Genomic DNA, 141,626 nt, shown 5'->3' on the forward strand with positions numbered 1-141,626 from the left:
TGGGTCTGTGCCATTGCGCTTTGTACGGGGCCCGGTAGGGCACTCTGCACACGAGGGGACAGGACCGTTACTGACTGAGGGTGGGGAGGCGGGGGTCCGCTCAGGGGCTCCTTGGGAACAAGACTGCCAGGAGCCGGCTCGCCTCCGGAAGGAGGGCAAGGAGGCGGGGCGGGGAGCAATGAGCACCCCAGACAGCGCCAGATAGGCGACACCAGGGACGCTCCCTTACCCCCTCCCCCCCAGCCGGTGGATAGTCCGAGCTCCAGGCAGCGGGCCGTAAAGGGAAGGGTTGGACGCCAGGGAGACAGAATAGAAGAGGGGAGCTGTCTGCTCCTGCCATTTAGACTCCCTGGGGGATCTGCGCCTGGGCAGAGTGCAATCTCCGGTGTGGGGGGGCAGTCTGAGTTGGACAGGCCTGGACTCGCAAATGCAGAGAAGACTTTGGTTCTGGACCCATCCCTCTCTTTGGGGTCCAAGTCGTGAGTCTGCAGGCTGGGGAGTGGGGGGCTCTCTTTAGACCCAGATTGCCCCTGCCCCCCTGTGGAGGAGCCTGTGAGGTTCCTGGTCTCCCCGGGATTGGGCGGGGGGCGGGAGGGGCTCAGCTCTGTTGTGACTGGGATGGACCCCCGGGATACAGTCCCCAGCGAAGAGCGAGACTGCCAAGGAGTCTGGGTCATCCCCTGCATAGCACACTGGGAAGGGAAGGAAACGATGCAGAGCTTAGTTCAGTATCTCAGCCAGGCAGAAAGGGGACGAGGGGAGGTAGAGGAAGAGACTTCTCTCGCCCAGATGAGTCTTCCCCTTCCTTGAATGACATGCAGGACTCGAGTTCTTATCCCAGCCTTGCCCCTGACTCAGTGGATTACAGAGCTAGCCAGCCCTTCCTGCTTTGAGCCTTCCCCCTCTGTCCGATGGGGACGCTAATGTCCGGTCCCTCCTGTTTCCTCTCATCCCTCACCTCTCCTCCCCACAGTCCCAACACCCACTTTCCCTGGGAGAGGTTACCTCCCTGGCTCTGCCTGCAGTGTCCAGGGAGGCAGCACCAACTTTGCCCAGGATGGGCAGCACCTGCTTGCTGCCCTCTCTCCACCTGACGGCCTCCCTTCTGGCGCAGGATCAGCAGAAGGGGCATCACTAGAGGCCTGCGACCCCCCCAGACCTCTCACCTATCCACTTCCCCCAACCCTCCCTACCCCACCCTCCCTGTGCAGGGAATCTCAGCTGGGGGCAGAAGGGAGCCAGAACGGGACGGGGCGCCTCTGTCTAGAGCCAGAGCAGAAACCCAAGGCCCGAGCCTGGGTAGGGATGCAGTAGGGATCTGAAAACAGGAGGGAAGCCAAGCAGAAGGGGATGATGCTGAGGGGCAAGGGCACGAGTTAGGGGGAATTTGACACTCAAGGTGGGGGAGGGGACATAGCAGGGAAAACAGCCTTAGAGTCAGAGGGGAAAGAAGGAATTCAGCTTCTGCCCTGCTTTCTGCCAGTCTGGGCTGGCAGCCTGTCAGCCTGCCGGGAGACGGGCTGTGTCTGACTGTCTGGGCTGGCCATCTCTCTGAGCCCTAGGATCCGGTTGGGGGGTGGGATTGAGAGAGGAGGAGGAGGAGGAGGAAGAAGAGGAGAGGAAGAGGCAGTGGAGCTCAGGACTTCACCCAACAGCACAGATCTTCCAGGGAAGGCCTGGGGTCCGCTCCTCACCGGCCAGGGATTGGAAGGGATGGGGTGGCGTGGGGGGGACCAGAGCGGAGGGTCCTTGCAGCTCAGAGGGGTAGAGCTCTCCACGACGGCCAAGGGACGTGGGCATTCGGCCGGGGAGCAGAGGTCCCATACACCCTGGGCCAGGAGTGGGGAACCCCTTGCCCTCACCCTGCAGGAAGGGTGAGAGGAGGAGGAGGAGGAAGACGAGGAGACGGGACGTCATTGATCTGAGTAGGGAGCTGGCAAGGCTGGGAGGCAGGATCCCGGTTTCTTGGGTTCACACCCCTGTTCCCATCTGGTCCCCCTCTCCACCGCCACTACCTTCCCGGGTTTCGGGGCCTCCGTCGGTCCCTCCCCACGGAATTCCCAGCTCCGCTCCCGGGATTCCCCTTTCTTTCCTCAAAGAGACGGCTCTCCAACTGGCCCCTTCTCGGCTCCCCCAGCCGAGCCGGGAGCGAGCCCGGGCCCGGAAGGAGCTCGCCCTCCTCTAGCCGGCGGGGAAAGAAAGAGGAACCCGCCCGGGAGCGTTCAGCCTCCCCAGCCCTCGGGGCCCAGGGCCCTAGGCCCCCTGGACGTGGAGACTCCTCCGCTTTAAGCAACCCCCGAGGGGCCCGAGGGGCTCTGGAGGCTGGGCCAAGGCCGCTGGGAGGCCTGTCTGCAGCGGAGGCCCACCGCTGTCCAGGGCCGAGCCCAGCTGGGCACCCCACTCCCACCCCGGAGGAGGGGCCGCCCGCCTCCCCCGTCCCTCACACGAGCGCGTAGTCGAACTGGCCCCGCTCCAGCCCCTCCTTGTGGTCGGTCCAGGACGAGGCGGGCATGCGGCTGTAGGGGTCGAGCAGGATGCGGAAACACCGGACCATGAGGACCACGAGGAAGAGGAGCAGGAAGACGACGAAGGCGAAGACGGTGCGCTGCTCGGCGTCCAGCCCCGCGGGGCCCGGCGGCCCCCCCAGCGAGGGCGACAGGGCCTCGTAGTCCAGGGTCCACGCATCACTCATGGTGGGGGCCTCCGCCAGGCTGCGGGGGCCACGGGGGCCACAGAGCCGGGCTCACATCGCCATCCCCTGAGGCCCTGGGGGGGGGGGGCGGGCGGGCGGGCGGCTCGGTCCGGAGGCTCTGGGAGTTAGACAGGGCGGAGGTCTGACCCCTCGCTCCTTCTCCTCCGCTCCTCTTCCTCCCCTTGGCGCTGACCCCGCTCTGGCCGGCCCCCAAGCCCCTCCCGGGCCACGGTCTCCTTCTCCTCAACCTCCCGACCCTCCTGCGGCCAGGCACGGAGCCCCGCCCTGCCTGCCCCCTTCCCCAGCCCGGCCTGGCCCTCCCCACGTGGATCCCGTTCCGCCCTGGTCCGGCTCTCCCGCCTCCCCCACGCCCTCCCCCTCCCCCGGCCCCCGACCCCTTCCCCGCCTTGGCCCCGGCGGGCTCGCCCTCCTTCCCTCCCTCCCCCGCGGCCGCCCGCGGGCCCCAGCCCCGATCTTGCGCTCCCCGGGCTCCGCCGGCCCCAGCCTCACCCCAGGGTGGGGACCCTCCGCTCCCGAGGAGGCGGCTCTGGCTCGCTCGCTCTGGCTGGCTCTGGCTGGCTCTGGCTCGCTCGCTCGCTCGCTGTCAGCGTGGCGCTCGGGGCCGCCGCTCACATCCCTCTGGAAACAGAGAAAGCCGCCGCGGAGCCTGACTCGGAGCTGGTTCCCATGGTGATGGGAATCGTCCCAGCCAAGGTGGAGTCGGCCGAGGGGGAGGGAACTTTGCCCGCAGCCGGGGAGCTCGGCAACTGGTGGGCGCGGCCCGCGCTGGCGGTGCCGGGGAGCCGGCTCGCGCTGTGGGGGAGTTGCGGGGCGGGGGAAGAGGAGGAGGAGGAGGAGGAGAAGGGCAGCGAGCCACCGCCCCTGAGCAGGGCCCGCCCCCTCCCTGCGCCGGGCCTGGCGCCCACCCAATCCGTCGTCCCCGGGGCCGGAGGGGGGCTGCAGAGATCCCGCCCGGCTGAGCAGCCGAAGGGGGGCGGGGGACTTCGGGGCGCACCGGGGGCGGGGCATTTCCGGGGTCTTTGTCAGCCTCCCGCCGCAGGGGGGGCCAACTTCTAAACGGTCGGTCCTTCCGCGACCCCACCCGGGCCCCTCCTCACCGTGCCCTGACCCCGAAGTGGGAGATACAGCCTCACAGGCCCAAGGGGGTGGGGGGCGGGGGGCAGGATCCGGAGTGCTGGGGCGCAGGCAGCACCTTCTCCCACCCTCTTAGCAGCCTGTGGCCAGAGGATGCTGTGGGGCCTGAGGTCTCTCCCAAGGGAGAGGGAAGCAGCGGGTGGCAGCAGGCCCAGGAGGGAGAACCACAATGACAAGGGGACGGCACAAACTTCCCCACGCCATAGTCCTTTGCCCTTGCTTTTAGACACGTTACCTAAAGCAGGCGCATCCCCCCCACCCCATCCATCCTCCCTTAGGAAAACAGGGGTTCCCCAAAGAGTTCCGAATGAGTACCACCCGGTGGGCTGTGAAGGACCACCAGTCGCTCGAGCTCTGCCCCTGTGGAAAGGACCACCCCACCCCCGATGGGGAACGTGGCCGGCAGGCAAGTGCAGCTCTTAAATGGGATGGACGGTGATGTGCTGCTCGCCCCTTCCACCTCGGTGCTCACGTTGCGGCTTTTGAGGCCTGTGCCGCCTAAACCCCCGGACCCCACCCTCCCTCACGGTCCCACCCACCTCCTCCCCAGGTCTCTGAGGGAGCAAGGGCATCGGGAGGCCTGCAGGGTGGGACAAGGGTTGAGGGAAGGCTGGTGTACAGAAAAACACAACATCAAGATTGACCCAGCTCCCTGCGGTGCTGGGGCAGGTGAGAAGGTGGATCCAGAGGGAATCCACCAGGACTCTCCTGAAAGACAGGGAGGGCAGACTGCAAGTGCCCTAAGGTGGAAGTGGAAGCCATGGAAAGTGGAAAAGAAACTACACCAAAATCTACACATGTTAATTCGAGGAGTCCAAAACATTAAAAAAAAAAATGAAGTGCTCAATGGCTAGTGAGGACCTTGAAATAATCTCTGAGACTCGGTGGAGAAAGGAAAACCGAAAGTCCCCAATGCTTCCAAACCAGGAATTCTATAGAGACAAGAATGGGCCCAAGGCGAGGGGTGTGGCATCTTATTCAAGAATACAAAAGACTCATTGGAGGAGGGTAGTACTGTGGAATCCCTTGGGACAGAAAATTCAAACAAAATACAGATATTGCTGCTTGAGCAGGGCAAGGAAAGGGTTCAGGAACTGTTGGAGGAGACTAGGAAAACTGTAAACTAGGGCAGGAAGTGCCAGTGGGAAACTTCGATTACGTGCATACGGACTGTGGAACAACTCATCAGAAGGAAAAGTGGAAGTAATGCTTTTGGATGGGACGAAAGACCGGCTTCTGGTCTACATCTAGTCCTGAAGCCCACAAGGAAAAATAGTTGCTGGAAAAAGTGGTTGGAAACAGAGAGCGGGGAGGGTGAACGGCCACTTTTCAAGAGTGTAGAAAAGTGTGAAGAGGGGAGGTCCCGGGACTCATTTGGTTCACATCTTTGTAACTGAACAGGCAGAGGAGTGGGCAATGAAATCCCCCAGGGGACGGGGGGGGTATGAGTATACCTTCCACCTGGAGAAGGGCAAGGAAAGGGATCAGGAAATGTTGGAGATTAGGAAAACTGTAAACCAGGGCAGGAAGTGCAACGTGGAGAACTGCAACCTCAGAAAGGTCGACGGGGACAAAGTGCAGGTGATGCTCATGGAGCCTAGCAAGGGGCTGAATGGGCCTGGGGAGCTTCAGTGTAACTATGAGGTGATCCGGCCACTGGATCTTCGACTCAAGGATTACCAGTCGTGACTCTGGAGAGAGATCTGAGTCGTCATTGACGGCCCAGTGAGTGGCAGCACCCACAGAGGCTGACCGGGTCCTGGGCACTGCTGAGAAGGGGGAAGGAGCCAAGACACGGGGCACAATCTGGGCCCTGAATGAAACCACGGCCCACCCAGAGCTGGAACACTGCCAGCAGTTCTGGCTGCGGCTCGTAGGAAGGACTGGACAGAGCCAGAGCAGAGACAGAGGAGGCCAACTAAGATGGTCACTGGGCAAGAGGAACTTCCAGATGTGGAGAGCCTAAATCCATTAGACTGTAAAGTACTCGAGGGCAGGGATTGTGTCTTCACCCTCTATTGTACCATCTTAATTGCCTAGTACAGAGCTCTGCACAAGGTAGATGCTCAATAAATACTGAGGATGATGCTGAGAATGACGATGTTGGTAAAGGCCAAGATGGAACAGAATATAGGAAGCAGCATGGCCTAGTGGATAGAGCACAGGCCTGGGAGTCAGGTCCTGGATTCTAATCCCGCCTCCCCCACTTGTCTGCTGTGTGGCCTTGGGCAAGTCACTTCACTTCTCTGTGCCTCAGTTACCTCAACTGGAAAATGGGGAGTGAGACTGTGAGCCTCACGTGGCTCAGGGACTATGACCAACTCAACTTGCTTGTATCCACCCCAGGGCTTAGTACAGTGTCTGGCACATAGTAAGCCCTTAATAAATACCACAATTATTACTAGAAGATTACAAAATCTCAAAGGGGTGGACAGGACAAGTAAATAATTTCTGTTAACCAAATCCCACAAAACCCAGGGCGAGGCACACCTGTTGAAGCTTGAGGGTAGCAGGTTCAAAACAAACGCGAGAGAAGCATTTCCTCTCCCCAGTGGGTGGTACATACAGGGATTTCACTGCTACGGGAAATCGTGCCGCAGGCAAAATTGGCCAGTTCCAGAAGACGGTGGTTAGATCCAGGGACAAGGGATCCATGCTGGGTCGCCGGAGGGAGAGTCAGGGGTGAAGAGGGGGAGAGTTAAGGAATGTTGGTGGCATGTCCTTAGGAGGATGGGAGTCCCAGAGGACAAAAGTATATGGCTCCACTAAGCATCCTGTTACCATGGAGACAATATTGGGCTGGATGGACCCTGGGTCAGACCCAATAATGGCACTGCGTGTGGGCTGATGGCCAAAACAGCCTTGGAGCTGGGCTTGAGAGTGCGGTCCTGGGCCTGCCTGGATGGGAACGGCCATAGTGGGAGCTCTGGCAGGGAGAGTGGAAATCCTGGGGCTCAGAGCTTGTCTGCCTGGAGACCAAGACAAAGGAGGAAGATTTATGACTGGTTGTCTTCAGCATCGGAATCATTCGGCTCACACCCCAGCTCCTCCCCACTCCCCACCCCTCTGGCCCCAGGGAGTGGCTTTCCCATTCCCCTTTCCTGTCCCCCTACCTGTCTGATCCCCTCCTCCAGGGCCTTTCACAGCCCCCCAGTAACACCCACGGTCGCTGGGTTCTGTCCAGCATCAGATTTTAAAGGGACAGGAGCACATGGCTTTGGTTTCCAGCATGAGAAATGTCTGCTGGACATTCCAGAGAGAATTTAGCCTGGTGCGACCTAGCCCAGCAGGGCCTAGGGCACTGCAGGGAGAGGGGCACCTTGGCCTTCATGCAACAGCCTTGTATTCGATAGCTCGCTGGGTGAGGCCCATGTTCTTAGGAAGTTACCGGTCCCAGCCCAGACTTTCTGCTGGGAACGGATTCCGACAGGACAGGGAGACAGTTTGTTCTGTTCTCTCCCTCCACACCAATGCAGACCCCAGAGCTCACCGGCCTCAGGCTGCTTCAAGTCCCACAACCCCACTCGGGGGAAACCCACAGGGCATGGGGGCTGGCAGAGGCCAGAGATCCAGTGAACCAGCGATGCCAGGAAATGAGGCACGAGAGGCGGAGAAACACTAACCCAGATGGATTCAGGGACATTGGGGCAAAGGCCTGACCCTGCAGATAGTGCCCCTGCAGCTTCCCCTAGTAACCCAGTTCCCCAGCCTTCCTAGATAGCAGCCAGATGGCTTCCATTGGGGGACTCAGTGGGACCAAACCAGGGTCTGGGCAGCACCCCCCTTCCCCCCCCCAGCCCCCGGGAGGGCAATCCACTGCTTAGACCATTCCCTCATACCATCTCACCCAGGCAGCCACAGGGGCTGCCACCTCAGGATGCCAGCAGATCCCTCCCTCCTCCAAATGTTGGCAGCAAAGGACCTCTCTCTGGGCAGAGGGGCAGAATAAAGCCCAGGGGCAGCTGGGGGAAGGGTAGGGGAGATGACTGGCTACCTGTTCCCCCCCGGGAAATCACGTGCTTCACATGCATCAACAGCTGATCCCTTGGGGGAGGACAGTGTTTCTTCCCCCCGGAGGTGGTCAGTCTGGGATGAGCCCAGGCATTGCCTTGATTTCAGTCTGGTGTTTTATTTCCAAATCCCAGTCAAGATGTACATAATTTATAGATGCCTGGTTAAACAACAACCGAGTTCACCTGGTTTGGCTGATGGACTATCCCGGGTAGAACCAAGCTGTGCCCACCCACTCGCAGGCTCCCCCGTCCATAGTTTGGGAGCTGCCAACTGTCACCTGGAAGGGGTTCAGCCCAAGTTCCACTGCTCCCAGGATCACACTGGCTCCTGCACGGGTTGCCATCTTGGGGCAAGGGAAGCAAGGTGGGTGCTTTTCACTTTCGAGACAAGATCAGCAGCTGCTGCCACCTTCAGGATTTGCTGAGCAGCCACCAAGTCTTATGAGCACTCCTGACACTTCCTCCCTCTCCCCAATAGTCACAGTGATTATCCCCTGGCTCTCCACAGTCACTTCAGTCCACCCACCTGCCCCCTAACACACCCTGTTCAGACCCCACCTGGAGCCAGCTGGGAGCCTTTCCCTCTTGAGGAGGTGGATGTCACCCAACGGGTGACATTCACTCTTCTCTTGAGCCACTGCAGGCTTTGAGTCCACGCACCCTGCCGCCCCCTTGCCCCTGCCCCCAGCCTGCAGCAGTTGGGGAAGCCTTCCAGGGGATCAGGATGGGGACAGGGAACGTGAATTCCCTGTCAAGCCAGCCTGACCCCGACAGACCCGTCCCAAGTGTGGTCCGAGAACAGCCGTGTGGTTTGATGTAGGAACATTGGTGTGAACTGGACCCAGGAGGGCCAACAGCCAAATGTGAAGGGTAGCACCCTCTCCCCCCCCAGCCCCGCCCCACCCCCGTGTCCCCACCCCAAGAATCGAGCCGCTTCCCCCAGCGATCATAAGACCTCATCTCGCACCCCTACCAAATCCACCTGGCTGGACTGCCCACCACGCCCGCCCTCAAGCTTCAGAGGCAAGCAGCCACCTTCGCATGACAGCTACCACCTTCCCAGGTGCTCAACTCGGCCTCCGCCCCATCTCGCTTGGTGATGGCTCTCCCAGAATGCTGGCGAGGGTGGCCGCCCCCTCCCAGACCCTCCTCCCCTCTCCCAGGAGTCGATCCGTAACGTGCCCCGAGCCTCTGCCTGTGTGGGCGGTGGGGGCCGGCCCCGCGGGGCACAGGTGGCCCGCTTCTCCCCGCCCCACCCGGCGATGCCTTCAGAGGATCTGCTCCGTGCTAGACGCTGAGATGTCCAACAACCTCCAGGCAGCGTGCGGGTTGAGCTCGTCCTGATCTCGGCAGAGGGCCCAGACGTACAGCATGCGCAGCACCTTGTCCTGGAGAAGACAACAGTCCTGGATGCAGAGCGGGCCGTTCCCGGGGCCCAGGCTTTGGCTCTCTGGCCGCAGCAACGGGGAAAACTGGGCAGGGAGTGGCGGGGAGGGAGCAGCTCTGGGCTGGCCATTCACCTCCAACACCAGCTGGCTGGAGCCAGATGCAGGCTCCTCTATAGCCACAACCTACTCGCTGGCCAGAGGCCAATAGGCAAGGATCCTCCTTGACCACTGTCCTATCCTTACTGCTCTAGAGAGAAGCCAGCCTCTGGGCCCCACCCAGCTGACGGGAGAGGGCTGTCTGGCAGTCTGGATTTGGTCCTTTTCCCAAGAACCTCTAGAAGACACTTGTGAAGGGAAACCCTCCCCCCATCTTCAAAGTGCTGGAAGGGGTGTTTGGGGGAGAAAGGAAGCCTTCCCAAATTGAACCCAGAGTCCATTTACTCCTGTCCCATCTCCCGCAGCATGGTTTGGGCTATCATGTTTCTGGTCTGATGGCTTGCCTCTGTCTTAGGGTTTCTGAGTCAATCGGTCAGACCCTCAAAGGCAGAGCCCACGTCTTCTCCTTCCGGGGGGGGAGCTCAGTCCGAGCTGGAGGCTGACTCACATTAATGGCTCCCTGCTAATACCTGCCAGCTTCCGGACATGATTAAACTTCTTCCCCATGGCCTGGCGGGTGAAAACCCAGTGAGCAGAGGGATTTCTAGAAAGCCTCCCCGACACCCAAATCCAACATGAGTAATGACCACGGACCCATCTGCCGGCCTTCTGTCCGCCCAGCATGCCGAGAAGAGAGGCAGGGGCAACCCTGCCCCAACACCACCCAGACGCCCCTACACTGCAGAATCTGGATCCCTGGGAGGAGGCTCAAACTCCAGTACAGAACAAATGCTTCCCAGCAGCTCGGCCCCAAGAGGCTGGAAATGGGGGGTGATGGGAGGAAGGAAGCAAAGCCGGGAAACTGGAATTCGGCCTAGGGCAGAGCCTAGGTCATCTCGGCCTGGATGAGTCCTATGTGCCAGTCCTAGCTCTGAGTGACTCATTTCACCTTTGTAGAGTGGCCTGCCTCCACAAACCTGGGCTGGGGGGGGGGGGGGGGGGGGGTGTCTGTCAAAACAGCAGCTCACACACCACACTCCCCAAGGCTGCCAATGATCAGCGAGAACATGAGCCCTCAATTCAGGCTGGTAAGTCTTTTTTGGTTTGTTTTATCTGGGCGGGGCAGGCACACAGAAGGAAGGGAACCCAACGGCAGCTTGGCTTCAGAGGGTAACCCGGGAGAGGCCCGGCAGTGGAGCAGCGAGGTGGGGGATTTTGGTCCCATGCAGGAGAACCACTGATCCATCAGAGGAGAGCGTCAAGGATATGCCGATCTCCCCCTCCTCCCACTCCACCTAACCTCTCCCCACCCACATCAACCCAGCTGGCTCTGGGCCTGACTCTCTTACCGGATCCCCTTCCACCACCTCTCCTTTTGGGTTCTTGATCACCATCACCAACTGGGCCTGGAATGTGATGATCAGGACTGGGCCCTGCTCCATCATCTTCCCCATCGCCAGCTGCAGATAGGGCCAAAAAAAGGAGACAAGACAGGAGATGTCATTAATGGAAGCTGGCTAACGGGAGGCTGAGGATCATAAATGCTTAAGCCTTCGGGATGGACAGCCACCTCTTCTCCCCTCCCCAGGGTCAAACCTCACCACAAAGAACCAGGAAGTCCCTCCTCGTGCCTAACCTCTCTCTTGCTGTACTCTAAGCCCCTCCCTCTTGTTCGGCCCACTGGGGACATGGAAAACAACTGGTCCATGTCCCTTTCACTATCATAAAGACTTCCTAGACTGTCTAGGAAGACAGTGGACAAAATCCTAGCCTCTCGTCTCCTGGCTCAATCCCAACCCCTCCACCCACACCCTTCCCCTCGGGCCACACAGGGGCCCAAAGTACAGGACCCAGGGAGAGGTTCCAGAAGTCAACATGGGGTTTAGGTATCCTTTCTCCCTCAATCAATCGAAGCCTCCTGACTAGGAAGGTGGCCGGTGGCTTTGCCTGTGGATTTTATAGGCTTTAGGCTAAAAGCTCACATCGGGATGACATCACCCTTATCAGCTCAGCATGTTTTGCTCTGAATCATCTTCCCGTTAATCTCCCTTATCTGGGGCCTCAGAACATACCTCTCAGCAGTTCGTGCTTTGGCACTAACCCCCTCCCCCAAACTCCCGCCTGTTAAAGGGGCTGGAAAGCCCTGACATCCAACAGTGGAGCACGCTAGGCTGTATTTCCCCCTCTCCCTTCCAGAACCGCCTCCAGCTGGATCCCTGCTGCCACAGGCCCCCTGAGGCCCCCACCCTAAGGCCAGGTGACAGGGGGCTTCTGCCTTTGCCTAGGGAGGCCCTTCCCTGGGAGGGATAAAGGGGGCTCTGCCCTGGAGGGGGCAAGATCACCCCATCCCAAGAGGATGACAAGTGAACAAACCCAGTTTTCCAGGAGACCTCGTGGCTTCAATACGGGGCTGCAGGCGGTACGGAGTCAGCACCTCGGGGGCTGGGAGGGAGGGAAGGATGGAGGGAAGGAGGGCCAGCGGGACACTCACGTCTATGTTGTCAATATCCAAGATCCTGGAGTGGAACTGTAGGCCCATGGCCTTGGCTTGCTGGATGGGATGAGCCAGCTGACTGTATGTCTGCAAGAAAGTTGCACAGGTGAATAATGAGTGAACAGCCCCTCTCAACCTTTCACTCTCAACCCACTATCTGGGACCTGCCTGAAAGGCACCCCTCCCCCAGCAGCCTGAGGGGTCCACAGACACCTGAGACACCAATGCCTGATCCCCAGCGGCCCACAAGCCGTCCAGTGGACACCCGCCCATCACCACCACTGCAAGATCTGGAGACATATCGGCCCTCTAGGGCATGGACCAGTGCCCAGTCCTTGGCCTGCCAACAGCACTCAGTACAGGCTTCTGAAAACACTGGTCATTGAAAACAGACTGTTCAACTGGATGAGGTTATCTGAGAGTGTCATCTACATGAGGGGTCAAAAACTTCGGGGGTTGGTGGGGGAGAAAAGGCTCAACTCTGGTATTCATTACATCCAAGATGCTCTATAATAGGGACGTTCAATCTCAGCTGTTCCAGTTCAATGGAAGAGCCCACTCGGGAATGGATCGGGAGCTTGGGGAGGGGAGAACTTGCTTCACTTTCCCTCTGCTCCTGCTATAATAATAACAAAAATTATGGTATTTGTTAAGCGCTTACTATGTGCAAAGCACTGTTGTATGAGCTGGAGTAGATACAGAGTAATCAGGCTGTCCCACGTGGGGCTCAGTCTTGATCCCCATTTTTACAGATGAGGTAAGTGAGGCACAGAGAAGTGAAGTGGCTTGCCCCGAGGTCACACAGCAGGCAAGTGGCAGAGCTGGGATTAGAACTCATGTCCTCTGACTCCCACGCCCATGGTCTTTCCACTAAGCCACGCTGCTTCTCTATAACTCAGGTCTCTCTTCCTCTCAAAACCACTGCTGTTACTCCCTCATCGACGGTCATGCCCACAACCCCCATCAACTCTTCCTAACATTTAACTCCCTCCAGAAGCCCCTGGTGGTCTCCCCGTCACTCCTAGCTGCCCCTGTCAACTACTTTGTTGGCAAAATTGAAACCCCAAGTTTCTCCACTACCCCTTCCTCACCTTGATTCTGCTTTCCTGCTGCTTCTAAATCCAACCCCTCTACCTGCACCAAGGGCCCCATCCCCTCTCCCAACCCTAACAACAATGGTATTTATTAAGTGCTTACTATGTACCAAGCCCTGAGGTAGATACAAGACAATCAGATCAGACAGTCTCGGTCCCACATGGGGCTACCAGTCTAAAAAAGACCAGGTGTTTGATCCCCATTTAACAGTAGAGGAAACGGATGCCCAGAGAAGTTACGTGACTCACCCAGGGTGACAAAGCAGGCAGGTGGTGGGGGCTGGGACTAGAACCCAGGTTTCCTGATTTCCAGTCCCGTCACTTTCCATTAGGCCTCACCCAACTGCCTTCCAGCCTCTCTCCTCCTAAAAGTGCTTACACCCCACTCTTAATTAATTATGGTATTTGTTAAGCGCTTACTATGTGCAGAGCACTGTTCTAAGCGCTGGGATAGATACAGGATAATTAGATTGTCCCACGTGGGGCTCATATTTTTTAATCCCCATTTTTGCAGATGAGGTAACTGAGGCACAGAAAAGTGAAGTGACTTGCCCAAGGTCACACAGCAGACAAGTGGGGGAGCCGGGATTAGAACCCACGAGCTCTGACTCCCAAGCCCAGGCTCTTTCCACTAAGCCACGCTGCTTCTCTCCCTCACTCCTTTAGCTTCTCTATGCTATTATTATTCTGGTATCTGTTAAGCGCTTACTTTGTGTCAAGCACTGTTCTAAGCACCAGGGTAGACAAAAGTTAATCAGGTTGGACACAGTCCTTGTCCCACATGGGGCTCGCGATCTCACTCTCAATGATAATGATGATTGTGTAGTCTGTGAAGCGCTTGGAATGTGCCAAGCATTGGGTAGATACAATACGATCAGATCAGACACAGTCCCTGTACCACACGGAGCTCGCAGTCTAAAAGGGAGGGAGAACAGGTATTTTCACAATATCCCTAAAATATGTCCCATCCTCTCTGCCCAAACCGTTACCACGCTGGTCCTGGCAATCACTTATAATATCCCATCTCGACTACAGCATTGGCCTCCTCGCTGACCTCCTGTCCCTCTCCACTCCAGTTCATGTTTCACTCTGTGGCCTAGATCATTTTTCTACAAAATGTTCTGTGCCCAGCTCCCGCTCCTCACAAACCTCCAGTGGTTGCCCATCCATCTCTGCATCAAGCAGAAACTCCTCACCATCAGCTTCAAGGCACTTATAATCAGCTTTACATTCATTAATTCAACAGTATTTATGAATGAATCAGCTCAAGGCACTTAATCTCTAGCTACTCTCTGCCTTCCCTCATTTATGTTTTGGTGCCCCTCGTGGCTCTAATAATGGTATCTGTTAAGCACTTATTATGTGCCAGGCACTGTACTTGGCATTGGGATGGATACAAGCAAATTGACTCTCTTCGGGGACCCCTATTGTTCCGGCACTACACACAGTCTCCCAGGGTGCTCGGACGACTTCAGCTACCACCTCTGGACGATCCCCAAACTGACCTCTTCAGCCCTGACCTCTCGCCTAACCTGCAAACAACTGAGCACCTACTAAGTGCCAAGAACCGTACTAAGCCTCTGGGAGAATACAACAGAGTCGGGAGACACGATCTCCACCCTCGAGGAGCTTACCATCTGGTGCGGTGGGGGGGGGCAGCCACTATCCTACCTCTCCTCCCTTCTCTCTTTCTACCGCCCACCCCGCACGCTCCGCTCCTCTGCCGCCCACCTCCTCGCCGTCCCTCGGTCTCGCCTATCCCGCCGTCGACCCCTGGGTCACGTCCTCCCGCGGTCCTGGAACGCCCTCCCTCCTCACCTCCGCCAAACTGATTCTCTTTCCCTCTTCAAAACCTTACTTAAAAATCACCTCCTCCAAGAGGCGTTCCCAGACTGAGCTCCTCTTCCCCCTCTACTCCCTCTGCCATCCCCCCTTTACCTCTCCGCAGCTAAAGCCTCATTTTTCCCCTTTTCCCTCTGCTCCTCCACCTCTCCCTTCCCATCCCCACAGCACTGTACTCGTCCGCTCAACTGTATATATTTTCGTTACCCTATTTATTTTGTTAATGAATTGTACATCGCCTTGATTCTATTTAGTTGCCATTGTTTTTACGAGATGTTCTTCCCCTTGACGCTGTTTAGTGCCATTGTTCTTGTCTGTCCGTCTCCCCCGATTAGACTGTAAGCCCGTCAAACGGCAGGGACTGTCTCTATCTGTTGCCGACTTGTTCATCCCAAGCGCTTAGTACAGTGCTCTGCACATAGTAAGCGCTCAATAAATACTATTGAATGAATGAATGAATAAACTCACTGAAGGTAGGGGGAAGCAGCTGAGTGTAATAATATGTACCTAAGTGCTCAGGGAAGGAGGGAGGGGCGAACATCTAAGCGGTTAGGTACAAGTTTCTTCTCTGAGGGCCTACTTTCTCCCGCATCTAACAGAGATTCTTGAGAGAACAAAGTTCTCCTGTTACTTGTTTTCTTGAAGAACCACGTACAATCAATCACTGCCTCTCAGCAATATTTCAGCAGGCACAATATCTCCCCTCGATCTGCCAAGAACACCAGGCGATATTTTAATGGCCCCAGACAAGAAAACCCATAAAAAGCCTGGAGGATTAGTCACAGTGCAGAGGAGTGTTCAAAATTTTGAACATCTCCTCTGGCTTCCCCCGGGTTGTTGATGAGCAAAACCTGCTAAAGCCTACCGGACGTCAGACCGCGAGGAAGGGAGCATGTGGAATGAGCTTTGGGCCAGGGCGGATGGTCCTGAACTCAAGGAGCCAAAGGAGAGCTCAGAGGGCAAGGACGAGCCTTCATTTCACTCCCTGCCTGACTCCCACCTCAGGCTTGTCAGGCCCGCTGCTGATCAAACTCCAGCTCCCTTGCTTCACTCCCAAGCACGGGGGGACGGGTTGCGGGGGGCGTGCGGCGGGGACGGACCAGCACCCAGGGGCTGGTGAGAACTGGGGAGGCACCCCGCAGTGCTGCCAGGAATGCTTTTAATGGTGACGATAGAACCATAGACGCCAGGGGCCTGGATAACCCCCACCTAGATTCCCGCCGCAGCATAGCCAAGATTAGCATGTCCTTCCCAGTCAGGGAATCACACCTCTCCTTTTAGAAGGCAGAGGCTGTGTTCTGTGATCTGCATCTGGCCAGCCTGAAATAGTACTGACTAAAGAGACACCTCTCTATCCTAAGCATGCGAGCATGCTCTCACTCTCTCCCCTTCAACTTCTCTGTTTCTCTCTCTCCAGACCATCCTCCCCACGCCCACCCCCACCCCCGCCTCATTCTCCTCCCAGAAATCAAGATGCTCCCCTGCCCGTCTGACTTCCCGGCTTGGAGGCCACTTTCATACTCACTGCTTCGTAGCACCAGTCTTTGAGGATATCAAGCTCTCCCGCTATCATTGCCTAGAAAGGGGGGGGGGGGGGGGAAGAACCGGGGATGAGGCCTTAGAGGGGAAGGTGCTAAGCAGCCACCCACTCCCAGGCACACTCAGGGAGCTGGGGAGCTCACTCTAGATCCCTTCCTGGAGGACTTCCCGGGCCTCCGCTTCCCCTTCCGCAAACTGGGCCTCTCGAGAGTTACACGCTCCCTCCCTCCCGGCCAACTCGAGGGGAAGGTGTGTATGCTCCCCGGATGGCGACAGGCCAGCTGGACCCTCGGAAGCCAGGTCCAGCGCCGTCCTCTGGCTGAGAGCACTCACCTCCAGGATGTTGGGGATGATGTCATCCTTGCACTGCCGCAGAAAATGGTCCTTGTCAAAGGTTGGGTCCACTTTGAGAATTTCCGTCAGGACCTCAGACATCTCTGTCTTGGAGAACAGGCCCCCTGCCCGGCACAGAGTCCCGTCGGCGACAGGAGGACACGGCCGCTCCCCACTTGGGAGCCATGGGCCCATCAGGAGACGGAGGAGCCGTTCCGAGCCGCCTGGGCGGCCTTCTGCCCCCCGCCCGCTCGGTCCAACCCAGACGGGCTCGGTCTGGGGACCTTACCTAGCAGGTCCGTGACCTTGTCTGTCACAGCGCGGGACACCCGGATGAAGGCGTTGTCGCTCTCGTCATATTTCATCTTCATCTCAAAGAATCCTGGCGGGAAAACCGGAGAGAAACATCAGCGGATCCTTCTGGGTTTTCCCTTTGCGAGCATCCTTATGGACGCCACTGCTTTGGCAGTAAGTGGACGGGAATGGGGCTACACTGGCCCCGACAGCAGAGAGCCGCCAGGTGGCCCTGGACTACTCCTTATTCTGACCTGGCCCATCAGACAGCTGCTGGACGTTTGCTCCACTGGTACCAGACTGGTCACCACAGGGTGCTGACTAGATGGGCTGTAGGCTGGCCTCCCTCATTAGTACTTCCAAGTTGGGGGTGGTTAGGGGAGGGTAATCTCAAGCTCCAAGTGTGAAGGGAGGCCAGGCCACTCTCCTCTGCCAGCAACGCAACTTCTCCTCCCCAAGCCCCTAGTGTGCCTGGTTCCAGCCAGCCTCAGAGGAGGCAGGAACAACTGCAAGTTTAAGCGTGGGAGGGCCTGCCACCTCTCCCTGATCTGGGTCTAGCCCAATTGTCTCTGCATCCTCCTGGCCCTGTCTCCACCTGACTCTCTGGCCCTCCGGCCTGCTGGAAGGGACCCCAGGAGTTGCCAGCCAGCTCCTCTCTGGGTGGCGTGGGGGGAATCCCAGGTTCAGACCCACAAGCCAGGCAAGGAGTGCAACAGGTGGAAGGAGGTGGGGAAGCATCGCCCCACTCCCGTCAGGCCCCAGACAAGCTGCTGGGATGATGTAATGGATAGAGCACAGGGCCAGGAGTCAGAAGGTCCAGGGTTCTAACTCCGGCTCCACCACTTGTCTGTGTGACCTTGGGCAAGTCACTTTACTTCTCTGTGCCTCCGTTATCTCATCTGCAAAATGGCGATTGAGACGGTGAGCCCCACATGGGACAGTGACTGGGTCCGATCCCATTTGCTTGTATCCACTCCAGTGCTTAGTAAGCATCCTTAGTGCTTAACAAATACCATCATTATTAGCAACGCTTAGAACAGTGCTTGGCACATAGTAAGCGCTTAACAAATACATTATTATTATTATTTATTGTAACAAAGGTTGAAAGATGATGGAGGCGGGAAGAAAAGGCGGCGCGGGTGGCTGAGGTTCAGACCGGGTCCTGCCAGAGGGGTTCTCCCTCCCCCTTACGCACAACGGAAACTGTGTCCAACCTGATTATCATGCACCTACCCCGGCGCTTAATGCAGTGCTTGGCACGTAGTAAGAGTTTAACAAACACCATTATTATCATTCTATCGTCTATCTATTATCATTATTATCATTCTATCATTATTACCACCTCTGGGGGGGCGGCGGGAGTGAAGGGCGAGCCACAGGCACCGTGGCCCTCACCCAGCCCACCAACTGAGAAGGGCCAAAGCTACCACTCCTCCTGGTGCTCCAAAGGGGAGCTGGAGGGGCCACCAATGCATACCACCCCCGGATGCTCTGGCCTCCGGGCAGGAAGAGCCGGGCAGTCCTGACACAAAACAAGCATCACGGAAGGCCCCCGGGGCTGTCGGTCCGCTTCTTAATCGAGATCTTGGGGTGGCCACCCACTCCTTGGCTTCTCCTGGGGCAGGACCGAGACAGGAACCAGAAACCGGCTCTAGAAAGCACAGGCTGCGGCGCTGAGCCAAGACGGGCTTACGCGACCAATCCCAAACGGCTCTCCGTCCTGACCCTCGGGCTCCGGCGCCCCCCCAAATCTCCTCACTTCATCAGGCCTTCTCCATCCAGCCTTTGAGGCCACGGGGAGCGCCCCCCCGCCACCTCCCCGTGTCTGTCCGTCCGTCCCCAGCTTCCACACCCAGGTTGTAGGGTGGGCACCAGGCTCCCCTGCTCCCCGGCCTCTGGGGGGCCCAGCACAGACCCCGGGGCAGCCCAAGAGCACCCAAGTTTGAAACGATTCAGAAAACTTTGGTGCACTCACTGTTAAAAACCACATTATTGTCCTTGAAATCTTTCCACTGTTGATACCATTTTGAATCCTTGTGCAACACGACTCCCATCGCCTCCCTGAAGAAAAGCACAAGGCGTTCATTACAGCAGCCTGCCACGGCCAAGGGTGAAGCGTTCCACAAACAGAATCCACGGGGCGGGGAGGGGGCTGCCCCTCCCCACCCCTCACACTCTCCATGCCTGCGGACGTCAGCGCCCCTGCATCTCCGACCTCCTCGGGCCCAGGAGGCAATTTGGCCCCCTGCTCCCCTCTGGGGATTTAGGTTTCCGGCGGGGGCGGGAGGGATGACGACGGACAGACGTAATGCCGCCTGGGGCCAGTCGGCGGGGATCCTCAGTCGGAGACCCGGGAGCATCCTGACGAGAAATGAGGGGCACAAGGAGCCCTGACCCCGATCAAACCTGAGGCCCAGGGAGATTCGAGGGAAAGGTTGGGGTTGAGCGATAAGGGAGGGGCTGAGGAAATAGACTCCGTTTCCTTGGAAAACCCACGCCGGAGATAAGCTACGGAGGAGTACCGGCCGGCTGGACGCGACCACATTGGCTTGGCCAATACCTACTCGTTCGGTTCAAAAACTTTCTCCTCTTTGATTTTCTCTCCGGCAAACTCTGTCCTCTTCCTCAGTCGCTCCGGCCGGCGGTACGGGCCCGTCTGCCCTAGAACGCTTTCATCTAGCTCCTTCTTCACTGTCTCAACACCCTGCAAGGAAACAGCTCTGCAGCCCCGCGCTGGGGCCCTCGGAACGCCCCTCGTGGCCAAAGTGCTGGCTTCTGGACACCTGACAGGCCAGCGGTCTGTGGTCCAAGCTGAACCCTGGCTCTGGCCTCCTAGGAGAAACCTCCCTGACCGATGCCACTCCCTGGCGGCGGGATTCCCCAGCGCTGGGACCCAAACTCCAGACTTTGGGATTGACTGCAGGCTCGGGGGCAGCTGGGATCTTGACAGCGCTGGGGGCAGCTGGGATCTTGACAGCGCTGGGGGCAGCCGGGACCTTGACATCGCTGGAGTCAGCCTGGTGGGGCGCTTGGGGAAGCAATGGGCCGTGATAGGCTGCCTCCCGGTATTCCAACAGAGGACCGGGGAGGGACTCGGATCCCTTCAGGAGACCCCAGTGGAATCCCAGGGGAGTGTCCTCGGAATGGCTCCAACCCCCCCACAGGAGCCCTCCAAATGGGAACCAAGAGAGACTCATCCTAATCCAGACTACCTAGGGCCACCCTGGGATAACTCTGCAATGACGCCACGAGGTTCAGAGAAGCTCGACAGTTGCTGACACGTCACTGCAAAGACCTGCTTTCTGTCCCAGCCCGGAGGTGGTGAACTTAAGTGGGGAAACTGCAGCTTCCTGCAACATGTTTGTAAATTTACACTTCTTAGCAATTTTGCCTCTGGAATGGGTGTCACTTTAGGAGAAACAGGCCCACGGAAGTCACTTTAAATTTAGGAACAAACCAAGTTCATCACTTCCCTAAGAGGACAGCTGTAGACCGACATTCTCTATGCAACCAGCTCATCATAAGTTCGCGCGACAAAATGCAGACAGTGACATTTTGTTCCGCTACCTTGGCAGCAACTCTAACGCACTGCTTTCTCAGCTCCGAGAACCTAGAGTCAAGAGACCCATCGGGAGAGTTCTTCCCTTTAGTCCTCAGGAGTCTACGCACCCAACCCCAAAAGGCACAAAATCCAACAAACTGCAACTTCAACGGAGGGGCAATCAAGCCTCACTAATAAGCCCAGACCTGGGGCTGCTGTAACTTCCTGCCTGGATGACTCAACACGCTATGCTCTCCTCTGACTCACCTGAGAAAAGGCTTTAAAAGCAGCAGTCTTCCCCAACTTCTCCCCGCCCTTGGACACAGATTCCGCAGACTGCTTGGCTGTTTTTGCGGCTTCTTCCACCCCTTCTTTGATCTTCCGGCCAATATCGCTCTTACTAACTTCATCCAAGCTCTAGAGAAAAGAAAGGAATACAGGCTAGTTATGACAGAGACCCATTTCTTCTTATTATTAATAACAATAATAGTATTTAAGTACTTACTAGGTGCCAAGCATTGTGCCGAGTGCTGGGTAGATAACTGTGGTATTTGTTAAGCCATTTACTAAGTGCCAAGAACTGCACTGGGGTAGATACAAGACAACCAGGTCAGACAGTCTCTGTTCCACATGGGGTTCACAGGTAGATATAAAATAATCTTAGCGTAGAGGATAGAGCACAGGCCTGAGAGTCAGAAAGTCATGGGCTCTAATCTTGGATCCACCACTGGTCTGCTGTATGACCCTGGGCAAGCCACTTCACTTCTGTGTCTCAGTTACCTCATCTGTAAAATGGGGATTGAGACTGTGAGCCCCACGTGGGACAGGCACTGTATCCAACCCGATTTGCTTGAATCCACCCCAGCTCTTGGTACAGTGTCTAGCACAAAGTAAGCACTTAAATACCATTATAAAAATAAATAATCAAATCAGATACTGTTCCTGTCCCATATAGGGCTTTCAGTCTTGGGGGAAAGAGAACAGGTATTTAATCCCCATTTTACAGAGGGGGAAACTCAGACGTAGAGAAAGCTATGTGAAATGGCATCAGCATCAGCCTCCTTTTTTTAAATCTCCCTGCCTCCAGTCTTTCCTTTCTCCAGGCCATACTTCAGTCTGTGGCCTGAATTGGTTTTCTAAAAAAAAGACCATACCGTTCTGCACAGGACCCCTTACTCCTCAAAAATCAAAAACCTCCAGTGGTTGCCCATCCATCACCACATCCATGGAAATTCCTCGCCATCAGTAAGGTACTCAATCAGCTCTTTCCCACCTCCTTATCCTCACTTCTCTCCCAGGGCAACCCAGCCCTCAGGCTTCAATCCTCTAACACCAACTGACTTAATGTGCCTCTATCTCTTCTCTCTCACCATTGAACCCTTGTTTAAGTCCTCCCTTCTGCCTGGAACTCCCTCCCCCTTCATATCTGACAGACTACTTCTCTCCCCTACTAAAATCACATCTCCTCCAGGAAGTCTTCCCTGACTAACCTCTCAGGTCCCCACCTTATTTTCCCTCCCTTCTGCTTTGACGCACTGATACCCCACTCCCACTGCACTTCTCCGCTGCCTCCTCTACCTGTAATTTATTTTAGTGTCTATCTCCCCGACTAAACTGTCAGCTCCTTGAAGGTCAGGTTTGTGTATACACTACTCTACTGTATTCTCCCAGGTGTAGTACAATGCTCTGCATACAGCAAGCACTCGATAAATACTATGGATTATTTCACTGGCCTCTCCAAGAACACAGAGCAGGCAAGTGGAGGAGTCAGGATTGGAACCCGAGTTTCCTCTCAGCCCTGTTGCCTAGGAAAGGTCGAGGGTGCATATGCTCCTGGTTACAATCTGAGCTGTGGGAGTTATGTGGTTGGACCTTGCTGGCTTAAACTATGGATTTGGGGAAACAGAAGCTGAATGGTTAAAACGGGGTCCCTTCTCCATAATCAGTGAAAATGGGAATGTAAAAATGTAGAATTCATTAACTTCCCACCAGGTATGAAAGTCATTTTCATTCTGTTGACTGTATAGTAGTAATAGTGCTGTAATAATCTGGGCAGGGAAGGTGTCTGCCAACTCTGTTGTACTGTACTCTCCCAAGTGCTTATACAGTGCTCTGCACACAGTAAACTCTCAATAAATGCGATTGATATCACTGATGATAGCAGCGGGGCAGCATATACTGCATGTTCACTTGGTGCTGACAATCTTTCTTGGACCAAAATAGTGAAGTTAACTCTTTGGGTCAGGCATGATGATGCATATTTGGGATGATCAAGGCACCCAGTAATTGACACTCAGGAAGAACTCTAGTAATAATGATGGCTTACTCTATTGCCAAAATTCATCCATCTCAGCCAAAGCGCTGAGATAGATTAAAAAAAAATCAGATCCAGTACAGTCCCTAATATCCCCCATGGGGCTCCAAGTCAAAGGAGGGGAAGACGGATTCCTGGAACAATAAGGATGAGCTACTAAGAGCAATAAATTTCAAATGCAAAAGAACAAAGTAACAATGGCTCAATGTGGCAAAACAGGAGGGGGAAGGCTCAGGGTTTGTTCACAGTTAAAATAGGAAAACTGGAGTCAGTGTGGCCTAGTGAACAGAGCACAGGCCTGGGAGTTAGAAGGTCTTAGCTTCTAATCCTGGCTCTGCCACTTGTCTGCTGTGTGACCCTGGGCAAGTCTTTGAACTTCTCTGTGCCTCAGTTACCACATCTGTAAAATGGGGATGAAAACTGTGAGCCAATGTGGGACAGGGACTGCGTCTAACCCGATTACCTTGTATCTACCCCAGTGCTTGACACATTTGCTCTTAACAAATACCATTATTCTCTAGACTGTAAGCTGGTTGTGGGCAGGGAATGTGCCAGTTCATTGTTATATTGTACTCTCCCAAGCACTGTACTAAGCACTCAATGATTGAATGAATCAATCAATCAATGGCATGCATTGAGGAGCTTAGAACAGAGCATGATGCATATAAGTGCTCAACAAATATAATAATAATAATAATTTTAAAAAAGACCTACTACTGAGTGCTAGGCAAGGTATTAAGAGCTTAGGAGGGTACAGTAGAGTTAACCGACACAATCCCTGCCCTCAAGGCGCTTACAAATTAATGGGTCACACATGCATTTTCAAATCTGCAGGCTTTCCACCCAAGCTATATCCCCTATTGACCAAGGCTTCCAGATACAATGGCAGCTCACTGAAAAAGCAGATCTCATTCAGGAACCACCCCAGTTCTCCAAAATTGCCTCCCGCTTTTGATCCAAAGGGAACTTCCTCCCTACTCACAGCCAGCAGCCCATTGTTCTCCCTGTCTTCAAGGCCCTTCTGAAATCCCACCTCCTCCAGGGGGCCTCCCTCGAGTCATCTCTCATATCCCCATCCCACATCTCTGCCAACTACCGCTTCAGCTCCTCTGCACCACCCAAGCACTTGGGTACTCTCAAGTCCCCCAGAGCAATTTCGTACAGATCTTTACACTCTGGTGCACCCCGCTAGAGTGGAGACCATTCCACGTAGGACAGGGACTGCATCCAATGTGATTAACAGTGCTTGATATATTAGAAGCACTCAACAAATACCATCATCACTGTGTCTGTCTCCCTGGCTAGAGTGTAAGTTCCTTGCAGACAGGGATCATGTCCACTAATTCTATTGTACTCTCCCAAACCCTTATTGCGGTGCCCTATACAGGGCAGGTGCTCAAAACATCCAATTGATTGATTCACTGACACTCTGAGTCCCATATGGGACAGCTTAGTACAGTGCTCTGCACACAGTAAGTGCTCAATAAATACGATTGAATGAATGAATTTACCACATAGTCGGCACCTAATAATCAGTATTATTACTATTGAGTAAACCTCATCAATGGGCTCTGGGAGCTGGGGGGAGTAAATGCTGAGCACTGGGAAGCAAGATGATTGTTCAGGGCCTCACATCCTGGCCTCGCAACAGGGTTGTTTGAGAAGGGAACAAGAGAACAACCTTTGGACGGTGTGGCTGAAGTAACTGAAACCATCAAGGAAGGGTCCAGAAGAGGAGAAACTGGCATACTAGAAGCTAGGGAGCCTTACCTCCTTCATGGTCCCAGTGATTTCTTCAAATTTCTTTTTAATGACTTCAGAGGTCTTGACAGTTTCAGATTCAATAGTTTTCTGCAATGAAAAAGAAACTACATTTTAGATTCGCCATAAATGGGTGTACTGGTTGGGTCTACCACAGGCTGGGGAGTTGGGAACCCAAGGCCCATTTCCCTTCCAACACTTCTGTACCTTCGTTTGACCACCTGCCCCTTAACTGTGATGGGCAGGGGCGGGGGGTACAAAGGCGGAAAGGGCTCCAGGGGATGGGGGAAGTGTGCGGGGACCAACGCAGCCAAGCTTTAAACTTTAAAAGCTCCAATAACAGGGAAGGGAGGAAGAGGGGGGCAGCAGCACAGAGGTGAGTCGCCTCCCCCCTCTGTAAGGAAAGGAGCGGTTGGCTCCTTTTCCCAATGTGCTGGCAACCACCCACGGCTAGTAGAGAAGTCGAGGAGTGGGTTACGGCCACCGTGGCTTCATCCACACTTAGCTGGGACAAGGAGTCTTCTCTACCCACTCGCCAGCCAGCCCGCCATGGGTTCTTCTCTGGCCAAAGGAGTGGTGGCCTTCTTCCTGCCTCTCTCGGCTCTGTCCCCACCTGGACCAGGGAACTAATCTCAGCTCAGGAAAGGAAAGGGATGGGGACACTGCTGGGATGGGCCCTTTCTCCTGGGCCTGAACTGTCTAGTGGCTTGAAAAATGACAGAAATGAATTCCAAAAAAGGTGCGTTCAGTTCTCTCATGGCACGTGTTTTCACTACGCATTTTGGCTAGAATGCCGGCGGAGAATTAGGAAAACATTCTTCTGACAACTTGGCTCGAATGCGATGCTTTGTCGGAAGAAACAGTTGCGTGCGTGCGCCCGGTATTGATCCAGCCCAAAGGGCCACGGAACCAGTCTGCCTGAACGTGGGGTTCTTCGGGAAATTGACTGGATCATGGTTGAGGCTTTGACCGGTACTCGGGGCGTGTATACAGACTGCACAAGCATCAGCCCTGGAAAATGGGCTCAGACAGAACCCGAAGACACAGAGCCAATTTGGTTTGGCCCGGGATCTCAAACTGATTTGCGGGGGAGCAGTGTGGCCACACTTGGGTGTCCCGGAGGACTGCCATCTCACTGGGACTGACAGACTTACCGGCATCATGCAGTACCGTGGAGCCTCGTTGCCACTGTTATCCCCGGGCAGGTGGACACGGCTACTCCTCTACTAGCCATGGGGCCCGCAGAGGTGAGTTACCAGCGGGCAAAAGAAGTGGGGGAGCAACGGATCTGAGGACTGACTGCCCTCTCCCAAAGGGGGTTCAGCCTGCACAAATCCCCAGTCTCCCTCTCCACATGTGCTCTCATCCTCCCGACTGACTGCTCAATCCCCTCCGGTGCCACAGCCCAGACGTCGCTCCCCCAGTGCAGTTCCCGCTCCTTGCCTAGCCCCAAACAATCCTGGCAGCTGGCCCTTCTAGGAGGGACGACGGGCAGACCCGATGCCAGCCGAGGAACGGGACTTACATATTTCCTTCTGGCTTCCTGGAGGGCATCAGACTCTTCTAGCTTCTTTGCTTCGTCTCTGAATTTTTTTATACTTTCTTTCATCTCTTTATTTTTGGCTAATTCTTGCTTGATATTATCCACCAAACCAGAGAGGAAGCCTTTCCTGCTTCCAGAGGAGTACGACTTGGCCTAAAAGACAAAATACCATGACTAACACAAAGAGAAATCTGGAGCTTTTTGTCGGTGGTGGAACCATTACGAAAAAACCCAAGGAGCAGAACACTGGCTTGACCTGAAAAGCCCTCTAAAGCAGGAAACCCAAAATTATTGATGACATGCCCCTTCAGATGAAGTGGAGTTAAAATCTGAAGGGCCTCGCTCAAGATCCAAGGGAGCTGAAACGGACCCATCCAGCTACTCAGAGCTACCGTCAATCACCAGAAGCAGTAAGGTGGTTTTCTGGATTCCCAGTGTGCTCCGGGAACGCAAACCAATCAACGGACAGGTAGACAAATGGACTCGAAGGGGAGAGGGAGAGAGAGGGGGGAGGACACGATGTGGAAGGACAGGCCGGCTATGGGAGTTGGGTGGCTCAGCCAGTGAGCCAGAGTACTTCCGGGCCAGCTGGGGTCCCCTCTCCTGGGCAGGGCACTACCAAGACCCGGAGGCATCCACCAAGGGTCCCTCTGTCCCTCTCCCCAAATCAACCTGGGAGCACCGGGAAGTTCAGCCAAGATACATACCGGCTGCAACTCGACACCTGGGCCGCATATTCGATAGCAGGGGCCGTGGATTCCGGGTACAAGACCCCGGCCGGAGAACAGCTGGAGTCCGCTCCCCAAACATTTCTGAAACCAGAACCAAAGACGCTTTCAATGAACGAGGTGTGGGGATCCCTCCTCTGAATCACAACAGGAATTTTCCACAGACAGTCGGGGCCCAATAAATACTAAGCTTGTTGTGGGCAGGGAATGTGTCTGCTTATTGTTATATTGTACTCTCCCAAGTGCTTGGCACACTACTCTGCGCACAGTACTCACTCACTAAACACGACTGAATTAATACTACTGAGTAGTCTTCCCAAAGCCCTAGGCAACAGAGCTCTATTAGAGAGAGAAAAGCACTATCGCTGACAATTTGGGCGTGGGGTCCTCAGTCCACAGCCTTTTTTTAAAAAAAGGGTATTTGTTAAGCGCTTACGTGGGTCAGGCACTGTACTAAACGCTGGGGTAGGTACAAGTTAATCAGGTTGGATACAGTCCCTGTCCCACATAGGGCTCAAAGTCTTAATCCCCATTTTACAGATGAGGTAACTGAGGCACAGAAGAAGTGTCTTGCCCAAGGTCACACAGCAGACAAGGGATGGAGCTGGGATTAGGCTCTCCATTCACACCTGCTGCATCATATCTATGCTCCCACGGTGCCTCTTTCTAAGCAGATCCAAAGGAACGCGGGGAAAGAGGAGGAACCAGGAAAAACGCAGAAAGTAAGACCAAGGCCGGGTTGTGTGTCAGCAGACAGAAGTAGAACAAAACAGGACCAAGGGGTAGACGCTATTGGCCAGAGATAGATACATTCTGGAGCTCAGGCCAAGTTCCAGGAGTGAGCCGGCCATCACCCAGCCAAGCTTCTGAAGCTGGGAGCAGAAGAGGAGGAGGAAGAGAAGCAGTGTGACCAAGGAGAAAGAGCAGGCGCCTGGGAGTTGGAGAACCTGGGTTCTCATCCTGGCTCCACTAGTGTCTGCTCTGTGACCTTGGGCAAGTCACCTCACTACTGAGTTTCAGTTTCCTCAATACCTGTACTCTCTATTTAGTCTGGAAGCCCCACATGGGACAGGGACAGTGTCCAATCTCATTATTTTGTATCCACTCCGGTGCTTAGCATATAGTGTTTAACAAACACCACGATTACTATTAGGGGGACGGCTGCCCCCAAAATATCATGCACGTGCTACACACTAAGCATCTGTAGCAGTGCCACAGCTGTCCCCATTGCCAGGGTCTACAGTTCCCCCCAAAGGAGACTCAACATGGCTGGGGGCGGCGGGGTGGGGGGAGCTTTCCTGCCTCTGCCCACCCACCTTTTCGAGATCCCCACATCCGGCACACACTTCGCAGGGCTAAAAGGCAGAGGACCCCATTCGGCTGGATGACCCTCCGGTCAAAACTCCTTTCAACCACTCCCTGCCGCCTCAGTTAACCAGGCTTCACTCCACCCCTTGTATATTAACCAAAAGCATTCTCAGGCACACCCAGTGGTTTAGTAGAAAGGCCACAGGTCTGGGAGTCAGGAAACCTGGATTCTAATCCTGGCTCCGCCACTTTCATTCAATAGTATTTATTGAGCACTTACTATGTGTAGAGCACTGCACTAAGCGCTTGCCAGCTCAATGACCTTGGGCAGGTCACTTAACTTCTCTGGGCCTCAGTTTCTTTGCCCGTAAAATGGAGATTACCTGTTCATACCTGTCTTCCTGCCCTCGAGACTGTGAGCCCCATGTGGGCCAGGGACTGTGCCTGACTTGATTATTCATTCAATTGTATTTATTGAGCGCTCACTGTGTGCAGAGCACTGTACTAAGCGCTCGGAAAGTAGAATTCGGCAACAAAGAGAGACGATCCCTGCCCGACAACGGGTTCACAATCTGGAAGGGGGATCGCTACATGATTATAAAATTGCGGTATTTAAGTGCTTACTATGTGCAAAGCACTGTTCTAAGCGCTGGGGGATACAAGGTGATCAGGTTGTCTCACGTGGGGCTCACAGTTTTAATCCCCATTTGGCAGATGAGGTAACTGAGGCACAGAGAAGTTAAGTGACTTGCCCAAGGTCACACAGCTGACTAGCAGCAGAGTGGGGAATTAGAACCCGTGACCTCTGACTCCCAAGCCCGCGCTCTTTCCACTGACCCACACTGCTTCAATGATTATCCTGTAGTGCTTAGTAGAGGACTTGGCACATAATGGGCACTTAAGTTATACTCCTTCACTATATTTTCTTTTTCCACTCACTCTTCCCAGATAGGTCCTTTTTCAATCACCTCCCCTCAGTTCCGCTCTTTTGCAATTTTCGTTTAATAAAAATGACCACCTCTATACGAAACTACAACGGTGTCGATTTCATCCTGTCCGGTAAACCAGGGAGTCCCCCAATCTTCCAGCCTACAGTCACCCCAAGGACTAGGACGCTATGCCACCCCTACCCAAACTGTAGCTTTCTCCTCCCTCGAGGGACTCCCCGGCTGCTGCCCAGGACACTGCTCAGGAAAGAAAGAGGTTGGAGGCTAAGGGCAGAGGAAGTTCACGGTGCAGGCCGCCCACTTGAAGGCTCCCGGGGAAGGGAATGTTTGAAAACCCATCTCGGCAACCTCACAGTGCCGCGGAAAAACGGGAAAACACCGCCCGCAAGTCGTTTTTTTTTGTGCGTCGGGCCCCCGGCGGTGGGGGTGGATGCCTCTACCCACATGTTTACTATTTCAGATCCGTTTCTCTCATTTTCTGGGCTATTTCCCAGAGTACAATGGCATTTGGGTTTTCCCAGCTTGGGGCAGGGCCAAGCGAAGACGGCCGCGTCTATTTTGGCTCCGGGCTTCCACAACCTCCAAGGTCTCAGTACCGACAGTATCTCTGCGTCTTCTGCGCACGACCGGCTCTGTTCTGTCCTCGTCTCTCTTTCTTTTCCTGCGAGGACCGGGAGCTTAGCGGGCATCTATGTCGCCCGGCAGCAGAGCCCCGCAGCAAAGCGAAGCAAGGCGCCGGCTGCCCTTATTTCTAGGACCTGGTGGCGCCGCAGAGAATGAGGAGCTTGGGCTCTTTAATTTTTAAAGAGAAAGTTCGGGGACCGCGTTCTAAGACTGACCTCTCCGCCGACAAAAGGCCCGAGCGCTGATTCACACGCCCCTCGGAGATGAAGGCCAAACGGGAGAGGCGTATGGAGAAGGAGGAGGAGGAGAGATATCGATTCCGATTCCCACCTCGGTGGGAGCTGGGTTTCTGTCGGACTGAACCCCGAAGCCAGGCCCCTCCTCCGTACCCTCCATTCGGTCCCGAGGATTAGGAGGACCTCCCCCCTCCCCCCACCTCCCCCTCCACCCCGGCGGGACCCGGCCCAGATCGGGCACACAGAGAGGAGGAGGAACACGACGGCAGCCCCCCGGCCGGCCCCGCCAAGCAGCAGACTCCCCGACGGGCGGGATCCTGGGATCAGGGGGAGGGGGCCGAGGCGAAGGAATTCCGGAACGGGAAGCGGGAGCTGAGACAGGGGTCGACCCCCGCCGAACGGGCAACCGCGGGACTCACCCGGATACAGCGGCACCAAGTGCCCCGCATCACCGCCGCCATGTCGGAGAGGAGCGTGTGACCTTCCCGCGGCGCGGCCCGAAGGCGTCATCGCCGGGCGCAAGGAGCGGCACGGGGGGGAGGGGCCGAGAGCGGCCGGCGCGCAGAGGGGGGGAGGCTGCACGAGATGGAGCGAGCGCCGTCCGCCCGGCGCCATCTTGGGCCCTTCGCGCGGAGCACAACGGAGCGGTGTGAGACACGACGTTGAAATCCCATTGACTGATTAGTTGATTAGATGATAATAACAGTAAAGATGGCCTTTGTTAAGCGCTTACTGTGTGCCAAGGGCTGAGGTAGATCCAAGCTCAGCGGGATATCTATCCCATGTGGGGCTGGCAGTCTTAATCCCCATTCTACAGATGAGGTAACTGAGGCCCAGAGAAGTGAACTGACTTGCCCAAAGTCACACAGCTGATAAGTGGCGGAGCCGGGATAATAATAATGATGATGATGATGATGAGGGTATTTGCTAAGCGCTTCCTGTGTGCGAAGCACTGTTCTAAGCGCTGTGGGAGAATACAAGGTGATCAAGTTGTCCCACGTGGGGCTCACAGTCTTCATCCCCATTTTACAGATGAGGGAACAGGCACAGAAAAGTGAAGTGACTAGCCCAAGGTCCCACAGCTGACAAGCGGCAGAGTCGGGATTAGAATCCACGACCTCTGACTCCCAAGCCCGTCCTCTTTCCGGGGCAAATCACCAAGCTCTCTGTGCCTCAGATCCTCATCTGTAAAATGGTAAGATAACTGCTCTCCTTACCTCTTGGCCCCATGTGGGACAGGGACTGTTCTGATTATTTTGTTCTACCCCAGGGTTCGCGCAGTGCTTGGAAGGTATTGGATATTTTTTATGGTATTTGTTAAGCACTTACTACGTGTCAAACTGTTCCAAATGGTGGGATAGATTCAAGTTAATCGGGTTGGACACAGTCCCGGTCCCAAAAGGGGTTCACTGTCTCGGAGGAGAAAGGTAACTGAGGTACAGAGAATCAATTGATCATATTTGTTAATTTATTCAGTCGTATTTATTGAGTGTGTACTATGTACAGTGCACTGTATTAAGTGCTTAAGAGAAGTGAATTGACTTGCAGAAGGGAGGGCAAAACAGGAGTGTGGAAATGAGGGGATAGAAAATTTGGGAGGAGATGTGATTTCAGTAGTAGTGAAAAGCAGGGTTGATACAGACACAAGCATAAAACCTAAATGAGTATAAAAAATTGCATCCATCTCCCCATCTAGATTATACAGTGATTGAGGGCAGGGATTGTGTCTATTAAAGCTATTGTACTCTCCCAAGGACTTAGTACAATGGTATGCACATAGTAAGTGCTCAACCAACACTATTATTATGATGGTACTTATTAAGTGCATAATAATAGTAGTAATAATTGTGGTAATCATTAAGCACTTATATGTGCCAGGCACTGTATCAAGTACTGGGGTGGGTATAAGCAAATCGGATTGGACACGGTTCATGTCCCACATAGGGCTCACGGTCCTAATCCCCATTTTACAGAGGAGGTAACTGAGGCACAGAGAAGTTAAATGACTGGCCCAGGCACCCAGCAGACAAGTGGCAGAGTCAGGATTAGAACCCAGTTCCTTCTGACTCCCAGGCCTATGTTCTACCCACTAGGCCAAGCTGCTTTGCTATTGAAACAAATGCAGGAACAGAAACAATCTGTAATTTTATATATTTATATTGATGTCTGTTTACTTCGTATTGATGTCTGTCTCTCCCCCCACCCACCCCCTTTAGACTGTGAGCTTGTTGTGGGCAGGGATTTTCTCTCTTTATTGCTGTATTGTACTTACCCAAGTGCTTAGTACAGTGCTTTGCACACAGTAAGCGCTCAATAAATACGATTGAATGAATGAATGAACTGCTAGATTATACAATGCTTTCATTCAACAGGGAATGTATTTATTGTTGTAGTGTACTCCCCCAAGCACTTAGTACAGTGCTCTGCACACAGCACGTGCTCAATAAATATGATTGAATGAGTGACTGTACTAAGCGCTCGGGAGAGTACAACAGTAAACAGACAGTGAGTACACAGTCTCGAGGGAGTTTACAGTCTAGAGAAACACAGTAAGTGCTTGGCGATCACTACCGAAACAGAGGCAGAAACTGAAACCCAGTAGGTTCCCCCTAGCACTTGAGCTGTCAATTAAAAATTCCCTCAGATCACCCCAGGTAACTGCCCTAGGCTTCAGCAGGCTCTTAGGTTGTCCGGAGGAATGACCCCTATCAGTGTGGTCTGTAGAAAAGTAGGCCTGCCTGGAGGTTGGGGGATGGAAGAACTCTGAGAATCCACCACACATCCTGCACTGACAACTCAAAAATAATGATGTGGCAGGAAGCCGACCCCCAAAACATCCAGGAAGCGCCTGGGAATCCCCCTGCCTGCATCAGAAGCTCCTATGCTGTCGGCAGCCAACAAGACACTTCCGGATGATGCTCCTCCCTCTTCAGCCTGGGCTGAGCCAATGAGAACAGGCTGGAGGAGAAATAAAGCAGTCTTAGCCACCAGAGGCAGGATCCAGGCAAGGAGACCGCAACCCCTCCAAGCAGAAGGCAGCCGACGGCCACCCATCCGACCCCTGCTAGCCCGTCGGTGATCGGGAAGACTGAAGAACCATGGGGATCTTGCTGACCCGGCTCTGGAATGCCCTGGCAGGGTTCTCGGGGCTGCAGGCCCGCGTTCTGCTACTGGGCCTGGATGCGGCAGGCAAGTCCACCATCCTGCACAGGTGGAAGTTTAACGAGGCTGTCCACACCATCCCCACCGTGGGTTTCTCCGTGGAGACCCTGGAGCTGCCGGGTCACGTCACCTTCACCGTGTGGGACGTAGGGGGCCAGAAAAGGATCCGGGCCCTCTGGAGGCATTACTACGCCAACACCGAGGGGCTGGTGTTTGTGGTGGACAGCACCGACCTCGAGAGGTTCGGAGAAGCCGCAGCTGAGCTGGAGGCCATCCTGGACCACGAGGAGATGTGTGGCGTCCCCTGCCTCGTGCTGGCCAACAAGCAGGACCTGCCTGGGGCCCACAGACCCGCTCAGGTAGCCGAAGCACTGGGACTGCGGAAACGACAGGGGCACAGCTGGCACGTGCAGGGCTGCTGCGCAGTGAGTGGGGAGGGGCTCGTGGAAGGCCTCAAGAGGCTGTCAACCATGGTGAAGCAGCACCGGGCAGGCTGGGTCAAATAAAGTGCGTTCCAGGGAGGATTAGCCAAGATGCAAGTAGTGGAGCCTGCCCAGGCATCCCCAGAGAGGTGATCCTCCCTCCCCAACCCCAGATCTCTTCTTAGCTAGAAGCCTGCTTTCAGCAAAGGAGTCAAAAGGTTTCCCACCGACACCGCAGAGAGGTTCAAGGGAACCCCATTTTGAATATGACACTGACAACAGTGACTTTCATCCACACCGGTGGGGGAAGGGGAAGATGGATGGACCGTTGCCGATCCCTTCCAGGGTCCTGCCAAGATGGCCCCGTGCAACATCGATTCATGTACTATCGTTTTCACCTGTGCCTCCTGGACAACCTAAGAGCCTGCTGAAGCCTAGGTCATTTATAATTATAATGATGGCATTTAAGTGCTTACTATGTGCAAAGCACTGTATCTGAGGTGATCTGAGGGAATTTTTAATTGACAGCTCAAGTGCTAGGCAGACCTACTGGGTTTCAGTTTCAGCGTGTTCCAACAGTGATCATTGAGCATTCACTGTGTTCCTCTAGACTGTAAGCTCACTGTAGATGCTATACTCATTGTGGGCAGGGAATGTCTGTTTATTGTATTGTACTCTCCCAAGCTGTTCTGTACCACTCTGCTGCCTGCTCTGTTCTCCCTCCTCCCAACCCCATGTGGCTACAGGCATCTTTTCAGCACCCAGCTCACTAAAGACTTCACAGCTCCACAGAAGGCTCCAACCGGCCATTTCCAGGCCCAGCAGCTCCTGCCATTCCTATTGGATGCCAATACTAGAACAGTCCCTTCCAGCCCCCACCCTGTTGGTGGGGAGTATTAGGGACATGAGACCCCATGGGTGTCTGAGAAGGGGAGCACCCCACTTGTATCATTCCTCTAGTTTGTACTTGCCTCCACCCCTGCTTACCCTCAGCCTCTAGTCTCACCCCCTCCCAAGATGGCTCTGAGAAAAACACTGGGGAAAAGGAATGCCAGACAGATCCATTCATCATATAACCAGGCCCCATGCCAGGTCAGAGCCCAATTTCTCATGGGTGCAGTTGAAGGGTTGGGGAGGGACTTGTGAAGGCCACAGGGGCTGGCTCCACTCACCTAGATGTCCAATTAATCCCTTGCTTTCAATAAAACCAATGTGACTATAATCATACCGTCTGCATTTGATTGAGCCTGGCAGCCACACACTAAATACTTGGGGAAGGGGGTGGGGGCGGGGGAAGGGGAGGTGGATGGCACAGAAGGGGAAACAATCCCTATGCCAGGGTGAGTACACGGTGCAAGAATCCCAGACTCTGCCATCTGTGCGGGCTGCCTCGCACTGAAAAAATGGAGTCAATTGGCCTCCCTGCAAGACCTCATCTGCTCCTTCTGAAGCAGGGTCTGTAAAGGACCCCAGGAGGGAAGCAGAGAGGAAAGGGATGAGGTGGATAGCTTCATGGAGGAAGTTGCTGGGTCTGGCAGAGGATGCCTCCATACTGTGTACTACTTCCCCCCAAGCAAATCCCTAGTCCTAGCAGGACGGTTACGACTTCCTGAAGGCCATCACCGGTCCTCCTCCCCCGCAGGGCCTGCGCTAGCCTGGAAGCTCTCTTCCTATAGGGGGTGAGACCCATCTTAGCTAGAGAAGAGGGAGAGACTTTTCTTAGTTCTCAAATCATAGCACAGCACTTACATACATATCCATAGCTTCAAGCTTGGTGTGGGCAGGGACTGTGTCATAGTGCTGTTGTACTCTCCCAAGTGCTTAGTACAGGGCCCTGCACGCAGTAAGCGCTCAATAAATACAAATGAAAACACTAGGGAGGTGGAGGTCTTTCCCAGCTGTGTGCTCTCTCTCCCGTCCCCCTGAAAGATGGAAGTCTCTTGAAATGACAGCACTGACATCCCTGCAAAATACCTAGGCATCTCTTGCGGGGCCTGATGGGGTGTTTCAGTGTAACATGCAGACACGTGGATTAGTTTTGACAGGACTTCCCATCCAGGCACTAGCTGGTAGCCTTTCTTTGGGGTTGACAATTGATTTTACAAGTCATATCCCCTAGTGGAACCGAGAGCACTTCCCAGGCCAAGACCACCTAGATAGAGACACTCAAGGGCAATCCCCGGTTGCCCGAGGATAGTAGTCAACTAGACATATGACGAGATGTTGATGTCGTGCCCACCTGTGCAACATCACTGGGGGGGTGGGGGGACAGCTTGGTCTTTCCCAACAAACACACCACAATTATGAGGCTTTCAGTAAGTGGAATTCATTATCAAAGTCATACTGAACATCTCTGATGTCAACAAGATGCCACAACTACAAGAAAAACTGAGCTCATTGCAACCTCAATGCAAAAACAATAAAATGGAGCTCCATTCCTTACAAAACTAATTAAAATACCCCAGAAAGCAACTGAAATGTTCAACATCTTTATACATCCAGCCAACAAATTAAAATGGTTTAACAAGAAAAACAAATTCAAAAGGTCTGTTCTGATGTTTAAAAAAGGGTCTTAAGCATTTCTGTCAATCCGTACATCGATCTCTCGACCACTGAGTTTTATCCCATTCATCATTCGGCAGGCTCTTTCGGCTACTTCAGGCGACTCAAACTTCACCACGCCACAACCCTTGGATTTACCATTTTCCATCTTGATGTCTGCATATAGTACATGACCTGGGAAAAGGGAAAGACCAACAATTGTGTGTTCAGATTGGATCACAGCTCTTGTTCCTAAGGATAAAGACACGCATTGAACAGAACCACAGAAACCACCCGCTCTTCCCACCATCAACTTGTACTACTTCAGCCAATAGGTCTGTAAAATTGCAAGCCAGACACCTTGCTATTAATGACAAACTGTTTCACATCATTTCTGTTGAGACCAACTTTCATTTTAGAATTATATTCCTCACTTCTAAGGTGCATGTAGATTTATTTAAAAACCTGAAACAAGAAAGGCCATTTTGAACCAGGTACTGTGAGGCCTCCAGGTATAGTTTTATTAGTACAGAGAAATCACATCTCCTCCAGAAGGCCTTCCCCAATTCAGTTTTCTTCTCCCCAGCAACATCCTCCCAACTACCACCTCTGCCTTTACACACTCATAGCATGTCTGTTCATTCCAATGGACAAGAATCTACTTAAGCACTTATTCACGCACATAGCTACGCTTTCATTTTCTCCCTTAATCAATAGCATTTATTGAAGCACTCGGGAAGGTACAATATAGAGTTGACAGATATGATTCCTGCCTACAAGGAGCCTTACAGCTAAAAGGGGAAGTCAGACATGAAATTACAGATATGGGAAATATGAAGATATGTATGTAAATGCTGTGGGGCTAGTGAGCATCGAAGTGCCAGTTGCACTTTGACCCAGAGGGGAAGGTGGGTAAGAGAAATGAGGGCTTAGGGTGGGAAGGCCTCTTGGAGGAAATGTGATTTTAGGAGGGTACTGATAATGGGGGAAGAAAGATGGACTGTCGGATACGGAGGGGGGAGGGAGTTCCAAGGAAGCACTATGGCCTAATGGAAAGAGCATGCCCTTGGGAGCCAGGGGACCTGGGTTCTAATCTCAGCTTTGGCACTGGAGTGCTGTGTGACCCTGGGCAAGTCACTTCTCTGTGCCTCAGTTTCTTCATCTGTAAAATGAAAATTCATCATGAGCTCCATGTGGCATCCAACCTGACAACCTTCCTTCTGCCCCAGAGCTCAGAATATCGTTGGCACACAAGCGCTTAACAAATATCATTATCATTAGACTGTGAGCCCATTGTTGGGCAGGGATTGTCTCTATCTGTTGCTGAATTGTACATTTCAAGTGCTTAGTATAGTGCTCTGCACACAGTAAGCACTCAAATACGATTGATTGAATGAATGAATGATCATCCAGGCCCAAGGGAGGATTTGGGCAAGCATTTGGCAGTGGGACAGACAAAAACTGAGACACAGAGTAGGTTGGTTTTAGAGGAGTGGAGTTTGTAGGCTGCGTCATAGTAGAGATAAGCGAGGTGAGGTAGGAAGGGGCGAGCTGATTGAGTGCTTTAAAAGGCAATGGTAAGGAGTTTCTGTTCGATGTGGAGGTGGATGGGCAGTCATTGGAGGTTCTTGAGGAATAGGAAGGTATGGATTGAACCATCTTTCGAAAAAATGATCCAGGCATCAGAGTGCACTATGGACTGGAGAAGGGAGACAGGAGATGGAGAGGTCAGCAAAGAGGCTGATGCAGAAATCAAGGTGGGTCCCAAGTGGCAGCAATTTGGAGGGAGGATAAAGGGTGGATTCTGGAGATGTGAAGGTAGAATCAAGTGGATTTCGTGAAATTGAATATGTGGGTTGAATAAATAGGGGGAAAGATAGGGTTTAGGTATAAATTTACTGAGTCTCTCCCTGCAAGAACATATGCTCCTCCAGGGCAAATGACCCTGCCTGCAAACATCTGCACACTCCCAAGGCCTCAGTCCAAGTGAGAAGCAGCATGGCCTAGTGGAAAGAAAAGGGACCTGGGAGGAGGGGGACAGAGAGACGACAGGAAACCTGGGTTCTAATCCTGGCTTCACCAGTTGGCTGCTGAGACAAGTGGGCACTTTGCTTCGCTGTGCCTCAGTTTCCCCCTTTATAAAAGGGTAGGGATTAAACTCATTCACCTCCCTCTTTATTGCTATATTGTACTTTCCAAGAGCTTAGTACAGTGCTCTGCACACAGTAAGCACTCAATAAATACGATTGAATGAATGAATGAATGACAGAGCCCCATGTGGGACAGGGGTTGTATCTGACCTGATGATCTTGTAGCTACCCTAGTACTCAGCACGGTGCTTGGCACATACATAGTCAAGACTTAATACAATAATAGTAACAACAAAAGGCTCTGCCCTCAGGAGTGAATCAATAAACACTATCGTCCATGGTGCACGGTTCCTTCAATTTTCCCCCAAACTCACCACATTCATTGAATTTATCTTTCAGCATTTTCCACGTGAAATCAAACGGGAGCTGAGAAAAAAGAAAAACAATTGGTGAAAGGCTGGTTTGTCAACACAGTGTCACTACACACCCTTCAGAGACCGAGGTATACGAGTGGACCAGTACTCCACAGTTCCACGGAAGGGCCCTTCCACCGGAAACCATGGTATACCCCCATTGACACCAAAGTGCCCTAGTCACCCCATTGATGCAACCCGCTAATAGGTCTCTCAGTGATGAGATGAGTGTGTGTGAGTGTGTGTGTGTGAGTGTGGTGCTTGGGGTGGGGGGGGGAGAGGGGTGCAAGGTGGGGGAGAATCACAGCAGTGACTTACATTTCTCACAAAGATCTGGCAGGCTTTCCGAGCAACTCCGGGCGCATGCCCACCAGCACCTCCAAATGACCCAGCGAAACTGCCTCCAAAATTTCCACGATCCATTTCCATGGCTCTGTCAAAACTGGCCCCCATGGCCAGCCCCATGCGCTCCATTCCCGACCCCATCGCCTGGCCCATAGTGGGTCCCATTCTCTCAATGTTGTTGGCCCCCATGCGCTCCAGCCCCATACGCTCCATGTTGTTGGCCCCCATGCGCTCCAGCCCCATACGCTCCATGTTGTTGGCCCCCATGCGCTCCAGCCCAGTGGACATTCGATCCATAACTGGACCCATGCGGTCTATGCCGGCCCCCATGCCCGCTGGCACCATGCGATCCATACTGAGACCCATGCGATCTATGGTGGTACCCATCCGATCGACTCCCGATCCCATCCTGTCTATGGTAGTGCTCACCCGATCTAGTGGGGCGGCCATTCTCTCAATCCCAAAACCCATGCCGGCTCCCATCCGCTCCACCCCAGACCCGATTCTATCCATGGTCTGGCCCATCCTGTCGATGCTCGTGGTCATGTGGTCTAGGCCAAGGGGGCCCATGCGCTCCATTCCTGAACCCATTCTCTCTCCGGTGGAGCCCATGCGTTCCATGACAAGGCCCATCCTCTCCATTTCAGACCCTACTCTATCCATCCCATGGGCCAAGCCAGAGCCTAATCTCTCCATTCCAGCACCACCCATGCGGTCAATCCCGGGGCCCATTCTTTCGATCCCCGGAACACTGCCTCCACCGCCACCTGAAACAAGACAAGACACGGGGGGACATTAACGGCAGGCAAGGGTGAGTATTCAGCATCAATCCAGTCCCCGTCTCAAGGTTAGTAAATTCTGTATACGACATCGACTGAACAAGACACTACTCAACACTCCTTCTGAAGCAAGATTAAGATGTCCAAATGGGACTTCCCCTTCCAAGATTTCTCAGTGTCATGCTTCAGGACCCCAGCCAGCCGCGGAATACATCAACTCCAAATGGTGACATATCCAGAGGTGAGAATCGTTTCCCATACCGGAGCCGGGCAGACACATTAAAGGTCTTGCTCCTGGTCACTCTCACAGCAGAGAGATGGAAAAAAGGGAACGCACATCTCAGCTACCGGCGTTAGTCCAAAAAAAACCAAAAAGAGAAAACCCACCATGCCCAATTATGTATTAGCAATGTAAGCAGTGGGACGGGGGTGGGGGAAGGTTTCAGAACCTCATCGACTCCTGCTCTTGGCTCATGGGTCCGTCCCACCCCCCCACCCCCCACCCCCCTGTGGTGGCCTGGGTCCTCGTGGGCTGGCCACTGTGGAAACACCAACTTTCTCCCCATTGTTTTTTGGGTGGTAACTATAGCAATCCTAGCCTGCTCCGCTACTTCCTGTCTTGTGCCAGTTGGGGCCCGGCTGGAGTATGTGTACCATGTGCACAGGCTCAGGTCCTTGTGGTACAAACTGGGACTGCCCCAAGTGGTAGCTGGGTTGGGCAAGGGGAGAAGGGAGTCAGATCAAAGAACTCCAGATCAATGCTTTAATGTGTGTGTTGTGCACACGCGCAGGGGGGAGGAGTGTGTCGGGGGGGGGGGGGGGGGGGGCCCGGGGCGGCACCCCCACACAAGGACAGCATCCCTCCTTTTTTCCACCCTCTCTTCCTCCTCAGTCCCTTTCTAAGCCCCATTACCAACTTCACCCCCCACCCTCAAACAACTGACGCTCCTACACCTTCCTCCGCTTGCCATTTGTGAGACCCAATACATAATAGATTAATTTGTATTTTCCCTCTTCTTTCCAGGATGAGCTTGAGGTGCTGAAGAGGAGAAAAGCAGCCAGATACAGAAAGTGAAGGATAGGAAGCAAAAAGAAAGTGATTCTGAGTTCACATTAATTAGAATCTTTAAAAGTACCCTGGGTAATCTACAGAGTGAGATTAAACTCATTTACACTAAAATTAATTTTTATTAAGCTAACTTATGACCCAGCTTTTTAAAATGCATTCAAGGATACAGAGAAAGGGAGGCAACCCAAAATTATCCGGTGACCCAACTACCTTCCTTTTCCTTTTAAAAAGGCAGTACTATCAACGGCCCATTACAATAGCATACACAAGTACATTTCTAGAAGTTTTTAAATATTACAATGCAATGGAAAAGTTTCATCAAAATAATGTTAGAGAGACTGGCTGTCCTCATGATGAGATTGCAGCCTCAGTTGCCAGATCCAGGTCAAATACATTAATAATTCCATCACTGGTTCTAAAGCCACAGAGGACCCAACTGGCCTTTATGACCTACCACATGAAGATCACTGTTACAGATTTATTTAACGGTGTAGCTGCAAGCAGGAGTCCCAGCAAGTAAGCTTCTTGGCTTTAGCAACATGACTGCTCTACATGCTAAACCCGTGCAGTCCCTCAGTGGTCTGTTAAATTCTAAGATAAAAACATAAGGATTTGATTTTTCAGGATGGCTGCCTTAACTCTACCCAGAATTTGCTATAACAAGGCTATTACTATCATTATTATTATTATTATTATTATTATTATTATTATTATTATTAATGAACTTGGAACAGTTTATTCAGAGGGTCAAAAAGAGCCCAACTTAAATGTAAGCATAGGAAACTCTAAAAGCCTCCCGCTTTCCCTCTGCCTGGCTACGGAGAGAGGGGAAAAAAAGGCAGAGTACAGGGGGCTAGGGTAAAACCATCCTGAGGGCTCCAGAACAGAGGTGTGCTAGAAAGTAGTAAGCTGGCAAGTTGAAATATAAAGGGCGATCACAGGAGCAGGGAGTCGGATATGCAAAGGAAGTTTTTTCAATTAATAAGGAGGGAAATGAAATTGAAGACCTGCACAAAGAGAGGCAAGTAATCTTGCACAGGCAACTCTTTGCCAGTGTAAGCACAGTTAAGAGGACATCTGCCCAGAGAGCTTTCCATCAGATTGGGACTTGACATTCTCAGTGCAAGAAGGTAACCAAAAAAAGAAATGGGGCTAGTAAGAGGCAGTCCCCAGGCCAAAAAGACCACCTTAAGGTTAGGGACAACATTATTGGGAAGGAAGGAAGGAAAGCAGGAAGGATGCTTAGAATCTTCACACCCCTGAGGCACCCAAGTTGAAAAACAACACTGACCAAAATGCCACCATCTAGGAGACAGAGGATGGCAATTTGGTAGGCAGGTGTCCAGGTCCTCAGAAACCAGCTAAGGGAGAGGCTAAATGGATTAAAGAATGTGAGATTTTTATATATGGTGAAGAGGTGCAAGGGACATAATCTGACCACTAAGCAGTCCAGTTTCATAGGGGAAAAAAATGCTCCTGATCATGACACCTCTGTAAATCAATGCACTGATTTAGAGTCCTTTATCTAGATCGAGGGGTGCGAAGGCCATGCCTACCAAATTTCACCAATATCATGTGAACGAGACTGAGTGTGCATAAAGCTCAGACATCCTCAGAAGAAAGGCTTTTAATGGCTGTTTGTAAGCCTTCATTATGAATTTCCCAATGATCTAGAGACTCTACACTCATCTAATTCAGGGAATTTGTACACAGTTCAGAAAGTGAGCTTTATTACTGCAAGTGGTTTGTGGGTTTTCTTTTAGCAATTTCACTCTAAAGTTTTAACTTGTTCAAGAGTTAGCTGAGACTTTTCTTATTCCTTTTAAGGGGTGGGGAGTCAGTGACTACTACCACAGAAGCAAGGAGGCGGAGGGGAAAGTTGGAAGCACCTCAGTCCAGAAAGCCAGCTCACCTGAGAGATGGGTGAGAAATTGGTTTCAATAATAATTAGGCAGGGTTGTATTAAAATTTTTCTGATATCCTTTGGCTGTATATTCCCAGCAATTTGATGCACTCATTTTGTGGCCTTTTAGCCAAGTTGGAGAGCAAGCTGCGTGTTTCTGGTCTCCAGCACTTTGAGCTTCTTTGGGAAGCTCTATTTTCTATATAATCGCCATTATAATATTTAAGGGCACCCTCAGCAATCAGGCTGCCACTCAATTCCTTGGATGTAGGCTCTTAAAAAAAAAGTGACCTGAAACTGCCTTGATCCTGAAAGTGGCAACTTGGGCAACGTTAGTAAAAGTATACCAGTTGGTCTCAATAGTCAAGGGATTATTAGTCCACAAATCTCTCCAGATGAGAGGTCTAGTACCCTTGTAACCTGGGAAGGGACAAAAATCCAGTGACTCCCCCAGATGGCAAACAACTGCCTGGGGAACATACCCTCTCCCCCAGCATCTTTAAGTTTTGGTATTCCTTCGAACCACCAGGAGGCAGGGAGGATTCCCAAAGCACAACCGATGAGGTACCTGGGAAAAGGGCATGTCTGGGAGACACTGTGCGCCATGAAAGCTAGGCATCCACTTCAGGTCATTGCACAGGCTCACAACAGGCTTAAGTGCCCACAGGACTGCCAGTTGTCATTCCAATATGAAAAGATGGCAGACTCAAACTACTGAAAACAGCACTAGTCATAATTTAATCTGATGATGCAGTTGAAATTCATGAAGTTCAAGGCAGTAATGAGGGCGGTCAGTAAGCAATTCAAAAAAAATGAGGCTGTCACGCAAACCATTAACCAATGATGCCAATTCCCCCCCAGAGTGCAGAAGAGAGCCTTAAGGGCTCTATCAAAATTTCACATCCCGTAAATGCCTCCCGAGTCAAACAGAGGAGGTTAACTTCAGCAGAGTAAGAAACCAGAATCAGCCTCAGGCTCCATGAGCCTTACTGCCTGAAAGGTGGACAGGAAATCTGTAGTTAGGAACAGGCCCTGCCCCAGACTCAGGTGAAGCCCCAGCTCCAGAACTTCAACTACCTCAATGTTCTAGGACTGAGAAGAGGCAGCAGGCATCGAACAAGATGGTGAGAAGAAATTCTCCCTCTAGTCAGAATCAGATCAATTGCTCGATTAGTGGTGCTGACACCCAGAGGCATCATTGGAAGCATAGAAAGATGCCAAAATCTTTCCACCCATGAAGTTACTTGGCCATTTTCTCATTTAGAGCAGCACTCAAGAGCACCAAAGGGAGAAGGAGAAGAAGGAGAACCGGGGAGACCTATCTGTTTGGGTGAAAGTCCTGCAATGCTATGTCCCTGGGCAATTATTAGAGAGAGGAAAAAGGCAAGGGAAGTCTAGCCTAAATAACTGGGGAGACAAGGAGAGGGATTTTTTGAATGTCGGATTTGAAGGTTTAGAGCTTTAGAGAGCAAAGAGCCCAGTTTTTACTTCCTCATTCCACACGCCTTCCATCAACAGGATGAAGGCTCCTTAGGGAAGTATTGGGCCATGGCAAAGGCATGGGAGGAGGCGCAGTTGACAGCAGGTGGGGAGAAAGTCAAGACAGACAGTGATTGATCTTAAAAAAAGCAAGATGGGAAATGAGAGCCTTTTTTGGACCAGAAAAGCTACCATACCATTCCAGAATGCTCAAGATCATGCAATATTTTGTTCAGTGACACGTGGGTGGTCCAGAAAGCAACCCACAAGCTAAATATTTATTGTCCAGAGATATTCAGATGAGAAAAATACAGAAATGGAATGAAAACTGGAGCAGCCTTGGGGTCACTGCTTAAATAAAGGCATCTTAGCCCGGAAATACTGTTGAGCCTTTATGTAACATTACCTTTAGTGGGATGCATTGGTTTCGCATTGTTCAGGACATGCCCACGCACTTGAGACTGTAGCTCTGGCTTCCATTGAGTCAGAGACAATACTAATAAAGGGCAAAAGAGAAGCACCTTTTAGGTCTGTTGAAAAGGGATCGGCCCTGGTTAATCCTTATGCAAAGTAGACAAATGCAGTTTGCTAAATTAAACTGTTTTACGCATTTAAAGACACACAAAAAACCCAAAAAACAAAAAAACAGATGAGTTGATGGGCAAGAAACTTTTCTATGCCCAATGAGAACCAAACACCAAAAACTTACTGGGTGGGGAAGAGGAAAAAAAAATACAGTAAATAGAAAATCATCTCTTAAGAAGACTCTTTATGGCTCAAAAAGAGACTGTATTAACTTTACAACTCTAAACTGAGAGAGTTTAAATATTAGAATTGGATTGACACACTACGCAAGTCCCTGGACTACAAACTGCATATAATAGGTAAACCTTGTTGTGTCATCTTACCCATTCCCCTGCCCAGGGGTTCGCCAAAACCACGAGACATTCCCATTTCATTTCTAGCAAAGTCTCTGTCAAATCCTCCACCCATTCCACGATCCATCTCTGTAGAAAGAAATAAATAATACCTTAGGCGTTGACCACCAGATTGTGCTTGTACAGCCCCTCACTCCCCCAAAAAGAACAGACTACTGCCAAGTTATTTAGTCCAACTGCCAAGCCTCTTCTCATACTGGTGACCATACCATTGTGGTTTATCCACAGGCTGGCAAGGTGCAGGCAGGTAGCTGGGCCAGCCACGTTCACCTGGGGAATTTCATCTTGGTTCTGACAACCCAGGGGCAAGGAGCTACAGGTGGACAAGGAGGACAGGCAAGGGAGAACGAGAGTAGAATCCCCCCAGTCCTGCCACCTTTTCCTCCTCCCCTTCTCCCAGTGGTCCAACTCGTAACTTTCCTTTTCTCTCTTCACAGAGGTGAACCAAAAGCACAAAGTTTATTTCCACCTCATGTCTAACATGGGAGAGAGTTAAAGAACAGGAAGAGCTACCCACCCATGAGAAGTTGGAAGTGAAGGACAAGCCCTTCCCTCCAATCTTGGTGAGGGCACGAAACAGATCTCCCAACTTTTATGGAGTACTCTCCCAAGTGCTAAGTAGAGTGCTCAGCACACAGTAAGCACTCAAATACCATTGTTTGCTCCTACAACGAGTGAAAACGCTGCTGCCTTTGGTCCTGCTAGCCACTACTTCAAATTATTTCTCCCCGCTATCATCTTATGAATACAAGAGTATCTGATTATCTTTTATCTACCCCAGCACTTAGTACAGAGCTTAGCACATAGTGCAAAAAATTTCATTTATGGCATTTGGAGCCTTTAGGCTGCTGATCCTCATATCCAAAACAAAAATATGTCATTGTGGTTACTGAGGGAACATGCAACTTAAAACGGTCTTTTGGAACAATTCAAATTAAACACTGGCTTTGTATATTTGAAGACAAAAATCATTCTTTTCTTTGGTTTTACTTATTAGCTTAAGTACATGCCTCATTTTTATAGTTAGTAAAACTATGGTTTTATGAAGGCTATTTTTATGTGAAAGCCCTAGTTCTGGGTTTATTATTAGCATCTTTTGCAGCTTGATGGTACAAAGTGGAACTTTATTTTACAAGTTTGGGAAATATTTCTTTGTGCTGTCCTAAATTCAAACTCCTATCAGACCACAGCATAAGTATCAGTGACTAGGGTCTCACCAGTCATTCTGCCCATGTTCATTCCAGATCCAAAACGACCCATGTTGTCCATGCCTCCTCCAAAAGGTCCTTCCATGCCTGAAATAAATTACACCTTTAGTCTCAATTTCTAGCAAAACCACTCTTTTCAGAAGTTTAAGTCTCAGACAATATGTTTCTGAAGGAGTTAATTTTTAGACAGCACCTAAAAACCTTTGGGTCCAAACATCATGTTGATACATTGTTTATGGAAAGTCAGTAAGTCGGCAACCCTGAATTGAGACTACAGCAACTAAACTGGTAGCTGCTGGTATTCACCTTAAGTGCTTTGCTTTTTAACTTGGAAGAAGATCAATACATGTTCAGGATGTGTCCTACAGGCATTTTTTTATGGGGGGGTGGGCGGGAAGAGAATGTGTATGCTCCAATATGCTGAAGGCTTTAAAGGAAAGCATGCTTGGAATGGAGTCCTTTCAAAAAAAAAAAAAAGCCAACAACAAAAAACACCTCAAACCCCCAAACTAAGCCTGTGTGCTACCACAGGGAAGGGCAGAACCTAATTATTAGGTTATAATAATTAATGAATGAATACGCATGTTTACATGGCAGCCTGCAAGAGAAAAAGACTGCTTCTAGATTCAAGTTTCTTTTTTTTAATAATAATAATAAAAACTAGGGGTGGCCTAGGGATGAGGAAAAGAGGACCAAACAAAAACAACAACTAAGTGGTTTAATTTCTTACCTCCCATTTTATTTATTCCAAATCCCATGCCTTCCATTCCCATTCCTTAAAGAGAGAGAAAGAAGTTAATGAAAGCTGCAGCTATTTCACAGCAGGGCATTGATACTAATCAAAACCCCAAATCCTGATTTTGAAAAAAATCAGATCCCTTCACTAAGTGGGAAGAAAAGCATTTTTAAAGAAAACTGCACTTTATTATCAGAGAATGAATCAACACTCCCCCTCCACAGAAATTGTGAAAATTGCAGCTTTAACATCAGATTAATAAAGTTCCTATGGAGCTCATGCAAAGCATATTTGGATATGAATTGAAATTGTACTGCTGACTCAAAGGCAACTGTTCTTGCCACCCCACCCCCAAATAAAAACAAAACCCACCAAAAAAAGCCATACTACACCAGACTACCTACTACCTACCAGACTACTCGAAATTTCTGAATTGCGAGTTTGTAAAAATTAATATTTAGACAGGAACTAACATAGCCCTTGAATGTTTCCAGGTGCTTATTGTTCGATGGAATGGATGGCAGGGCTTGAGTTGTATAAAGAAGCCTAGCTGGAAGAAAATTGGGCAGGGAGGTAGTCATACCACCGGCACCAGTCTGGACCATCCTTCCAAACCAGCAGCCCCAAGCCCCACTCATTTCAATCAACCCATGGTATTTCTTGAGTGCTTACTGTGTCCAGGGCACTGTACTAAGCATTTGGAGAGTACAATACAGAGTTGTTAGACACAGACCCTGCCCACAATAAGCTTAGTCTTGGGGGGGTAGCCACGGGGGAGGAGAGAGATTAAAAATAAATTATGATACATTCATAGGTGCCGAGGGAGGGGTTAATATCAAGTGGTTAAAGGGGACCAATCCAAGTGCCACAGTTGGACTGTTCAACTTGATTAGCATCTATCTATCCCAGCGCTTGCTAACAAATACCAAATAAAAACAAAATAAGAGTTAGAGAATAGAAGGGGACCCAGAACTGAGCCCGGAGGGACTCCCACTATTAAAGCATGGGAGGCTGAGGAGAGCATTCAAAAGGAGACTGAGAAGGAGCAGCCAGAGAGAAGAGGAGAACCAGGAGACTGTCAATCAAGCCAAGGTTGCATAATGTTTCTAGGAGGAGGGGATGGCCCACCATGTTGAAAGATGGGAGAGTTAAAGAGGGGGCAGGAGGAGCAGGGGAGATGGTTTCAATTTTATCAATAAAGTATGTGGCCAGGTCATTAGGGGCAAGAGGGGATTTGAGGAGGGAGTTAAACATCTGGTACAGCTGATGCAGGCAAGGGGCAGGGGAGAAAGGAAAAATAATGTTGTGGAGGAGAGGGCAGAATTAAAGCAGGTGAGGATGAGTTTGAGATGGATGAGGTCAGCTGGGTATCTGGGACTTCCAGCAGCATTCCGCAACTCTTGCACAGGGATGGAGGAGTGGAGTTGCTGCCAAAACTCATTAAGAGGAGGGAGAGACAGGAAAAATAAACAACCAATAGCTTTTCATGCCTAACTGGATTTAAGTTGCCTTTTTTTTTTAAAAGTCTGATGGTTGTTCCATTCTCAGAGGTGGCAGACTCAGAATCAAGTCAGCTGTGACAAAAGCTCAATGTTCTGGGATAGAGTGGATCATACTGCTTGACGCTTGTTCTCCCCTTTCTCAAGATGGCAGCTGATCGGCTTTAGGTATTAAAGCGTGATGGGTCTATTCAGCTTACCTGCAGGTCCCATGTTGCCCATTCCTATGCCTTTATTTAAGTGATTAGCATCAATAGGCTGTCCTCCTGGTCCTAATCCCATGCCAATGCCACCAAGTCCATCTAGAAAGAAAAAGAAAAAATAGTAAAATTTCCATAGAAAGTGACACATTTACTTTGCAGAGATTAAAGCAGTTCCTTCCCTTTCCCATTTTGAAGAACTCTTACCCTGAGCCACATAGACCACAGCAGAGCATCCTTTTATATTACAATCCCGTGTAGACAGACCACTCACAAAAATGGCAGCCACACAGTCACAATCAGCAATAAGTGCTTTTTAAAATTCAAGTGTGTATCTGAGAGAAACCCACTAGCCGGTTAAAAAAAAATAAGCAGGCTGCCATGTAAACATGCGAATTCATTCATTCAATAGTATTTAGTGAGCGCTTACTATGTGCAGAGCACTGTACTAAGCGCTTGGAATGAACAAGTCGGCAACAGATAGAGACAGTCCCTGCCGTTTGACGGGCTTACAGTCTAATCGGGGGAGACGGACAGACGAGAACAATGGCAATAAAAAGAGTCAAGGGGAAGAACATCTCGTAAAAACAATGGCAACTAAATAGAATCAAGGCGATGTACATTTCATTAACAAAATTAACAAAATAAATAGGGTAATGAAAATATATACAGTTAAGCTGACGAGTACAGTGCTGAGGGGATGGCAAGGGAGAGGGGGAGGAGCACAGGGAAATGGGGGGAAAAGAGGGTTAAGCTGCAGAGAGGTGAAGGGGGGGTGGTAGAGGGAGTAGAGGGAGAAGGGGAGCTCAGTCTGGGAAGGCCTCTTGGAGGAGGTGAGTTTTAAGTAAGGTTTTGAAGAGGGAAAGAGAATCAGTTTGGCGGAGGTGAGGAGGGAGGGCGTTCCAGGACCGCGGGAGGACGTGGCCCAGGGGTCGACGGCGGGATAGGCGAGATGGAGGGACGGTGAGGAGGTGGGCGGCAGAGGAGCGGAGCGTGCGGGGTGGGCAGTAGAAAGAGAGAAGGAAGGAGAGGTAGGACGGGGCAAGGTGATGTAGAGCCTTGAAGCCTAGAGTGAAGAGTTTTTGTTTGGAGTGGAGGTTGATAGGCAACCACTGGAGGTGTTTAAGAAGGGGAGTGACATGCCCAGAGCGTTTCTGCAGGAAGATGAGCTAGGCAGCAGAGTGAAGAATAGACTAGAGCGGGGCGAGAGAGGAGGAAGGGAGATCAGAGAGAAGGCTGACACAGTAGTCTAGCCGGGATATAACGAGAACCCGTAACAGTAAGGTAGCTGTTTGGGTGGAGAGGAAAGGGCGGATCTTGGCGATATTGTAAAGGTGAAACCGGCAGGTCTTGGTAACGGATAGGATGTGTGGGGTGAACGAGAGAGACAAGTCAAGGATGACACCGAGATTGCGGGCCTGAGAGACGGGAAGGATGGTCGTGCCATCCACGGTGATAGGGAAGTCTGGGAGAGGACCGGGTTTGGGAGGGAAGATGAGGAGCTCAGTCTTGCTCATGTTGAGTTTTAGGTGGCGGGCCGACATCCAGGTGGAGACGTCCTGGAGGCAGGAGGAGATGCGAGCCCGAAGGGAGGGGGAGAGGACAGGGGCGGAGATGTAGATCTGCGTGTCATCTGCGTAGAGATGGTAGTCAAAGCCGTAAGAGCGGATGAGTTCACCGAGGGAGTGAGTGTAAATGGAGAACAGAAGAGGGCCAAGAACTGACCCTTGAGGAACTCCAACAGTTAGAGGATGGGAGGGGGAGGAGGTGCCAGCGAAGGAGACCGAGAATGACCGGCCAGAGAGGTAAGAGGAGAACCAGGAGAGGACGGAGTCCGTGAAGCCAAGGTGAGATAAGGTATGGAGGAGGAGGGGATGGTCGACAGTGTCAAAGGCAGCAGAGAGGTCAAGGAGGATCAGAATGGAGTAGGAGCCATTGGATTTTGCAAGAAGGAGGTCATGGGTGACCTTAGAGAGAGCAGTCTCGGTAGAGTGGAGGGGACGGAAGCCAGATTGGAGGGGGTCCGGGAGAGAATGGGAGTTAAGGAATTCTAAGCAGCGATTGTAGACGACTCGTTCTAGGATTTTGGAAAGGAAGGGTAGTAGGGAGATAGGGCGATAACTGGAGGGGGAAGTGGGGTCAAGAGCGGGTTTTTTTAGGATGGGGGAGACGTGGGCATGTTTGAAGGCAGAGGGGAAGGAGCCATTGGAGATTGAGTGGTTAAAAATAGAAGTTAAGGAAGGGAGGAGGGCAGGGGCGATGGTTTTAATAAGGTGAGAGGTCCAGGATGTCTTATAATATAGAACTCTTCAGAGCAGTACTTATGTCTACGCAGAAACAAAATCCACCGAACGAACTGCGGCTGCACTTGCAAGCCTAAGCATTTCAGGACTGACAATGAAAAGGCCAGCAGGGTGCTCTGTCAGAGATAGGCCTAACGGGTCTGTGCACCATAAACTGAAAGCAAAAAAATGGAGCTGAAATCCCAGATGAAAGGAATCTCCACAGAACACACTCTGTCTCCGGTTTCAAATTTGGCTATTAGCAGCCCTAGTGCTTTCACTGGTAGTACTCCAAAAGAGGCACTGAGGGATGATGTCTGTGACCTGGTCCCAGCTCACAAAGAGTTTTAGAGATTTTGAGTCAACACTGCACTTGAAAGCAGATAAATACTGCACAGTGTAGGGCATGGGAATAACAGGATCCCTGGCACCTACACCAGCAAACTGAGGCTCCATATGGACTATAATGACATATCGTAGTATAATTATTACTTCATTTGAAGGTGGCATAGCTTTATTTACTTACAATCACTTAAATGAAACAGTTAATGTTTGGTTAAAATAGACACTTACGAGGAAGTTGCTGGGGCCGCTCTGGGGGGAAAAAGTCTCCCTTCGGTAAGGCTCTCTCATCCTGAAAGATTAAGAACATTATCATCAATTTCTTCCCCGCTAAAAGAAGAGCAACAGCTCACCCCAAATGGCATCCCTAATGCTAACAGAAGCTAACCATTCTTAAGCTTAGCCAAATCTCAAAATCAAGTTACAAGAATCTCAGCAGGCAAGGAAGGCATCCTTCTCTTCCATTTGGAACCTACAGTTCAATATCTTAAAGACACAAGCCAATGCCTCTTAACCAAATGAGGAATCCCCTGTCTGGAATTCTTTTTTTCCTTCTGAATTAAAATGATCACTGAATAATCAAAGATTACTTTCATCCCACTATCTAGTAGGGCTATTAGGCAAGCATTCATAAGAGATCTTAAAATTTACTTACCATCTTCACATGCATTGGTCTGTCAAATAGTAGCTGGCCATTAAACATTGCTGGTGCTTAGTTAAAGGCAATATTTACTAGTAATTCCAGTAACAGGACGTAAGTATTGCTCGAGACCCACTTTCTTGGTCAGAAACCTCCGAGCAGCCTGAGCTTTCTAAAGATCGCGTCTGCAAATTGCAGACGTTCATTACCCAAAGTCTTGCCACTTTTCATGGTCAGGAGAGTCAAGATTTTTCACATGTGAAGGGGTGGTCTTTAAATTAGCCGTAGGCTGGTCAACTTGACAGTCAACTGTTAAAGTTTTGTTTTCCTCTCTAGCCAACTGGCCCTAGTCTAATGAAAAAACCTAAAATTTCAAATTTACACAACTCACCACCCTCAGAAATCCCTTTATCTTAATCATGAGAATAATAATTATGGTATTTGTTAAGTGCTATGTGCCAAGCACTGCTCTAAGCGCTGGGGTAGATACGGGGTAATCAAGTTGTCTCACGTGGGGCTTAGTCTCAATCCCCATTTTACAGATGAGGTAACTGAGTCCCAGAGAAGTTAAGTGGCTTGCCCAAGGCCACCCAGCAGACAAGTGGCGGAGCCAGAATTAGAACCCATGTCCCCTGACTCCCAAGCCCGTGATCTTTCCACTAAGCCACACTACTTCCGTATCTTTATATATCTTTGAGATACAGAGAGGGTTCTTCCAGGTACCAGGCACAGGGGTATTTTAAGCTAGAATCAAACTCCAATCAATAAAATGATCATGTGAAGGGTCAAAATACAGCAGTTCTGTGCCAATCTAATATTCAAAAGAGGCAAGGTATGACTGGACATCCTCCAGCTCCACAAGTAAAGTCTGGGCACAGGTCTAGTATTGTGAGCATGTGCCATGACCCACTAGGCCTGAGTACAGCTTTTACCCCCAGATTATCAAGTGACCACAGTAATTCCTTTGTCAGCTTCCAGCTTTTGATACATTTGAGGAGACCCATTAAACTGCAGTGCCCTTTGCAAATCGCTCTTCCAATTCCCATTTTGGTCTGCCTAAGAGACTGTTTACAACCTGACCTGTCTTTCCAGATGCCCCCGCCCGCCACTCAGGTGAGATTTCCATTTTCAAAAGGCCACCTAGCACAATGCCAAGGAATTAAGCAAAATTTCACCTGCCCTTTTTTCACCTGCACACACTTTAACTGGGCCTCTAATGAGATGTTTTTTAGGCTGCCCATTTCAGCTTCTCCCTAGCTGAAATCTGTCTTTTTACGAGGCTGTCAACCAACTGTTCTTCACGTACACGGAGGCCTAAACACGTAACAGATTGAAACATCTCCTGCATTAGTTTCAATCAGATTTAAGAGCTTTAACATCACGTGATGATTAGAACACTGGTCTCGCAATCAAAGGGCTTGGAAGGTTTTTACCCACAAAAGTTTTTAAGAATAGACAACCAACTGCCTGGATGTCTTAGCTAGTCAACTGCCAAGAGACCATCTTTGGTCCCTTCCACCTCTGATTCGATATTACAAAGTTTAAAAAGGATACATATAGCCTGAACTGCTTCAATAGATTGTTCAAATGTAACTGTGCCAATTCCACGGCTTTTGCCATCTTTATCTTCTAAAATATCAGCTCGAACCACAACACCAGCCATACAAAATACTTCTTTGAGTTTCTTCCAACCAACCTTATAATCCAACTGAAGAAGAGAAGGAAAGAGAGGAAGTTATAAACCATTTTGTTCCCCCATTGTAAAGCCTATGTAACAATTTTAATACTTATATTGAGCGCTATGTGCACAGCACTGTACTAAATGCTTGGGAGAATACAAAGCAATAGAATTAGCAGGCACATCCCCCATACTTAACTGGAATACAACACTAACTCAAGAATAGATACACTTCCTTACACAAGCACTTGGAATGTTGTTAGAGATTCACAAAGGGAAAATCAAGGAAGCCACCTTTCCTTTCCACCATACTTCCAACCTAGGATACTAACTCCTGCTGTAACTTGTGTTCTTAATTCCACACTTTGTATAGCACGTGACTGAGGAATTAGGGAACATTCTTCCAATAACTTGTGACTGCACACAACTTAATACCGCATCAGACCCAGGGTACTGCATTCAAGGTTCAAGAAAGTACCCCCACATTACAGGACGCCAGATGGTACTCTTACTCATCTCCTTGCCTACGAGTGAGGTTCCATTAATAATGTTGGTATTTGTTAAGCACTTACTATGTGCCAAGCACTGTTCTAAGCCCAGGAACCAGTAGGAGCCATTTTTACAGGCTTCAGGCAGGAATGAGGCTGAGAGCAGGGTTGCGGGGCGTAACCAGACATCACCACTGCCAAGTGGCCATAGGTAATACTTATGCATTTTAATAACGGTAATAATAGCTGTGGTATGTTAAGTGCTTACTCTGTGGCAAGCACCACTCTAAGCACTGGGTAGATACAAGTGAATTAGGTTGGACACAGTTCCTGTCCCACTCGGGGCTCCCAGTCTAAGGGGGAAGGGAGAATAGGTAATGAAGCCCCATTTGACAGATGCGGAAAACTGAGGCACAGAGAAGTAAAGCGACTTGCCTGAGGTCACTCCACCAAGCAAGTGATGGAGATGGAATTACAGCCCAGGCCCTCTGATGCCCAGGACCCCACTCTTTCCACTAAGCCACGCTGCTTCTATACAAAACATCCCAATCAGGATCTTCCTTGTCTCTATGAACCAATGACTATTTATCAGGAACAAAGGTATGGTAACATTCAATTTTGCAAAGGAAAAAAAAATGCGATTTATTTACTTACATTTGCTACAAACACTGTACTTCCAAGTCTTCCAGCCTGCAATGCATGGATAATCTCATTTGGGATGTTAGGATTGTTTAGGATACTTGGTGGGATATTAATCATTCCAGGGCCACCAGGTCCCATTCCCATCCCACCAGTTGTTGCCATCACCTTTTGCATTGCTCTCCTGGCATGCTCACCATCAGGATCCTATAAGTAATAACATTCATATGCATCTTTCAAACATTTCCACATCAGTAACACCACAATCATGTGTTTTCAAAACACTCTAGTTTCACTAATTCTTTCTAGCTTTAAAGTAGGGGGGGGAGAAGAGAAGAGGCATTTCTACAGCACCTCCTCCCCCTCCACCCACCAAAATTACCAAAGCCATGTAGTCAGCCTAAAATACTCAGCTATTGGGGGGTGGGGGAATTGTCTGACACTATTGATTTATATTAAATCAACCAACTTCATTATTATCATTATTAACGTCTGTCTACTCCTCTAGAGTACAAGCTCATTGTGGGCAGGGAATGTGTTTACTAACTCTCTTGTATTATACTCTTCCAAGTGCTTAGGTCAGTGCTACGCAAACAGTACGTGCTCAATAATACCGCTTACTGACTGAAGTAGCCATAAGGAAGCTTTTTGTTTTCGTGTGGTTTGGTTTTTTTGGGCCCCATATGGACATGAAAAATGGGTCTAGCCTCCTGGAAGGGGTAGATCAAAAATGGTATGCATTTTATTAATTAGGGCATTTAAGAGATTAGCTTGAGCTAAACGCTGGGTAGACATGTTGGTTATCAGGTTGGCATGTGCAGAATGACTACACCCCTGAAGCAGCACACCCCTGAAGTGAAGTCCAGGGTTAACAGCACCCTAGCCACTATTCAAACCACCAAAAAAAGCAGGCAGCGAGGAGCTGTAGAACGACTAGGGAGGTGTGTGAACCTAGTCCTACCTGATCCCACTATACTCTTCTGAGGAACAGAAATCTAGTCATTGCTTCACTTATGCTTCCTACCTAATTGATGTATTCTGTACTTCCACCCGGAGGTTATCTTGTGAAGCGCACGATTAAAATCCCAAATGATCATCTTGCCTCTATCCCAATGTTCGATAAAAGTAAGTACTCACATACGTCAAGTATTCATTATCATTACCTCCAAGACCCAAGCCAAATACACCCAGTTCTGCCATAGTGCGAGGTTTCACTCTGTGGTTCGGCTACAACACGGTTAAGGGACTCGTGCTGCAGCCCCGGCATTACAAGAGAACTGGGTGCAATGCTACAAATCTTACTTCTTTGACTTTCAACGGTCTTCCACTCAGACTATGCTTGTTCAACACTTCAGCAGCCTTTTTCATGCTCTCTTCCATCTTGAACTCAACCACCCTACAAGACCAAAAGGAAATAAGTAAAAGGAGTCTTGAGACTTAGACACCCCACTAAATAATTTAAGGATACTTACGCGCATCCCTTTTGAAGAAGCCAGGACAAGTTAGATGAGCAAGGAGAAAGAAAAAGAAAAAACATAAGTATAAAGAACCAAGTACCAAATTTTAACTTAAATAAATGGGTTTTGGGTAGTTTCATATTTAATGCTCTCAAAGGAAAGTTGACCGAAGAAATACAAGGTCTTTCCTACCTTTCCTTACTAAAAGCTCGACTCCATAAAAATCTGATCACCTATGCATTATGAAGTTTCTGAAGTTGTGATTCAGACCTAAATTCAGGTTTCTCCAAGAAAACTCCACAAACTTTAGATCTGCGCCCCTCTGCAAGCAAATCCTTGTTCTCATTCCAAATCCATACCCCAGCAATACATTAAGCAAACTCATCATCCTAATTATGCTAAGCCAGTCTATTGCACTCAGAGTTTTAGGTCTGTTTCAAATCTAAAAAACTTGAAAGCTTGAAATAGGCAGTTTTGTTTACACTTTATGCTGGCACAAGGGCAACTTTTCAGAAACTTTCACACTGAACTTACACATTCAGCAAACAACTACAAGTAACATTTTCTAGAACAAGAACACCTGTTTAACGTTTTATCTCCACTGAAGTTCCATGCGTAATTCACACACAGCCAACTCCTCTGTTAACGAAGTCAGAAGCAATGCTGCTCTTGGGCTCTAATTTCCAAAATTGAGTATCCGAACAGGACACCAAAAACACCCACTGGAAAACCCATTGGGAAAACAGGGAACCCCATTTACACATTTCCCCCCCATTCCCCTCAAAGGTTGGTCAGTATCAATCATTGTCTACTGTAACATAACTACTTACTACCTTCCTGAATTCATTCGATTCCACACTACCATATAGTTACATTGGTCATGTAGTAAATCCACAGAAGAAATGCTCTCAAACACTTACCCTTGACTTTCCTTCAGCGTCCATTAAGAGCTCCACGTATGTTACCTCACCAACTACAAATCAGATTCCAGACGATACATATACCAAGGGAGAAAAGCCAAGAAAACAATGGGAATTTAGAACAGTCATCAACAACCTTGTATGGAGCCTCTGCCTTATAAGAAAGCCCAGAAACACTCCATGTGCTCTAAACCACCAAGCTAAGCATTACAGGTGTGCAGTAAAGGTAGGTAAAAAAAAAAAAAAAACTAGTTAACAGTATGTCCTTGGTTTGCCTCCCACCACAAGCAAGCTCTTTCCACAGACTTCCATGATATCTATTTCCTGTCTGGAGTACTCATTCATGACTAGAGGCAATCCAAATCTATGGGAAATAAGTCTGTAGGGTTAGATTTAGGGGGGAGGTCAGGAAGAACAGAGGAAAACAGTTCCATGGATGACACTTTAAATGGAAAGATAGGTGAAATTTTGGAATACATCAACTTAAGGATTAAAAGACCAAGATGATATTATAGATACATATGAATGTATCCTAAAAAATCCAAATAGACACCCAGTTCTAGCTTCGTATTTTACACCAGCAAACTGGATCTGATTGGTTTTCTACTAGAGATCTCAAAAACCTGAAGCCTCTGGCTTCCCTGCAATGAGCAGGTATTTGCTCCGACTGCTTCCCCCATCAATAACTCCCTAAAGATTGCAGGAAATTTAACTGCATCATTTTTCCAAATTTCATCTAAAAACAGCTATTTTCAATCTTGGAGATTTGATCTATACAAAGGGCAAAACTAGAATAAAATAGATTTCAAGAAGTTTAATCCACAGTTTTTCCTCAAGATTTGGATTGCCAGTTCATGACCACCAAAACCAGATTGTTTACCACCAAGAACACTACCAAAATGGCTGCTGAGTTTGAAGATGGCATACAGAAAATTTTAAAGATCTAGCTACTGTAGATTTTGCTACTACTTAGATCATGTAGTCTATGTTTAAACCAACAATTTCTATTCCTAGATAAATTCTAAACAAGGATCCGTTTAAACAGAGTTAAAGGGGTCCCCCTCGGTTTGAATGTCAAGGTTTATACATGCATCCAGACACGAGGGCAATCAACCCATTCCAAGAGGCCATCACAAGCAATTCACTTGAAATTTTTAATTAAAGATTGTTAAGGAGCATTTATTTTAAGTTTTGACACGACAATTAGGGTAACTCAGGTATCAAGGAAAAGGATACTAAAAACTTGGAAAAAGCGTTGTGACATGTTTCTGTTATTTTAATTGAATGCTCAACATCTGCATATATATGAGACCAAGAGAGCCAGGTAAATCAGAGCATTTTAACACCTAAGATGTTATTCTACCTCTGCTCTCCAGCCACTATTATAGAACAGATGAAAAATTACAGGCAAACGGTTCCAAAAGTAGATGGACTTGGCCAAAAAAAAAAAAATGTGCACCTGTTTGAATAATCAATTTTTAAATGGCCTTGTGTAAGTGACCAAGATCTAGGATTTAGTTAGCCCACGGATGGCTCATTAAGTTTAGGTGCCTCTGGTTTACAAATAACAAAATTACAATACACTGTGCTTAGCCACTTACAATCATTTTTTCTTAAAATGCCATTCATTTCAACAGCAGCAGCCATTAGGACTACCATCCCTGTGCTTTGACCAAACAGCAAAGTTGTGTCAGACAAAGACAAATCCCATGTTTATTACACAAAAACATAGTTCCCAATAGCCTTAGAGAAGAGGTTAATCACACTGCCCTACTGCCACCATTCAAATGCTAGTGCATTTGAAAAGTTACTCATCTGTGTCCATACAGACCTTCTGAGGTACAGCTGTGATTGCTATGTAGAAACCAAAAACGAATCTATCCAACCAAACTTTCTGCCATGACCATAACCATTTAAACTAAATCCATATTGAACAACTGACTTAAACAACTTTTTTTTTCCACCTGATTAAAAAAAAAACCACACCAGACTACCTGAAATGTTTCTCTATTCCATCCCAATGACATATCTGTGATGAAGCTTTAAGAAAAACTCCACCATCCTGCTTAAAAGAAAAAGTCTTAGAATGGAAGAAGCAATAAACAGTTTACATTTTAAAGTGAATTTCTTTTTCTAGTACAATTACTACATCCTCCTGAAGGGAGCCATATTTCAGCCTAAGAACCTTAACTTGGCACTGTTATCTAACAGCAATTGTTCTAAAGCTTAATAGGAACCTAATACTTTATTGGAGCAGCTGATAGCTTGTGTGCGAACTAACAAAGTAACTTTAAGGCAAAATTAAAGAACAGAAGTTGACCTACGTAATGGTGAATTAAAGACTTTTAAATTATAAATCCAATCTCACAGAGATCTACCCATACAATAATTGTGGTATTTGTTAAGCCCTGTGTCAAGCACCATTCTAAGCACTAAGGTACACAAGTTAATCGGGTTGCACAGTTCTTGTCCCACATGGAGCTCACAGTCTAAATTGGAGGGAGAACAGGTAATGAATCCTCATTTTACATTTGAGGAAACTGAGGCATAAAAATGTTAAGTGATTTCCCAAGGTGACAGTAAGCAGCTGACAAGAGCTGGGCTTAGAATCCAGGTCCTTTGACTTCCAGACCCATGCTCTTTCCACTAGGCCATGCTGCATCAATATAAAAAATGCTTCCTGAATTCCTCTCCCTCACCAAAGCTCTGGCCAGAGCTCAGAGCTCAGCAGAGTTTGAAATCTATTTGATCTATCTGCTAGGAACGACTAAAGGAACCAATCACAGGATTTGTGGGACTGCTCTATCATCTACTTATAAACCACCACCACCCCCAATTTAGAAGATGATTCTCCCCCTCTAAGACTGTAAGCTTGTGGACAGGGATCATGTCTGCTAATTGTTGCACTGTACTCTCCCAATAGTGCTCTGCACATAGTAAGAGCTCAATAAATACCATTGATTAAAACAGCAGTCACGGTGGCCAAAGGTATTTATTTTCAATAGATAAATTTAATCCCACAAATATTCAGCTGAGTGTTTCTCAGCAATGGGGCTCAAGTAGAAGCAAGGAAGACATTTTAAGATCAGTGATAAAGACCAGGGAAACCATAAAGATACACAGCGGTGGATTTTCGCACAGAGACCACCAAAACCCCACTGCAAAGGCTCATGAAGTTACTTAACAGCAAGTCACAAAATTTAGAGTTCTGAGGGGATTTTAACAGAACCAAATATGGAGAATACTGAGATCACAGATGGGCCAGAGGAAGCAACAAGTCCAATTCACACATCCAAACAGGGAGAGTATGCAAGTACTAGGAGCAAAACAGAAGGGTAGCTGTTTGGCAGTTGGTTCTTTACAGATAGTGTATTTAATTTTATGACTGCCTGCTTCCCCCATTATAGTTTAAGCCCTTCTGAGGACCATATCTCATGTGCTGTTATATATTTATTAACACTAATTATAGCCTAAGCTCTGTTTATGAGATCACAGTCCCCTGTCCCACAAGGGGTTCACAATCTATTATCCTGTTTTACAGCTGAGGAAACAACCCCAGAAGTGACTCAAACGTTGATCTCCTGACTCCCAGGCCCATGACCTTTCCATTGGGCCACATATTCATTTCTGGAATTTTTCTGTATCCTGTACCCAGTAGGAATGAGAGAAGAGGCAAATGATAAAATAGCACCAGGCAACACAAACATAAACGTAACAAGGAAAAGCCTTTTAGTGTTCATAATATGGCCAGAACTACGGGTCCCAAGATTGCCTTTTCAGCAACATACACCCTCATAGGTGAATTTCATCATCACTAGGTAGTCTTCTTCCAATACGAAGACAGAACAGGCACTTGATAAATACCGGTCTCACAAAAATGTGGTGTGAGTAAAATGAGATAATTGTCAAAGTGCCTTGGAAAAAGAGTGCCACAGAAACTCAATATATTGTGATTATTCCACACCATTTTTTTATTTTTTATCATGACTACATTGGTGCACTACTGCATTTGGTAAATCTCTCTCAAGCACAGAGTACAATTAAATAACGATGGCATTCAGAAACAAGGTGCATCCCTACCCAAGTTAGATTGGGAAACACTGCTGCTCCTGGTACTGGACATTGTTTAACAGAAGGGCTGCAATAAAAATCAAAGCACACTAGCTCCCCACCTGGCAAAAAATCTCCTGGTGACTGGGCCCCTGTGGATCTCCTACCACTATCTCATCCAGTGCCTCCCACTTTTCCAGAACTACTTTGACAGTTTCACAAAAACATAGACCCAAAGCCAGGTGATAAGGGAAACTATTTGTACAGTATTTAAGGTTTTGGACTGAATGCAGCTTGTGTGTCAATAAAGAGGCTTTGATCCCAGCCAGCTCCTGTCACCTTATCATCGGGCAAGGCTATTATCCCCTCTTGACAACTAGGACAAACATCTTTCTCCCATGGACGGGGGTTTGCTTTGCTTTCTACTGGCTAGCTGAAACTGGGAGAAGGGAAAAGAAAGGGAAGAGTGGTGGTATGGGCCATTTCAATGAACAGAATCCATATAACGTGGTGGATTTTTTTCCCCCTGGAAATAGTACAGCTCCTGAAGAGAAACAGAATATGCGCAGCAGGATTTAAATAAGGCAAAAGCGCATCATCTGTGTTGATCTAAATTTGTCCACTGGACCCCAGTTTCCCCATTGGCCAGAATTTGCAAGTATTTAAGCACTCGACTCACAATATTATTTTATGCCAGTTTCTGTTTACAAACAACACTCAAATGGATTATTAAATTTAAGTTGCCCATCACCCAACCTTATGCCACTCCGGCTTAATCCAAATTAGATGTGCTTCCTACCTCAAGAAAAGTATGCAGTACCTCTAAACAGCATATTCAGATTACTCAAATCTGAATTTCAATATGACCAAAATCGGCTTGGTAATCTAATTCTCGCAAGCCCTATGCAAAGTGTGCCACTCCTTTTCATCAGTATGGCTACCAGCAGCTGGAGACTATGAAATTTACCAAAAACTTCTCAAAATACAGCTTAACAAGTTCAGATACGGTGGAAGACATCTCAGAACCCAATTTAAAACAATCTCAGTTTAGCATGCTAGGTTTCCAAGATATTTTTAAAAGACTTTTTCTAGAATATTTTAAGTGCTGAAAGGTAACTAGGGAAATATAGTACCAGGTGATTAAAAAAAAAACCCAAACCATGTAGTGTGGCCATGTATATTAGCACTGACAGGTCAAAGGGCTCAAGAGAAATGATGTCAGGACTAGTAGTCATTTATTTAATCTTTTGAAGTATCAGGTGTATTTCTTTGACAATGGTACTTAGGAGGAACAGGAAAAGTTTTGTGCATTGTTAAATTACAAATGTTTTAAGGAAAGAGCAAAGTCATACTAACATGGTTTAATTTATAAAACAACAATTTATATAGGATACCGATATCTTAAAACGTTGCATCACACTACAGGGCAATTGTTAGTTTTATACCAGTTCAGAACTGAATGAACAGTTCAAGGGAGCAGAGATTTCAGACAGGAATTTTATAAGAAATCTGTAATTGTTACAGCTTGTAGCAACATTTAATGTCTGGTTATCACTTGGAAATAGGTCATTCGACCCTGGAGACATTACTTTTGCATAAAAATTCTCAAATGACCAAATGCACTTTTGTTCTCTCCAAGTTAAATCTGATCTTTAAATGCACTTTAGCATGCTGCAGTTGGCATCCAAAAAAGCCAACAGCTTTTGGAAATTGCACTATTGTAGCAACACAGTCTTCTAACTTGATAGTGTTGCTTGTCAAGTTCTTTTAGGATCTGTAGTCTTAAACTATGAATTCTCAATCAAAGGTGGTTCATAGCAATAAAGACAAGTATTTCAAGGAAATCAACTATATATTATCACTGAAGATTCATGGCATTCAAAGAAGAGGAGGGAAGCCTGATACAGAAATGAAACAGACTGCCTTTAATTAAGAATCATTTGGGAGATAAACATGTTAAGTGCTTGTTTATTTTTAAATGTCTACTTTGTATTCAGGTTTTTCCCTTGTAGAAGTCATACACTGAAAGTTGGCATATCATAAAAAACAAAACAAACACACATCCCTTTCTTATGAACCCTTTTAACCAACAGACAAGTATTGGTATCAACTGTACTTAAGCCAACTACTGTGAGCACTTAGCACCAGCAGCCCACCACCACTGATCATTTAACTCAACAGTGAATTCATTAACCAAGACAGGGGAGCTGTAAACAAAGACAACTTACGGTCCATTAAAAATTTTTAATTTACTGCACACCGGTAATCCTAAAATTTCACCACCAGAATACATACACTGAAATGACTGAATCGAGGCATCACTCTTCAGAGTGACATGCCAGGGGAATATGAGAACCAGTTTGGAGAGATCTGAGTAACTACCAGGCTCATATCTCCTTAACTTGAGAACTGTTGGAAAATGGCAAATTGAGGTGAACTGTTTCTACCTCCAGAAACTTCCCTGTTGCTACTAGCTTTAGATCTACCAAACTTAACTGCTGAATGGTAAAGCAGTATAATGGCCCCAATAAACCAGCATCCCAAAACTGGTTCACACACTCCTAAAAACATGAACTGAAGATTTAAACCTATAGGCTCTTACATACAGCAGTCCAACGATTACATTTTCAAAGCCACATTCCTGTTTCTTGGAACTATATAAAGGCAGTTCTCAACTTAAAGCGTTTCAAGCTATAACGAACGGCACTTACATGTCTATATTTACACCATTTCAGCTTAACACCACGTCAGCTTCAACATTACAACACCAGTCTCCCTTATGGCACTAGTTCTGGGGGCCCAGGAGTTGAGGGCACGCACGTAGCCATGGGAAAATAATTTTAAAACGTTACTGTGAGGGAGTGGGCGCATGTGCACACGGGGGGAGAAAGTGGGCAGTTACCTGATTGCCAGGCGGAGTCACCAGGGAGGGTCGACATCCATTTTACTTCTGATGAAGTAAAAATCGGTTACCCTATCGTGGAACCTCTCTGACAATATAAAGGCATTAATGTAGCTATTTTACTTACCTCTGCTTGTCTACACAGTTTTTGGGTAATTCTGGTAAAAAAAATATAGGGTGTTCAAGCTTGGCTTGGGGATCTTGCATTCATAATACTTCCTATGAGCAAACTGATTCTGTCTTAGAAAGCTTTAAGATGTAATTCTCAAGAACCAGTTGTGTCAGTCTAAGGACCGTCTATCACAAGAATTTGATTCAGCAAGTTCACACAAACTGAAGGGCATACATTTGGGGGGGGGGGGGGGGAGGATGCAAAGAATGACCGCCCCCCCCTCGAAATTTTAGGCTTGGTTTTGGGGACTGCTGCTTCAATACTAAACTTTGGATCTAGTAAGCAACCTGAAAGGCTCCCTCAGATAAATATGAAGACATTTCACTGCTGTCCTTGGATCATTCACAGAAATGACTTAGCTGATCAAGGGAGGAAAATCAAATCTCATGCCAAACATACTTTACGAGGCGGGATAGCACAAGTCTTAGAATGCCAATCAGTGCTTAAAGTGTGTAAATAGTGTGATAATCATATTACCTAGTGTGTCTTGCACATCAAGAAGAAAGTTGTGTCCTAGTGCTAAATCGAGGGATCATTCATGATAGTCTTTTAAAAGTATAGCAATTGAAGCTTTAATGTGGTTTTGCCAATCATGCTAATATGTTTCAATTACACTGTGCCAAATAGGATGCAACCAGACTGGCTTAGTTACAGATATTTGCATCTAGATGTGTGTGTGTGTGTGGGGGGGGGGAACAGTAATATTCCAAAAAAGCAGGTTCCAAGTTTGTCTACCCAACTCATTGTTCACACCTTTGTACTCTCCCAAGGCGCATTGTACAGTGCTCTGCACACAGTAAGGACTCAAATATGACTGACTGATTGCCTAGACTAGTAGAAGATCATCCCTCTATCTAGTTTAAAGCATTCTTTCCCTGGGACACAGCAATTGGTCAAGTTGAGGCACTATATTTCAAAAGCAGGCGGCTATATTTTGATGTAGCCAATCTCCATTCTACATAGAAATAAAGTTTAAATACATTGAATATTTTGTAATTTATAACCTAAGCCCAAATCCCAATTCCAGGACATTCAACTGCACCAGGATCAGCCCCAATGGTACTACCTGGCCCAACTGATTAAAAGGATTCAAACTTCAAGCACTAAATGGAGAGAATTCAAAATTTCCCTCGACACACAAAGGCTTCATTCAAAACATATGCGAAGCCTTATTAACCACATTTTATGCCAATAAAGTCATGTATAGTCCTACATGACCACACAAAAACTGCCCCATTTGACACCAATGGCATGAAACCGTCACGAAAGCCCCAAAATGGCTTTAATCTAAATCCTTTACAAAGGATGCAAACTACCCAGAACAGCCTTAACTGACAGAGTTTAAATTACATCCAAGGAATTAATCAGCGGAAGGATAACAGACCAACCTTTTACTTTGCTAATATACTACCAACACCATTACCTTTTTCTTTGACCAGATCTTTCAAAGACTGCCATTTCACATCAAACGGTATATTTGTGATGAAAGCTCTGTATCTCTTAGCAGGATTGGCATACGGCTCAAAGCGATTCCCCCGTTTCACATTTTTTTCCTTCCTTTTCTCATTTTGAGTTGATCGCTCGCCATCGCTGAAAAAAAAAATTTAAAAAAAAAACAGCTTATGAACCCAACTACTTTGAATAGCCCATTTTGAAAGGTGGGCTTACATTTCCATTCAAAGACATAGAATTGAAGAAAAATGACCCTGGTCTTGGTTTTAAGTCATAGCAAGGGATCCAAGAGGCAAAACTGATTTGCCAGCATGCACACCATGGCAACATGCACCCACCATATCACCCTCAGAAAATGAGGTACTTGACCTCATTTTTAAAATGAGATTTCTCCAAGGAGGGTGTGCTAAACACCAAGATTACAGAATGTTTCAAAAGAAAAAGGAACACCAAGAGCAGCAAACACTTTTCCCTCCAACCCCACCCTAAACAGCCTTCATTGTTTGTACACCAGACTAACAGAGAGTACACTCAGTTCTGTCACAATACATATTTCCACTACACATTTTGAAGAGTGCAACGACAGAAATAAGAAAAGTGTTCTCCTGACAACATGCACCTGTTTGGATAGAAAGTGTAATAATCAGACAAAGGGTGAGTACGAACAATGGAGGGTCATTACAGGAGGACTGACTGTACAAGTCAGACACCATTACAGCACAAGAGAAAATGAGAAGCAGCATGGCCTAGTGGAAAGAGCACAGGCCAGGAAGGCAGAGGACTTGGGCTCTAATCCCAGCTCTGCCGCTTGTCTGTTGTGGGACCTTGAGCGAGTCACTTCACTTCTCTGGGCTTCAGTTACCTCATCTGTAAAATGTGGATTAAGACATGGACTGTATCCAACCTGATTACCTTGTATCTACCCTAGTGCTTAGTAGAGCGCCTGGCAGATAGTAAGCATTTATATACCATGTTAAAAAGGACAGTGACTTCACAATTATCAGTGTTAAGTAGAGCAAGCACTCAAGATATCATTAATATAATTACGCTATTTGTCTAACACTGTGCTAGGCGCTGTACTAAGCAATGTGGTAGATACAAGATATTCAGGATGGAAAGAGCCCCTACCCTATGCGGGGCCCCCAGGTTAAGTAGAAGGAAGAACAAGGATCAAATCCTCATTTTACAGTTGAGAAAACTGAGGACCAGAAAAGTTAAGGGGCTTGCCCAAGGTCATACAGCAGGCAAGTGGAGGAGCTGGGACTAGAACCCAGGTCCTGATTCCCAGGTCTGTGCTCTTTCCACTAGACCGCGCTGCTTCTTGTCACAAAGGTTAGATACAGCTCTCCATGTTTTCAGAAGCAGTGTTGACAAATGTCACCTGAGGGACTACTGAAGCATTGACTCCCATTCCTTCAGAGCGCAGAAGAAAAGGAAAATACACTTCATAAGTATTCATGCTCTGGTCTATATTATGACATGAGAAGTCATTTGAGAGCTTGTGTACCACACAATAAGCCAAACACTGGTATCTGAGCCTTTTCTGTTGTGCAGAGCACTTGACTAATAATAATTGTGGTATTTTTTTAAGCGCTTACCGGGTGCCAGGCACTGTACCAAGTTCTGGGGTGGAGACAAAGTGGGTTGACACAGTCCCTGTCCCCCATGGAGCTCGCAGTCTCAATCCCCATTTTACAAAAGAGGGAACTGAGGCCCAGAGAGTTGAAGTGACTTGCCCAAGGTCACACAGCAGACAAGTGGTGGAGCTGGGATTAGAGCCCACGACCTTCTGACTCCAAGGCCGGTGCTCTGGCCACTACACCATGCTGCTTCCTATGGACTTGGTCCAGTACAATAAGAGTTGGTAGACGCAATCCCTGCCCACAAGGAGCTTCCAGTCTACAGGGGAAGAGACAGACATTAAAATGGGCTACGGCTGGATGAAAGTGAGAATAAGAACATTTACATAAGTACCAGGTGGCTGGGCTAGATGCTTAAGGGATACACAGACAAGTGCATAGTTGACACGGGGGGGGGGGGGGGGACAGTTAGGGGAAATAAGGTGTGATTTTAGAAGGGTTCTGAAAATGGGGAGAGTGGTAAACTGTCAGATATGAAGGGGGAGGGAGATACAGGCCCGAGGAACAACATGGACAAAGGGTTAGTAGTGATGGGATAGATGAGATCAAGGTATAATGAGTAGGTTGATGTTAGAAGAACGAAGTGAACAGGTTTGTAGGAGATCAGTGAGGTAAGGTAGGAGGGAGAGAGCTGACTCCTTTTAAGCCCATGTTTGATGCAGAAGTGGATGGACAACCACTGCAGGTTTGTGAGGAGGGGGAAGATATGGACCGAATATTTTTTTCAGAAAAATGATATAATAATAATGTTGTTTGTTAAGCGCTATGTGCCGAGCACTGTTCTAAGCACTGGGGTAGATACAGGGTAATCAGGTTGTCCCACGTGAGGCTCACAGTTAATCCCCATTTTACAGATGAGGTAACTGAGGCACAGAGAAGTTAAGTGACTTCCCCACAGTCACACAGCTGACAAGTGGCAGAGCCGGGATTCAAACTCATGACCTCTGACTCCCAAGCTCGGGCTCTTTCCACTGAGCCACGCTGCTTCTCTGCGCAGCAGAGTAAAGTATGGACTGTAGAGGGAAAAGACGGGAGGCAGGGAGATCGGTGAGGAGGTTGATGCAGCAGTCGAGATGCTTGGATCAGCAGGGCAGAGATTTGGAAGAGGAGGAAAAGGCGGATTCGAGACGTTGTGATGGTAGAACCCACAAGACTCCGTGATAGACTGAAAGAGAGAGATGAGTCAAGGGTAATGCCAAGGTTACAGGCTTGTGTGACTGGGAGGATAATAGTGCTATCTACAGTGAAAGGAAAGTCGGGGGAGGATGAGGTTTTGGTGGGAAGATGAAGAGTGTTTCGGACATATTAAGTTTGAGGTGTTGGAGGAACTCCCTAATAGAGGTGTCTCTCTCTCTCTGGCATTTGTTAATACCAGGCACTGTACAAAGTATTGGGTCTTGTAGAGAATTAAAGGGTGATGGAAGAAAGAAAGAAAGAAAAAAAAAAGACAGTGCTCAGATAGGTAAAATAACCAAATAGTAACATGTCAGTGAAACCAAGCCAATTAGATTTGGTTCAAAGGGCCCTAGGGAGCAGAATGAAAGGGACAAAAGCTAGACTGTAAGGAGTCACGAATGATCAAAAGGTAAAGAATTTAGAGGTGCAAGAAGCTGGGAGTGATGGATGGCTCAAGGGGAATAAAAGAAGGCTTTTAGGTATTCAAGAGACTTGAGCAGACTTGAAAGCTAAGGGGAAGGAAACAAATTGGCATGGGAGGGGAGAAGAGTGGAAGCAACTGTTTTTAGGGTGAGAAAAGACCAAAATCCAAGGCATCTACTTTCTGAAAAATAACTAAGGAGAACCTAGAACTGGCAGCAGGCAAGGGTGGCTTTGGGGGAAGCTCATGTTCTGCTGGCCTTTATCTTGCCAACAAAGTTGCTAACAAAGCTATCTGGACTTGAGAGGTGGGGGACTGGAGGCTTCAGGGGGGAGTTAAAGGTCTGGAAACAGAGTATAGACCCGGTAAATGACTAAAATGGATGTTGCATGGAAGTAAAAAGCAGTTACATTGGGGAAAATGGGTCCTCCCGTGCCTTTTAGGGCATAAAGGACTTCCATGGAGAGTTTACCTATGGATTTTAAACATATCTAAAGCATATATGATACAGACTTGCCACATTTGTTGAAAATCAGGACAGGAGAAGTGAGGTTAAATCCCTATTATAAATTGTAGAATGCTGTGGAACCTAAACTGACAATGTACTCAACATGCTCCATCTCAGAATATTTCAAGCTTTAAAATTCATTTAATGTATTTATCGAGCACTACGTGCAAAACATTGTATTAAGCACTAGGGAAGAAGGCAAGTGTAAATCAGTCCCTAGCCCTTGGGGGTGGTGGGGGGAGAGAAAGAGGACCACAATCTAAAAAGGGGATTGGGAGGGAGGCAAGGAGCAGATGAGGAGGGTGACCAAGAGCAGCTGCAGTTTAATATAAGATGGGATAATCAGATTAGAAGTCACCTAATTCCAGGACATTTGCATAATTTCCTAAAGTTGCTCAGAGTAACCTATGAGCCCATGCTTGGGCACAAGATCACACTATATAACCAATAGTATGTGCAGAGCACTGTACTAAGCACTTGGGATAGTACAATACAGAGTTGGTAGACTTGTTCCCTGAGCACAAGGACAATGTTTTCCAGAGAGTAGGCTGAAGAAATAAGGCATTTTTGGAGATGTCATAGCTATGTAGACTCCATTCTCAATTACTCACATACTGGAGATAATACATGCATATGGCTGGACTGTGAAGTTTCCTGAAGTCAACAAACAGATGCAAAACTATACTAGTTACTGTAAGATGGAGTGATGGGCCAAAAAGCAACAGCATGGCCTAGTGGAAAGAGTACAGGACAGGGAGTCAAAGATCCTGGGTTCTAAACCCTGCCTGCTGTGTGACTTTTTTCTCTGTGACTCAATTTCCTCACCTGTAAAATGGGGCTTTAATACCTATTTGCCCTCCTACTTAGACTGGGAGCCCCATATGGAAGAGGGACTGAGTCCAACCTGAATATCCTGTATCTACCCCAGGGCTTAGTAAATACTAAGAACTTACATGCCATAATTATTAAAAGTCCTCCTTGCAACCAAATCCAATTCTGGCCACAGAGAATCCTCAGTCATCCACCTCTGCCAAGACAAACTCTTTACCATCGGCTTTAAAAGTACTCAATCAGCTCACCCCTCCTACCTTACCTGGTTGATTTCCTACTACAACCTAGCCTACACACCTTACTCCTTTAACTTCAACCTACTCACTCTTCCTCAGTCCTACCTCATCACCAACTCCTGTCCCACCACATTCTCCCTCTGGCCTGGAACACCCTCCCCTCTTCATATCTGCCAGACCACCACGCTCCCCTCCTTCAAAGTCCTATTAAAATGACATGTCCTCCAAGAGGTCTTCCCCAACTAAGACATTCTCCTACTCCCTCCCTCTCCTGCATCACCGATGCACTTCAATTTGTACCCTTGAAGGACTTGATAGCCTTCCCCCACCCCTCTGCAATGCTGCACAAAGCCATAACATTCATTTTATCTCTCCCGCTCTAAATTGTAAGCTCCTTATGGGCAAGGAATGTGTCTAACAACTCTGTTGTATTGCACTCTCCCAGACCGTTCAGTGCTCTGCACACCACAAGTGCTGAAATGCCACTGACAGAGGCAGATGTTTTCAATGAGGGTTGCCAATGATTCATGATTTGACCCATCAACAGAAAGCTGCTCTCTGGGGCTCAACACTGGCAATTCTTCTCCAGCAGCGCTTTCACCTTACCTCACCTTTGCTACATTTGACCTATTGTTTACATCTCACTTCTTGTCTTCCAGTTCCCACTGCTTCTCTTGCAACTGATGCTAAAATCCAAAGCAACTGAATCTGCCCATTAAAACAGCCCTCATTTCAGAGAAACTGTGATTAAAGGTACAGGCTAGAAGTACGATAGTTCCTAGATTCTTCCTAGCTTTTTGCATGAACCTGGTCACTTGTTAAACTTACCCGAGTCATTTTTTGCAACTGCAAATTCATAAAGTACTGGTGCTTTGGTGTGCCTCATAAGACCATAAGAGATTCAAGAAAAATCTTAACCAGAGTAGTACGGCAGGCACAATATGCTAAAGATGAATAGGTATTCTCATTTTGAACGGTCTTTTCACTAGCTTTTACACACCTCAAATGCTCCTTTCTTACTCCATCTTCCTATGAAAGCAGTGCCAGAGGGGAACTGCTCAGGCCAGAGGGGAATTAAGGCCAGGGGGGAATTCATGGCTTGGGGGGGGGGGGGGGGGGGGGCACCATCAACCTAACTGCACAAGAAAATTTTCCCTCCTCTCCCTGGCCATTTCATTTTACCCACCTTCGAAGCACACCTGTAACAAGACTGCTAAAGTACAAATACAAAATACTAAAATATAATCTAAGCACTCCCATCCTGAATTCCCTCATCACCTCACCTTACCCTTTCTTGCTTAATCTCCTCCCATAGGAAGGCCCAGAGAAACAGTAGGGCAGAACTATATGTTTAAGAGCATCTCCTCTGCTATACATTACTGGGAGGGAGGGAAGGGAAGGCGAGAGATATTAACGATTGTTCCTTCATTTTAAATTTGAAAATGGTCTGAGAATACTGCATCTACCACATGCAAAATGAACTGGGCCAGATTTCACACATCTGAATTTGACCACCAGGAAATGCAATAGTAGTTTAATCAGCCGAGATAGAGTAAAAGCAGGAGATGAGGTCCAATCCCTACGCCTTGGACAGTTGAGTGCTACACATAGTTGGGATACAAAGCTATCTTTTGAACCGAAAGTATCTTTTTGCCACAAAAGTAATGGCGAAGACGGGTTACACTGCGGCAGTTCTTAAAAATGTTATTTGGCCTCTGAACCTGCCCCCTTCCCCTGTCCCACCAATCGACGAGGAAGAAAAACCTCTTTCAAGTACTTTGACCCTCTGTTTTCCGGGGCCTTAAACAAAATCCAGGCCCTTGGGTGAAAAACAAGAATCCCCAAGGGTCCCGTTAAACAACACCCAAAAGATGACTAGTTTCCATCTTGGAAAGCGGCACAAAGGAGGGTGAGCTTCCTGATAAACCCTGACCATCCAACCGCCCCCCAAAGTCAGGAAAGTCACCTGGCCGGGCTAGCGCACCCCCATTTTCAGTGATTAAAGGATGAACCTTCAACTGCGTTACTGGGGAGGGAGGGAGAGAAGAGAGAGAGGGAAAGGGGGGAGGGGAGGGGCGGTAAAAAAAGAATCGAGCCGGGGGGATGGAGAGAGAAAGAGGGAAGCGACCCAAGATGGAGTCAAAAACTCGCGCCCTGCTCGCTAAGAGGAATGACCCCAGGAGTCCTGATTTGGGAGCCCTTCTTATTCCCGAACGCTTGATGCGGGTCGGATCGGCGGGGTCCCGTAGGCGGCCATACCCCCGGCTTTCCGAGGAAAGCTGGCGGGGGCAGGGGGCTGAGGGACGAGGACCCCGCTACCTTTTGTTACAGACGCTCAACCTCCCCACCTCCCCCTAAGGATGCAGAGTCTTCTGAATTTTCAGCTTTTTCCTCTTCCAAGGGTTTAAAGGTTCAGACTCGGGGGCGTCCCCCTGCCCTCGCATCCTGTGCGACGGACTCCGAAACTGCTCCCGTCCGCCCGCGTGCCCGGCTCACGCCGCCATTAGGCCAAGCCCGCCGACGGAACCGCGCAGACGACCGGGGAGGCAAGCGGGGTCCGTCGGACCTGCCTGCAGCATCCGGATTCACTCGGGCCGCTCTGACCCTCCCGGGGCCGTGGCGAAGTGGGGGGGGGGGGGGGCGCCCGCTGCCTGGGGCCGGCGGTCGTTGGGCGAAGCCGGGAGGGAAGAAGAGAGGCGGCGTGGAAATCAAATAGGCTAAATAGGCTTCTCACCTCTTCGGGACCACAGCGTTGTTCCCGCTCGCCACACCGGCTGCACCGCTGGCCTCCTCCATCTTGGGATCGGTTGCCGCCGCCGCCACTACCGCCTCCGCCGCCGCCATTTTCTCTGCGTCTGGGCTTTGTGTGAGGATTCCGAATGGAGGGCGGCGCGTCTGCGCGAGCCAACTACGCGGGCAGGCCTAAACGCGCGGCACAATCGGGACGTGCGCGCGCAGGCCAGGAGCCGCCTGCGCAGACTCCTCCGTTTCTAACGGCCCCACCCTCGCCGCCGGGTTCCTCGAAGGGCGGGTGGTGACGCGAAGGTGGGAAGGCGGGGGCGAAGGCCGAGGGGCTGCGGGCCCGTGGGAAGGCGCCGTCCCCACCTTCAGCGCCGCTTGGGCTGGCCGGGAATCGGTTGGTGCCGAGGGCAAGAGCAGTATCGAGGTACAGCGTGGCTCAGTGGAAAGAGCCCGGGCTTGGAAGTCAGAGGTCATGGCTTCGAATCCTGGCTCTGCCCCTTGTCAGCTGTGTGACTTAATAATAATGTTGGCATTTGTTAAGCGCTTACTACGTGCCAAGCACTGTTCTAAGCGCTGGGGTAGATACAGGGTAATCAGGTTGTCCAACGTGAGGCTCACAGTTAATCCCCATTTTACAGATGAGGTAACCGAGGCACAGAGAAGTTAAGTGACTTCCCCACAGTCACACAGCTGACAAGTGGCAAAGCCGGGAGTCGAACCCATGACCTCTGACTCCGAAGCCCAGGCTCTTTCCACTAAGCCACGCTGCTTCCCCATGCTTGGGGTAAGTCACTTCACTTCTCTGGGCCTCGGTTATCTCATCGGGAAAATGGGGATTAAAACTGTGAGCCTCACGTGGGACAACCCGATTCCCTTGTATCTACCCCAGAGCTTAGAACAGTGCTCTGCACATAGTAAGCGCTTAGCAAATACCAACATTATTATTTTCATTCGATCATATTTATCCAGCACTTACTATGTGCAGAGCACTGGACTGAGCTCTTTCATTCGTTAGTATTTATCGAGCGCTTACCGTGTGCAGAGCACTGAACCGAGTGCTTGGAATGGACAATTCGGCAACAGATAAGAGACGATCCCTGCCCAATAACGGGCTCATAGTATTTAGATGCCAAACAATATGGGTATTAGGTAGTTGCCAGACTTAGGATGAAACCCAAGGTTTATGGTAGAGAACAGGCCTTGCGTGGACCTTCATACAGAGCCCAGTACGTCGATTTTTTTTTTTTAGTGGCATTTGTTAGGTGCTTACTATGTTTTGATGCTATTGATGCCTGTCTCCTTGTTTTGTTTTGTTGTCTTCCTCCCCTTTCTAGACTGTGTTGTTGGATAGGGATTGACTTATCTGTTGCCGAATTGTACTTTCCAAGCACTTAGTACAGTGCTCTGCACACAGTAAGCGCTCAATAAATACAGTTGAATGAATGCTATGTGCCAGGTGTTGTATTCATTCATCCAATCGTATTTATTAAGCGCTTACTGTGTGCCCAGCATTGTACTAAGCACCTCGGAAAGTACAATACAATAGACAGTAACATTCCCTGCCCACAACAAGCTCACAGTCCAAAAGGGGGGAGATAGACATCAATACAAATTCATAAGATTACAGATGTATACATAAGTGCTGTGGGGCTGGGGACAGGGAAAGCACAAGAAGAAAGTCAGGGCGACGCAAAAGGGAGTGGGAGATTGATTCATTCGTTCAATTCATTTAATCCTATTGAGCGCTTACTGTGTGCAGAGCACCATACTACGCGCTTGGAAAGTACAATTAAGCAATAAAGAGAGACGATCCCTGCCCACAATGGGCTTTCAGTCTAGGAGGGGGAAGATGAGGAAAAGCGGGGCTTATTCTGGGAAGGCCTCTTGGAGGAGATGGACCTTCAATCAGGCTTTGAAGGCAGGGAGAGTCATTGTCGGAATAGAGGAGGGAGGGCGTTCTAGGCCAGAAGCAGGGCATGGGCAGGGGTCGGAGGTGAGACAGGTGAGATCAAGGCACAGTGAAAAGGTTAGCACTAGAAAGAGCGAAGTTTGCAAGGTGGGTTGTAGAAGGAGAGAAGCGAAGTGAGGTAGGAGGGGGCAAAGTGATGGAGTGTTTTAAAGCCGACATTGAGAAGTTTTTGTTAGGTACGGAGGTGGGTAGGCAACCACTGGAGATTTCTGTGGAGGGGGGTGACATGTCCTGAAAGTTTTTGTAGAAAGATAATCCGGACAGCGGAGTGAAGTTTGGACTGGAGTGGGGAGAGACAGGAGCACTGGGGAAGATACAATCTAATCAGATTGGACACAGTCCATGTCCCACCACATGAGACTCTCAGTCTTAATCCCCATTTTATAGATGAGGTAACTGAAGCACAGAGAAGTTGTGACTTTCCCAAGGTCACGCAGCAGACAAGTGGTAGAGGCAGGATTAGAACCCAGGTCCTTCTGACTCAGCCCATGCTCTATCCACTAGGCCAGGATGCTTCTCATTTATGGTTGATTTCTTGATTGATAATTGAATTGTTCCATCCTAGACATCACATTAATGATATTTATTGAAGACCTACTAAGTGCAAAGCACCATACAAAGGTTTTAGGGGAGAGCCTTCCTTCTGCCTGAAACTCCTTCTCCCTTAAAATCCACCAGATGACATCCCTCTTCACCTTCAAAGTCCAAGGAGCCATCTCCAGTTAATTTTTCTTCACCCCAGGTCATGTCGTTTCACTAGAGCGGCACAGCCAAGTGGAAAGAGCACGGGCCTGGGAGTCAGGTGACCTGGGTTCTAATCCCGGCTCCACCACTTGCTTACTGTGACCTAGGTCAAGTCATTTTACTTCTCTGTGCCTCAGTTTCCTTATCTGTAAAACGGGGGATCAATACCTGTTCTCCCTCCCCCTTTGACTGTGAACCCCATGAGAGACAGGGACGGTGTCTGACCCAATTTTCTTGTCTCTATCCCAGATTTTAGTATTGTGCTTTGCACTGGAAGCACTTTAGTAAGTGCTTAACAAATGCCACTATTATTATTATTACCAGTGGGGACTATGGGAAGAGACTAGGAGGCAGGATATCTGGATTCTGCGAAAGAAGAGAGTATAGAGTGTAAACTCTTTGAGGAAGGGGACGCGTGGCTCGGTGGAAAGACCATGGGCTTTGGAGTCAGAGGTCATGGGTTCGAATCCCCGCTCGGCCACTTGTCAGCTGTGTGACTTTGGGCAAGTCACTTCACTTCTCGGTGCCTCAGTTACCTCATCTGTAAAATGGGGATTAAGACTGTGAGCCCCACGTGGGACAACCTGATTCCCCTGTGTCTACCCCAGCGCTTAGAACAGTGCTCGGCACATAGTAAGTGCTTAACAAATACCAACATTATTATTATGTCTCTTAATTACATTCTTCCAAGTCTTTCTACCCCTTCACTCCTTTGAGATTTACCTTACCCATCTACTTTGTTGGTAAAATTGAAGTCATCAGGCATGAACTTCCCAAGGTCTCCCCATCAGCCAATCATTTTTCTAAAAAAACAGTTCTGCACATGTCTCTCCACTCCTCAAAAATCTCCAATGAATGCCCTTCCCTCTCCACATCTCACCATTGGCTTGAAGACTGAGCATCTTACCTTGGCAATCTCCTACTACTACCCAGCCCGCTCACTTCACTCCTCTAACACCAACCCATACATTGGACCTCGATCTCACCTCTCTCGCCACTGACTCCTTGCTCACATCCTCAGTCTGGCCTGGGACTCCCTCCCCCTTCAAATACAACAGACCAGCACTCTCCCCATTTTCACAGCCCTACTAAAATCAGATCTCCTCCAAGAAGCCTTCCCTGATGAACCACTCTTTCCCCCACTCTATTCTCCCTCCCTTCTTGGTCGCCTATGCACTTGGGTCTGCACCCCTTCTGATACTCTTCGATCTCTGCTGGTTTTGACCCCACGGACCACTTCCTCCTCCTCGAAACACTGTCAGGATTGGGGTTTTGCTGGCCTGGTACTGTCCTGGTTTTCTCCTCCTACCTCACTGACTGCTCCTTTTTTTCTCAGTTTCATTCGTTGGCTCCTCCTGTCTCTTCTCCTCTAACCATGAGTGTTCCTGCAAGGCTCTCATTTTACATTCACTCTTTCAGGGAACTCCTCCAATTGCACGCTTCAGCTCCCACCTCTCTGTGAAAGACTCTCAAATCTCTCTCTGTAGCCCTGACTTCTCACCTGACTGGCATCCCCTCTGGCCTCCAGGCCTCCTCCAGCACCTCAAACACAAGATGCCTAAAACAGAATTCGTCTTTCCCCCAAACCCACTCCTCCGCCTAATTTTCCTATTTCAGTTCACAACAACAACACCATCCTTCCCATCCCAGATGCCCACAACCTTGGTGTCATCCTTAACCTTTCACTATCAGTCAACTCCCACATTTTTTCCACTGTGAAATCCTGCCGGCTTTTCTTGCACAATATCTCCTGGATCTGTCTCTTCGTCTCCACCCACACTGCTACCTCCCGGGTTCAAGCTCTGGTCTGGGCTCTGTTAGCGAGATGCAGCATGGCGTAGTGGATAAAGCATGGGCTTGGGAGTCAGAAGGACCTGGATTCTAATCCCGGTTCCGCCACCTGTCTACCATGTGACCTTGGGCAAGTCACTTTGCTTCTCTGTGCCTCAGGTACCTCATCTGTAAAATGGAGATTAAGACTGTGAGCCCGATATGGGACAGGAACTGCGTCCCACCCAATCACCTTGTATTTACCCCAGTACAGTGCCTGGCACAGAGTAAGAACCTAACAAATACAACAATTATTATTATTATTATTATTATTATTATTATTATTATTATTATTAGACTACTGCATTAGCTGCCTTACTGGTCTCGCAGCCTTTCCCTACTCCAATCTATACTACATTCTGCTATTGTATGGATCAAATTCTTGAAGGGTCGTTTGGCTCACATCTCTGTTCTCTTCAAAACCCTTCACCGGTTCCCTGTGCCTTTTCACGTCAAGCAAAAAAAAATGATTTTTAAGACTCTCTGCCATACTTAACTGGTAAAGGCTATCTGCTCCCTTTACCTGCTATTCCCCCAAATGCTATCTTCGTTTCTTCTCAAGCTAACCTTTCTGTTTCTCACTCTTGCTCCTCCCGCCTTTGTCCCATTGCTCACGCTATTCCCCTGGCTTGGAACCCCCTCCTTCCCCATTTAAATCCCTCCTAAAGTCCCACATCCTCCAACAAGCTTTCCCAGATTAATTTCCCAGCACCCTGAAGCACTTATGAACTTATTTATACCCTTTGTAGCACTCATAATAACTGTGATATAAGCACTTACTATGTGCCAAGCTCTGTACCAAGCACTGGGGTGCTTACAAGATAATCAGGTCAGACACTCATTCCCTGTCCTAAATGTGGCTCGCATTCTAAATCAATCAATCATATTTATGGAGTGCTTACAGTGTGCACAGCACTGTGCTACGTGCTTGGGAGAGTATAATAGAACAGTATTGGTAGAGATGTTCCCTGCCTTGATTACTGCATTAGCTTTCTTGCTGACCTTCCTGCCTGTTTGTCTCTCCCCTCTCCAGTCCATACTTCCCTCTGCTACCTGGATCATTTTTCTACAAAAACGTTGGGGCCACATTTCCTCACTCCTCAAGGAACTCCAGTGGTTGCCCATCCACCTCCACATCAAACAGAAACTCTTTACCATTGGCTTTAAAGCAGTCAATCACCTTGCTCCCTCCTACCTCACCTTGCTATTCTCCTACTACAACCCAGCCTGCACACTTCGCTCCTCCAATGCCAACCTTCTCACTGTACCTTAATCTCGTCTATCTCACCACCATGGTCTATCTAGACCATGTCCTGCCTCTGGCCTGGAATGCCCTCCCTCCTCATATCTGACAGAAAATTACTCTCCCTGCCATTCAAAGCACATCTCCTCCAAGAGGCCCTCCCTGACTAAACCCTCCTTTCATCTCCCATTCCCTTCTGCTTCACCCTGACTTCCTCCCTTTATTCATCCCCCCTCCCATCCCCAGTGTCAAGAGCATGGGCCTGGGAGTCAGAGGACTTGGGTTCTAATCCCGGCTCTGCCACTTGTCTGCTGTGTGACCTTGGGCAAGTCACTTAACTTCTCTGTGCCTCAGTTACCTCATCTGTAAAATGGGGATGAAGATTATGAGCCCCATGTGGGACAACCTGCTTACCCTGTATATCCCCCAGCGCTTAAAACAGTGCTTGGCACATAGTAAGCGCTTAACAAATACTATCATTATTATCTGCAATTTATATTAATGTCTGTCTCCCCCTTTTGACTGTAAGCTCGTTTGGGGCAGGGAATGTGTCTGTTGTATTATATTACATTCTCCTAAATGCTTAGTATGGTGCTCTGCACACAGTAAGCGCTCAATAAATATGATTGGCTGACTGCCCACAATTAGCTTTCAGTTTAGAGGGGGAGCCAGACATAAATATAAATAAAGAAATTACAGATATCTACATAAGTGCATGACACAAAAGGGAGTGGGAGAAGAGGAAATGAGGGCTTAGTCAGGGAAGGCCTCTTGGAGGAGATGTGCCTTCAATGAGTCTTTGAAGGTGGGGAGAGTAATTGTCTGTCGGATATGAGGAAGGAGGGCGTTCCAGGCCAGAGGCAGGATATGGGCGAGAGATTGGCACCAAGGGAGGGAGAAGAAGTATTTAACTCCTATTTTACGGATGAGGAAACTGAAGCAGAGAGGAGTTAAGTGATTTGCCCAAGGTTCCACAGCAGGTAAGTGGTGGAGCTGGAATTAGAACCCAGATCTTCTGACTCCCAGCCCCATGCTCTTTCCATTAGGCCATGCTGCTTCTCACTCACCTATATATGTGTGCTCAAGGCATTTATTTTGACCACTCCCATTTCAAATATTTTTATGATTGTTTCTCTGGTTAGAGTGTACTCCTTGTGGGCAGGGGGAGCATCATTTCATTATTATAATAATAATTATGGTATTTGCTAAGCACTTACTATGTGCCAAGCAATGTTCTAAGCACTGGGATAGATACAAGGTAATGAGGTTGGACGCAGTCTGTGTTCCACACTGGAGCTCACAGTCTTAATCCCCATTTTACTGATGAGGTAACTGAGGCCCAGAGAAGTTAAATGACTTGCCAAAGTCACACAGCTGACAAGTGGCGGAGTTGGGGTTAGAACCCATGACCTCTAACTCCCAAACCCGGGCTCTTTCCACTGGGCCACACTGCTTCTCATAATAATAATTATGGTATTTGTTAAGCACTTACTACGTGTCAAGCACTGTTCTAAGCGCTGGGGTAGATACAGGGAGATCAGGTTGTCCCACATGGGGCTCACACTCTTAATCCCCATTTTGCAGATGAGGTAACTGAGGCACAGAGAAGTTAAGCGACTTGACCAAGGACACACAGCAGACCATCCCCACAGCACTGTACTCGTCCGCTCAACTGTATATATTTTCATTACCCTATTTATTTTGTTAATGAATTGTACATCGCCTTGATTCTATTTAGTTGCCATTGTTTTTACGAGATGTTCTTCCCCTTGACTCTATTTATTGCCATTGTTCTTGTCTGTCCATCTCCCCCGATTAGACTGTAAGCCCGTCAAACGGCAGGGACTGTCTCTATCTGTTGCCGACTTGTTCATCCCAAGCGCTTAGTACAGTGCTCTGCACATAGTAAGCGCTCAATAAATACTATTGAATGAATGAATGAATGAAAGTGGCGGAGCTGGGATTAGAGCCCATGACCTCTGACTCCCAAGCCCGTGACCTTTCCACTAAACCACACTGCTTCTCTAACCCAATTTACATAATAATGATGGCATTTAAGTGTTTACTACGTGTGAAGCACTGTTCGAAGCGCTGGGGGTGGGGATACAAGGTGATCAGCGTGGTTTAGTGGAAAGATCACAGGTTTGGGAGTCAGAGGTTGTGGGCTCTAATCCCGGCTCTGCCACTTGTCAGCTGTGTGACTTTGGGCAAGTCACTTAACTTCTCGGTGCCTCAGTTACCTCATCTGTAAAATGGGGATGAAGACTGTGAACCCCATGTGGGATAACCTGATTACCTTTTGCCTACCCCAGCGCTTAGAACAGTGCTTGGCACATAGTAAGTGCTTAACAAATACCATAATTATTATTATTATCAGGTTATCCCACGTGGGGCTCACAGTCTTAAGCCCCTTATCTTCCCTCCCAAACCCTGTCCTCTCCCTGACTTTCCCGTCACTATGGACGGCACTACCATTCTTCCCGTCTCACAAGCCCGCAACCTTGGTGTCATCCTTGCATGGCTCAGTGGAAAGAGCACGGGCTTTGGAGTCAGAGGTCATGGGTTCGAATCCTGGCTCGGCCACTTGTCAGCTGTGTGACTGTGGGCAAGTCACTTCACTTCTCTGTGCCTCAGTGACCTCATCTGTAAAATGGGGATTAAGACTGGGAGCCCCACGTGGGACAACCTGATTCCCCTGTGTCTCCCCAGCGCTTAGAACAGTGCTCTGCACATAGTAAGCGCTTAACAAATACCAACATTATTATTATCCTTGACTCTGCTCTCTCAGTCACCCCACACATCCAATCTGTCACCAAAACCTGCCGGTCTCACCTTTATAACATCGCCAAGACCCGCCCTTTCCTCTCCATCCAAACTGCTACCTTGCTGGTACAATCTCTCATCCTATCCCGACTGGATTACTACATCAGCCTCCTCTCTGATCTCCCATCCTCCTGTCTCTCCCCACTTCAGTCTATACTTCTCTCCGCTACCGGGATCATCTTTCTACAGAAATGCTCTGGGCATGTCACTCCCCTCCTCAAAAATCTCCAGTGGTTGCCTATCAACCTTCGCATGAAGCAAAAACTCCTCACTATTGGCTTCAAAGCTCTCCATCTCCTTGCCCCCTCCTACCTGCTCCTACCCTTCTCCTGCTCGGAGAAGCAGCGTGGCGCAGTGGAAAGAGCACGGGCTTTGGAGTCAGGGCTCATGAGTTTGAATCCCAGCTCTGCCACTTGTCAGCTGTGTGACTGTGGGCAAATCACTTAACTTCTCTGGGCCTCAGTTCCCTCATCTGTAAAATGGGGATTAAGACTGTGAGCCCCACGTGGGACAACCTGATTCCCCTGTGTCTACCCCAGCGCTTAGAACAGTGCTCTGCACATAGTAAGCGCTTAACAAATACCAACATTATTATTATTATTACCTCACCTCCCTTCTCTCCTTCTCCATCCCAGCCTGCACACTCCGCTCCTCTGCCGCTAACTTCCTCACTGTGCCTCGATCTTGCCTGTTCCGCCGTCGACCCTGGCCCACGTCCTACCTCTGACCTGGAATGCCCTCCCTCCTCACATCTGCCAAACTAGCTCTCTTCCCCCCTTCAAAGCTCTACTGAAAGCTTACTTCCTCCAGGAGGCCTTTCCAGACTGAGCACCCCCCCCTTTTTCCTCTGCTCCTCCTCCTCTCCCCATCACCCCTACTCCCTCTCTCTGCTCTACCCCCTTCCATGCCCCACAGCACGTGTGTATATTTGTACACAATTTATTATTTGTATAGAATTTATTATTCTATTTTATTAATGATGTGTATGTATCTATAATTCTATTTATTTTGATGCTACTGATGCCAGGCTACTTGCTTTGTTTTGTTGTCTGTCTCCCCCTTCTAGACAGTGAGCCCGTTGTTGGGTAGGGATTGTCTCTATCTGTTGCTGAATTGTACTTTCCAAGCACTTAGTACAGTGCTCTGCACACAGTAAGCGCTCAATAAATATGACTGATTGAATGAATGAATGAATGAGAATCTAGATCCTGAGATTGGAAAGAGAATGTGGGGATAAGTGAGAATGACAGATGCCAAAGGAAAGAAGAAAAATGTCCATGGTCAGTGAGGTATTTTCTAATCCTGACTCCATCCTTTGTCTGCTGTGTGACCTTGGGCAAGTCACTTAACTTCTCTGTCTGTTTCCTCATCTGTAAAGAATGAGGATGTGAGCCCAATGTGGGACAGGGACTGTGTCCAACCTGATTAACTTGTAATTACCCCAGTGCATAAAACAGTGCTTGGCACATAGTAAGTGCTTAACAAGTACCATAATAATAATTAAGTACTATTAATAAATAATAATAATAGTATTTAAGTGCTATGTGCCTTGCAATGTACTAAGCACTGGGGTAGATACAAGTAAATTGGGTTGGACACAGTCTCTGTCCCACGTGGGACTCACAGTCTCAATCCCCATTTTACAGATGAGGTAACTGAGGCACAGAGAAGTGACTTGCCAAAGTCACACAGCAGACAAGTGGTGGAGTCGGAATTAGAACCCATGACCTTCTGACTCCCAAACCTGTGCTCTATCCACTACAATAGAGAAAGGGAGGTCAGGTGTATATAAAGTCAAGATGGGAGAATGGAGAAAAGGATAATTTTTCTTCTGTTTAGGAGTCTGAGTGTGTGTATGTGTGTGTGTGTGAGAGAGAGAGAGAGAGAGAGAGAGAATCGCAAGAACATGAACTGGTTAAAAAGGTCAGAGAGAGGTACAGAATAGTGATGAAGGGAAAGGAACCCTTCCTCTGCCCAGCCCCTCTGCCCATGATTTATGATAGCGAAGGATGGGGGTCCTCGAAGATCCACCCAATTTAAGCCCCAAGATGGATTAAAGTCAAATGAAACGACAGATTCAAGTATGTCTTTTTTTTAGTGGTATTTGTTAAGCGCTTACTGCATGCCAGGCATTGTGCTAAGTGCTGGGGTAGACATAAGCTAATCAGGTTGGACACAGTCCATGTCCTATATGGGCTCACAGTCTTAATCCCCATTTTATAGATGAGGGAACTTAGGTGCAGAGAAGTAAAGTGATTTGCCCAAGATCACACAGCTGACAAGGGGCAGAGGAGGGATTAGAACCCGGGTCCTTCTGACTCCCAGGCCCGTACTCTATCCACTAGGCCATGTTGGTTCTCTCGTCCTATAAAAGCAGGTTGCATTCATTCATTCAATAATATTTATTGAGCGCTTACTATGTGCAGAGCACTGTATTTACCAAAGGAAATGGGACAGAATGCATTTTTAATAAAACCAAACTGTGAAATATGAAGAAAGCATGTCATTTGAAGTATCTGCTTCAGCCAACAAGGTTTCAAACTGAATGAATCACTCATCTCATCAGGACAACAACTGGAATTCTTTGGAAATGATCAAAGGTGGCCAGGCATTGGGTGGGTATTGGCAATGTTGGGGTTCAGCAAGGCCAGAGAGGTTTAAAGGGATGGGGAGGGGTTGAGAGGGAAGTGCAGGAGACAGGAAGCAAGAGGAGAAGCGGGGGGTATGGAAAGTGTAGAAGAAGAAAGGAAAGGAAAGGTTTCCTCTTGTTTGCCTGTCCTATGCCAAAATCCTTTTTTCTTTCCCCCAGATGCTTCTCCTATTCAACAACATCTCATAAAACCAATAAATATGGTACATTCCTACTCAGCGCACCTGGCTTTTTCCCACCCAGTGGGTTTCCAGAAATTTCAGGATTAAATAATTAAGAGCATTGTGGCCTAGTGGAAAGTGACTGGGGAGTCAGAGGACTTGGGTTCTAATCCTGGCTCCGCCACTTGTATGCTGTGTGACCTTGGGCAAATCACTTCACTCCTCTGTGCCTCCAGTGTCCTCATTTGTAAAATGGGGATCAAGTGACTGTAGTCTTAGTCCATGAGCCCCATGTGGGACAGGGATGGTATCTGACCTGATTACCTTGAATCTACCCCAGCGCTTAGAATAGTGCTTGACACATAGTAAGTGCTTAACAAATACAATAATAATAAATAATAGTTGTCATTATTCTCCATTCTACTAATAATAATACCTTGAATTAGTATAGTGATCCCCCCCCCCCAAGTGCTTTTTACATTATCTCATTTGTGTCCTCGCAATATCTCTATGAGGTAGGAAGGCACAAGCATTATTATCCTGGTTTTTCAGATGAGGAAACTGAGGCACCAAGAGGTTAAGTGATATGATCAAGGTCGCATAGCAGGTCAGTGGGAGAGCTGGGACTAGAACCCAGGTCTTCCTACCAGTTATGAGCTCTTCCCACTAGCCCACACGGTCTCTCCTCAACCGTGTTGCCTCTTACTACTCCTGACAGACCCACCTTTGTTCCATTTTATCTAATTGTATCTATACATTGTTACTGGGATTTTTTTTAATGGTATTTGTTAAGAGCTTACTATGCACCAGGACCTGTATGAAGCTAATCAGAGTGGACACAGTCCATGTCTTAATCCCCATTTTACAGATGAGGTAACTGAGGCACAGAGAAGTGAAGTGATTTGCCCAAGGTCACACAGCAGACAAGTGGCAGAGCTGGGATTAGAACTCAGGTCTTCTGACTCCCAGGTCCATGCTGTTTCCACTAGGCCACACTGCTTCTCATCTTGTCACCACTTCTAATGGCCTAACAAGAAGAAACACCTCATCTAATAACTGTGGTATTTGTTAAGTGCTTACTGCATTCAATCGTATTTATTGAGCGCTTACTGTGTGCGAAACAGTGTACTAAGTCAAGCACTGTTCTAAGCATTTGAGTAGATACAAAGTAATCAAACTGGGCACAGTCCCTGTTCTATAAGGGACTCATGGTCTAAGTAGGAGGGAAAATGGGGACTGAATTCTAAATTTACAGATGAGGAAACAGGCCCAGAGACGTGAAGTGACTTGCCCAAGGTCACACAGCAGACAAGTGGCAGAGCTAGGATTAGAACTCAGGTCCTCTAACTCCCAGGCCTTTGCTCTTTCCACTAGGCCTCGCTGACTGCCTTGAGAAATTGGAAATGACTCCAGGAGTTCGGTGAGGAACAGTGTATCTAGTAGACCCCAGTTGACCGTCAGACACCACTGATGGTAAGATTCCCCTGTGAGTGTGAACGCAGTGCAGGTCCTATAGCCCCTGGTGTCCCTTGTATTTAGTTATTGTATTTACTGAGCACTTACTATATGCCTAGGACTGTGCTAAGCACTGGGGTAGATTCGGGTTAGTTCAGGCACTGAGGTGAGGAGACTAGAAGCAGCAGGTATGATCTCTGCCATCCACGGGAGAGACAGACACAAAATCATTTACTGAAAGGAGGGTGAGGAGAATGGAAAGATGAATGTATGGATGTATAAGTTCTTAAATAGGAGAGTATGTAAGTGGATCTACTCAGCTTCTACCTCCCACTATCCAAGTATGATTTTCTGACAATCCACCTCATCCACAACTCCTTTCCCCCAAATTCAGTCCCTCCCCCCTCACCGTGACCTCTGTACTCTGGATACAGTCCACCTATCTCAGGTTATCGCACTCCTCTTGTACTCACTCCCTACCAAGCCTCTCATCCCTTGTGCTGCTCTTGGCCTAGTGGATAGAGCCTGGGCTTGGGAGTCAGAAGGATTCATTCATTCAATCATATTTACCGAGCTCTTACTGTGTGCGGAGCACTGTACTAAGCGTTTGGAGAGTACAATACAGCAATATAGAGAGACAACCCCTGCCCATATCGGGCTCACAGTCTAGAGTGGGGGCAGACAGACATCAATACAAGTAATCAGGCATCAATATCAATAGAATTATATATACATATATATGTATATATGCATATATACAGTCGATTAGACTATAAGCCCGTCGTTGGGCAGGATTGTCTCTGTTGCCGAATTGTATATTCCAAGCGCTTAGTACAGTGTTCTGCACATAGTAAGCGCTCAATAAATACTACTGAATATATAGGTAAGTGCTGTGGGGTGGGGAGAGGGGGGAAGAGCAAAGGGAGCGAGTCGTGGTGATGTGGAAGGGAGTGGGAGCTGAGGAAAAGTGGGGCTTAGTCTGGGACGGCCTCTTGGGGGAGGTGTACCTTCAGTAGGGCTTTGAAGGGGGGAAGAGTGATTGTCTGACGGATTTGAGGAGGGAGGGCGTTCCAGGCCAGAGGTAGGACATGGGCCAGGAGCTGGCGGCGAGACAGGCGAGAGCGAAGCACAGTGAAAAGGTTAGCACCAGAGGAGCAGAGTGTGTGGGCTGGGATGTAGAAGGAGAGAAGGGAGGTGAGGTAGGAGGGGGTGACGTGATGGAGAGCTTTAAAGGCAACAATGAGGAGTTTTTGTTTGATACAGAGGTGGACAGGCAACCACTGGAGATTTTTGAGAAGGCGAGGATGACATGCCCTGAACGTTTCTGTTGAAAGACAGTCCGAGCAGTGAAGTATGGAGTGAAGAAGGATCTGCGTTCTAATCCCAGCTCTACCACTTGTCTGCTGTGACCTTAGGCGAGTCACTGACCTTCTCTTTGCTTCACTTACCTCACCTGTAAAGTGGAGATGAAGACTGTGAACCCTGTGTGGGACGTGGACTGTGTCCAACCTGATTAGCTCGTATCTACCCCAGCACTTACTACAAGTGCTTAGCACTGTATTAAGTAAGTGCACTTATTTAGTGCTGGCACTTAGTTAAGTGCTTAACAAATGCCATAAACAACCCCCTCCCCACCCTGCAAAACTCAACTATCTTCCTTACTTACACCACCCCCTCAGCCAAATTCCCTCCTTTAGACTGACACCACCAAACCCACCCCTTGATTTCACCAGAGTCACTTCCTCTACTCCTGTAATTATACAACTGAATGCAGCTGGTGGAAATCCAGGCACCTGGTCAAATTTTGCCACTTTCACTGGATTCTCTCCTGCTACAATTCCATTCTCCTCCTTTTCTCCACCTCTTCTATTCTTTCCTTATCATCTCCCAGGCTCCTGACCTCCACTAATTATTCCACATCTTTTGATCCTGAAGTCCTCCTCTGCACTAGACTGCTTCTCTTCCTATCCCCTGAGAACCTCACCAACTATTGTGTTGGTAAATTGAGGGCATCACAAATGAACTTCCCCAAATCCTCCTCCCCACTATACTACTCCCCTTTTTCTCCTTCCAATTACCTCTCCCATCTGCTGCCTAAATCTAACCCCTCTATCTATGCCGCTGACTCCATCCATCCCCTCTCTCTGCCTAAAAACATTTGCCCCCACTCTTATTCCCTCCATTACAGTCTTCATTCTCTCACTCTCAAATGGTTTCCTTTTCCTCTGCCTTCAAGCCTGGTCAAGTCTCCCCTATGCCTTAAAAAAAAAAAAATTCTGCATCCTACAGCCCCATCCAGCTATCACCCCACATTCCTCCTCCCATTCCTGTGCAAACTCCTTTGACAGCTTGTATATACCTATTTCTACTACCTTTTTTTTTAACAGTATTTGTTAAGCACTTATGATGTGCCAGGCGTGTACTAAGCACTGGGGTCCATGCAAGCTAGTCACTTTGGACACAGTCCATGTCTCATATGGGTCTCACAGTCTTAATCCCCATTTTACCGATGAGGTAACTGAGGCACAGAGAAGTGAAGTGATTTGCCCAAGGTCATACAGCAGACAAATGTTGGAGCCGGGATGAGAATCCAGGTCCTTCTAACTCCCAGGCCCATGGCCCATCCACTGGGCTATGCTGCTTCTCTACTACTGCCTTGACTTTCTCTCCACCTTACTTCTTGACCCACTATAATGAGGGTTTTGACCCTTTCGCTCCACTGAGACCCCACTTTTCAAAGTCACCAATGATCTCTTCATTGCCAAATCCAAGGGGCTCTAATGCTGTCCCCATCCTCCCTGATAATAAATGCCATCAGTATGTTTTGTTATTATTATTATCACTATTATTAAGTCCTTGCCCTGGGATGGGTACAAAATAAGCAGGGCTCACAGTCTAGAAAGGAGTGAACTCTTTTACTGATGAGGAAACTGAGGCACACAGAAATGAACTAACTTGCCCAAGATCACATAGCAGTTACCTCATCTGTAAAATGGGGATTGAGACTGTGAGCCCTACATGGGACAGGGACCGTGTCCAACCCTATTTGCTTGTATCCTCCCCAGCACTTAGTACAGAGCCTGGCACATAGTAAGCACTTAACAAATACCACAATTATTATTATTATTATTGCAGGCAAGTTGTGAATCTGGGACTAGGACTCCTGACTCTTAGTCCCATGCTTCTTCCTCTAGGCCACACTGCCTTCCTGACTTCTCAGTCACTACATCAGTGCTTAGAAAAGTGCTTGGCACATAGTAAGCACTTAACAAATACCATCATTATTATTACATGATGGTGGTCATTGCCCAGAGAACAATATTCAAATCCCAGCTCTGCCACTTTTCAGCTGTGTGACTGTGGGCAAGTAACTTAACTTCTCTGTGCCTCAGTTACCTCATTTGTAAAATGGGGATTAACTGTGAGCCTCACGTGGGACAACCTGATTACCCTGTATCTACCCCAGCGCTTAGAACAGTGCTCTGCACATAGTAAGTGCTTAACAAATACCAACATTATTATTTGGTGCATGTGAACTGGTCACATATGGAGTCAATATCAGAGCACTGAGTGAAACTAGGCTTCCTGATGAACTGCAGCTAATAGAAATGGCTGTCACCTGATATGCTTTTCTTCAGAATTTTGGGTTTCAGGTGGTGGATCTGCCATTCCGGTAGAATCACTGGTCATGGACCTTCCAAATCCACCCCAAGGATGAAGAGACCGGTGACCCTGAAACATCATAAATACAGCAAAAGGTCCCAGTGAGAAGTAGTGTGGCCTAGTGGAAAGAGCCCAGGCCTGGGAGTCAGAGGACCTGGATTCTAATCCCAGCTCCCCAACTTGCCTGTTATGTGTCTTTGGGGCAAGTTATGTCACTTCTCTGGGCCTCAGTTTCCTTGTCTGTAAAATGGGTATCCAAGACATTTTGGTTTTTTTACATTTCAACGGCTGCCTGAGAAGCAGCGTGGCTCAGTGGAAAGAGCATGGGCTGGGGAGGCAGAGATCATGGGTTCTAATCCCGGCTCCGCCGCTTGTCAGCTGTATGACTTGGGGCAAGTCACTTAACTTCTCTGTGCCTCGGTTACCTCATCTGTAAAATGGACATTAAGACTGTGAGCCCCACGTGGGACAACCTGATCACTTTGTATCCTCCCCAGCGCTTAGAATAGTGCTTTGCATATACTAAGCGCTTAACAAATGCCATCACTAATTAATTAATTCATTCGCACATACTCAGCCCCTGCTTCCTCTGAAGCAGCATGGCTCAGTGGATAGAGCACGGGCCTGGAAGTCAGAAGGTCATGGGTTCCAATCCCAGCTCTGCCACTTGTCTGCTCTGTGACTTTAGGCAAGTCAGGTCACTTCTCTGTGCCTCAGTTCCCTCATCTGTAAAATGGGGATTGAGACTGTGAGCCCAACATGGGAGAGGGACTGTGTTCAACCCAATTTGCTTGTATATTAGAGAAAAGCTGCATGGTGTAGTGAATAGAGCACAGGCCTGGGAATCAAAAGGTTATGGGTTCTAATTCTGGCTGCACCACTTGTCTGCTGTGTGACCTTGGGCAAGTCCTTAACTTCTTTGTACCTGAGTTACCTCATCTGTAAAATGGAGATGGAAATTGTGAGCCCCACATGGGAAAAGGGACTGTGTCCAGCCCAGTTTGCTTGTATCCATCAAAGTGCTTAGTACAGTGCCTGGCACATAGTAAGTGCTTAAGAAATACCACAGTTATTATTAGTCACACCAACCCAGTCTGTTTACTCCTAATCACAGGGCTCTTCACTCTGAAGGGCCCAAGGACAATTCAACCATCTCCTCAAGGTTCTTCTAATCACTGGCCTCTTCACTCTCAAGGACTCCAGGACAATCCATCTTCCACTCCCCCAGACTCACTGGGAAAAGAGGAGGTGTTGGCTTCTCTCTCCCACCTCAATGCTGCTTTCGCACCATTCTACCCCCATCCCTTTCTTTCCCCTTCTTCGAAGCCCATATCATCTGCTTCTACCACCCACTCCACATTCTAGTCACGGTCACCTACCACCCTCAGGTCCCACCTCCAACTTCTTTAACCATTTTGATACCTTTCTCACGTTCCTTCTCTTCTTCTCCATGCCCATATTGATCCTTGGGGGCTTCAATATCCACATAGATGTTCCTGATGACGCTTCTGCTGACTGCCTTTCATCACTCCTCAACTCCACTGACCTCCTGATCCACTCCCCTCACCCACTCACCAACTTGGACATACACTCAATCTCATCTTCTCTAGCCACTGCACAATCTGTACTCTCACCAACTCTGAAATCCCTCTATCTGACCACAACCTCCTCACTTGCCTTGCCTTGCCTTGCCTCACTTGCCTCACAGAGAAGCAGCGTGGCTCAGTGGAAAGAGCATGGGCTTGGGAGCCAGAGGTCATGGGTTCGAATCCCAGCTCTGCCACTTGTCAGCTGTGTGGCTGTGGGCAAGTCACTTAACTTCTCTGTGCCTCAGTTACCTCATCTGTAAAATGGGGATGAAGATTGTGAGCCTCATGTGGAACAACCTGATTACCTTGTATACCCCAGTGCTTAGAACAGTGCTCTGCACATAGTAAGCACTTAACAAATACCAACATTATTATTATTGCCTTCTCTCCTCCACACCTCCTCCCTGTAAATCTATACTGTTCCCCCACAGAGACCTCCAAATTTTAGACCCTATCCAATTATCTCACCTCGTGTCCCACCTAGCCTCCATACCCAAACTACCTTCCCTTGATGACCAAACTGACGCTCTCAACACCACCCTCTCTATCAAACTCAACTCACTTGCTCCCCATCCCTTTGTCGATCTCATACCACTAACCCTCAGCCCTGGATCACCTGCCCAGTCCACCTCCTTGGCTCTTGTGCATGAGCCGCAGAGCACTGCTGAAGGAAATGTAAATATCAGGCCAAATTAATCCATTTCAAGTTTATCCTTGTGTGCTTTAACTCCGCCCTCTCCTCTGCCCACCAAAATGATTTCTCCACCCTTACTGACACCCATGCCCATTTGCCCTCACCAGTTGTTCCAGACATTTAACTCCCTCCTCAGGCCTCCTGACATTCATTCATTTATATTAATGTCTGTCTCCCCCTCTAGACTGTTAGCTCACTGAGGACAGGGAATGTGCTTGATTATTATGTTGTACTCTCCCAAGCGCTTAGTACTGTATTCTGCCCACAGTGCTCAATAAATACGATTGAATGATTATTGGTCCAATCTGGCATGATCTCCCTAAAATCTCCCCTACCTCTCCTCAGTCCTTCCCCGCACCTACCCCCTCTTCAACTTTCCCATCTTTCCCAGCAATAACTCTAGAGGAGATCTCCTGCCTTCTCTCAAAATCCACCCCTCCTGTGCATCCAACCCCATTCCTTTGCAACTTATCAAAATGCTTGCCCTCTCCCCTTTTCCCTCCCTAACAGCCATCTTTAAGTGTTCACTCTCCAATGGCTTCTTCCCCACTGCTTTCAAACATTCCCAAAAAACCCCTCCCTGGACCCCATGGCTCCCTCCAGTTATCGCCCCATCTCCCTCCTACCATTCCTCTCCAAACTGGTTGAGTGAGCCATCTACACCCACTGTCTCAAATTCCTCTCCTCCGATTCTCTCCTTGACCCTCTCCAATCTGGCTTCCAACCCCTTCACTCCACAGAAACCTCCCTCTCAAAGGTCACCGATGATCTCCTTCTTGTCAAATCCAAGGACTCCTACTCTATTATAATCCTCCTGGACCTCTCAGCTGCCTTTGGCACTGTCAACCACCCCCTTCTCCTGGAAACATTATCCATCCTTGGCTTCGCTGACACTTCTCTGTGCCTCAGTTACTTCAACTGTAAAATGGGGATTCAATCCAACTCCCTCCTACTTAAGGCTGTGAGCCTCATGGGGGACAAGGACTGTGTCCAACCTCATTAACTTGTATCTACCCCAGTGCTTAGAACAGTGCTTGGCACAGAGTAAGTGCTTAACCAGTACCATCCATCATCAACAGAGTTGATAGACATGTTCTCTGCCCACAAGGAACTCATAGTCTGAAGCGGGGGACAGGCATTAAAATAAATTACAGATATGTACCTAAGTGCTGTGAGGTGACTATCAAGTGCTTCAAGGAGACAGATCCAAGTGCAAGGGTGACGCAGAAGGCAGAGGGAGTAGGGGAAATGAGGGCTTCGTTGGGGAAGATCTCTTGGAGGAGATTTAATTTTAATAAGGTTTGAAGGAGGGGAGAGTGATGGTCTGTCATATATGAGGGTAGTGGGCCTTCCAGGTGAGAGGGAGAACGTGGGCTAGGAGTCGGTGGCGAGATAGACGAGATGGAGGTACGGCGAGTAGACTGGCGTTAAGAAGAGTGAAGTGGGCGTGCTGGGTCGCGGTAGGAAATTAGGGAGGTAAGATAGAAGGGGGCATCCCCAAAGCGTAGAGGCCACCGGGGACTAGTCTACCACCCCCCTACCCCACACACCCCGGGGGTGGCCATAGGAGGCCTATGGACAAAACGCTCCCGCCCACAGCTCCCCAGATCACATGTCTCCCTGGAACCAGAAGCTTTTCCTCCAGCCCCTAACCGCAGGCAGACACCAAGATCAGGAATCTCTATGCTATTTAACATATCCTTAATAAAGTAACAACTCTGAACAAATCCACTTTAAATCACCTTTCCCTGGATCTGTGTGCTTCGAAGCAGATCTCCTCACACAGATCCAGGGAAAGCACACAGACCCATCAACTTCCAGTGAGCAGTGGAAAAAAAATACACAGGTGAAAGATAGATGTGGCCCCTTGGCCCTCCAGGGGTCCACAGTCTAAAAATAAATCAGGGAAGGGTTTGATGAAAGACATGACAGGAAAGATGCAGTAATATAAATACAAAGCAAAAAAAAAATGATAGTTTTAGTCCAACAAGTCCAGGGATAAAGAGGACCAGTAGGGGGCCTCAGGGTACCATTACATCCAAAGATTCCCAAGGCACGGCCGGGAAGGAGCGGGAGCCCTGGGAGTCACCATGGGAAGGTTCCAGTGGCTTCACTCGGCATTCTGGTGGAAAGAAAACTCACGAGCTCACCTTCTAACTGCGATGGTCTGTCGTCTATGAAGGGCAGGGACGGAGTTCCAGGCCAGAGGCAGGACGTGGGCGAGGGGTCCGCGGTGAGATGGATGAGATCGAGGTACAGTGAGTAGGAGCGAAGTGGGAGGACTGGGTTGGAGCAGGAAATCAGTGAGGTGAGGTAGGACGGGGTGTCCCCGAAGACTAATCGGTACCTCTACTTCACCTACCTCCCAAACTTTGCTCACGCCATCCCCCCAACCCTAGAACTCCCTTCCCCGTCAAGCTCACCAGACCTCAGCTCTCCCCACCTTCAGAGCCCTCCTAAAATCCCACTCCCTCCAACAAGCCTTCCCCAACTACTAACTAAACTACTGTCGTATCAAACCAAACGTCTCCTCTAGCACTTACGGATTTATTTATACCTGTCCTCTGCATACCCTCTCCCTTCTGCGTCGTCTGTGCACTTGGATCTGTATCCTCCGGGCACTTGGTATTCACCCCACCCTCAGCCCCACAGCACTTATTTGCATATATGCAGCTTATTTACTTATATTAATGTCTGCCTTTCCCTCTAAACTGCATGCTCCTTTTAGGCAGGGAACGGGTCTACCAACTCTGTTGTACTGTACTCTTCCAAGGGCTCAGTACAGTGCTCTGCACAAAGTAAACACTCAATAAATACTGTTGATTTGCATGTGTACAGATTGTCGATTGAACATTCAATGTATTGATTCTAATTTCACTGCTTGTAAATACTTTTATGTCTGCCTCCCCCATTAGAATATAAGCTCCAGGTGGGCAGGGAATATATCTTGTGCTTCTATTATACTCTCCCAAATGCTTAGTACTGGGTGTTTCACTCAGTAGGCACTTAATATCATTACGACTACTACAATAATGAAATCGTGGTGTTTAAGTGCTTACTCTATGCCAAGCGGTGTACTAAGCTCTGGTATAGATGCCAAATAATCAGGTCAGACACAGTCCCTATCCCTCATGGGGCTCACAGACTAAGGGTGAGGGAGAATAGGTGCTTAGTCACCATTTTTCAGATGTGCCCAAGGTCACACAGGAAGCAGCATGGCCTAGTGGATAGAGCACAGGCTTGAGAGTCGGAAGAACCTAGGTTCTTATCCCAATTCTGCCACTTTCATTCAATCGCATTTATTGAGCACTTACTGTGTACAGAGCACTGTACTAAGTGCTTGGGAGAGTACAGTACAACAGTAAACAGACACATTCCCTGACTACAACAAGCTTAAGGTCTGGGGGGGGGGTGCGGTGTGGAATGCTGTGTGACCTTGGGCAAGTCACTTCACTTCTCTGTGCCTCAGTTACCTCATCTGTAAAATGGGGATTAAGACTGTGAGTGCCATGTGGGAAAGGGACTGTGTCCTACCTAATTAGCTTGTATCTCCCTTAGCACTTGAACAGTGCTTGACACATAGTAAGTGCTTAACAAATATTGTACTTTCCAAGTGCTTAGTACAGTGCTCTGCACACAGTAAGTGCTCAATAATATGACTGACTGAATGAAAATACCATTATTATTATTTTCATGTGGAGTCAGAATTAGAACCTAGGTCCTGACTCCCAGGCCAAAGCTTTTTACTCTAGGCCTTGATGCTTCACTATTAATACTGTTAATACTAGTCCTGCGGCGGCTTCTACCACTCCGAAACCAGTCTAATCCATTCTCTGTCGATGGAGTAAAGCGGGTCTGGGTAGTGGGCCCGTTCCCAGGGTGGCACAAATGGAAGCGCTGTGGGCCTGAAAGCCGGAGGTCCCCAGTTCGAGTCCTGGCTCTGACACCCATTCCCCGTGTGGCCTTGGACAAGCCATTAACCAGAGAAGCAGCATGGCTCAGTGGAAAGAGCCCGGGTTTGGGAGTCAGAGGTCAAGGGTTCGAATCCCCACTCTGCCACTTGTCAGCTGTGTGACTGTGAGCAAGTCACTTAACTTCTCTGTGCCTCAGTTACCTCATCTGTCAAATGGGGATGAAGACTGTGAGCCTCACGTGGGACAACCTGATGACCCTGTATCTCCCCCAGCGCTTAGAACAGTGCTCTGCACATAGTAAGCGCTTAACAAATACTATCATTATTATTAACCTCTCCATGCCTCAGTTTCCACAGCTGTAAATTGGGGTTAATTCTACCTGAACCCTACCTCGCGGGGGTGTTGCGAGGAGTAAATAACTAGATAACGTAAGGCGCTTTGGTAATAAAAGCACCACCTAGAAACACATTTTTCCCCTTCTGGACTGTAAGCCCATTGGGGGCAGCGATTGTCTCTATTGCTGAATTGTACTTTCCATGCGCTTAGTACAATGCTCTGCACCCAGCAAGTGATCAATAAATACGATTGAATGAATGAATCATTTCTTCTACGCAGTAATTATGGAGGATACAAGAGGCCTGGAACAGGTATTAGATTATACTTTTGCTCCTCCAGGACACTCTTCCATCTCAACAGGCTACCAGAATCCTCCAAAGACTCAAGAGCAGATAATTCAAGAGCTGTTTTATGCAGATGATTGTGCCCTAGAGGGAGACACTGAAGATAATACGCAAAGGATTGTATGAATGAATGAATGAATGAACTGTATGCACCTCCTGGGCAGGGATCTACTCTGTTGGATTGTACTTGGTATTTATTGAGTGCTTACTGTGTGCAGAGCACTGTACTAAGAGCTTGGGAGAGTATGATATAACAATAAACAGACACATTCCCCGCCCACAATGAGCTTACAGTCTATGGGGGAGACAGACATTAATAAATAAATTACAGATATATACATATATGTACATAAGTGCTGTGGGGCTCGGAGGGGGGATGAATAAAGAGAGTAAGGCAGAAGGGAGTGGGAGAAGAGGAAAGGAGGGCTTAGTCAGGGAAGGCCTCTTGGAGGAGATGGGCCTTCACAAGAGCACTATACTAAACACTTGGGAAAGTACAATACAATAGAGTTAGTAGATGTGATCCCTTCCACTGTGCACTGTGCACCCCTCAGTGAAAGTCAGGGCCCCTGACTTTGACTGGATTAGTATTGACTAAGGTCCCTTTTTTGACTAAGCTCCTTTTGAATTAGAGCCACTCATCATGGAAAGTGAAGTTAGATCAGCTTCGTACTGCCTCGCCAAAAACAAGGCAGCTGGCTTTGATAGGCTTCCCACTGAGGTGTTTCAGGCAGCTGAAGAGGAATTGGTTAAAGTCCTTACCAGATAACATCAACAGGTATGGCTAACCACTCATTGGCCATCCAATTGGAAGAGATCAGTTTATGCTCCAATGCTGAAGAAAGGACATGCAACTAAATGTGACTAAATGCGGATTTTGGAGCTAACTAAACCAAAGTCATCTTCAGAAGGCCAAGTGACTCGACTTGGGTGAGCAGATTTTGGACACAAAATCTGGAGGACTAATTCTCTGGAGAAGACGCTAATGCCAGGAAAAGTCCAGGGAAAACGTGGAAGAGACAGACCAGCAGCTAGATGGACAGAGACCATAACGATAACGGAAGAATAGTTGGAAAGGTTGCGGATTATGGCAAAGGACTGGGCGTTCTGGAGAAAGTATACCCATGGCGCCGCCATGAATCGTAAAGGACTCGACGGCGCTTCATAATACTACTACTAATAGTGAGGTCCCCTACATACCCAGTCACCCTAGAACGGGTCTAACAAGTGTCATGGATAGGGTCTTGTATAGAAGCGGCAACAGTCCAACCACTGCTGATCTTCTTGCTGAGCTTCCGGACCAAGTCGTAAGAAGCAGAGCAGCAGCATCTGGGCCATCACCGCTGACTCCCCAGGAGAACGGCAAGCAGAAGCCCTGCACCTGCAGGAGAACAAACTGCGAGGAGGCGATGGATCTCTTCCGAATGCCGCCACTCTCACTCCCTCGGCTCTGGCTCCGAGTTCATTATAGGGAGAGAAGGTTGTCTGTTATATTGTACTCTTCCAAGTGCTTAGTACAGTGCTCTACACACAGTGAGTGCTCAGTAAATAACACTGATTGAGCACTCCTGGTTGTGTGAGTGAGGGGAGGGGTGGCTAGAGGTGGCTATTCTCCCCCGATTAGACTGTGAGCCCGTCATTGGGCAGGGATCGTCTCTATCTGTTGCCGAATTGTATATTCCAAGCGCTTAGTACAGTGCTCTGCACATAGTAAGTGCTCAATAAATACTATTGAATGAATGAATATACGAACAGAGGGAGTCGATTAGGGCGGATGTAAAAGGGGAAGCTGAGTAAAAGGAGAGGCTACTTCAAGTGGGAGCTTGAAGGCTGAAGAAGATTCCAGATCAAACCAAAGACAAAGGCCCTGACCTCAGGGAGCTTAGTTAAAAGACACCAGACCCATTTTTTTTTCTTTTTAAGGTGGTCACAGAGGCTAGAAGGTGGAAATCATTTAACCTTGAGGACAGTATTATTGGTTCACTCCCTCCCCTTTCTGACTGAGGCAAGTTTCCTGGAGAAGGTGGGCTCTGAGGCTAGTCTGGAGTAGCAGGAAGCGGGCAGGTAAGTTGGTGGTCAAGAGGTAGGTGGCTAGAGGGATGGCCTAGAAGACAGTGGGAAGGGGATGGAGGGGGTGAGAGAGAAGGGTTTGTCGGCTGGAACTAGCAACAGCAAGCAGGTGGGTGGGAAGGTTACTTTTCTGGACCTCGGTAAGTCCTCCCACCTCTCAGTCAATGTCTATCTCCCCCTCCCTCTAGAACGTAAGCTCATGGCGGGCAGGGAACGTGACTCCCAGCTGTTATACTGTACTCTCCCAAGCACTTAGTACACTGCTCTGCACATAGCGCTCAATAAATACCAATGATTGATCGATTTCACAAGGAAGAATTTGACTTCCTTGGAGGGTGATTCAACTAGGCCAAACTAATGCCCTGGCCCCCTTTTAACTCCGAGTCCTCGAGACATCTCAAACAGAGAGCAATGATGTCTTCGGGCACCCCGTAAGGTAGAACGGAGGTGAAACTAGTGGCCAGTCATCCTGCCTCAAAGGCCAGGGAACAACTTCAGGTGACAGAAACCTCTTCTCCTTGGGGAGCTCTGCCTCCCATGACCTGGGGTGCGGTGGAGAATTCCTCTCCGGCTCCCCTTTCCTCAGAGAATCCAGCAACATCAGCATCTGCAGTCAGGGTGGGGTTTTTTTTTCCTCCCAGGTGAACCCCTACGGACCGAGTCTTTGGAAGGTCAATTCTCAAGGTCTCTCTCTCAGGCCAGCCTCCCCCAGAAGCAGACCCAAAGGAACCCTCTTCCACACTTCTTCAGCAAAGTCAGAGTCACCCGATTCAGTCTCCCAAAGGTTTCTTCTCCCGACAGCAACCAACCAAGAACTCTGCCCAGCTCCTGGGATGGCACGGGGAGCATGTAAAAACTTACTCAACAACTTTCCATTCAATAAGCACTCATTTTATTCCTTCAGGGTTTGTTTTTAAAACACAATGTAACTTTTATAAAGTATATGACACCATGAAAGGAAGTCAACTGGAATGGAGAAAGCCTACTAGGATTTTTATCAAAATCCATTTAGTGCAAGGGAGGAGGGAACATTTAGCAACATCAACCATGAATTTTCTTTCGGAGAGAATTCTGAAAAAGGCATTGAATTAACCTCAGAACGAGATCAGTCTGCCAGCTTCGGTACTGAAGCTTAGAACCAAGTCTTGTCAACCCAATGTACGGAAACGATAGGTGAGGAAATTAAAAAATAGAGAGAATATACTCCACTTAGTGTATCTCTATTTAAGAAAGTGTCCCAGGTACACAGAAAATTACTGTTTTTCTTCCTCTGGAGCCCCGAGCCCCCTGAACTGTGAACCCCGTCAATACTTGCTGCGTTCTGGCCTCCCTGACTTTGCTCCGAAGCAGCCAGATGCCAGGAGGCCGCCGTGGGTGGCTGACTGATTGTCAGGAAGCAGCGTGGCTTTGGCTCACAGCAGCAGCAGCAGCAACAGCAGCATGGTGGACACTCTCGGAGGTGGGGAACGGCTCAGGGCCTCTCACACTGTGGTTTCCTCCGCGTTCTTCTTCAGGAGCGTGGCTGACAGGGAGGAATGCTGGGTCATTTCTGAGCTTCTGGAGTCCGGAATCATCAAGCGGACTTTCTGATTGGTCCTTCTCCACTCGGAATACAGCTGGCAATGGTAGCGGAATGAAACCTGAGGAATAATAACCACCAGATGCCACGTCACTAAGGCACCGGGATCTGACCAGGAACCCATCTCGGGAAGGGACCGAGCAAGGTTGAGGTGAAGGAAAGATTCCCTCCTCTCTTCTCCCCACTCCATCAAAAAAAAACCCCAAAACAATTTGTAACTCAAATGCCTATCAACACAAAAGCAACCCTCAGGCACTTTTTACACTTGCTTGTGATGAGGTAGCTGTTTATGGCCTAGGCAGGGTAAAGAATGCTGATTTCATTCCTATTTGGGGCCCCTCCAGCAGAAGGGCCTGCTGGGGAATTCACATTATTTTTGCAGAGCTGCACTAATGAATACCCCAGTCACAGTGCCCTCTGTTCCTGGTAAGAGAAGCCTGGGCGCCCAGGCTTCTTCAACCTAATGTTTCCCCCTCCTCCTGTGGCTGGCTCCAGCAGCTACTGGGCTGTCAATCAACAGTTGCTGACTGGCTCCCAGTTGGAGAGCCTTTACTGCAGAACTTTACTGGCTCAGCTCTCTGTGGGCGGGGAACACATCTACCAACTCTGTCATATTATCCTCTCCCGAGTGCTTAGTACAGCGCTGTGCACCCGGTAAGCACTCAATAAATACCTCTGATGGAATACAAAAAGCCCAGGCCCTCATTTCTTGTGGGGAGCATATTTTACATGATTTCCGGAAACCCACCTGGCTAAGGAGAGTTTGCCTCTGGGTCTGAACTCCAAGAAAATCCATCTGCTGTGTTCAGCCAAAGCAGAGTCGAACCTCAGCACTGCCTCTGAACTTGCTGAGTGACCCGAGAGAAGCCTCTTTCCCTCTTAGGGCCGGAACCCAGAAACCAGAGAGGAACCGGAGGTAGGGGGTGGTCAGCGACGACCTCTGAGGATCTCCCCAGCCCTTCCCTTCTGCTCATCCCCTTAGGTGCGGTGGGGTGACCAATTGGAAAGTGCAAGCTAGCCTTGCGATATAGATGTGGGGTCTCCTTTTGGGTTGGACCTGGGGAATTCTGCATTTACTTCCATTTACATGCCCTCCCGTGATCCTCAAGCGTCTTCCTTCGACCTACTGGACGCTCAATGGAGTAGTGCGGGGGTAGGGGCATGGAGGGGGGAGTGGTCCCCTTTCCATCCCACAGAGCCCAAACTGTTGTTTTTTACTGATTGCCCCCAAGTGAAAATCCGGCCTCGTGGAGAGCACGGGCCTGGAAGTCAGAAGGATCTGGGTTCTGATCCCAGCTCTGACACGTCTGCTGTGTGACCTTGGGAAAGTCACTTCACTTGTCTGTGCCTCAGTTGCCCCATCTGTAAAAGGGGGATTAAGACTGTGAAACCCATGAGGCACAGGGACTGTGTCCAACCTGATTAGCTTATATCTACCCCAGCACTTGGTACAGTGCCTGGCACATAGTAAGCGCTTAAATACCATTAAACCCCCTGCCCAAACCCAAGAGATCAATACAGCTAACGAGGCCTAGCGAGGTAGTGGGGGTGGGGGGGAGCAAGGGGGAAGAAGGAAGGTGAGTGGAGGGGGTGGGGAGAGGACTGCCCTAGGCCAGCTGGTTTTGTTAACTTACCAGGGTCCAAAGGACGTAGATTGTAAAAAGTGCTATAGTGAGGGCTATCAGTCCCACCGCCTCCAGTCTGCTGTTAAACTGCAAGTGGTCCTGGGCCCCACGGAGACACAGCCAGCCCGAGATGGCAGCCAGTGGCGTGATGAACAGGAAACACACCATGTCACAGAAAAGGGTCCTCTTCTCATTCCGGGGCCCGGGATCCTTCAGCCACTGACCCAGAAGGAAAGAGGCAATGAGCCACCTACAACAAGAAGGGCTTCCCCACAACACCCTCTCCTCACATCCTGGGAAGTGACGGGTTTGGGATGAGGTTGGAGGTTTTTTTTGTTGGGTTTTTTTTTTTTGCCAGTCATTAGCTAAAGGAGGGCAAACAGCAAGGAAAAGCAGGCAGGTCAAGGTGTGGGACTCCCAAGGTTCCCAAGATGCCAGGAAGAATTCATTCATTGGAAAAATTAGAAATGACAAAAGGCTTGGGGTGGATTTTAGGCCCCCATGCCCCCCTCAGCCATCCAGCTGCTTCTTCCACCAAACCTATCCTGCTCACCTACCCACTGCACTTAATGAAAAAACTCCTGGGCTCCAGCAACTCCTCTTCCTAGCCAATGGGGTCCTAAGGGGTAAGGGCCGGTTGGTCCCGCTCTTAGGACACAGAGGGGTCCTTTGAGTCAGTGCTTCAAAGCCAAGATGTGGTCTGCGAGTGGCCCAGGGAACAAAGAGGGATTGGGGGGGACAAGGGGTGGGGGGAATGTCACCCGTCAGGTGCTCTGGGGAAGCAGCCCTCGGAGCTTCCCCGAGAAGCTCCGGCAGCCGAGGAAGTAGCAGCCCCGCTGCTTCAGGATGGAAGAGGCCCACGGCCCGTCACCCCAGTCAGTGCTGAGCATGGATTTGCTTCCAGATGCAGTACTAAGCAGTGATTAGATTTTCCTGCCTGAGAGAGCAGCGCTCCCTCTGCCCCTGGGTGGCCAGGGGCCACTGAAAGCCAGCCAGGCACTCCTGCCGAGAATCCCTCAGCCTCAATGGCAAGGAGCCGGAGCTAGTGGGATGTGCTCCCGGGAGGGCCCCACAGCTCTGGAATTCCCCTCCCTGCCGGGCCTACCACCATTCTCCTGGGTGGCCTGATGCCCAACTCTCCTCCTAGTCATCTGCCTCCTTTGGAAGGGCCAGGGAAACGCTGCCAGTGAGCCAGACCCTGGGCTCCGGGTACAGTACCTCTCTCAGGGGCCGGGGCCGCCTCTCCACCACAAACTCTGTGTGGCACAGCTCGCAGTAGCTGGTGTTAGAGGAAGAAAGCCACTTCTCCAGGCAGCTCTTGTGCACGGTGCCAAGCGTGCCCGTGCAGTCACACGGAGAGAGCAGCACCTCCCCATTCCCGCCTTCGTGGCAGATTCGGCAGATTGGGCCATCGCTGGGGAGAGAGACCCAGCGTCAGATCAGGTCAGAACGGAAAACATCCCTTCCCCAGGCCGAACATCCCCCATGTAAAGCTCGGAAACTGGCTCGCCAATCGGAGCCACCCTGAACTCAAGCACCGCCTTTGGCTGCTGTTACCTGGGGGTGGCTTTGCTCGGGCGGAGGGTGGGGCCGGGCGGTCGTGGGACCGGATTAACCAACACCCGGGCAGCCGGGCAACAGGCACCCCCAGTCCTGAGGGGGCTTGCCCTGCTCGTCCCGGACGTTGGCTGGCACGCAGGCCAGACGCCTCCACCACTAGAAAATGCCCTCGATCTAGCTAGCCTATGCTGCTGCTATTTTCTCTTCCAGAGACCTGATGGCCAGAAACTTATTTTTCCATGGAGGATGTGAAGGGAATGAGAGTTTTCTTTAACACTGGTGTCTGCTTTCCCTGGAGGAGTTTTCCTGAGTCACTTGGGAGTTTAAGGTGAGGGCACACATGACCCCTCTGTTCCGAAGTTCTGACCCAGCATGCCAGAGTTGCAGACTTTTCATGTCAGGCTCACGGTGGCCTTCTCATCGCCACGGGGCCTCCAGCTTCCAGCGTCCCATTTTCAGTCACCGAGTCCCATCGGAATCTTTCCGACAGACAAAAGTTGGGGAAATCCAGGCCAATGCCCTCTTTTGCAGAGATCCCCAGACAAATAGCCAGCGATTGATCACTGCTTGTTTGCTCATTGCTGGCTGATTAGGGTTGGGGCCCTTTATTTTTTTTTTCTAAGAACCTATTGGGGTTTATGACAATAGCAAAACCAGGGAAAGGCTAGGGGGAGGAGAAGGGAAAAAGTGGGATTTCTGGGTATCAAGATAAATTTTAAAATCTCACTCCCCTTATAGCCTGGAGCTGCCGGTGTGAAGAGAGGCTCTCTAGATCTTACCCCTGGGCCAGAAACAGGGCCCAGGCATTCCCACTCTCACTAGTAAGTAGTTGGTGACCTCAACCCAGGTCCCCTGCCCGATTAATCCAATATTCCATTGGAACAACGCCCATGATCCTTTCTGTACAGCCCAGGAGTTTTCTGTAAAAATCAGCTTAAATCAAAAACCAAGGGCCCCAGTTAAAGCAAGCAGACACTCACGGGGCCACTGCTTCAAAGCTCACTGAACCAGGGATGTCTCACCTGCCATAATTGGATGCCGACCTGGTCTTGGCTAAAGAGATTTTCAAAGCCATCACTTGGGACCCTTCAGAGTGGATGGGATTTAATGCTAACGAATGAGTCTGGGATTTCTTTATTTACCAAAACGGGAGGTGAGACAAGATTCCTTTCTCTTTTGGACTGTGCACGTTTCCAACAAACATGTCAAAGCCCCTCAGTTCTACGGTGTGGCGAGCACCACTGAAAAGAGAGTAGGGAAAGAAAGAGCTGGGTTTTACGATGCTCCAAAATGAGACAACCTCTGAATATCAAGATTAACTGAGCACCTGGAAATGGCTCATGGACCAAAGTCCTCGTGGATGGTGGTCCTGAACTGCTGGTCTGGAGGGAACCCTCCAACCTGCACTGATAATCTAGAAGTGGGAAATAATGAAGATGTGGACTAGGATCTCTCCCAATGAGGAGGAGGAGGAAAAGGAGGAGGAGGAGAAGATTCCACCAGAACAGAATGCTTCTTGACCAAATTGTACCGATATTCAATGAAATCCAGGACAACTTACTGACTTAGAACAGCCAGCCACTGACATGCCTTAAATGACCAGACAACTGTCAAAGAATGATGACGGCCCCAGAGAAAGTGTTCCAACCGACGAACGGCTGGGTCAATGTTTTCAAGACCTTGGCTCCTTGCAACATGTCAGGAATTGATTATGCTGAAGGTTGTTCCTACCTAATTAATTTGAACTTCCTGAAATGACTTTCTGGGACTTACTGGTCATAACCTTTTGGAATTCAACCAGAGAATAGAAGGGAGGAAAACAGGGGTGGGAGGAGGAAATGAGGAGGTTGGGAGGACTCAAGAAGTGTGCGGGGCTGGTACCTCCCTTCCACAGTGAGGGTACAGCCACGTTTCCCATTTGACCCAGCCTGGGTCTAGGGAACTGTGTACAACAACCGGGAACCCAGACCCTTTGTTGTGCCAAATATATTAAGGGCCAGTGCTCCACCGCCCTCACTGAGAACCGAGTAAGAGGAATAGTGCTTAAGCTTCAGGGTGAGTGACTGAGACTGTGCATCAGGGAACACCTCCCTGACATCGAGGGCTATTAAACCCACAATCGTGTTTCTGAAGAGGAGGCGGTGGATTCTTCTCTCTGGACCTCTTTACAAGAGGACAGTCTCATCCTGGAGGGGATGGGATAGGGACAGTCCTGCCTGGAGGCAAGGGGGGAGGATGAGATGACCTCTGAGGTCTAACAACTGTAAGGTTAAAGGGGCTTAGTGTGAGCAGATACCCACTTCAGGAAATGAATCTGCTCCTCATACTGGGAGAGCGGTGAAATGATCATTTTCAACTGAGAGTGTGCACTGACTGGGCTTCTGATTTCTACCCCTTGGCCCCCAGCAGTCTCCAGCTTGGAAGCAGGAAGCACAGAGTATGGGGAGTAAGGGGTCTTGCTTTGCCTCTTTCCACTCTCCTAATCCATATTTCTGACACTCCTGAAGTCATCATTGTGGCTGTGGGACCTGGGAGGCTGGAAATCCGGATACACAGTCATCTTAGGGGATTAATGAAAAAAAGCTTCCTGAAAATCAGAGTCGCCCTAGATCCCCTCATCGATTCAAGATAAGCCCAATTATTTTTCAAAAAGGCCACTTGCAGGCAGGCACGCAGGCAAAAAGAGGGATTTATCCCCATCTCATTTCTCCGGCCGGCCGACCTCACCCTCATCTCTACCCACCTCCTGGCTCCTGACCCACCGGGATGGGAGGCTGAGCCACAGCAACGGTGGGCCATCTCCGCAGGCTGCTACCTGCCCACTGAAGAAGACAGGCCCATCGTACCCACCTCTCCACACCGACTCTGCCACCCTGGGATTCCCCACTCTTCCCCCTACAGCTTGGCCCACCCTCTTCCGACAGGGACGGACAAACCTCACCTCTGCGGACCCAGGGCTTTGATCACGGTGGACAGCAGCCGCCCATCCTTCGTGGTAACTTGAGTTACGTACTGCGGCCGCCCGAGGTCCGAGTCCTCCACGGTCTTGGAGAAAGCGGAATTCCGGGTGCATTCACACAGTGAGCCAGGGAGGTGGCAACAGTCTCCTGTCGTCATGGCCACGAGGAACACTCAGGCCTGCCCGGTCACGGCCTCATGATCAGAGGTGTCTAGGAGCAAAAAGGAGAGAGCAGGAACCCCACTTCAGCAGCGGGCTTGGCGCGGTCACATCCCACTACAGCTCAACTGCTTGGAATATGGCTCTGCTTGGCCAGAGGTTTTACTCTCTTTCCCGCTGCCAAAATGTGGAGCCGTGAGGTTGGTGTGGGTCCCTGACAGTTCCAAGAGACGCAGGTCCTGGAAAAAGCTAGTTACCTGAACCTCGCCTTATCTGACCGACTGGTTGTCTGAATCAAGCCTCGTTCCAATGTCCACCACCAGAAAGAACATGACCAACCCCAATTATGTCCATCATTCAAACTTTTGACGAGCTGACTGGACTTGGTCCTTATCAGTTCAGACAGTCCCACTTTTGACTCTTGTAAAATTCCAGCATTTCTTTCGGTGTCTTCCAAATCTGCCCCTTCCCTTCTGGAGCTCCACTTCCCAAATCCCAGCCTTGGGCCCAGATGGGCTCTCACGGCCCCCTCTCCCCACCATTGCTTGATCTCCCCACCTCCCCCACAGCCTTTCTCTGCCTCAGGCACCCCCGAATGAAGCAAGAATCATCTCTCAAGCTTGACACTTTAACCGCATCGCTGTACTCCTCAAATCCCGCTGACTCCTCGCTCCCCACTGCTACAATTTAAAACTCCTATATATGGGCCTCAACACCCCGCCTGACTCATCCGAGTCGGTTCCTCAGCTACTCTCTTATTCTCTCTAAGCGTCCTGTCCCATCCTCCCTACAACCGTCATTCCTGAGGGGAGGGGAGAGAGGAATCACCACGGAGTTCTGAATGCTGCCAAATAAAGCTAAACTCCCTGGATAAACAGTTAATGCCAACAGCCATCTGGCTGGGACTGCTGATCCCACTGTCCCTGCCTAGGCCTTGATCCCCTGAAAGTGACTAGTCCCTCTGATGGAAAGTTGAGTAATCCTCCTCATTACTCCACAGAGCCATGACTTGAATCTTGCTCCTGGAATAATCAGTCCCTGGCACAAAAGAACCAATGAAAATTTTAGCCTGCTGAAGCACAAGGATGAATTTCAATCTTCACCCAGCGGGGACTGTCATGATGGTGGGGTGGGGACCGATGTCTCCCTAGCCCAGTCAGTGATAGAGGACATGGGCCTAGCGAACCCTTTGGAGGGACCAGCCTTATTGTGTTGCCTGTTCTAGTGTCAGCCCTGTGTGGGCGAGCCATTGCAGGAAAGGACGAGATCATGAAAGATTTAAAGCAGGACTTCTGGGTAATTCCTGGAAGACGGAAAAGGCGAGATGAGGAAAGAACAACAGATGAGCCTCGGCGAGGCCACTACTGGGTCGGGCCAATGGTCCATCGAGCCCGGGTTCTGTCTCTGGCAGTGATGCCAAAGGACATTTGGAGAGTCTGGGGAACGCCTGCCCAATAAAGGACTCCAGGACCTGCTGTGAGCTCTTCCCTGTGGTTTAGTCTGGCTCAAAGTGACCTGTCCATTGTTTAAAAGTTTACTTGGTGTCCTCCAAAGGAGGTATTCCTACTATCAGGATGTAAATCCTAACTAACCTGGCAGGCGAGATCTTAGATTTTGCTGCAGCTTGAAAAACAAAACAGGAACAGTTGCTTCAGTGGCCAAAACCCCTTTCCTAATTGCAAGAACAAGGTAGGAATGCGAGTGTCCCAGCTTTAGCTGGTTGACAGATGAACCTGAACTCTGTCCCCCTCTGTCCTTTGCGTTAAAGAATATCTGAGTCCTTGTGGGCTCTGCAGACTGTGAACTGCACTATGCTGAACATGAATCAGAAGTTGGATGGGGATCAGAGTGTCCTGTGCATGTATCAGGAATTTCAAAGCAATCAACATCTGTTCTCCTAAAGGCCAGGGGGAGGGGGAGAGAGCCAGCCCCAAAGAACTTGGGGCAAAAGTGGCAGGAGAACCAGGGAAAGACTCAGCCAGTGGGGAGCTTCTGCCAGGCTCCTAGAAGGGCCGGGTTCCCTGCAGCCGGGGCTATCGCTGGCTTCTCCTTCCCTGAGGTCATGTTTCTCTGGCCATTGCTTCTGCTCTCCCCACTGCCTGGGAAAAAACATCATCCCCAAAACTCTGAGGGCAACCGGCAGCATGGTCTAGTGGATAGAGCACGAGCCTGGGAGTCAGAAGAACCTGATTACCCTGTATCTACCCCAGCGCTTAGAACAGTGCTCTGCACATAGTAAGTGCTTAACAAATACCAACATTATTATTAACCTGGGTTCTAATCCCGGCTCCACCACTTGTCTGCTGTGTGACCTTGGGCCAGTCACTTCACTTCGCTCGGCCTCAGTTACCTCATCTATAAAATGGGGATTAAGACTGTGAGCCCATGTGGGACAGGGACTGTGTCCAACCAGATTAGCTTGGATCTACCTCAGTGCTTAGAACAGTGCTTGGCACATAGTAAGCACTTAACAAATACCATTATTATTATTATTATTATTATTGTTAATAACAACCATTTACAAAAAGGAATGGAAGGCTTTTGGTGGATGTTGTCCTGGTGCCCTATGTCACCATGAGCAAGTCTTGGCAGGTAACCTCCCAAACATGCTACACAGCAGACAAGCTGGGCAAGACGGCAATGAGGTTACCCTGGGACTTTCTGGGGATGATGGAGCTACATCCACAAATGCCCTGATGGGCCTTTGTTTCCACGACATGGGCCAGCTGATGGCAAGTGGAAGGGTGCATTGGGAAATTTCCTGAAGACACAGCTTGGCCCCCAAGGCTAGTCAATGTCACCTGCCAGGGCCTGATTAAGGACAGAGAATAGGATCTTTCACTGAAGCTGAGGCAGCGTGGGCTCACAGAAAGAGCACGAAACTGGGAGTCAGGAGACCCGGATTCCAGTCCCGGCTCTGCCATTGGCCTGCCGGGTGACCTTGGGCAAGTCACTTGACTTCTCTGAGCCTCAGCTTCTTCATCTAGAAAATGGAGTTGAGATTCCCTTCCTCTCAGATTGGGTCTGATCTGATTATTTTGTATCTACCCCAGAATTTACCATAGTGCTCAGTACACAGCGAGCACTCATAGTAAGCACTTGATAAACATCATCATCGTCATCACCATCATTATTCTAGCAGTGCTGAAGCAGGCAGCCCTGGGAATGAGCTGAGGAGGTGACCTGGGGTGGGGGCATGAAACTGGTTCATCCCCCTCTTCCCCAAATTCTGATTCCCCTTAATGGGTCTGTAGCCTCCTAAAAAGAGAAGGAAGTAGTGGTGTCAGATTATGGAACAGAGGAGATATTCTCTGGAGAAAAGCATGAAGAATGACCATTAATTGGGTTGGGATGAGGATAAAAGAACAGTGGCCTGGATACTGTGGAGGCTCTTAGGTCTGCAAGCTCTTCTGGGGCAGGGACGATGTCTCTACTTTTATTTTCCTCTCCCGGGGGCCAGCCCATTGCAATGTTCTGCACACAACAGTCACACACTAGGTGCCCAGTACAGCACTCTGTACACAGTTTAAGCACCCAGTGAAGAGTTCTGCATGCATCAGGCCACCTAAAAATACTAATGAAGATGAGGAGGAGGACGGGGACAAAAAGGCATAGGCAGCAAAGTGTGACAGAAGCAGTTAGTATGACAGAAGAAGTTACTTACATTCCAAGATGAAAGGGCTCCCACCAACCCAGTCAGATGTCAATACGGGACCTTGACAGAAAGAATTGAAGAAAAGCTGGGTTAAGATATCCAAGTCATCACGTTTTGACCCAATTTTTTTTTTTTAGATGTTTTTGCCGGAGCACTTATTCCCCACACAGGATTTGCAGCTCTGTGATCTGCAGCAGGGCAATTCTATCAACTCATCATCATACAACCCAAATTGGGCACGAAAGTACATTTTGCCTTTCAAACTACTTCAAAATATATACGGCAGCTTCTTAAAGTGGGCCTTTAGGCCTGCAATCTGAGGCACACTAGGGGATAGGCTCTAGGCCAGAGCTCTGTAATGCTTTTGAATAACAGCAGGATCCTCCCTTTCAGCTAAATCAGTCAGTCAATGGTGTTTACTGAGTGCTAGCTGTGTGTAGAGCATTATACTCAGCTCTGTTTGTTTTTTTGTTTTTTATGGTATTTAAGTGTTTACTATGTGCCAGGCACTGTACTAAGCACTGGAATAGATGTGAGCTAATCAGGTTGGACACGGTCCCCGTCCCACATGGGGCGCCGAGTCTTAATAGCCATTTTACAGATGAGGTAACTGAGGCCCAGAGAAGTGAAGTGACTTGTCCAAGGAGAAGCAGCGTGGCTCAGTGGAAAGAGCACGGGCTTTGGAGTCAGGGCTCATGAGTTCGAATCCCAGCTCTGCCAATTGTCGGCTGTGTGACTGTGGGCAAGTCACTTAACTTCTCGGTGCCTCAGTTCCCTCATCTGTAAAATGGGGATGAAGACTGTGAGCCCCACGTGGGACAACCTGATTCCCCTGTGTCTACCCCAGCGCTTAGAACAGTGCTCGGCACATAGTAAGCGCTTAATAAATACCAACGTTATTATTATTAAGGTCACACAGCAGGCAATTGGCAGATCGGGGATTAGAACCCAGGTCTTTCTGACTCCCAGGCCCATGCTCTACTAGGCCATTTTGCTTGTCTATCAACTCTCTGCTTCTACAGAGTTGGAAGACATGTTTCCTGCCCACAAGGAGCTTACCGTCTACAGCTGAATCAAGCAAAGCAGGTGTTCAGCACACCCACTGTGACCTCTGTTCTTTCCTGAAGACCTCGCCAAGAGTGCTCAGGTCTCTGTGGGGTTCAAACTGGGCTTCTGCAATATTATACCTCAATCCATCTTGAAATTCAAGTGGAGCAGAAGGTATCAGTCTATTCACTTAATAAAGCAGTTGTCAAACATTCTCTCCTCTAGTGTTTACACTGTCTCAATGTAAACAATTACTCCACACTGAGTTTCCAACCTTGCTCACCCATTCAGCCAAAAAGGCTATTTAGGCCACCTATCTGGGTAACAGAGAGAGCTAGGTAGTCAGGGTTAGATCACCCTGAGGGCCACATCCTTCCTGAGCCCGGGGCTGGGGAGGGCCAGGCCAAATACAAACCTGGTCAGGTTTGGGCCAGGCTCAGAGGCCACTCTGTGCCACAGGGTAGAGGCTGTTGGAAGAAATTTCGTTCCTGTAAGTTTAATTAAATCTAAAATGTTTTCTCTCTCAGACAAATTCACCAAGGGGTTAATTTTACATGTAAAAACAGATAGCAAATCAAAGGATGCCTGTGAGTTCTTGGAACAACCACGAGATATAAAACTTCTACAGATCTACATGTTCAGGATGGAGGGAGGTGAAGTCTACCACAAGGCCAGAATGCCACTTGCTGAGAAAGACATTTAATTTCATGAGAGTAGCCCATCTCTAAAGTCTGGCATGCATCTGAATCCCTCTAGCATCAAAATGAGAGCTTTGGTATTTGTTAAGCGCTTACTATGTGCCAAGCACTCTTCTAAGCACTGTCGGGGGAGGGTACAAGCATTGCCCCTGCCCTCCTCCCTTCCTTAACTTCTATTTTTAACCACTCAATCTCCAATGGCTCCTTCCCCGCTGCCTTCAAACATGCCCACGTCTCCCCCATCCTAAAAAAACCCGCTCCTGACCCCACTTCCCCCTCCAGTTATCGCCCTATCTCCCTACTACCCTTCCTTTCCAAAATCCTAGAACGAGTCGTCTACAATCGCTGCTTAGAATTCCTTAACTCCCATTCTCTCCTAGACCCCCTCCAATCTGGCTTCCGTCCCCTCCACTCTACCGAGACTGCTCTCTCTAAGGTCACCCATGACCTCCTTCTTGCAAAATCCAATGGCTCCTACTCCATTCTGATCCTCCTTGACCTCTCTGCTGCCTTTGACACTGTCGACCATCCCCTCCTCCTCCATACCTTATCTCACCTTGGCTTCACGGACTCTGTCCTCTCCTGGTTCTCCTCTTACCTCTCTGGCCGATCATTCTCGGTCTCCTACGCTGGAGCCTCCTCCCCCTCCCATCCTTTAACTGTTGGAGTTCCTCAAGGGTCAGTTCTTGGCCCTCTTCTGTTCTCCATTTACACTCCCTCCCTCGGTGAACTCATCCGCTCTCACGGCTTTGACTACCATCTCTACGCAGATGACACGCAGATCTACATCTCCGCCCCTGTCCTCTCCCCCTCCCTTCAGGCTCGCATCTCCTCCTGCCTCCGGGACGTCTCCACCTGGATGTCGGCCCGCCACCTAAAACTCAACATGAGCAAGACTGAGCTCCTCATCTTCCCTCCCAAGCCCAGTCCGCTCCCAGACTTCTCCATCACCGTGGATGGCACGACCATCCTTCCCGTCCCGCAGGCCCGCAATCTCGGTGTCATCCTTGACTCGTCTCTCTCGTTCACCCCACACATCCTATCCGTTACCAAGACCTGCCGGTTTCACCTTTACAATATCGCCAAGATCCGCCCTTTCCTCTCCACCCAAACAGCTACCTTACTGTTACGGGCTCTCGTTATATCCCGGCTAGACTACTGTGTCAGCCTTCTCTCTGATCTCCCTTCCTCCTCTCTCGCTCCGCTCCAGTCTATTCTTCACTCTGCCGCCCGGCTCATCTTCCTGCAGAAACGCTCTGGGCATGTCACTCCCCTTCTTAAACAACTCCAGTGATTGCCTATCGACCTCCGCTCCAAACAAAAACTCCTCACTCTAGGCTTCAAGGCTCTATATCACCTTGCCCCTCCTACCTCTCCTCCCTTCTCTCTTTCTACTGCCCACCCCGCACGCTCCGCTCCTCTGCCGCCCACCTCCTCACCATCCCTCGGTCTCGCCCATCCCACCGTCGACCCCTGGGCCACGTCCTCCCGCGGTCCTGGAACGCCCTCCCTCCTCACCTCCGCCAAACTGATTCTCTTCCCCTCTTCAAAACCCTACTTAAAACTCACCTCCATCAAGAGGCCTTCCCAGACTGAGCTCCTCTTCTCCCTCTACTCCCTCTACCACCCCCCCTTCACCTCTCCGCAGCTAAACCCTCTTTTCCCCTTTTCCCTCTGCTCCTCCCCCTCTCCCTTCCCATCCCCTCAGCACTGTACTCGTCCGCTCAACTGTATATATTTCCATTACCCTATTTATTTTGTTAATGAATTGTACATTGCCTTGATTCTATTTAGTTGCCATTGTTTTTACGAGATGTTCTTCCCCTTGACTCTATTTATTGCCATTGTTCTCGTCTGTCCGTCTCCCCCGATTAGACTGTAAGCCCGTCAAACGGCAGGGACCGTCTCTACTTGTTGCCGACTTGTTCATTCCAAGCGTTTAGTACAGTGCTCTGCACATAGTAAGCGCTCAATAAATACTGTTGAATGAATGAATCAGGTTGTCCCACGTGGGGCTCACAGTCTTAATCCCCATTTTACAGATGAGGGAACTGAGGGTCAGAGAAGTTAAGTGACTTGCCCCAAGTCACACATCTGACAAGCTGCAGAGCCGGGATTAGAACCCATGACCTCTGACTCCCAAGCCCGGGCTCCTTCCACTGAGCCAAGCTGCTGCCACACTGTGCCTACAGCACAGTAAGGACTCTTGGACCCATTATCAATCATATTTATTGAGCACTTATTACGTGCAAAGCACTGTACTAAGCACTTGGGAGAGTACTCTATGACAGACTTGGTAGACACGTTCCCTGCCCACAGCGACTTACAGTCTAGAGGGGAAGATAACATTAAAATAAATCATGGATATTTTGTTTTGTTTTGTTGTCTGTCTCCCCCGTTTAGACTGTGAGCCCGTTGTTGGGCAGGGACTGTCGAAGTGTACATACCAAGTGCTTAATACAGTGCTCTGCACATAGTAAGGGCTCAATAAATACAACAGAATGAATGACATAAGTGCGGTAGGGTTGAGGGAGGGGTGAATAAAGGGTGCATATCTTTGTGCAAGGGTGACGCAGAAGGGAGTGGGAGAAGTAGAAAAGGAAGGCTTATTTGGGGAAGGCCTCTTGGAGGAGATGTGCTTTTAATAAGGCTTTGAAGGTGGGGACAGTGAATGACTGTCAGATATGGAGAGGGAGGGCAATCCAGGGCAGAGGAAGGACACAGTCAAGGGGTCGGCAGCGAATACATGAGATGGAGGTTCAGTGACTATGTTGGCATTAGAGGAGTGAAGTCTGTGGGCCGGGCTGTAATAGGGAATCAGGGAGTAAGGAAGAAGTGGGCAAGGTGACTGAGTCTTTTAAAAGGCTATGGTAAGGAGTTTCTGTTTGATGCAGAGGTGGATGGGCAACCACTGGAAGTTCTTGAGGAGTGGGCAGACATGGACTGAGTGATTTTGTAGAAAAATGACCCAGGCAGCAGAGTGAAGGGACTGGAGAGGGGAGAGACAGGCGACAGGGCGGTCAGCAAGGAGGCTGATGCAGTAGTCAAGGCAGGATAGGATAAGTGCTTGGATCAACATGGTAAGGGTTTGGATGGAGAGGAAAGGGCAGATTTTAGCGATGTTGTGAAGATTAAACCAACGGGATTTGGTGTCAGACTGAACATCTGCCTAGCAGCTCTATGATGGATCTGCTCCCAAGCAGGTGAAGAATTCATATCAGGAATATCATTTAGTCAGTAAGGGGTTGGGGGGACGGGGGGAGGGGCGCGGTATCTCGGTTGAAGCAGAACAAAGTTCCTCCTTTTGCTGCCATAGCTTCTGGTGGCTCACCCAGAGGGAAACAGGGAAAGAATAAGCAGAAACCAGTGTGTATGTGTGAAACACAATAACATCCTGTTACTCATCTGGCTCAGTTTAGTTTTCCTTCTCAAAGATCTTTCAGTGCTGGAATTTGAATTCAGGAGGGTAGAAATCCAGGGCTGGGGGACCTTTGTTTTCTTTTTTTATGGTAGTTCTTAAGCATTACTATGTGCCAGGCACTGACCTAAGCCCTGGGGTAGATACGAGCTAATTAGGTTGGATACAGTCCCTATCCCTCATGGGGCTCATAGTTTAAGTTGGAGGGAAGGGGTTTGAATCCCCATTTTACAGATGAGGTAACTAAGGCACAGAGAAGTGAAGTGACTTGCCCAAGGTCACATGGCAGACAAGAGGCAGAGCTGTGATTGGAACCCAGGTCCCGTGACTCCCAGGCCCGAGTTTTTTCCGCTAGGCTCCGCTGCTTCCCTATTAGAGGTTCCGTTTCTGGGCAAAAGCTGCCTTTCAGAATTTCCAGCTCCGATGACTGACTAACAGGAAAAAGTCCTTGGCTTGGAGGTGAAGGTGGGCGACCTGCCACCTCAACACAGTTTCTAAGGACTTGGAGGTTGAGGAGAGGAAGGCGGAAAAGTGTTTTTTGCAAACTGCCTTCTTTGCCAGACGCTACATAGGCAGAAGGGATCTCTCCCCCAAAGGGGCCAGCCCCAATTCAGCGGGAGATGGCCAGGCTCTCCTAAAACCTTTCCAAACAGAGACGCTTTAGTGGAGGTTGGCAGCAGGAAAGGGACGGAGGTCAGTGCTATGGAGTCAATGCCACGTCCACACAAGCCCTGCGCTGCTTTGGAGTCAGAATCTGCAACGGCAGCAACGGACTTGGGATTGTTTCTGCAGCAGCAGCGGCCGCGGCCAGCGGATCTGGTTGACAGACAGCACTTGTGCAGCCCCATGGGGTGTCCGCTGCCATGGCCGTTCAGCCCTCCAACCCCCCTGCTGCTCTTTGTGGATTCTCCAATCCGTCTGGGCTGATCGGGTGGGGGCGAGGCGGGTGGACGGCTCCTCCTCCCAGGGTTTTGGGGTGAGAGGAACCACTCTCACCCAGCCCCACGCAGACACCAAAAGTGGCGCTGGAGGAGGAGGAGGAGGAGGAAAGAGAAGGTGCAGCACGAGGTGCAGCACTTCTTCTTCTCCCCAGTCTTTCCTCTCTTTCTCCTCCTCCCCGCCAAGCCCCCACCCGCAATATGCTTTCCCTCCCGGGCCGGTACACCATTTTCATTTCAGACCAGATTGAACCTCACACTACCAGAGAGCAGAACACTTATGGGCACTTTCGGGAATCTGAAATGAGCAAACTTTCAATATAACCATATGAGCCCCTCAGCAGTAACTGTAACTGAACAGTGAGTCTCTTAAAAACAAGAAGAGGGAACCCAGCCGGGATCCATCAGCATAAGGCAGAAGCTGTCCTGATAATGGAGCATGGCTACAACAAGGCTTGGGGCAATAGAATTACCATCAGCAAGGGTTTTTGAGGGAGGAACCTCAAGGGGTATAAAAGGGGTGGGGTTTTGGGGGGGGGGGCGGGGGTGGAAACACACACCGCCCCTGGAAGCTGCTTGCTTTGCTTACGTGGGGCCAGGATTCTGCAGTATTTCTGCCAAGGGAAAGATGGATAATAACATGGTACCACTCGAGTGTTTGGAAGCTCCGACTTCATATCTGTTGCCTTTAAAAGATGCTAAGGTGCCTCACGATAGGTTTTCCAGGCAAAAGTGAGTCATAAGATGGGTTCTGAAGGAGGCGGGGAGGGGATGGGAAGGCTCAGAGCTCCTTCTTACAATTTGACTAGTCTAAGGGTGCCATCAAATGGCAGAGGGTGTCAATTGCTGAGGGGAGAGAGGGATGGGAGAGGTGTCTCAGGGGAGGAGAGGCAGGAGAGGCAGGAGAGCCAGTCAGACCCCAGGCCAGCTCTACCAGGAACTTGCCCCTCTCAGGGCACAGCTCTCTCCCCCAAACCTTCTGCCTCGCCTCAGGCTGATGTGTATTAGTCACAAACTCCTGATACTTGCACAGGGGTTGCCGATAACCAAGCAACATCCTTACTGCTTTGTTCCTCAAGGAAGTAGAGGCACTTCTCAGTAGAGGCTCAGTGACCCCTTTACAAAGGGATAAGTACTCAGTAGGAATCCTCACTAGAAACCCTCCCGTTCAAGCTTTGACCTCACCCCTGACTCACAAACCCCCATGCCCAGAAACACACTAAGGTTTGAAGGGACATTCTTAAAACATAGTCAAGTTGTACGTTGGGAGCAGCAGTGGGTTCTTGTGGGGTTTTTTCCCAAAACAAAACACCACTTGCCATCTATGACTGCAAAATCCTCCAAGCAATACCAGAACCCCTTCCCACCCTCTGACACCACCCACTCTAGTACTAATCAGTCCCACATTAATACCAAAACCCTTCTACTCAGACTCCCCACCCAGAAATAAAGAAACCTCACAGACTATGAGGGGGAAGAATGCTTTTCTCAGCATGCCCAAGACTAAGGCTGCAGAAACACCTGGCATTATACAAGCCAAGTACAAAATGGATGTTTTGTCAGATCAACCATCTGATTTTCCTCTTACATTCTGCAAATGTTTACTAAATTACAACCTGCAAATGAAAACACCATAGCTGCACAAAGCAAGGAGGAAACCAGCTATACATTGCTCTCTTCCCAGATTCTGGCCAGTCTCTGAGAGAACTTTCCAGACTGATTTAGAAAATGCTAGGGTTTTCCTCACTTGTCACCCTGCCTAAAGACAATCATAATGCTCTATCACTGAAGCATAGCTTGTACCCTCTCTTTGCCCTAGCCTTCTTACAGTAACAAGTAGGAGCCCAGGGAAGCACCTTAAGTAGCTGGGCACCTATCCTTTTAAGAAAGAAAGAACAGCTGAGTCAACTGGCTCAAGGACTAAAAGGATCCAGCTGGCTAGCTCCTAGCTCCCTGAGGGGGGAGTAAGTCTGCTGACCTGGGAAGATTTGCGTTGTAGAAGATAAAAGCCTCTACTCTCCAGGAAAGGGACTCAGAGGTGAGATATTAAGGAAGGGTGTGCCAGGGTGTTAAGCTAGAAAAAATCCAAGCCTGTTTAGAGAGTTCTGAGTTTCTGGTCTGCTTGGAGTCCTAGGATATCTGGAGCACATCACACTAGGAACACGGGGACTTGGCCCCTGGACCAGCCAGGGAAGAAACCAGCTTTTCCTCCTAGGGAATTTCAGTTAGACTCTAAGCAGACATAAGGCTCCCCCTACGCAGGGGGGAGTCCTAGCTCTGACATCCTGGCCCTGGAAGCAGGCCGGAGGCCTGATCTGAGAGGAATGCAGGCCACCCTGTCTGGGCCTGACATGGCCTGAATCTTAATACTTGGCTGCTGTCTGGTTCACAGGCTTAGGCTTATAGGTCACACTCAGACCATGCAGAACTATTAGGAAATGTGACTAAGCCACCCTTGACAATAACAAGGTGGCCCAAGCACTTCCGATCTTTGCCCGGGCAGGTAAACAGAAGTGGGCCATTAAAAACACCCAGGCTTTGTAATGTTTCTTTTTGGGGGGGGGGGGGGGCTGTAATTTCTGTTCAGCATCAGCAAGTGTATATAAAAATCATCATAATGGGTGTCAATTTATTCCTATTGATGAAGCGTATGTTTGCGTATAACTATCTTCTGAGGAGTAGGGGAGTTTTGGTATAGTGGATAGAGCAGGGGCCTGGGAGTCAAGGTCATGGGTTCTAAATCTGTCACTTGTCTGCTGTGTGACCTTGGGTAAGTCACTTAACTTCCCTGTGCCTCAAGTTACCTCATCTGTAAAAGGGGGATTGAGACTGTGAGCCCCATGTGGGACAAGGGACTGTGTCCAACCCGATTTGCTTGTGTCCACCCAAGTGCTTAGTAGAGTGCCTGGCACAGAGTAAGCACTTAAATACCATTATTATTATTACAATGTGTTGGTGAAAATCTGGTTTGCTGACACGTTTGTGGGTCAGGCTTCTTTTAAGGAAAAGCCTTTTGCAAAGACAGCATCTGACTTTTGCAGTTGTTTTGGCTAACCCTTGTTTTAATGCTAGATGAAAGAAGTCTGTGGACTACCTAAAGATACTTTCTTTTAGTGAGGGAGAGGTCAGGAAGTTGTGTCTTAAGGCTTTTTTTTTTAATGCACTACCTGACCTGGGACAAAATCATCCCCAAAAATAAACCATCAACAACCTTTTGTTACCTGCCAAACAGAATGTTGGTCAAATTGTACATTCCAAGCGCTTAGTATAGTGCTCTGCACATAGTAAGCGCTCAATAAATACTATTGAATGAATGAATTAATGAGGGCTTGAGGAGCCTTCTACCTTGCCCTTCTGGCAGCCAGCACTTTCATGGACAATCTTTTTTCAAGCCCTCTCCCTGGCTGCTTCCACCAGGGAGCTTCACCCCAAAATTGTCTGAAACTTTTAGATGCTACTCAGATTACACCCCCCCTTGAGTAGCCCTGACAGGGGCCTCCCACTTGGAGGAAACCAGTTCAATAGACATACATGACAACCTTCTAGACTGTAAACTCGTTGTAGGCAGGGAATGTCACTATTTATTGTTGTGTTGTACTTTCCCAAGTGTTTAGTACAGTGCCCAGTAAGTGCTCAATAAATACAATTGAATGAACCTTCTATCTAGATATGTCAGGGAAGGGATACAGGAGAATGCAGTGAGACTCTCAGCTCATCTTCTAGATGGTAAGCTCATTGTGGGCAGGGAATGTGTCTTCTGTTGAACTCTCCCAATACTCTCCCTTAATACAGTGTCCTGCACACACTAAGTGCTGCTCAATAAATACAACTGATTGAGATCTTCCGTTGTTGCAGCATTGTGTGTTAGAATCAGCAGTCATTTAAAAAATAATCAGAATAAATCAGGTGAATAGCAGTAATCCCCATCTAAAGTTGCTGAATTTATTAGCCCCATGCTACAGGCTAGTCATTCATTCAATAGTATTTATTGAGCACTTACTATGTTCAGAGCACCGTCCTAAGCGCTTGGAATGTACAATTCGGCAACAGATAGAGACAATTCGCTAGGTGTGAGAAGCAGCGTGGCTCAGTGGAAAGAGCACAGGCTTGGGAGTCAGAGGTCATGGGTTCGAGTCCTGGCTCTTCCACTTGTCAGCTGTGTGACTGCGGGCAAGTCACTTCACTTCTCTATGCCTCAGTTACCTCATCTGTAAAATGGGGATTAAGACTGTGAACCTCACGTGGGACAACCTGATTACCCTGTATCTACCCCAGCGCTTAGAACAGTGCTCTGCACATAGTAAGCGCTTAACAAATACCAACATTATTATTATTATAAGCAACAAAAAAAACCCCAACACATTACATGAATTATCATAATGCAATGGTTGCTACTTCAAGTATAGGCAGGGTGGATAAAGGACATTGGAGTGTATTAGCACCTAATCTGAGAGAGCTACCCTAGGGCTGCCGATCTCAATCAATGGTATTTGAGTGCTTACTGTGTGCAGAGCACTATACTGAGCACTTGGGACAGCACAACTCAACAGAGTTGGGAGGCACGTTCCCTGCTCACAATAAGCTTCCAGTCTAGAGGAGCTCATTCCCAACTCTTGTCATACTTGAGCAGGGACCTCTGTGTTTCATTTGCCCTCCCATCACAGCCGGGTCCTTGGAGAGAGATAAGGCAGTCTAGGGATAGAGCTTTTGGGAGGCATTAAAGCCAGGTGCCTGAACAAGCTGCTTTTCTTCTCTATGCCTCAGTTTTTTGCCTCCAAAATGGGCAATATCTGGACCTCACCTACACTTTAGAGATGTTATGAGTAAGAAAGAAAAACACGTTGAACTGTACTGAGGAAAGATGACATAACTCCAATGTCAAATGGAATGGCTGTATTTCAAGAATACAAATAAACCATTTAAAAATGAATAGGTAGCTGGACGCTTATTCATCTAAGAGTTCAACAAGAGGGCTGGGTTTTGAAATGTAAAGAAAATAAACAGGATGACTAAGTCACCGTGAACTGGTCCAGCATAGCACAAATTTTATGGATGCAGGTTAAAAAAAAAAACTGCACAGAATACCATAACTGTTTTTTCTGTGGATTGACTATCAAAGATACATTGTCTGGCAGGTGCGGATTGGATTCCGTTTAGGTCTAATCTCTGTTCCTTTATTCACCAGGTCCTTATATTCATCATCAAAAAATATTAAATATCTATATGTTTGGGGCACTCCACTAGAGCTATACAACTTAACAAAGGCATTGTCCAAAAGGAGCTATGGTCTGGGAGAAAAGACCATATAAATGGTGGATACCTGAAGAGGCAGAGTCATCTGGATCAAATGCAATTCTGTGTGTATGAATATTTTATATATATATGTGCATATATATAGTTTTGCTTTATGTCATTCATCTTGTTCTTTGGGGTATGGTGGAGAGTAAAAGAGGTGGTGGGTGGGTGGGGGGATAAGGAAGGGTTGATGGAAGAGGGGAAAGCGGGCACTGGGAGAGGGGTAGGGGAAGAGGTAGCAAAATTAAAGAGATTTGGATGGTAAGGTGAAGAATATTTAAGGGGCCCTTTCGTGCCATCCCTGTGCTACAGCCTTCTGACCAAAATCTGCCTCCCTTATCCTATTCCCAATCCCTTCCATCTCCAACTACGGCTTCTGGGGTCCTCAACCTCTCCGTAACCTCCCCGGGTCCTACGGACCACGGTGGGGGATAGAAAGGTTAGAGGCGGTTACCCTGTTACCGAGAACGTGGCCGCAGGCGAGAAGCCGATAAAGATGATTATTCTGGAGTGGGACGCGGCCAGAAGGGCAGTCCCGGGTTTATGAAGATAAATTTGGGGAGAAAAAGGGGCCGAGTGGGGCACCCACCGGGCTCTTATCTTCCACCTCACCCACGGCAAACAACCTAAGATGGTTTATTAGGGCATTCCTGCCATAGGCTCCCTTAGGCATACCCTCCTGGCGTTCGACCGAGCTCACAAAGGAAACGTTTGGGTGCCGAAAGCAGAGTCGGCTGGGTCGGGCCTGCCGCTCGTTCCGGGACGAAAACGACCCCCTCGGCCCACCCTCTTTTTTCAGCCCTGAGAAGTCGGACTTCGTAGCGGGAGATGGGGGGATGAGCTGGGTGTTGCGGAGAGTTGGCCAGCCGTATGAATACGGGGAGAGCCGGGAGGCGGCCTGCTTTACTGAGCCAAGCTCCTCGAACCTCTCACTGCGGAGGTCCCGAGGAGCTGCCGGGCAAGGGAAGTGTCCAAGAGCGGCCCGGCCAGCTCGGGATAGGGGGGGAAAGACCCTCCCCGAGACGGGTCGGGCGCCAGACAACGTCGAGCCGCCGGCCGCCGCTCCAGACACAATAGCGAAACAAAGCCGGCGACCCCCCCAACCCCCCACCCCCGGGATCCCAGCCCCCGCCCCGGCCCGAGGGGCTCAGCCGCACCTGAGCCCGGCTCCCCTAGGCTGGGAATCTCCCCGCATCCCTTGTCCCCTGGCTCTCCGCCTCTTTTCCCCCTGGCCCCGGTGGCCGTGGCCCGCCCCCTCCTCCTCCTCTCCCCCCCTCCAAATCGCACCCCGACCCCCCTCGCCCGCTCCACGGCGGCCGGCCCCGCCCCTGAGGTACTTCTCCCTCTCCCCCGGTCCCCTCCCCCTCTCGCTGTCACAGAGCCGCGGGGCCAGCTCCTGTCGGAGCTCCTGCCAAAGCGCCCGCCCGCCCCGCCGCCTCCGCGTCGGGCTGCGGCCGCGGCGTCCAGCCTACCTCCCCGCTCCCGCGGGCCGGGCCGGGCCGAGCGGCTCCACTCCCTCCGGTCCGGTCGCGGCTCCAGGGGCGGCCCGCCCGCCCGGCGCCACCCGGCGCCACCCCGGCCTTCCCTCCCCGCCTCCTCGCACCTGCGCACAGAGCCCTACCCCGCGCGGCCGAGCGGCGGAGCCAATGAGCAGGCGGCCGCCGGGCCAGGCCGGCCAACCCCAGGCGAGTCCCCGCCTCCGGCCGGCCGACTCGGCCGGCCACGACCATGTCACGGACGACAGTCACCTTCCAGCTCCGGGTACTTGTCACCGCTCGCCGCGCCGCCAGCCCCGCCCCTTCCCCTCGCCGTCCACTCCCACCTGAGACACGGCCGGCGGGCGGGGGCTCCATCCTCGGCCGGCCGGGCGCGTCCACGCACGCGCGCCCGGGGGCGAGCCCAGCCCGCCTCCTCCTCCACGCTGCCCTCCACGATCGAGTCAGAAAGCCCTCCACCCATTAGATATCGCCGGTGGATCATGCAGGCCGTTATTACACCGCCCCCTCTTTGTCTTGTCAGCGGAGGCTCGGTCACGGAGAGTGGAAGGTGGCGGGTGGGGCTCTCCGGGCTCTGCCGGCCGACGGGCGCCGAGGTGGAAAAGAGTTTCTGGGCTTCCTATAAATAAGTCCCGCAGCCTCCCGGGGTACAGGTTGATCTGGTTCGGTGGGGTCCGCGCCTTTCATGTTCTCTTGTAATAGCACCCCAAGTTAAATGCCATGGAGCGGAGGGAGTGACTTCTGTTGATCATCTGCCTGGTTTTATACCGGACACCCTGTTTTGCAGCCGGCCCGTCCCCTGTTTGCTGTGGATAGAGCACTGTATTTTTATTTGAAACCCTCAGCCTCCTTCCGCCTCATCTCCTGCCGCTAAGTCCCGTGGCTCCAAAGCGACACCTGCATTCCCGGGGGCCCGCAGGGGAAACAAGAGCTCTGGAATGAGAGAGGGGACCGGGGCGGGGGGGAGAGGGGGGTGGTCTTTCCCCACCTCGCCCCTCCAGGGAAATGCTCTGGGTTCTATAGTTTTCGGAAGAAAATATGGGGGGAAAAAAAGTCCAGGTCTCGACATATGATGTCACTCTGTTACGATGCATAATTAGCATGAGACCAGTAACCTAAATGTATGTCTCTTACTTCCAGGTCAGCCAAGTCAACCCGGCCCTCAGCGAGGGCAGTCAGTGGGGCAGCCTCCAATACTGGCTCCGCTGCTTGTCTGCTGTGTGACTTTGGGCAAGTCAGTTAACTTCTCTGTGCCTCAGTGACCTCATCTGTAAAATGGGGATGAAGACTGTGAGCCCCATGTGGGACATGGCCTGTGTCCAACCTGACTAGCTTGTGTGTACCTCAGAACTTAGTACAATAGCTGGCACATAGTAAGTGCTTAACAAATACTCCCCCTAAATAAGAAAAAAATAAGTAGCTGCCCTAGCTGGCACCTCTCTGAGTTCATGGAGGGAAGGAAGCATAGAAGCCAGCCTCTCCCTATTTTCCCCCAGACTGCATGCTGTCTGCTCACTGCATTTTAGGAAGGATGGAGTAGAGCTGGAGAAGGACAACCAAGATGACCAGGGGGATGGAACAACTTGCATAAGAAGAGATCCTGGAAAGGTTAGGTCTCTCCAGGCTGGAAAGAGGAAGGTTGGGGTTTGCAGTTTAAAAAATCATCAGGGCCCGATTAACCCCGATGCTTTGAAAGAACTGCTCCCAAAGCTCCTTGACTTCTGTCTTGTTCCACTAATTGGCTCCAAACCAAGGAGTGGCCAGGAGCGGGTAGGAGAGTGGCTCCTTGACTCTCAGCCCAATCGGAGGTGAGACCAAAGGACTGTAAAGGAACTTCTGCTACTCTCCCTCCTAGTCTGGCCTGCTCTGGGCTACCATCGCCGTCACCCGGGCCCTGAAAATCACAAGTGGAATAAGGCAAGGTCACAGTCCTCCAAACCCCAAAACCCACATCACCAGGAAAGGGATGGGGGGAGGGGGGCAGCTTGGAGGTGGCAGGTTCAGGAGAGAAGGAAACACATCTTGACCCAGTGGGATTGAGCATTTGGAGTTTGTTCCCACAGGAATTTTCAGCCAAAATGTCAGCAGGTTCAAAAGGGGTTTAGGTAAATTCATGGAGAAAGAGGTCAATAATAGGTTTCTGGAGGGGAAACTAAGAGCGTTGGATGGTCCATCCATCCTTAACCATGAGGATAAATGTCCAGGAAGGCCACCGTCATACAGTTCCTCCAGGCACGCAGTAGCACTTATTGAGCACCTGAGAGCCGAGCACCACTTAAAGCTCTCGAGAGGGTACAACAGAGTTTTTAGGCAAAATCCTTGCCTACAAGAAGCTTACAATCTAATAGTGTAGACTGGTGAGGCTCGGTGAGTTACAGATAGTAGGAGAAGGAGAAAAAACAGCATTACAAGTGATGATAACAGAAGTATGGAAGGGTAAATAGATAAATAAATGTAAGCTAATGTGTCAAAAACATGCAGAAGTGCTAAGGGTAGGTGTATAAACATAAGTGTGCTCCAAAGCATCCTGCTGCCATGGAAACAGAATACTAGGCTGAATCGACCATGGTCAGACCCAGGAATGGCGCTGTGCGTGAGCTTATGTTGAGAAAAGGAAAAAAGGCCAAAGTCCTTATGCATAGACCAGGGAGGGGAACCACCGGAGCCTCCAATTCTGCAGTAAGGGCTAAAATAAACGGTAATGCCAACACCCCCCATCCCATCACTGTAAGGAAATCCACTTAACTCACCCAAAAATCCCACATGGAGAAATGCAGGAACTTCTACCCCCTACAGTCCCCTAGAGAGAACATCTAGATGATACCATTTGCTGAATTCCCTGGCAAAGCCCCCACACCTCATGTAACGCGATGAGGTAGCTCAGTGCAAACCCCGCCCTGGATTTTCTGCAGTATGTCAGTGTCCCACTTTCCCTGATCTTGAACTGATCACAGTGGACCTAATGCAGACTCAAGAAGTCAAGGCCTCACTGTCCTTCATGTGGTCTGGTGTTCATGGACATACATATGTGCAGCTCTGCACCGATGGGCTACACGTGACTTGGGTGTCGTAGATCTGTGCAGAGAGGGGCCTTTCTTAACGGTTACTGCTCTGGGACCACATTCCTCCCCCATCACCCACCCCTGCCCAGCTCCCCTAAGGACCAAGAACAGAGACTTTTTCCTCCCCAATCATCAGTGCACACAACCAAATTCAGTGGAAACGCTCTGCTGGGGGAAAACACCTTGGCAGGGTTGGAGGCTTCAGAGGAAAGGGCAAGGGGGCAGGATTGGGGGAACTAAATGGGGAAATGACTCTGCTGAGCCCCCAACCAGCTGCACTGGGCTCCAGCGTATGGGCCAGGCAGTTTATGCCAATAACCCTCTTACCCCAGTTCTGTGCAGAGCACTGTATTAAGCACTTGGGAGAGTACAAGAGAATTAGCAGACACGTTCCCTGTCCGTAAACAAGCTTACAGTCTAGAGGGAAAACTACGATGTTGCTGTGTGATCTTGGGCAAGTGCCTTAACCTCTCTGGGTTTCAGTTTCCATATTGATACAGTGAAGAGAATCATTCTCGACTCTCCCTGCCTCTAGGGGCTGCTGTGAAGACAAATGATATCATTGCTATGAAAGCACGGTAGGGAATCATTGTTATGGTATGGGTGTTTTCATCAGTGCCAGGCCCAGGAGGGAAGGGGTGGGGGGGCTCTTTCCAAAGCCTTCTCACAGCTGTACGCTCCTCATGACCCAATCCGTAAAACAATAAAAACCTCTTTAACCTGAAATGCAGGGGGGACAGAGGGTAAAAAAGGGCTTTGAATTTTGAAGTGAGCTCATTTTGACCTATATTTCAATTTCGCAACAATAATCGGGAACATAAAACACAGTGGGAGACCATTCTGTCATTTAAAACCAAAGTACTTTTCCTTGTATGATATCTTTCCTTTCCAAAATAATTTAATCAATTAGAACCTGTTATCAATTAAGTGTTTCTCCAACACTGGAGGAGTCTACCACAACACACCTTAAAAGCACCTGGACTTCGTCCCCCCTTTCTCCCTACTCCACTGGAGGATTTTAAACTGGGGTTAGAGGACAGTGTAATGCATTCAACTGAAAGAAAGAAAAGCACCTGGACCACACAGTAAGAAATACAGATAGAGAAGTAGTGTGGCCTAGTGGATAGAGTCCGGGCCTGGGAGTCAGAAGGACCTGGGTTCTAATTCTGACTCCGCCACCTGACTGACCTTGGACAAGTCACTGCATTACTCTGTGCCTCAGTTCCCTCATCTGTAAAATAGGGATTAAGACTTTGAGTCCCAAGTGGGACATGGACTGTGTCTGACCTGATTAGCTTGTATCTACCCCTGCACTTAGTACAGTGCCTGGCAGGTAGTAAGCACTTTACAAGAAGTGGATCTCTTTCAATAACTTGGCTTGACTACTGCATCGATGTTCCTCACTGATCTTCCTGTCTCCACTGTCCCCCCTCTCTGGTCCATGTTTCACTTTGCTACCTGAACCATTTTTCTAAAACGTGTTTCTGCACACATCTCCCTACTCCTCAAAAACCTCCAGTGGTTTCCTGTTCCTCTCCACTTCAAGCAGAAACTCCTCACCAACTGCTCCAAGGCGCTCAATCAGCTCTCTTCCGCCTACTTCTCCACTCTCTTCTATTACACCCCAGCTCTTCATTCTTCTCAAGCACACCTATTAACTCTACCTCCTCCTTGTGTCTCCTGCTGGCAAGCTCTTGCTCACGTCCTCCCCTCACCTGGAACTCCCTCCTCCTTCCTATCGGACAGACCACTGCCTTCCGAGCCCCTTTGAGATCACATCTCCTCTAGGATGCGTTTAATACAGTGCTCTGCACAGCATGAGTGCTCATTAAATACCTCTAATTGATTGACATCCCCCAACTGCCACTTCAGCTCTTCCATGCCACCTAAGCACTTAAATACTCACAACTCCCCCATACCACTTATTACAGATCTTATAATCAATCAAATGTATTTATGGCATGCTTACTGTGTGCAGAGCACTGTACTCAGCACTTGGGAGAGTATGATACAACACAGTTGGTAGTCACGTTCCCTGCCCAAGGTGAGCTTTCAGTCTAGAGCTTACAGCTTTATACACTCCTTTACTTCTTCCTACCCGTAATTTATTTTAATATCTGGCTCCCTGGCTAGACTGCAAACTCCTTGAGAGCAGGAGCCTTATGTCTTGCATCTCTTTCGTTCTCCCAGGCTCTTAGTACAATGGTCTGCCCACGTTAGGCATTCATTAAATGCCACTGAATGATCTTTCCCAGCAACACAGCTGCATTTACAAACAGATCTTCTATTGTCCCTCTCAAATCAAGAGGTTCCATGGATACTTGGATTGGTTTCACATACACGGACGTTAACTATGCCCTCACTTGCGTCACTTTAACTTATCCAACATGTGATTTCAGTGGAAATCCAATGATCTTAGCCATTTGGGGAATCGAAAGTTCCTTAAGTGAACACAATCAAGTTTGATTGATTGATCATTTAAGGACCATATTCAACAAGTGGTGGGACGCCAAGAAGGGTTTCAAGGTCATGCAGACTGCCACCAATCAAAAGGCTGGGATCCATCATTAAGTTCCCTCTCAGGGTTGCGTCTGGAGAGTTTCCAGTACTCTATCAGCCTCGACTATGGGAGGGAGAGTCAAGCAGAGGCATATCCATTCCATTCCTAGTTGGGGCAGTGGCTAGCGAGTGGAAGGCAATCTGCTACAAAGTCACCTGTGTTGTGCAGCAGCGGCCTGGGAGAGCGTTAAGGGCGGAGACTCGGGTTTACTGCATGGAAGGAAGCAGTGGTAAACCACTTCCGTATTTTTAACCAGAAAACTCTATGGACACACTTATGGAACAATTGCAGATGGAGTGGGGCGTTCTGGGAGAGATGTGTCCATGGCGTCGCTATGGGTCAGAGATGACTCAACGGCATAAGACAAGACATCGCTAAGAAGTTACATGGCTCCAAACATGCCATCACAGCCCTTCTGATGAGAAAATATGGCTCCAGCCTCATCAGAGATGAGGGAATCCCGAAGAGATGGCAACGGCATAAAACCATTCCCCTCAACATACCCTGGAAGTCTGGAAGTCCCGGAAAACATAGAAAACCTTTCACGGTGCAGACACGGCACTTGTCCTAACTCTAGCAGAAGTCACTGCAGCAGTTAGAGCCAGGGAAAATGGCCAAGCGCCCCGGCCCATTGATAAGCCCGCCGAGATCTTCAAGCATGGAGGGGACACCCTGCTTAAACACTCACACCAGTCTTTCCTCAGCTTACGAATCACTGAGGAGATTCTTCCCCTCTAGACTGTATGCTCATTGTGGGTGGGGAATCTGAATGTTATATAGTTGTGTTGTACTCTCCCAAGCGCTTAGTAGAGTGCTCTGCACACAGAAACTGCTCAATAAATACAATTGATTGATTGATACCACAGGATCTCAAAGAACCCACAATCATCGAGAAGAAAGGGGAAAGGTTGCTGCAATCTGACCATCAGAGCAACTCACCACTCTCCATTGCTGGCAAGATCCTGGCCAGAGTCCTCCTGGATTGGTTACGAAGGAGTCTCATCAACTGAATGCTCCCAGACTCTCTGCTTGTGGCCCAGCAGACGTGATCTCTGCAGCCTGACAGATACAGGAAAAGTGCAGAGAGAAGCATTGACACCTCCGTACAGTTTTCCTAGAAGGCACGAAAGCACTTGATGCCATCAGCAGATCAGGACTCTGGAAATCAGAAAATTTGGCTGCCTCGAGGCGATGTCTTGTCTTATGCCGTCGAGTCATCTCTGACCCATAGCGACGCCATGGACACATCTCTCCCAGAACGCCCCACTCCATCTGCAATCTGCAATCCATCTGCATTAAGATTCTGTGATTCCATCATGACAGTGGGGCTTGCTGGGTAAGAGCTGTCTGATCCAATACCAGGCCTGCTCCTGCTCAGTTTAGTCTACTCGGACTCTCTGGAGGGTGCGATGAGAGATCTGGACACTGGCTACACACAAGCAGCGTGGCTCAGTGGAAAGAGCGCGGGCTTGGGAGTCAGAGGTAATGGGCTCGAAACCCAGCTCTGCCACTTGTCAGCTGTGTGACTGTGGGCAAGTCACTTCACTTCTCGGTGCCTCAGTTACCTCATCTGTAAAATGGGGATTAACTGTGAGCCTCATGTGGGACAGCCTGATTCCCCTGTATCTCCCCCAGTAACTTAGAAGAGTGCTCTGCACATAGTAAGCGCTTAGCAAATACCAACATTATTATTATTAGGTATTAGAATAGGCTTCTGTGGGAAACTCTTCTAAAAACAGGCTTCAGGTGTCATCCAAAGTACTAGAGATAGACATTCAAGGTTTGGTTCATGTGGACGATTGGGCATTAGAGGCACATGGTCCAGGAGCTAAGCAAATGTGGTTAACTGCTTGATTGAATTAGACAGATACTATAGAATAACCATATCTGAAGACAACTGAAGTAATTTTTCAGCCTGTAAGGGGAAAACCCACCATCAATCCATCAGTAGTGTTTACTGAGTGCCTACTGTGTGCAAAACACTGTACCAAGAGGTTGGGAGAATGCAATAGAGTTAGTAGCCATGATCCCTGCAGAGTTTATAGTCTACCGTGTGCAGAGCATTTTACTAAGCACTTGGGAGAGCACAGTACAATAGTGTTGGTCATAACGATCCCTGCTCTCAAGGAACTTACAGTCTAATGGGAGAGACAGACTGCAATAAACTGCAGGTAGGAAGAGGAAAAGGGGGATATACATCACTTAGTGATTAAGTAACGGTGTATGTAAGATGGTGCTAAATGCATCAAGTCAATTAACTTCTTTGCATCTCAGTTTCCTCCTCTGTCAAATAGGGATCAAATACCTGTTCTCCATCCTACATAGGCTGTGAGCCCCATGCGGGATGGGGACTTTTTCTGACCTAATTAACTTGTACCTACCCCAGTGCTTAGAACAGTGTTTGACACATAGTAAGTGCTTAACAAATACCATAAAAAAAGTGCTATGAGAAGTGAGAGTACTTAAGTGGCACATTAGTGCTGGAGAGGCACTAACAGGGGATATAAGCTGATCTTATTGCTGAATTGTACTTTCCAAGTGCTTAGTACAGTGCTCTGCACACAGTAAGTGATCAATAAATGATTGAATGAATAAGCATAAGAGATGAGAGATTAATCAGGGAAGGCCTCCTGGAGGAGATGGGATTTCCGAAGGGTTTTGATGATGGGGAGAACAGTGATCTGTTGGATGTGAAGGGGGAGGAGGAGGGAGGGAGGGAGCAAGAGGTCACTCTTGCTCATGAGCAGTATGGCCTAATGGAAAGAGCACGGGCCTGGGAGTCCGAGGACCTGGGTTGTAATCCCAGCTCTGCCAGTTGCGTGACCTTAAGCAAGTCACTTAACTTCTCTGTGCCTCAGTTTCCTCATCTGTAAAATGGGGATTCAATGCCTGTTCTCCCTCCTACTTAAGCTGTGAGCCCCATGTGGGGCAGGGACTGTGTCTGACCTGTTTAACTTGTATCTACTCCAGCACTTAGAACAGTGCTTGCTACAGAGTGAGTGCTTAAATATAATGATAATAATAATAATGATAGGCTGACGGGGGAGAGATGAGAATGAGGAAACAGTAAGTAGGTTACCTTGAGAGGAATGAAGAGTGTGAGCTGGAGTGTAGTGGGAGAAGAGTGAAGTAGGAGGAAGAGACCTGATTGTATGCCTTAAAGCCAATGGTCAGGAGTTTCTGATTGAAACTCCTGCTAAGGGGAGCTAGCAGAGAGGAATGGGTAACCACTGAAGTGAGATTTTAGGAGGACTTTGATCATGGGAAGAGCTGAGGGCTGCTGGATTTGGGGTTGGTGGAGAGTTCCAGGCCAGGGGAAGAGTGTGAGTAAGGGGGTGAAAGTGGGAGAATCAGAAGCAAGGAACAGTTAGAAGGTGAGCTTGGGAGGAATGAAGAGCTTGGGCTGCTAGCTAGTGGGTCAAAAGAGACGACACATAAGACAGGGAGAGTTAGTCAGTGGAGAGTCTTGGAACCATTCATGAGGAGTTGTTGATTCCCCGGGGAGATGGGTAGCCAATGGTTGGAGGTTCTTGAGGAGGGGAGAGATGTGGACTGAGCTGTTTTTTAGGAGAAGCAGCTTGGCCTAGTGGAAAGAGAACGGGCCTGGGAGTCAGAAAACCTGAGTTCTAATTCCATCTCTGCCACTAACCTGCTGTGTGACTTTGGGCAAGTCACTTAACTTATCTGTGCCTGAGAGTCCTCACCTGTGTAACTGGGATAAGATTCCTGCTCTTCCTAATTCCATACCTCATAGACTGTGAACCCTGTGTAGGACAAGGCCTGAGTCTGATCTGATTATCTTGTATCTACCCTGCACTGAGCACAGTGCTTGGCACAGAGTTATTCAGCATTTCATAAATACCATAATAGATAGATAGGCAGCATAAACAGATGTTCAGAATCCCCTAGATCCAGGATCCGGGATTAATATTACTGAGGAACTTTACCCTCCCCTGCCCTCAATCTCAAGCCAGTCTTGGAAGCAGAAGTCAAATGTTCTGGGACTTTCTTGGTGGAAAAAAAGAGGCCAAGAGGCCACAGACATTCTCTCCCTGTTCTAATGAAATGTTTATTCATTCAATCATCCAATCGTATTTATTGAGTGCTTACTTTGGGCAAAGCACTGTACTAAGCACTTGGGAAGTACAATTCAGCAATAAAGAGAGACTATCCTTTCACTAATGACCAGCTATTCTCTAAAACCTTGCCCATCAAACCTTATCCAGAGCAGGTCGTGCTCTGCACACAGTAAGCGCTCAATAAATATGATGGAATGAATGAATCATTTCAAAATTGGCTTTGTTTGGAAACTAATGACATTTTAGCTGACTCGGCATTTTCCCTTATGACCCAGTCAGTTGATCCATAGTATTTATTGAGCACTTACTGTGTGCAGAGCACTGGACTAAGTCCTTGGGAGAGTACAATACAGAGTTGGTAGATACATTCCCTGCCTGCAAGGATCCTGCCTTCCTTGGAATTCACTGAAATTTCGATCTCCATGGTCCTTTGCATTCCCAAACTGGCCAATCAATCCAGAGAATTTCAATCTTTTTTTTTTAATAGTATTTGGTAAGTGCTTACTATGTGACAGGCACTGTACTAAGGTGCTAGAGTAGATAAACGCTAATCAGGTTGGACACAGGTCCTTTCCCACATGGGCCTCACAGTCTTAATCTCCATTTTACAGGTGAGGTAACTGAGGCGCAGAAGAGTTAAGTGACTTGCCCAAAATCACACAACAGAAAAGTGGAGGAGCCGGGATTAGAACCTAGGACCTTCCGACTCCCAGTCCTGTGCTCTATTCACTAGGCCAGGCTGCTTCTTTTTTTTGAGAAATTATACCCCTCTGACACAGAGTAACATTCCCAGGAGCAACTGGGGCTGGAGAAAGTAAGAGGAGCTTTTAGTCCAGTGCCCTGCGCACAGTAAGCGCTCAATAAATACCATTGATTGTTTGAAGAGAAACTCTCTACAGCCACTGCAAATGAAAATCACTTCTTACTGGGCTCCCAGCAGAAACAGGAATTTCTGAGGAGTTTACAGTAGTTGCAGAAACAGACTCAGTTTCTCCTCTTCTCTGCTTAAGTTCAGCTCCTTGCTGGGCTCCCCGGAGATCTCGCCTTGTCAGAGCGCCCAGTAAGAGACAACTCAGCAGTGCCATAATGAGCAAATCCCACTTGATAGTCGGAAGGCTCCATTGGTGGGACATGGAGCCCGGTTGAAAACCTTCAAAAATGAATGCAAAGTTGAGGATATAAATCAGCTGTTTTAATTATTGTATCAGGCGGACAGGCCACGTGGTCGGCAATGAGGAGTTGGAGTGACGGGAGGAAGAGGGAGAAAAAAGGAGCACCCACAAACCCCCGAGACGGGGTCACAGTGGGCGGCTAGGTAGCAGGGGGTCACTGACCGCTCCGACTCAAGCTGAAGGTCCTCCAGGCAGGTGGATAAGAAAGTCCAAAAGTGGAATTGCATCAGAATTTGGAATTTCCCTTTTGAAACTAAACACATTTCAAAAACAGAGAAGTCACTGGCAAGCAACAGAGGAAAGATGGAATTAGTAAAAGAAAAAGAATGAGTGAAAGGCAGTGAAATCACCACCCAGCTGGGAATTGACTTTGTTTTCGAACAGATGCCTCTGATGACTCCATCATCACGTAGCAGGCCAGGTCTGTGTAGGGTAAACCTAGAAGTAGAATTTTCTCTCTTTTTGAAAAGTAAATTCCTGCCTTTCTTAGTGACCCCAACAGTATGTGACTCATTTACTGTTTGGGGGATGTAGTGCAAGGGCTTGGTCTCCCATTGACAGAAGAGTGCTTAGATTTAACTGAGATGATGTCTGCCTGTGGATCTTCTACCTTAATTGATGACTCCTGGGCCCCTTGCCCCCTCACCCCTTCCTCCCTGCCCCAAACGCTGTGTGTTTAGGATTGGGCCCATTCCCCAAAATGGCACAAACGACATCATCGTCTTATGCTGTTTGTCAGGAGTAACTCTCCTAACATCATGTGAATCCCGATGTCTGGCGTTCTCGAGTGTCATCAGCGGCCACTCTACTTGTAAACCTAGAGCCTTTCTTTGAGGCACAGGCACCCCTGACCCTCCCCGAATGCCCACACTGCGTTCCTTCTAGACTGTAAACTCGTTGTGGGCAGGGAATGGGTAGTACAGTGCCTGGCACATAGCCTTTTACAAATACCTTAAAAAACAAAAAACAAAGAAATTCCAGATTGTCCTCTCCCAAGCCCTTAGTACAGTGCTCTGCACACAGGTAAGCACTCAATAAATGTGATGGATTGATTTCTTTTCCAGCTCTCCTTTTCCAAGGACCTGTGTAGCAGAGAGACACTGGGTGCTGAAAGTAAAAATCTGACATAAAGGTATTCAAGGCCATATCCATATTGGACAAGAGACAGACAAATGGAAAACCACATTGGCCACTAATTAAGCCAGATGAGTGGTCACCCTGGCAACAGGGCAGGTGGATGAACCGGAGGCTCATCCTCTGACTAGTCCCATAATAGCGACCTGGCAACAAGCCCTTTCTGATCAGCATCCACGCAGGAGGGAACAGCTTAACCTAGAAGCAGAGTTCAACACAGCTCCAGGGAGGCAGCAACCATGGTCTGCACCTGCACATTGATGCTATTGATGCCTGCCTACTTGTTTTGCTGTCTGTCTCCCCCTTCGAGACTGTGAACCCATTGTTGGGTAGGGATTGTCTCTATCTGTTGCGGAATTGTACTTTCCAAGCGCTTAGTACAGTGCTCTGCATACAGTAAGTGCTCAATAAATACGACTGAATGAATGAATGAATCCAGCAGGGAAGGTTCTAACCTGTCATGTTGGCTTTAGGTGCAAAACCTGAGGGCAGGTGCCCAGCATCCCTGGCTGGGCAAGACAGGCTCCTGTGTTTTCTCTAGTTAATAACTTGTATTTGGAGAAAAACAGCAGAGGAGCAGAATTTTAGAAATGGTGTGACAATATATTCCCAATATGCCCAAAGCAGCCACAACGAGCACTAGGGTAGGGAACTCACAATCCATCCCAGGCTATTCCATAGGGTCCGCTAATGTTAAACCAAAAAAGAGCTGCTCTGGCTTCTGGATCCAATCCAACCACTGAGGCAAACCTGGGAAGTCCCACCAGGGGATGGGAGTGTGGCGGCTTCCTCAATGGCCTTCTACAGACAAGCAGGATGGGGGCAAAATCATCATCCACCTCTGTTCTACAGGCATGTGGCAGAGGGGAAGGAGTGGCCTGGCAGTGTGGCCTAAGGACTAGAGCATGGGCCTGGGAGTCAGAACGACCTGGGTTCTAATCCCAGATCCACCACTTGTCTGCTGTGTGATCTTGGGAAAGTCACTTAATGTCTCTGTGCTTCAGGAACATCATCTGTAAAATGGGGACTAAAATGTGGCTTAGTGGAAAGAGCCCGGGCTTGGGAGGCAGAGGCCGTAGGTTCTAATCCCAGCTCCACCACATCAGCTGTGTGACTTTGGGCAAGTCACTCAACTTCTCTGTGCCTCAGTTCCCTCATCTGTAAAATGGGGATTAAGACCGTGAGCCCCACGTGGGACAACCTGATTACCTTGTATCTACCCCAGCGCTTACAACAGTGCTTGGCACAGTGTAAGTGCTTAACAAATACCATTATTATAATTATTCTCATGTGGGACATGAACTGGGTCCAACCTGATTATCTTGTATCTACCCCAGCGTTTAGTACAGCACCTGTCACATAGTAAGCACTTAACAAATACCATTTAAAAGGGGTGGGGGGGATGAGGACAGGATTCAAGCCTACAAAGTCAGGAAGGAGGTGGCCAGGGCAAATACAGAATTGCTATTCCCTAAATACCACTCCACTCAGTTTAGGGATGTGAACTGAAGCTTGAAAGTTAACAGCAGGAATCACTTTTTCACCCGGTGGGTGGTTAGCAGATAGAAGTCGTCCCATAGGGAGCTGGGCAGCCAGAAAAGACAGCAAGTTCGAGGGGGTTTTGGATAGATTTGTGATTAAGTGATCCATGCTGAGTCACAAGGGGGAAAGGGCTGGGGAGGGGAGGAGTCGGGGGGGATAGAGAGGCATTGGATAGTCCATCCCAAGGCACGAGGATGGATGTCTAGGATGGCAGAGCACACGAATCCTCCAAGCATCCTGTTGCTGCAGACCCAGCACCCTAGACTCAATGGACCATGGAATAAGACTGTGTGCGTGGATTTATGACACAGGGAGTCTGGCAGAAAGATACTAGCAGGAGTTGCGTTCCATAAAAATCAATCAATCAGTGGTATTTACTGAAAGCTTACTGTGTGCAGAGCACTGTACACTAAGCGCTTGGGAGAGTACGACAGAATTAGTAGACACCTTTCCGTGCCCATAACAAGCTTATGGTTTAGAGGGTGACAGGTGTCCGATTTGCTTCTCAGTGAAGTCACTCAGCACCACTCTGAGCCAATCATCCAGGGAATCTTGATGGCAACTCGCCCACCTGATTGACAGCCTGGTTCTCGAGCGATATCAAGTGCCGACCAGTCAAGTGCAATCTCTTCTCACATTAGGATGCACACAGGATCTTGCATCTTTCCCCTCCTCGCACAAACCGTCATCTCTCTTCTCCCTCTCTCCTCTACCTGCCCAGACCCAAACCTAGAAAGATGACAGGGTTTGCGGTAAGAAACAGTGCTAGGTCAAGAGCGATAGCAGGTTGGTAGTTACAGGGCTTGGAGTATGCCTTGAACCACAAAAGTAGGCATTCTGGGTAACTGCTCCCGTTTCTTTTAAAGTCGATGAAAATGCAGTGTCACGGGGGATTCCCAGGCCTCAGCAAAAAGCTCTTAATTTCTTGGCTAAAGAATCCCAATCCCTTTTGTATTTTCCAATCTCGTTGTGGGAAGGTGCAGGGGAGTGGGGGGGGGGCAATTTCTCAGTAAGGAATCAGTGCCAACTGGCCAAAAACTGCCCCCACAGAAACATTTGAAGCAGAGCACCTGCTATAGATGCACCCAAGCGGCTCAGTGGAAAGACCCCGGTCTTGGGAGTCAGAGGTCATGGGTTTGAATCCCAGCTCTGCCGCTTGTCAGCTGTGTGACTGTGGGCAAGTCACTTAACTTTGCTGTGCCTCAGTTACCTCATCTGTAAAATGGGGATTAACTGTGAGCCTCACGTGGGACAACCTGATTACCCTGCATCTACCCCAGCGCTTAGAACAGTGCTCTGCACATAGTAAGTGCTTAACAAATGCCAACATTATTACTATTATCTACATGTGGTCTTTAAAGGGCCAGTTACAGTCAAAGTCATAGTCCTGGGGCCCCTGCCCGGCCCACAAAAAAAATCCATGGCTTCCAATTCTGGAAGAGGACCATCCCACAGTTTCATTTAACAGGTCTGCTCCTCCTCTCTCACCAGGCTAGGAACTGCTACAGCTCCTCGGACTCTTGAGGGAGAAGGCCTGGGCAAAGGTTTGCAAGTATGACCTATGACCTTTTTTCAGGGAAAAGAGGGAGAAATATTAACCAGGACACAGGCTCCTTAGAGATGGAGGTCCTGAGAATTCATTGTGGGGGCTATTGCTCGATCCTGTTCCAGACCTTCTGAAGACTATCTCCAGCTTGGGATCCTGAAGGGAAAGATTGCATAGATAACTCAAGTTTTTTTTTTTTAATGGTGTGTGGTAAGTGTTTAGTATGTGCTAGGCACTGACCTAAGCATTGGGATAGAGACAAGATAATCAGGTTGGAGCCAATCCCTGTCCCACATGAGGCCACAGTCTAAGCTGGAGAGAGGATTTAATCCCCATTTTACAGACGAGGTAACCGAGGCACAGAGAAGTTAAATGACTTGCCCAAGGTCATACAGCAGGCAAGTGGCAGATCCGGGATTAAAACCCAGACTGGGGCTCTTTCCATTAGGCCACGCTGCTTCTCTAATCACTAAAGTATTTTGGACACCTGACGGCGTCTGCAACATGACTCCATTTCTGGAATTGGGAAGAACCGAATTCCCCTTCCACTCCTCCTCCCGCTTCACCCCTGCCGGATCCTGTGAAGTGACTTGCAGAGACATACTTGGGTTGACAATCTTTATGTCCACAATACAGACCAACCATGCACAAATCATGTGGATGCATACATGTATTTACAAGGTGAATTGCACTTAACTGAACATTTGGGACCATGGAAAGAAGAGGCTCCTAAGTGAATGAAGGTTCTGCACTCCCGCCCGCTATCCTACTGTGTTGACTGCAAATGTAAGAGAGTTGTGTTGTTGTTTGAAGCGCTGATTCCAGTAACCAGTCGCAACAGCCCGGTAACTGCTCACGGATCCCAGCAAGTTTTGTTCTGGAATATCCCATCCCTACGGCTACCAACCCTACAGCTGAACCGAGGGAGAGGCTGGTCCACTTACAGGTCCCTCTCAACTTGAGAGGCCATTCAGGTCCACATCCAGCTTCGGTGAGGGGGGCTGGATAGCACAGGGATTCTGGTCCCCAAGTTATACATTCGGGCATATCCCAGGATTTCTCCTGAACAACACCCTTCTCCAGAGCAGTGGTTCACTCATTGTGCCAATGCCGACTGCCCATTTCCTCACTCTCCAAGTCTCTTGTCCATGCTGTGCATATCACAAGCTGACTCATAAGCAGACAAAGGGAAACAGGTGAATGCTGGGGAACAAGGACAGGTGGTTCATTTCTGCAAACTCACCCAGGAACAACAGGGGGCCTATTCATGCCTGGGAGCTGAGAAGCAGTCAGGCAAATCTGCCAGGTGGACACTAGCCCAACCACACATTCAACCTCAACACACCGACCTGGTCCCTATACCTTCAGGTTCCTCCAACCGGACTACGTGACCCCTCCCGTTTCTGCTTCGATTATTTAAAGAGCCAAATCGGCGAGGAATGATTCAGACACTTGTGCCACTCCCGAGCAGCAGGGCAGGAACCAAAGTAGACCAGCTTGACCGGCAGCAGGTAGGTCCTGGGAGAGATTTGTCCCCATCACCCATACTGGACCGGGGAAGCGGGGTTCTTGGGTATGTTTCCAGTAGGTCTGGAGAGATACTGCCCTGAGCCTGACTCTAGTGTGAAAGGCAGGGAGGAGAGCCCAAAAAGAAATTTGGCAAATCTCCACACTGGACATCCTGTTCCTGAAGATTCTGGGGCCCCCCTGAGTCAGACAGATGGACAGACATGCCAACTTTTAAGAGGGGTTGTGGCAGGGGAGGCAGGAGGAGACAGGGAGGGAGAGCTGGTACCTTAGATGCAGAGTATTGCCTCAGCCCCATTTCAGGAAAACCAAGCCCCCGGACCCCCCAAGGAGGCGTGGTCCCCCCAGAATTGCCAAAACATTTCTGGTGGAGAGGCAGATTCCCTTCGGCCCATCAGCAGCCTGCTTCACACCAAGGCCCAAAGATCTCTACCCCTTTGCTAGAGAGACCTTAGCTTCAGTCACACCCATCTTCCTAAGAAACACTTAGCCCAGCTGGGTCAAGGAATGGCAATCCAAAAGAACTCCGTGCTCCTCCCAAATGATGTGAAAACCAGGCAGAAGGGCTGCTCTAGGGTGGCTTTCCAACAGTGCTGGGGCTGATGAGCTCACCCTCAAGCTCCAGGATCATCAGGCACTCAACCCAGTGGGATTGCCACTCTGGAGAGTAGATTTACTTTCCATACCAAAGTGTAACACCACCTTGTAAAGTGTATCCAAATAATAAATCTAGAGAATGCCCAGGCCAGTGAAAGCAAGCTTTGAGCACTTGAGCAGATCTATGGCCTTTTTTAAAGAGCCTAACCAACCTTTACGGCCAGTGAAAGAGGAGCTTTGTTTTAAGACAATATAAGAGGACACACACAAAGATTCACATTGTACTCTTAAGTCCTAAATTCAAAGGGCTGCCAGGACTTGTCTTTAAGACAATGGGAATTCACTACCACCAGGTTTCCTGGCCCTCCTGCCTGGCCCCAAGCTAGCTCAGGAGTGCAACTCTCCCAGTCTCCCTACCCTTGGATCAATCCAAGAGAGCCTTCCTTGAGCAGCTGGCCCACGGCATTCTAAGGCCCCATTCACCCAATTCCTTTTAGCTCCTGGAAGCACGAAAACCCACAGGTCCTGGGAGGGGAAGGACAACTTACACGACCGAGAAGTCCTCCTAAAACTAAAGACCTTTGGCTAAGGTCAGAGAACGTCACTAAATTCGAAGCACTCAAGCAACCAGTTTAAAGGCTAAAGGTCACATAGAGTTGACTTGCAATTCCAGGGGTCTGCTTATACAGAGAAACAAATCTCCTGAGTAATCTAAAAAAAAAAAGCATTCTGCCCCCCCCCCCCTTTTTTTTTACACACATACAACTAACAGAGCGATTCCCTTCATTTTATTACATAACCAACTACAAAACAGTAGAGACTGGAATGTCAGCTACACCTAACGTGACTTGGAGAGTAAGTACAGACCGTACCAGGAGCACAAACCGACATGCAAGGCAGCCACCGCAAACAGGGATGGGGATTCTGCAACAGGGCAGAAGAGTCAGAACCAATGGCTGCAGGGGACTGGAAGAGACGGAACACCAGAGTGCATTCTGAGTCGTTCCCTTGGGGAAATCCTACCCACCCCGGAGGCCACAGGTGGAAACCGCGGGCACTCAGGTAGATGACAGTTGAACCTTCGCTTTAGTGATTCGTGACCAAGCCCAGATTCCGCAAAGCTGTGTGTGGTCCAGGTTACCAGGGGGTGAGCAGTGGCCCACGGCCTTATTGGTGAGGGGCTGACATCGC

At 49.1% G+C, this 141,626-nt stretch overlaps 6 protein-coding genes and 1 non-coding gene across 10 annotated transcripts in view; 2 read left to right on the plus strand and 5 right to left on the minus strand.

The window, feature by feature from the left end:
* CTXN1 (cortexin 1) overlaps positions 1-3,496 on the minus strand; it is a 3,651-nt gene extending 155 nt beyond the window's left edge. The window contains exons 1-2 of one of the 2 annotated variants that reach the window (XM_029051447.2): positions 3,203-3,496; positions 1-2,711 (exon numbers count right to left, since the gene is read on the minus strand). The exon at positions 1-2,711 is cut by the window's left edge and continues 155 nt beyond it. In XM_029051447.2, the coding sequence (XP_028907280.1) occupies positions 2,441-2,692 (252 nt within the window). In that variant the 5' untranslated portion in view covers positions 2,693-2,711; positions 3,203-3,496 and the 3' untranslated portion in view covers positions 1-2,440. Of the gene's footprint in view, positions 2,811-3,202 lie in introns of both variants that reach the window. The other variant, XM_029051446.2, reaches the window with a different exon arrangement.
* Positions 3,497-7,956: 4,460 nt separating this feature from the next.
* TIMM44 (translocase of inner mitochondrial membrane 44) lies at positions 7,957-30,420 on the minus strand. Its single transcript, XM_029051879.1, has 13 exons — positions 30,362-30,420; positions 26,807-26,911; positions 26,082-26,252; positions 24,566-24,646; positions 20,749-20,898; positions 19,505-19,644; positions 18,916-19,001; positions 16,936-17,028; positions 16,647-16,771; positions 16,300-16,350; positions 11,836-11,925; positions 10,694-10,804; positions 7,957-9,248 (listed from the first exon to the last, which is right to left on the minus strand). The coding sequence occupies exons 1-13, from the start codon at positions 30,401-30,403 to the stop codon at positions 9,129-9,131; spliced, it is 1,365 nt and encodes a 454-aa protein (XP_028907712.1). The 5' UTR covers positions 30,404-30,420; the 3' UTR covers positions 7,957-9,128.
* Positions 30,421-32,437: 2,017 nt separating this feature from the next.
* On the plus strand, positions 32,438-34,748 carry LOC100086009 (ADP-ribosylation factor-like). Its single transcript, XM_007662693.4, has one exon. The coding sequence runs from the start codon at positions 33,041-33,043 to the stop codon at positions 33,608-33,610; it is 570 nt and encodes a 189-aa protein (XP_007660883.1). The 5' UTR covers positions 32,438-33,040; the 3' UTR covers positions 33,611-34,748.
* A 1,088-nt stretch (positions 34,749-35,836) lies between these two features.
* On the minus strand, positions 35,837-73,433 carry HNRNPM (heterogeneous nuclear ribonucleoprotein M). Of its 3 annotated transcripts, XM_029050288.2 has the most exons (18): positions 73,295-73,433; positions 65,720-65,886; positions 57,173-57,225; positions 56,268-56,275; positions 56,098-56,191; positions 54,964-55,002; positions 54,811-54,846; positions 53,545-53,698; positions 52,006-52,055; positions 51,582-51,642; positions 48,727-48,828; positions 47,022-47,066; positions 46,301-46,378; positions 45,054-45,152; positions 44,552-44,641; positions 38,889-39,682; positions 38,532-38,583; positions 35,837-36,262 (listed from the first exon to the last, which is right to left on the minus strand). In XM_029050288.2, the coding sequence occupies exons 1-18, from the start codon at positions 73,402-73,404 to the stop codon at positions 36,099-36,101; spliced, it is 2,196 nt and encodes a 731-aa protein (XP_028906121.1). In that variant the 5' UTR covers positions 73,405-73,433; the 3' UTR covers positions 35,837-36,098. The 3 variants fall into 3 exon arrangements, with proteins under 3 accessions (XP_028906121.1, XP_028906119.1, XP_028906120.1); XM_029050286.2 differs by having other exon boundaries at positions 54,811-55,002; positions 73,295-73,429; XM_029050287.2 differs by lacking the exon at positions 44,552-44,641 and having other exon boundaries at positions 54,811-55,002; positions 73,295-73,432.
* A 26,229-nt stretch (positions 73,434-99,662) lies between these two features.
* MARCHF2 (membrane associated ring-CH-type finger 2) lies at positions 99,663-123,300 on the minus strand. Its single transcript, XM_029051771.2, has 6 exons — positions 123,193-123,300; positions 110,334-110,384; positions 106,493-106,721; positions 103,210-103,405; positions 102,001-102,210; positions 99,663-100,427 (listed from the first exon to the last, which is right to left on the minus strand). The coding sequence occupies exons 3-6, from the start codon at positions 106,666-106,668 to the stop codon at positions 100,269-100,271; spliced, it is 741 nt and encodes a 246-aa protein (XP_028907604.1). The 5' UTR covers positions 106,669-106,721; positions 110,334-110,384; positions 123,193-123,300; the 3' UTR covers positions 99,663-100,268.
* A 5,551-nt stretch (positions 123,301-128,851) lies between these two features.
* On the plus strand, positions 128,852-128,989 carry LOC114806813. Its single transcript, XR_003754871.1, has one exon. It is a non-coding gene; the product is annotated as a small nucleolar RNA SNORA7 (small nucleolar RNA).
* A 9,926-nt stretch (positions 128,990-138,915) lies between these two features.
* Positions 138,916-141,626, minus strand: part of RAB11B (RAB11B, member RAS oncogene family) — a 35,954-nt gene continuing 33,243 nt past the window's right edge. The window contains exon 5 of the mRNA XM_029050581.2: positions 138,916-141,626. This exon is cut by the window's right edge and continues 1,354 nt beyond it. The gene's annotated coding sequence lies outside the window, so the exon portion shown is untranslated.

Source organism: Ornithorhynchus anatinus, chromosome X1 (genome assembly GCF_004115215.2).
Source record: "Ornithorhynchus anatinus isolate Pmale09 chromosome X1, mOrnAna1.pri.v4, whole genome shotgun sequence".
Lineage (NCBI taxonomy): Eukaryota > Metazoa > Chordata > Mammalia > Monotremata > Ornithorhynchidae > Ornithorhynchus > Ornithorhynchus anatinus.

Excerpts from the sequence above, each read along its gene's own strand:
- MARCHF2 (XM_029051771.2), bottom strand. The coding sequence starts at position 106,668 with ATGACGACAGGAGACTGTTGCCACCTCCCTGGCTCACTGTGTGAATGC. Across the intron at positions 103,406-106,492 it reads AAAGCCCTGGGTCCGCAGAG|CGATGGCCCAATCTGCCGAA; the intron begins GTGAGGTTTGTC and ends CTCTCTCCCCAG. Across the intron at positions 102,211-103,209 it reads GGCCCCGGCCCCTGAGAGAG|TGGCTGAAGGATCCCGGGCC; the intron begins GTACTGTACCCG and ends CTTCTGGGTCAG.
- TIMM44 (XM_029051879.1), bottom strand. The coding sequence starts at position 30,403 with ATGGCGGCGGTGATGCGGGGCACTTGGTGCCGCTGTATCCGG. Across the intron at positions 26,912-30,361 it reads CTTGGTGCCGCTGTATCCGG|AAATGTTTGGGGAGCGGACT; the intron begins GTGAGTCCCGCG and ends TTCTGGTTTCAG. Across the intron at positions 16,772-16,935 it reads CAAGGTCACGGACCTGCTAG|GGGGCCTGTTCTCCAAGACA; the intron begins GTAAGGTCCCCA and ends TGTGCCGGGCAG.
- HNRNPM (XM_029050286.2), bottom strand. The coding sequence starts at position 73,404 with ATGGCGGCGGCGGAGGCGGTAGTGGCGGCGGCGGCAACCGATCCCAAG. Across the intron at positions 51,643-52,005 it reads GACCAATGCATGTGAAGATG|GATGAGAGAGCCTTACCGAA; the intron begins GTAAGTAAATTT and ends TTAATCTTTCAG. Across the intron at positions 39,683-44,551 it reads ACCAATGCATCCCACTAAAG|GTGGCGGTGGAGGCAGTGTT; the intron begins GTAATGTTACAT and ends GTCTTGTTTCAG.
- LOC100086009 (XM_007662693.4), top strand. The coding sequence starts at position 33,041 with ATGGGGATCTTGCTGACCCGGCTCTGGAATGCCCTGGCAGGGTTCTCG.